We start from the raw sequence: 129338 nt of genomic DNA, 5'->3' as shown, positions 1-129338 counted from the left end.
AATATAATATATTATATATAATATTATAATTAAATACTATATATATAATTTTATAAATATATTATATTATTTATATTATTAATATACATATATACTATATATAATAAATATATTATATTATAATTTATATTATTAATATATTAACTAATAATGATTAAATATAGAGACATGTCTCTCCATGAGACATGTCTCCTACTCTTATATTTATAAGATATTGAGATTTGCATTTGGAATACACCAATAATAATGGAAATGCTATTTACGTTTGCTGGAAAATGATTCATGATAATTTAACATGTAGGTCATATGTTGATCCACTAGCTAACTTCCATTATCATCTTTGTCTCTGATCTGCTTGGAAATCCTTCAATTGACCACACTTCACCTCTTCACAACTCTTCTGAGCCTCTTGCTTGAGTTCATCAATCAATAGCATTAACAAGAGATTGTCAACCTTCTACTAACCCTATCAATTATCCCTTACGCCTCCTTAAATAGGTAGCTTGATCTTTTGCCACTTAAACAACACCATAGATTTTAGCGTTAGGTCAGATTCATCAAATCCTTCCATCTTTATCATCTCCTCCTTCGTCTTCTAGAAACTTATCCAAATTTATCTTTAAATCCATGCATAAAAATTCTGAAACACAATTTCCCTTGAATTAAATGCTCCAATTTATTCATGCTCATCTACAACATACTTTCCATACTCCAAGAATTCAACTCTATCAGCCAAGAATTGAGATTCCTTCACAAATTGAAATATGTTGTCACTTGATCATTACTGAATTACTTAGTGGATACTAATTTTTTTGTTCAGTACACTTTTTGATACTTGGTTGATATTGATGCTCAGTCAACATTGTATTATGTTTGTCTTGTACTGTTACTCATTCAACACTAACATCACTCAGCATATACCTCTAGTTCCTTAATCTTCTACTTCTAAGCTTGGTTAAGGTTATGTATTTATTATTTATTGATCATCTCTTCTAGTATTTAACATAAATATCTTCTCCACTTAGTGTTATGATTAAACAACATATTATCTTGCCAAAGTATAACTAATCAAGTGCCCATTGTACTTCCACATAACTCAAGCTTTCCTCTAGGTCCTTTTGTTATCTCTCCTTCTTAAATCCTCTTCATCAATCATCTTAATATGACACTCTATTCAAGTATAAATTGTCTCACCAAGAAGGTTTGACATCAATGCAATATAATAATTGTTCCAATTGTGGTTTCCAACAAGGAAAAGATAAGAAATCATGTTGCATTGCTAAAGAAGCTATTGATAGTGACACTAATGAGAATGATGAAGAAGTTGTCTATGTTGCTATGAAAGATGAATGTGATGATGAAATGCATGAGAAAACAGCTGTAATCTCACATATAAGCAATAATTGTAGATGGGTAATTGATTTTGGATGTTCATATCACATGACTGGTGATACAAATAAGTTTGATAAGTTGATACATTATAGCGGAAGTAGTGTCAAGTTTGGAAATGATCTAGCATGCTATGTGAAAGGTAAAGGATCAATTTTACTAAATGATAAGAGTAAGTGTGATAATGCATATTGCATTGAAGGTCTCAAATATAACTTATTGAGTGTGGTATGATTGATCAGTTCAAGATATGAAATTGAATTTCAGAATAGGAAAGTAAAGATCTATGATGTTGTTAGTGAACAAATTAGAAGTGGAGAGCAAACCAGAGGTAATTTTTTCTATCTAGACCTATCTGATGAAACTATTTTGTTTGCACAAGTTGAAGATATTTAGCTATGGCATAGGAGATTATGTCGTGTGCATTTTGATAATCTTTTTTAGATTAGTAAGAAGAAGAGAGTAAGAGATTTTCCAAAGGTGAGTAACTTGATAAGGTGATGTGCAAAAATTGTCAATTGGGAAAAATGGAAAAGTATTGTTTCAAGAGAAAATTTAACTCTTCTATTGATGTTGTGAAATTAGTTCATATTGATTTATGTGGTCCTATTGGAATGCAAAGCTACTATGGAGATAAGTACTTTATCTTGTTTGTTGATGACTACTCTAGGATGATGATTGTGATGTTTCTTAAAGAAAAATTTAATGTTTTTAAAATGTTTTAGTGGTATTTGGCTATAGTTTAGAAAGAAACATGTAAGAGTTTGAAATGCCTAAGATCTGACAGAGGAGGAGAATTTGTATCTAAAGAATTCAACACATTCTGCAATGATAGAGGTATCATAGGGTAGATGTTTTCACCTAGAACACCACAGAATGGCATAGCTAAAAGAAGGAACAGATCTATCATGGATTGTGCAAGAATACTAATGATGAAAAAAAATGTCTCACAAAAATTATGGAGAGAAGCTATAAGTACTATTGTTTATACCTTAAATAAAGCACAAGTCAAGAAAGGTACTTATAAAGCACCTTTTGAACTATGGTTTGGTCATGCACCTAATGTGAATTACTTCAAAGTTTTTGGAAGAAAATGTTATATTATGAAAGATACTACGAAAGGTAAACTTGATGCAAAAAGTGATGAAGGCATATTCCTAGGATATTCCACAAAGAGTAAGTCATATAAGTGTTTGAATTCTAACACTAACAAGATTGTGAAAAGTGTAAATGTTAGCGTTGATGAATTTGTAGAAAAGAATGGAGTTGAGTGCAATAAAGAACCTGAAGATTACATAAATTTTGTATATGCCTATGAAGGAGAACCTAATACCATGCCTAAACCCAAGCGACCAGATGAAGTGATATGTATTGAGGACGCTACTAAGCCTCAATAAAGAGTATTGTTGAGTAACAGCAACATGTCAAGCATTAGACTATTGAAGTCGAGTGACATGTAGTGACTATCAATCATCAAATGGATGAACCTATGATACAACCATAGATACAACAAGAGGGACATGAAGAGATTGAACATGTTGAAACAATTGAACTACCACAAGATTTAAGAAGATTTGAACCTTTGCTAGAAAAATATGTAAGAAGACATCATACACTAGATCAAATCGTTGGAGATAAAGATTTGGGAGTAATGGCAAGAAACAAACTGAAGAACAATACATGTTTTTTGTGTGAGTTTGAGCCTAGAACTATTAAGGATGCACTTGAAAATGAAGACTAGATAAGAGCTATGAATGAGAAAATTGATCAAATTGAAAAGAAAAAAACATGGACACTAATACCTAGACCAAAGAACAAGAATGTGATTGGAACAAAGTGGGTATTTAGAAACAATTTGAATGAGACAGGTGAAATCACAAGGAACAAAGAAAAACTAGTTTGTAAGGGATATGCACAAGAAGTAGGAATTGACCATGGAGAGACTTTTTCTCCAGTTATAAAGTTGGAAGGAGTAAGAACTCTACTTATATATCCTACTTACAAAAAAATTTTAAGTTTATCAAATGGATGTGAAGTCTACATTTCTAAATGGCATACTAGAAGAAGAAGTCTACATTGAACAACCTGAAGGTTTTGTCAAGCCTAGCAAGATAAATGTTAGTTTTTGGTGATTGATCAAGAAAATACTGTACATGTACTTCATAAAAAAAAAAAATTTGGGTCGTGGCTGACATTGTAACCGATGTTGTGGCCATATGGCCAACATGTTGTAACCCTAAAGTGGCATAAAAATACTTGTATAAAAGGGCTTAGGGTTAGGGATTGTTTCATAGTGGTGATGTGAAAATTGGTTCTTGCAGCAGTATTGAGCTGTAAGGGATTACAGATTGTAATGAAGTTGTAATCACTAGATTGTAATAATATCAGACTTGTTGTTTGGTGGATGTAGCCCAGGGATTGGGTGAACCATGTTAAATCTTGGTGCCTTGTGTTCTTTTCTGTGTGATCTATTATTTTCTATTATTGGTTATATTTGCATGTAATTGTTATTTCTATCTGTGGTTTAATCCTAACAAAAAACATAGTATGTAAGCTACACAAAGCTTTGTATGGTTTGAAGAAATCTGCTAGAGCCTAGTATGAAAGGTTGCATACTTATTTGGAAAAGATAGGTTTTGCAAGAACTAATGATAATGGTAATTTGTACTTGAAAAGTGAATCAAAGAACATTGTATTGTTAGCTGAAATTTTTGTTGATGATATCATATATTTGGAGGACAACATTCATTATGTAAATTTTTTGCAAATAAAATGAAGAAAGAGTTTGTGATGTCAATGTTTGGAGAGATTAAATTCTTTGTTGGTTTACAAGTCTATCAAAAGAAAGGAGTAATATACATTACACAATCTAAGTATATCAAGCAGATATTAAAAACCTTTAGTAGGAAAGATTCAAGACTAGTTCGAACACCTATGGCCACTAGACATAAACTCTCAAAGAATGATGATTTTGTAGAGGTAAATCAGACATTGTATAGATCAATGATTGGAAAATTTTAATATGTTGTTCACAACATACCTGACATTGCATTAGCAATTGGAATAGTTGCAAGATTTTCTACTAATCCTAAGGAGAATCATATGATGTCCATGAAAATAATAATGATAGAAGACTATGTCTTATGGTACATGAAGAATGACAAGTTTGAGTTGAAGGTATATACAGATCATGATTGGGCTGGAAATGTTGATGATAGAAAAGCACTAGTGGAGGCACTTTCTTTCTAGGAAAGAGGCTAATTTCATGGACAAGTAAGAAGTAGAACTATATTTTACAATCTACAACAGAAGTTAAGTATGTTGATGTAGTAGTGAATTGTTCAAATATTGTATGGATTAAATAATTATTAAAAGGTGTGCAAGAAGAGATTACTAAACTTTTAGTGGTCTATTATGATAATACAGGTGCAATAAACATTTTAAAGAATCTTGTTATGTATACAAAGACAAAGCATATTCAGGTCAAGTATCATTACTTGAGAGAGTTATTGCAAGATAAAGAAGTGAGGCTTGAATATATGAACACAAAGGAGTAGATAGCTAACATATTCACTAAGGCACTACCTAAAGAAGCACATAAGTACTTAAGAGGCAAGTTAGGGATCATTCTCCTATCTAAAACAAACTAAGAAGAGATGTAGCATTGCATCAAATATTGTTATCTGAATATCTTACATATTGATACAAGAGATCACACTTTAGGATCAGCCTAAAGGTGTGGAGTGATGTGAATTAGTGAGTAGAGCTAAAAGAGAAGTTGTCACTTGATGACAGAGGAAGAAATATTATAGACCATAAACATATGATATTTGCATGAAAAAAAATATGTCTAACAATGAACCTGATATGGTGACTAAAATGTCTTTGGTATTGTTGTCAAAGATAGGGAAAGTAGCTATGATGGACAAGATGGAGAGTGTGCTCTACTATTTGATATGTTGAGGTGTTGGCATCTAGAGATATGACAGAAACAAAGTGTGTGCTAAAATGATAGAAGGAGCATATTGAGATTTTATTGGATCAAAATCAGAATGAAAGTAAGAAAGAGAGGACCCAAACACAAAAGGAGTTGAGAAGTGAAACATGCTAACTTTTAATGTTTGGATTGCATGGTAACTTGGAAGATGTTAATTTTTAAGGTGCTTCCATCAATGCCAAAGAGGAAGATTATTGGAACTATAATAGTGGAATAATTGTTATGTTGTCACTGATATCAAACCTTACTAGTATGACACTTACTAATAGTGTAGAGTGTCATATCATTTGATTGATGAAGAGGATTTGAAAAGAAGAGACCATGAGATGACCTAGTGAAAGGTTGAGTTGAGATGTGAAAGTGTGATGGAATTACAATGGGAACTTGATCAGTTAGTACTTGACAAGATAATATGTTTTTTATTCATTACAATAAGAAAGGAAGAAAGGTCAGTTGTGAAGCAACCAAGTATCTATAACAAAAGATTAAGGAACTTAAGCATTGCTCAGAAGAACAATGTTAGCCTAGTCTTAGTATTGGTCGAGTAATAGTAATGACCAATTTGCACAGTGTTAACCAAGTAAGATAACTTAGTGATGATTGGGTACACAAAATGTAATTATGACGGAGTGTTAGTAAAGTAGAATTTTGAGAAGTAATCGCAATTTGTAGCCAACACAATTGAATTCACAAAATAATCAAAACATGTTGACAATAAGGATTGATGAGTTGGACTATCTAATCCATGAAAAAGATTTGCTGAGTGATCAAATGCTAAGATTTGAAGAGATGTTTTCTAGAAATTTCAAGGAGGAAGAAGAATAGAAGATGACTAGATTCATTGAATTTATTGAAACTAATTGTAACCCTAAGATCTACAATTATGTTTAAGCATAAAAGATCAAAGCTACCTATATAAGGAGGCATATGAGATGTTTTTTGAGGGTTGTTGGACTAGAATTTCTGAAGAAAAATTGAGAATATGCTTGTAAAGGAGAAGTGTAAAGTTTGTGATGTGGGAGATTTCTTGAAGAGTTGCCAAGTAGATTTGAGTTGTTGAGAGAGATGGAGTGAAGTCAATGAACCAATATTGAGGTAAATGGATATTTGAATTTGCAAAGTGAGTTGTATGTTATTAGATCAAACCTAGCTATTACCTAATCAATGTTTTAGTAGTATTATCCTTTGATTAAGGTTGACCTAAAATTCATTGTAAATCCTTTAACAATGTGACATTCTAAGGGAATGTTCTTATAAAGTCCTCTAATGAGGCCACTCCTAATAGGGCAATTAAATCATTTAACAAGCTCACACCTAACCGTGTGTTTTGTAACCTTTAATAGGGTTGGCTCCTAATAGAGCTCACTTTAGAAGAGTGAGAAGTGGTAGCATGCTACTCAGTGGCTTTTCCCAAATTGGGTTTTCATGTTAAATATTGGTGTCAAACATTTATGTGGATATTTGTTATGTATTTATGATACTTACTATTTTTAGTTTTGAATTTTATTGTCAACTGTGATATTATTCTGCTAGTCGACACTTACTAAACAAAGAGCAAAAAAAGGAGTGATTAAGTTGAATGGTGATGAACAATTTAATTTCATGAGTTTTATTGAGCTTGCTAGAGTTGTTAAAAGTTGATTTGATATCTTTGGATTTGAGGATAATTGAATCACCCCCCCTCTCAATTATTATAAATTCTAACAATTGGTTCCATTTTCATTGCACATCAACATTATAGTTAGACTTGAGGAAATGAAAATAATGAAGAAACAAAATAAGTGGGAAAAATATAGAGAGTAACTTGTAAGTTATGAAAATCTAATTTGTAATGGTAAAAATGGGGTAAAAATAAAGAGACTATATAGAAGAATTTAGGTCATGGATTAAACTAGTAAGAGAGCTATCAAATTTATCAAGTGAGTTCATTAAAAAGTAAGTCAATAAACATGACAATGAAAAAATTGATAAAAGGTCATAAATATCATTATTAAAGGGCTAAGGGACCATGAAGAAAAGGAAAACACAAAGAATTAATCAGGGGTTTCATTAAAGATCAATTAGAATGGTATGCAGTTATCCAAAAAGCACAAAATATTGGAAAACAGATAAAAGATAACAAAAGAAGACATTCAAGGGTTACTTTGAAGAATTTGTAAGATAGAAACATGATTCTAAATAACAAGATCTTCATAAAAGGCATGCTTATATGTTTTAATGAGGATTTTAGAAAATTTTGGTAAAAAGAAAGAAGGAAAGAATTAGAAAAGGTAAAGGCACCAAGAGATAATTGATGTTACTCAAGTGGTTACAAAATGGTAAAGCCCAAATTAATAACAGATTGAAACATAATGAATAGGAGCTCGGGCCCCCCAAGGGTGCATAGTCATTGTTAGTTGGGACTGTAGGAGTTTTAAAATGGAGAATAGGACCTAGTTTAGGGCTCATTGGTGAAGTTAAAGATATGATATTCTTATAAAAACATATGAGCAAGATAGTTGTAAACTTCCATATTTTGAGGGATACCAAAAAGCCTTCGTTTGGAGTGAAATTTTTGATAGTGGAAAAGGACATGGATGATTTACTATCTTAATAAAAGAAACTTGGGACATATTTGTAAGTATAGATAAAGAAGACTCAAACAAGCAATACATATGGCTGAAAAATAATTAAAAACCAAGTTTCAATGAGAGTGGAAACATACTACTTTTCCCCAAAAGGATCAAAAACATATAAGAAGATGCCACGCCATGATAGAATACCCAAAAAAAAAGACTAAAAATTACTAAGTTTAGAGGAAAATAAATTGAAATGTCTAGTTTGCATTGTTTTCATGGCATTGATTTCAAAAGTCCTAACAAGTTCACTAACATGATTTCCTACATTCATTTGCTTAAGTTTATTCAACATGTGATGTCTAATCTCGCCAAAAGAGATGAAGATAAAATTTACTTAATGCTTTCTTCTATTATACATCGAATTCATAGGAGAAAACCTTAACCTTTGGTTAACTTTCTTGCACTCTAATGCTTAACTCATATAGGGTTAGAAATCTAATCTAGGAAAAAATGCTTACACTTTTGAATCCATGTACTCCATTAAAATTCTCTTTTCAAAATTTACTAGAATATCACAAGAGAACATTTCTTTTATTACATACGATGCACATTCTTTTTTGTTGCATACATTATTTCAACCTAAGGTAAATAAATAACTTTTATTTGATTTATTTTCAACATAAGAGTAATAGAGAAACTTTTCTATCAAAACATCTAAAATAAGAGAAGAAGAAAATTTACAACATATATACAAGTTCATAATGCAATTTCCCCTTTTCTTTTCTTTAAAAGTCACCCTCCCAAATTATATTGCTTATGTTTACATATACATCAATATACCTTTTAGCTTTCAAATTTACATTTCTTTTACATCTAATTGAAATAATAGAAAGAAATCTTCTTCTTTATCCAAGCTTCAATTGAAATACAAACAATACCTTGAAATCATTTACCACCCAAATACATGAAACCAATAATGCTATATTCCCCCGAGCTAGGAGATAAGACTATGATCAATTCACATAGACTATAAGGAAATCTAAGGTTAGGATTCACCCTTTCCAAAACAACATATCATAAAAAGGGAAGAACAACCACAAAGTCAGTTAGAGACAATCATACATGAGTAACAGTTTAGTATACTTATAGGTAAGTATCATCACGTAGTCCTTTAGTGTTGGGATCAACCTCTTGAACTAATGGCATCTTGTCGTACTCGAGCCTTCTGCAGGATGTCATTAGGTCCCAATACTCCAACATGACATATGCAGACTCATAGATCTCTTATCTTGGTTAATGTGTTAACCAAAACCCGCATGACCTATTTGTTTTATTAATGTTTTCACTTTGTTAAAAACTCGCATACATAGATTCGTCCTACTTAGGGTCTTGGTCTATACTACATAGGATCCTCTAGGGACCACTTGTGGGTCCTAGCACCTATGGTGAGCCACTCAACCAAGATATCTAACCCTACTCAATGTCTAACATGGCAGGACTTGAGTTTAGGGAATGTTCTAGGTCCCAAATCCCTAGGATGACACTAAGCCCTAAACCAAGCATAAAAGACTTCAAACATATGATCAAACAGTACTTATAAGAAAGCATGAACACATTTGAGGTACAAGAAAGGCATTATAATATTGTTAACCAGCCTCTGGTGACTCCTAACATAAATCGTAAACCAAGAACTTGAATACCCAAACTTTTAAACATTGGAATGGACATCACATTGATTTTTAATCTACTCAAACATAACTAATATGCACCTCTCTTTTTATATTAACAAAGTGTCTCTCTTGGTTAATTAAAGAAACATATTGTTATTCTACTCAATATATATCATATAACTAAAATTTGAAATGAAAATATATCTACTTAAAATAATAATGTTTATTACAATGTTAAAATTTGACAAAAAAAATGTGTTTGCATACCTGAACCTATCTTTGTGATCATATGTTCTAGTCTTATCCCAGTTACTTATGCTTGCATAGAGAGCTACAAACCTAGGTGCATAATATAAGATCCATTGAAAGTTAGGTAGATGGTCACAAAGATAATTCCCCCATCAATATATAAGATAGAGAAATTAAGTAATAGTTACATCACAATTTGAGAGAGAGGAGTGTATATTTTTTTAAGGATAACTTATCAAATTATTTTCAAAGAATCCATTAGCAACTTCTCAAAAGGTTAAATTCCTACAAAAATAAGTTTTCTCTCTAATTACATAATAAAAGTATTAATTAAATACCATAAAGCACGTCATTTAAAACAAGTTTCCAAAATATATGTATGTTTCTCATTAGATGTACTCTAATGGAAAAATAATAACAAAATCCAAATGACATCATGAGACCTTTGAGGTCCTAGCCAACTCCGAGCACTAAAAGATTTTGCACCATTATGATCAATGTTCAATGTGAGCTTCAATTAAATAAAAAGTGATAAAAATAACATCAATAAATTTATAAAATAATTTTATAGATAAAACTAAGTTTGATTTCATTTAAAAATTATCATTTAGTTGTTATCAAGGAAAAGTTAATGAATATCCATAAAAATTAAAATTAAAAATTAAAAAAATTAAAAAATTAAAAAACTTTGCATTAATACAACCAAGGTATCAACATTAATGAATTAATGTCACTGATTCTCAATACATATTTAAATGATGGCCCATTTAATTTTAAAAGAAATATTATCTTAAATGATAATTAGAGCCCTTACACCAAGATAACTTCAATTCTAGATTACTTCTATCCACAAGAAGCATTTAATTCTTATTTATTTATTTTATCATTTATTTGACAATAGTATAACTATCTATAGTAAATGTAACTTCCTTAAGACCTAGGATTTCTTCATTAGTTTCTAATTAACTATATATAATTCTTATTTAAAATAAAAATAAAAAATTTACTTAACAAAATAAAACTCTAAATCAACCAATACAACTATCGTATCTGTAGTTCAACACCTCCTTATTATACAAAACCATTTCTATGTATCTAATAGAGAAGATTTATTTTTATCTAATGTTAATTAAACAAAAATGATGATGTCTCTAAATATGTATAGAAATTTTTTTTTTTTTTAACATGATAACGAATTATGTACAATTGCATTTAGATACTTATGTAAAATTTCAGCAAGATAGCACTAACTTAATATACACATAACTTTCATATAATTTAACTAATTTTAAAACTTGAATATGTTTTGAAAGGGGAGAGAATACAAAAGAGAATTCATATATTTATTTGTCTATATATCACAACCAAATGTGAGCAGCTTTCTCTACACAAAATTTTTCTTTTTTATTAAAAGACAATTCATTAAGGAGAACAAAAATATAGCTATAAGGTAAGGAGAACAAAAATATCATTACATTAGTCTACATGAAGAATTTAATGAATAGAGAGAAGATTTTAAATACATATAATCCGTATATTTTTCATCTAAAATGTTTCTTCCATTTTCATTTGATAAAGTTTGGTTACTACAATCTATATTATTGTTCTCCATTCTTCACTACAAAACTTATCAATAGCATTGGATACATCATTAAATGTTGAAGATTACTAGACATATTAAAAGCTATAGAAAATAAAAGTAGGGATCATCCTCTATATATAGAAATAAACACGAATATAATCACATGGTAAGTAAAGTTGTGTAGCCTTTCAAAACATCTCATTTTTCTGATCTTTTTTTTTGGTACATCATATTCAGAATTTTTTTTTTTGCAAAGTCATACCATCTTTATAACATATATAAGATTTTATTACTACATTACAGTGTGAAGAAGAACAATGCCTTTCTAAATTTCCACATTAATTTCATACTTTTTTTAATAGATACAACAATTTGATACTTGATCCCAACTAGAAACTCAATTAAATATTTGCTTGAAAGAACTAGCTATCAGACAATGTTCCCTATTTTAAACTATTATCATTTATCTTCTCCACTTGAATTTTTGAGGTTGCTCTCTTATTACAATATAAAAGATGCAACCAACAATTATTATAGCCATGAATAGAGTGTCAAATCAGAGATTTAGTTTTGAGTATAAAATAAAACTCTAAACATTATTAACATCAAATTACTGTGTCTCTGAAACTAAATGGGTGATTGTGAATTTCTTTGGCCTTGCACATATTTCATCAACATTTTATTTTCCTCCTCATTGTTCTTGAATAATTTTACTATGGAAAGAAAGCTATGAAAATATTTATTGTAATGCATAAGTTCAAGTAGTTTATGTATGCATCTAACAGTGTAGGTGGAGTAGGAGTGTGCACTTCGAAAGAAAATTGGAAAAAAAACATTTTTGGTACAAGTATGGGCATCAATGCAAAATTTAAGTGCCCTTCTATGCTACAACAATATACTACTATTGGCACATGTTCAACCATATTATCTTATACCCAATGCTAATTTGTTCAAAAAATAAAAGAAATCTAGATATCAAGGATTGAGATAATTTAATTTTAAAATAGGATTAAACTCCCCTAACAAAAAAAAAAGGAAAAAAAATTCATATATACTCTTAATACTAAAGAAAAATAAATTTCCTAGTAGCTATATTATTTACTTCTAAAATGAATATTTTCACTATCTTAATCTCACAAGTGTCTTTGCACTTCGACTATACCGTTTAAATATACATAATTATAATATTACTTGTTATAATGTTTGCAAGAACAACATAAAATGCATCATAGGTAATTTTAAAACAACTTTGCACTTACAAGACAAATTATTAGTTCCTTGTTTCCAAACATAGAATCTTTGTATGAAGTAACCCTCCTACTTCACAACTTTCTCAACACATAATTTCAAAGACTAAAATGATTGCAAGTTGTCTGTCATGTGCATAGTGTTTTAGTCCTTGTTGATAAGGCCTTTTTGAACCGTAAGAAAGTTATTGGGTCCTATATCTATGCAATCTAGACAACCCTATTACTTCTTCAAACCTATAGATAGACGCTTCAATGCAAGGAAGAGAAGGCTATCACAATCTTTACTACGCAACATTGCATGACATTAATTTCTTTTTTTATTTTGGTTTCATTTTTTTGAACTATAAGAGCATAGAGGAGATGTGACGCTTAAATATTTTGATTTATAGTAATTCAATCAACTATTACCTACCTAGAAGGCCACCTTTTAATCAACTTTTAGGTTTTACGTATCTATCAAGGCCACGAGTAGGTAGAATAATGACAAGGCCAAGCTATGTGTTCGTTGCATCCAATAAATACATGGATTACTTTAATCATTAATCTAGTCATGTGGTATGGCATTGGGTTTTGAGGGTATACTAGTACATTGAAACAAGGACGATCTTCCATCGGTGACATAAAGCTAGTTAGCCAAGTAATTAACTAGCACTTGCACCTTCCACCTAAAGGAGGTGCAAGGGATACGTCAATGGGTATTTAATTGGAAAGTTTAAGTGAAGCTTAACATTACATAAGGAAGCAATAACATAAGGAAGTGCAATAAATTGAGGATATTAAAATATGTGATATTGAATAAGGCAAATCTATAAACAATTAGCATCATTTTGGATAATTTAAAGTTATGCTAGTGTTTCTCAAATCGCCATAAAAAATTCTAGCATTCAAATATATTAGAAAATGTATAATTGCTAACTATTTTTTTCCTCCAAAGTTAAGCCCACTTTTTTTGCAACCATATTTTCTAAACCTTCATCAAGTGTTGTTTCTTATTACCCATTCATTACAAAGTATCTTAAGTTAATGAATTGATAAGTTGGACATATTTTGCATACCAAGTCAAATTTGTGATATTAGTATCAAGATTCAACTACGTAATTTTTGAGTCAAACTTGTTGACCCATGTTTCATGAGTAGTGACTCACAAGAACCCATCTATCGTTGGAATGAATGTAATACTTAGCACTCATTTCATCTAAGTGATGCTCACAAAGGTGAACTTCCATAATTTCCCATGTGATCATCCATCCAATTCTACTTCAGGTCAAGCATGCTTACACATATAACCATGAGCATGATGATAAATATACTATATTTCATTTCTTGATTATTTGTAATATGCATTGCTTGCAAATAGAACATGAGATTGAGAGCAATATTAAAGCATGAGAATTTTGGGGAAAAAAAACATATATTTCCACTTTAATTATGTTGGTGTAAACAAGTATTTACTATTTACACTTGCTTTAAGTTTACTTAGGTTAATGCATATTTTAATATTTATTTATTAGTCACCTAAGAGTTTGTGCACTCTTGTGGGTTGTCATGATGACATCACAGGGGTCCGCACCTCTTTTAAGCACATGTTGTCTATGACACAGGAGATAGCACACAAATTAAGCACATGGTGTCTACAACCTTCTAATTCTTATCCACTCATCTAGAATGTTGGATAAGGCTTGTGCTTAGTTGTCAATGCTTATCTCCTGGTTGTTTCTAAAGTCATTCTAGGTGCTTCCTGAAAGGCCCTTATATACAAGCACTCCTAGTGTATATCTACATGCATTAGATGCTTGAGATGATATATTCTCATATTGACCATACTCTTTGGTCTACTGAGTGCTTGTGGTTGTGCTCCTTGATCTTGGGTGAATCTTGCCTTAAAGCAAATTCTTACACGGTATCAGAGTTCAGGGAGATTATCGTCACTAGCCATTCGAGACCATCATCTTGTTTCAGCACCACAGCCCGAATCTGGAGTATCGCTATCATCGGAAGCATCTCATTTGTACCTTTGGTCTTGTTTCTTCCTAAAGGGAGGAACACCATTCTGCAATCGTGGATCAACTTCTTCATCGGAGCAGTGACTGTTTGGCACTCTTCTTTTGGGGGGGGAGCCTATCCTGTCTCTCTTCCTCCTCTCATCATTCTCTATTGTATATATTGGATGAATGTCATAATGGGGGGGTCTTGATTACTCCATCCATCCATTCATCCTCTTTCATCTCTCCTTTTGGGGGAGGGTTTTTTCCCACGTGGTTTTTCCTCTTTCCTCGCTTTATGAGAGATTTGCATTTGCATTCATTATGTACATGGGTACCTAACATGGCCACGTAGTCGGGACCCATCTTGCATTCATCCTAGTATTCGTAAGCTTAAGGGCATTCCCCTAAGTTTCACTTAAAGGAGGGTGTTGGTGTAAATAAGTATTTATTATTTACACTTACTTAAATTTACTTAGGTTAATACATATTTTAATATTTATTTATTAGTCACCTAGGATTTTGTGCACTCTTGTGAGTTGTCATGATGACATCACAGGGGTCCACACCTCTTTTAAGCACATGATGATAGCACACAAATTAAGCATATGGTGTCTACAGCCTTCTAATTCTTATCCACTCCTCTAAAATGTTGGATAAGGCTTTTGCTTAGTTGTCAATGCTTATCTTATCTCCTAGTTGTTTATAGAGTCATTCTAGGTGCTTCCTAAAAGGCCTTTATTTACAAGCACTCCTAGTGTGTATGTACATGCATTAGATGCTTGAGATAATATATTCTCATATTGATCATACTCTTCAATCTACTAAGTGTTTCTGGTTGTGCTCCTTGATCTTGGGTGAATCTTGCCTTAAGACAAATTCTTACAAATTGAACTTTTGTTTATATTGGGTTCTTTAAGAACGGGAGTGGGTTGTTTTCTTTTATCCTCCTAACAATAAACAAAAGAGGAAGTTTTTAACAAAGGAAATGTCCTCTAAAAATCTGAATTTGATAGATCACATTCCTAATGAGTAGACCCAGAGATTTTGTTCATGATTTTAGAGCCATATGTTCTTGTTTTGGGATTCTTGGGTTTGTCCGGATAGATCTTAATTTGTTTATATGAAGCTATAAAATGAACCTTGATAAAATTTCAAATGTTGTAGTTCATTGCAAATGAGTACCTTGTGAATTACTTGAAAAAGTGTTGACAATGAACAAATACATTCATGATTCTTGAAAGCGTCTTGTGTGTTTAGAATCCTTATTGAAGGGTGTAATGAGGTTAAGGGAGGTTAGAGATGGATATTGTATGCTCTATTTTCTCTCTAACAGCCAGTACTGATAAAATGGACTCAATTATGTTCTCATTTTTTTCTTTCGAATAAATTTGGTTAATTCAAATACTTGGCCAAGCTATTTCATTTTACGCATATGTATCAATATGTCATACTTTTATTTCGCATATGAGTAGATATGTTTCAGTTACTTTTTTTCACTGCATATGAGTAGATGTGTAATTTTCTTTTCTTTTCCTTGCTACATTCTATGATGAGGCTACTAGGCACATGTGTGGATGTAGTATGTTTCACAACTACATTGGATCCATCTTGTTCTAGGAAGCTAGGCATCTTGTGCTAGGGTCAAGGCATTCTTCATGCCAAGAACCCCGAAGGAGTAAACACTTCGTGGTTGGCGTGGTACAAGCACCTTGGCTACACTCCCCTCTTAAATAGCAGATGGACAACATCCGATGGTTTTAGAGACCGTGACACACAGGACACATATTGAGGTTTTATGGAATCTATTTGATGGATTGTACAATCATCTTTTTAATGATCAATACAATGTAATCATGCAAATAGATAATGTATCTCAGTGATCTCATTGTAATTGTTTAATCTGCATTTTTTATGGATGTACGATGTGTAGATTGACAACTTAGATAATGCAATTATGTACTTAATTTGATTAAGGAGTTGTTAATCCTAATTATAGTTAACACTAATGTATAATTGACTTTTCCACTAGGGTTTCTTCTATATTTATGTATTTCACGCATTTGTATGATGTGGCATTTGTTGATTAAGACATGGTTCTTACATTTTGAGACAACCTATGTACAATAACAACATTGCTTTGGACCAAAAAACTCCAAAAATATGGGTGACCTATGAATTGCCAACAAAAACAAAACCCCTAAAAACAAAACCCCTCCTTCAAACTTTTGGAAATCTCACTGTTATAGCTTTGATTTCAAACCAACAAATTCAAATCTTCTGGACAAAACACTAGATGAACCTAATAAAACAAAAGTCTATACACCTAAGAAAGAACCCCTCAATCTTGAAAGGGCGTGAAAATTCTACCTACCAACATATATCCCTAATATCACGTATGATTCTATCCAAAAATAAAGCTAAATCTAGGCGAATAAATATGAAGTTACAAAAAACTGAATGTGGACAACAAATTATCTTCAATGCAAACAGCAACTATTAATCCAATTTCGAGAAAAAACAAAGAAAATGACATACAATAATAGATCTTGAGAGAAGTTTCAAAAAAAAAAACCAAAAGTGACCTTGTGCTCAAATCAACATGAAAAACAGTAAAATTGAGTATACCCTACTCAATAAAAAGTTCTCACTATTGCTACTTTGCCGAAGTAAATTTAATATAAAATGCAATCATATAGTGACGCAAGCAATTCTTTTGTGTAAGCATAAGCACTTTCGAATGAAATGTGAAAAAAATTCACACAATCATTCCAAAAGCCAATTCTTTTAAATGTTATGGACTGGAAGCATCAAATCTCAAAATTTGTTCATCTTATGCTTTGTCGCTAAGTGAAGCATTCTAGCCATGATCCCTCTCTGCTTACCAAACAAATAACAAAAGGAACAAAGTTCTGTGGTAGATAATGATCGACCAATCTCACTTTTCCTCGGGCAAAGATATTAAAGATTTGGAAATCTTTGTAAAAATCCACTAACAAAAGTATTTCATGCCTTGAAATATGCTGCCATTATTCAATATTGATAGTGCTGCTGCTTGAAGAAACAGTTGTTTATGGACCAACATAGTTTGAACTTTGAATAATATGTGTTGATAGCCAACCTCTGAACACCAAATAAACTATCTGCCAAACAGGGGGATGAATCCTTTTAGGAAAAGATTTGGAAGGCAGGTGAGTCAAAAACATCAACAGTGGAGCCAAAGTTACTAACAGCAAAGGCAATGTCCACTTCAGCTTTCAGAAGCCATAGATTCATAAGACAAACATAACAGACTCATAAGAATATTACTAGTGCCTTCTCTCAACATTTCAAAAAAGCATATTTACTACGTGAAAACTTTATTGCATATGGATGCAAACACCAACATGTAGAATCACCAGCTAGCCCAGAAAGAAAAGGCAAAATTGAGATTTAGTGTCCCATGATGAAGCTACATGCAAGTTACAGGTGACCATAAACTCGGGGCAACATAACCATAGAATTAACAAAAACATTAATAAAGCTTTGGAGACTAGTGTTACACTACGACCATTCCTTCCTTCCTTTTGTATGTAGCATATTTCATATTCCCTTGATCTTTGTAAATGCATAAAATGTAGGCAGCAAAGGGAAGCACCCAGGTACCAAACTACAAGTCTGCAATTCCTCAAAAACCTTTAACTCTGTATAATATTGCCCCGTTTTGAAATTCTTCTTGGTTTTACATTATAAAACCAAATCACTATATACAGCCAAAATGAATCACTTCTGCATTTGCATCACTACAAACACAGAATAAGAATTTCTGCAGTCTCTAGAGTTTCAATTCAGGATGAACCCTTTGGCTTGGGAAAGGTATTCAAAATCTTCCTTACAACAAAACAATCAGGAGGACTAATATTGATATAATAATTCTTAATTGTCTCTACTATTTCAAACCCAAATTTCTTGTAGAATGATATAGCTTCCTCATTGTTTGTCTGTACATGCAAGTAGATCTCCGAAATGTTTGGATCATGAGAGCAGAGATCTAAACAGTGATTCAGCAATTTTGATCCTACAAAAAGATGGAAATAATCACACGCTTAATAAACCATATGAAATCAAATCCATCTTGAGCATCAGACGGACAAAATAACAACAAAAAAATAAATTATAAATTATAAAAAATGATACATGGATACCTATGCCAAGCCCTCGATAAGGAGCCAATACACCCAATGTCATGATGTAAACACGAATACCTCCTCCCTCTTTCTTCTCAAGGCGACATGCAATTGACCCCACACAAATGTCACTATAATAGGCTGCAAAATGCCATACAAACAATGAGAGTATCAAAATCAGAAAATCACAACTCTCTGCCTAATAATAACTTCGAACAGCTGAATATACACAAAGCATAGTAATTGGTGATCTATATTTTATGATTTTGCAATTATGCAGTGCTGTCAGTTAAAAACCGTGTTATGGTAATTGAATACTTTATAAGATCATATTTGATGATCAACTAACTATTTTTACTACCCAATTATCTCGATTAAGACATGATTTGGGCTAAATAGCTTACTGAACTAATGGGTACCCATATTTTCAGAATTAGCATACAAAAAGAGATAATCTTACCGAGCTTGGTGAAGTCCCCTGCAAAGAGGGCATCGGAATAGTATTTGTCATTGTATCTGACTGGGAAAATCGCAGTGTTGAGCTTCTTCAGTTGCATGAGGTTCTTGTCCCGAAGATTGTCAAATGAAATGGGAACCTCATTTTCCTTTCCTTTCACACTTTCTTCACTCATCTCTGGCATTTCAAATACCTCCTCCTTTCTTCTCTAGGTCACGTGAAATCGACCCTCCACAAATTTCTCTATAATAGGCTGTCAAAAGACCACATAAACTTTGAGTGTTGCAAAATCAGAAAATGACCGTCTACCTAAGAATGACTTCCGACAAATGATTATAAACAAAGTCTAATAACTGGTGACCCATAATTTATATTTCTGCAGCGCTGCCAAATGAAATATTGTGTTGAGGTAATTGAATATTTTATGAGCTGAATTTGCTGATCAGCAAACTATTTATTTTTTTCCAAAATAAATGAGTTTATCCATGGTAAATAATAAACAAATATACAAACTAATTATATATACAAAAGGTACCTGACTTTATAATATTAACCAATATTTACAATGAGTAATGAAAATTTTTATGCCACTGAAATATAATCTGTATTTCTAGTTTACAAGTTCACAACAAAGCTACCAGTAGCAATGAGAGTAATATAAGTATTGTCTGCCGTCAAAACCGCAGCCTAGCTAGCAAAGGAGTGCCCAACAACTGTGACAGGAGTTCAACAAAAACGCCCAAATCTCAGTCATGCTAAGAATGACAACTTGAACCCAAACCATGAACATTGCTACGGTATCATCTCCAACAATGAACTGATAAAATTTTCAAACGTGGAGTATCATCCTAATCCAACCAAGCCCACTCTAATAGCATGCCTGAACAGACAAATGTACATAAAGTCAGCCTTCCAAATTTTTTTAATTGCTGTACTACTGGCACCTCCGCAGCAGATCAAAAAAATGATAATTTTTGAATTGCAATAAAACAAGGTTGAAATTTTTTTGTGAAGAAATCTATCAGGAGCGTCATGTCTTTCATGTTCAAACTTGATTCCCAACAGCTTGAATGGCTATACAAGCCTACACAACTGCAAGCCTACACAACTGCCTTGGAAAATTGTATCAAATAAGGAAGGAAATGTAGGACATGCTTCTTATCTCCTAAATAGTCAAAATACAATGAATGAACTACATCAACAGATGCATGCTTTCTCAAGTTTGGTCATGTCAAAGAGATGTGGTTATCCATTGCAACTTTACTCTACCTTCTTGCTGTTAAGATTTGAGCCCATCAAATAAAGATAACCATCAAATAAGGAAGAACTAAAACAGACACAAATCCACCAGAAATTATCCCGGGAAACCTCTTCAAGAATGAGGGGAAAAACCCAGCCACACAATGAAAGATCCTTTTGTTGATAATAAAATTCAAGTATACAATGCCATTCACAAGATGAGATACATATAACACAAAGGAGATTCTTCACTTAACAACAAAAGGTCCTTTTCAGCTGAAGCTGACTAAAACGGAATTAATGTCTAGAGATTAAGATTTCTATTGTAGCTACAAACTCCAACATTCCCTCTTAGTGAGAGAGAAATCTTTAGCTGAGCAGTCACACAAGGCTGCAACCAAAATGTCAATGATAAAATCTAATCACGTAGATCCTATAAAATTTCATGGAATCACTCGACATTAAAATCCTGCAAGAAACACAACTAGATTCTCTTATGACACTAAGAGAACAATTTATTCATGGAATCACTCAACATGATAGACCTGAAACAATTACTCAATCATGGAATCACTCAACATGATAGATTTGTAAGAATCCCAGCTAAGCCTTTAATCACATATTCTCTATACATGAACCATCGTGAAATTACTCAACATGACATCCAACTCCCATCACAGATTCTCTCCACGTGATGTCATCATGGATTCCCTCCACATGATGATCACTCCCAGAGAAAAAGAGTTATAATAGTTGATTCTTACAATATTATTTATTTATACATGTATAGAAATATAGGAATAACAAAAGAAAAACAAGACTTAGTTCCTTTTTAAGTCTCAAATTTTACAAATACTATGAGTTTTACAATCATATCTGAGAATGATGGGGATTCCATAAGCACTCGCTTTTAATTATGAAGCCTCCCTCTGAAGCTAAAACATCTCCCTCTTAATTAAAGCAACATCCTCATCCCATTCCCATTGCATCCTGTAACAAAGAGAGATCAACGTAGAGATTGATGCAAAAGACAACAACATTTCTAGTAGTATAACAAAAATAGAATATTTCTCTCTTTCACATAGACCATGCTTGATCAAGACATGAAATAAGCTTCAAAATTTGTGCAACTTCAGTTTAATTTCTGAAGCAGACTCCAACAGATATGCATTTATCACTCTCATCGAGGCTTTCATTTCATAAAGCTGAGAGTAAGTCTTCACTATCAAAACACTAGTTGTCTTTTCCACTAGGTGAGAGACAACGCCTTACAGTTACCGCATCAGGGTGCATAAAACTCTACTAACACAAGTTTTTCTGAACTCAATACCTTGGACTTAAAATATTAGGAAGATAACTGAAAAACATTTGACGAGGGCACATACAGACATTCTGCTAGCAGACACAGTCACCCAACTCCATCTCAACTCCAGTCTTCTTCACGATAATAATTCTTACTTATGTTATTTAGGATATGTGCTGACATCCCTCTCTTTCCTGTAACACTTGCTTCACCTCTTGCATTTACCTTCTGGTTGTGGATGGAATGAACAAGAAAGGTAAAATTAATCTCCAATTTGGACTCACCGTCAATGAACTGTATGAAGTGACAAGAGCATTCCACGGGAATAAGACATTTGCTAAAGAGTACTCATCTTTCCGCACAAGTACTGTACAGCACAAATGATACGATCAAGAAACTTCTGCCAAGAAGAGAATATAAAAGGGCACTCCATAATTATGATCACCAATAAGCATAAAAGGATAAGGCCCAGTCATCATGGGAAAGGAAACTAACAGATGCTGAAGAAAAGAATATACTGAGAGACATAATTAACATCGAGTTGGAGATGACAGGGCTAGAAGAGCCGAAATAAAGCCATTCAAGAACCAACAGAAAATAAAAGACTTAACAAATTTCAAAAAGCACAAAAATTTGAGAATAAGCGACATGCCCATAAACAAAGCCAATACCTCCACTGAAAGAAGTGCCTTCAATGAGACCATTTTCAACTGACATTGACAAAGGCAACACTTTTGCCCAGAATTGCAGAATGCTAAAATTTCATAGCAGCTGGTAATTGCCAATTTACAAAACAGAAAAAACAAAAAAACAACAGCTCAAAATTCACGCATGCAGATGGACTTGAGAGAAGCAAGGATTAAAACAGATTTGAATTAGAAATAAATCGTTCCACCCAAGACAAGCAGATACATCTTAAGCAGCAGTGAACGGTAAAATAATTGAAGAATAAATTGACACAGAGGGACTTAAATTCACATACAGAAAATGACTAGTGCCAAAAAGAATGTACGATGCCAAAGGGTACCAAAACAGGAGTGATGAAGAGAGTTTTCACCTCCCTCCAAACTTACAAGAAATACACCGAAACTAGCAGAAGCAATATAAGTAATATACTAATAATTGATGACGAAGCCCACAAGAAGACAACGGACTTGAATCGCAAGAAAGACAAGGAACACCAATCTGAAGAGACACAATGTCAGCATGACTAAAAAGAGGCACAATATAAAAAATTGAACCAATAACAATAAAATACACTCACCGCCAACTATGCCAAGTCACCAATTATATGGTATTCACGATAGACAGAGTAAGACTTGATGGCAACAATAGAAAGAACCAGAAATAATATGAATGAACATTAATGATCAGAAATGATGAAGCCTTTAAAACTTAAAGAAGAATGAAATCTGAAAAGATATATGGCAGAGATTAATAAGACATAGCAGAAACGCATCTTGCAGATAAAGATCTAATGCAGCTACTAACACTTAATACCTACAGATTGCCAACAAAATACTTAATGCAATCTGCAACAAATTGATGAATTCGTAAACGAAACTTCCTTAAATATTGTCATCCAACTTGGCTCTGATATCATGTTAGGATTTGAGCCCATAACATTAAGATAACCAGCAAATAAGGAAGAAGTAAAACAGATACAAATCCACTAGACCTGGGAAAACCCTTCAAGAATGAATGGAAAAACCCAGCCACACAACAAAAGATCCTTTTGTTGATAATAAAATTCAAGTATACAATGACATTCGCTAGATGCGATATATATAACATAAGAGAGACTCTTCAATTTACCACAGAATGTCTCTTGAAATTCCCAACAATATAACTCTTTATTACAAATACACTCTTTGAATTTCCATGCCTCAACGCATGATAAATGACACATCTTTATATTTAATATTACAATTATCATCAACGTCCTTTTCAGCTGAAGGTGATTATAATGGAATTAACGTCCAGAGATAAAGATTTCTATCGCACTGACAAACTCCAACATTTGCAGTCCTCAAAATCACCCTGACATGATCTGTTAAGATCTGTAGCTTAAACCTTACCTCATGAATCAACAGAATTTCAATATTTTACTGAACAATGAAAATTTATTATTTTAGGGAATAATTCTTGTGTATAGAACGATTATATATCCGTGGTTAAATCTAAGTCAAAATAGGGGAGGCAAACCTTCTTGCCATGTACATATAAAGAATGCTATTGAACTTTTTTAATTCAGAGGGCTCAGAATATTCTTTACAGCATCACCTCACCTTGTCATGTCCCCAAATTGTGATATTGCTATCAGGATTTAACTATGTAATTTTTGGGTCAAACTCATTGACTCATATTGGGTCAACATGAATCCATCTCTCATGAGAATAAATGAAACACTCGGCACTCATTGGATCTAGGTGATGCTCACAAAGGTGAAGCACCGGGACTTCCTGAGAGGTCACCCATCCCAGTACTAATCCAGCTTGAGCATGATTAACTACATAGTTTCCCCAATGGTTAAACCCACTCTGCTTGTAACCACATTTGCAAAACCTTCACCAAGTGTTGTGCCTTATGAACCATTCATTAGAAAGCCCCTTAAGCTTATCAATTGATAAGTACGAGATAATTTCCACAGCAAGTCAAATTGTGATATTGCTATCAGGATTTAACTGTGTAATTTTTGGGTCAAACTCATTGACCCATATTGCATGAGTAGTGATTCATAATGAATCCATCTCTTATGAGAATAAATTGAACACTAAGCACTCATTGGATCTAGGTGATGCTCACAAAGGTGAAGCACCGAGACTTCTCAGGAGGTCACCCATTCCAGTACTACTCTAGCTTGAGCGTGCTTAACTACGTACATATCAATTAAAATCTTAATAGCAATATCACAATTTGACTTGCTATGGAAATTATCTTGTACTTATCAATTAATGAGTTTAAGGGGCTTTCTAATGAATGGTTCATAAGGCACAGCATTTGGTGAAGGTTTTGCAAATGGGATTGCAAGCAGAGTGGGTTTAACCATGGAGGAAACTTCGTAGTTAAGCGCACTCAAGCTGGAGTAGTACTGTGATGGCTGACCTCCTGGAAAGTCCCGATGCTTCACCTCTATGAGCATTACCTAGATCCAATGAGTGTTGAGTGTTCCATTTATTCTCATGATAGATGGATTCATGTTGAATCACTACTCATGAAATATGGGTCAATGAATTTGACCCAAAAATTACATAGTTAAATCTTAATAGCAATATCACAGTTTGACTTGTGGAAATTTTCTCGTAATTATCAACGTCCCCAAATGTTAGCAAAATAGACTAATTATTTAGAAGTTGTCCAAATAAAATTGACTTCAATTTAATTAAAAGTGACTTCAATATTAAGTATTATTAAGTCGGTTAACTCAGTGACTTTACTACAATGTCAACTTCAAAATATATAATAAAGTTACATTTTGGAGGGAAATGAAATGAAAGAAATGAAAGAAAGTATTTCTCTCAAAATGGGGAAAAAGCTATTATAAAAGGAGGAAAACTGGAATTGTGAAGGCATTCTATAGATTGTTATTTTTATTGAGTCTTTTCTCTATGAGCTTCATGCTTTTCTTGAAGGCCCAGTAAAACGCTAAGACAGAAACCCTAGATGATTTGGTGATTTGGATGAGAACCCAAATCAGCTCCCTTGGTGGATTCTCTTCAGATTCATAGGTGCATTACATTGTTCAGTTTTGTGGATGGCTATCACACTACAAATGATCATGTCTCACCGGGATTTTGATGATATTGGAGTGAAATCATGCGGATATGTTGCATGTAAGTTTTATGCATGTTCTAGCATTGTAACAGCAATCTATTTGATGTGACAGCCATGCATGTTTTAGATCAGAATCGTTTTCAATTATATTTGTCTTTGAAATTGCTTATTTACTCGGAAATATGTATTGTTCCCTTTGCATGTTCAGTTTGCATATTTGCATGTTCTTATTTGCAATGAAATGAAGCAAAACAATTGAAACCCAAATCAGGTTTGAGACAATATCCTAGTTCAGTATATTTCAGTGGTATCAAAGCAAAATGACTCTACCAACCTATAACGGTTGCATTGCATGTGTATTGGATGTTATTGAATGGCAATTTGGTGCATACCCTAATGATTGAATGTCTGTTTGAGAGCAATTTATGAAGAGGGTTACCAATGAATGTTATCTCTGAACAGTCCTAGTTAGTGGATTTGTGTTGCATGTCAGTTTGGTGGATACACAAATGGTTGCATGTCACATTAGACCAGTTTGTGAAAAATGGGTTATTGTTTGTTAATGTTAAAGCTTCAGTTGGATTCTTAGTTGCCAATTTGTGAAACAAATCCGATTCGGGCACGTAAATCGGATCCGTGGATTCACGATTTTTTTTCCCAATTATGATTCGTAGAGGATTCATGTGTATATATATAGACACACACTAAAAAATGAGAGATATACATAAATCTAAAACTAAATCATTTCATATTATGAATCCATGATTCTAGTATGGATCTACAAATCTAGTATACCTGATAATTGATTTATTTTCACACTTATAAAGAAAATCAGCACATTCACATTGGTTTGCTGAATTATAAAATGAAATTATGATCCTCACACTATGGCTTGGATCCTTGAGGATCCGTGCAAAATCAAGGATCCTGCTCAGATCCTCAAGGATCCAAGCATGAATCCAGATCCGGATCGAATCCAATCCGAATCCGGATCTGGCCTGTCTAGCACGAATCCGGTAACTAAGGTCGGATTGAATTGATCTTGAAATAAACTGTGTTAATCAGTTATTATGGTTATTAGTTAATCATTGTTATCTATGTTTTAATAATCATCAAATGATTCATTTACACGCGCATGCACACACACATACACATTTGTGTGGGTGTTGTATTTATATCATCTAATTATATTATTATAATTAATAGATATATAATTATTGATCAATATTCAAATCCGATTATGTGGATGATATATATTAAACACAATGTTATTAATACACATTGTATTTGTCATTTACCACAAATACCAATTGCAGATCGCATATTGCAGTTTGAGTTATTAATCACAATGATTTGTATTGGAACGGTACTTATATTACCGTGAGCCGATGGCTTTTGTAATGTCCCCTTTTTGGGACATTAGAAATATTAAAGTCATATTATATATAATGTTAAAATTGAGTATGAGAGTGTAGACTCAAATTATTAAAAGGTCAATTTAATGTTATCAAGAGGGCAAAAGGTCAAGGAGGAATAGGACGAAATGCCAGAGGGAAGTTGACGAGTCACAAGGGAATAGGACGAAAGCCAAAGGGGAGTCAAAGAGTCTTAGTTTGTGTATTAAAAAGGGAAAGAGGCTCATTCCTAGGCATGCTTGATTTATGATTCAATTCAGTTTTCTCCCTTGTGAGAGTTTTTCAAAAAGCTTCATCTTTCAGCTAGTATGAGGACGTAGCCCCTCGTGCTGGCAGACAGTGGACGCAAACCCATTGTCCAGGGAGACTTCAGTTAAAGTGTTTCATATACGCTTATAGGTTCTTGTTCTAGTATTCCAATCTTATTGTTAATCTGTATTTAACTTTTAAGATTGGATTTGTTAGTGTTGGTTATTGTATTGCTATTGTATAATACAATAACATATTTTAAGGAGTTGTAAGAGTTTGCTGGTTTTATCTTACTGGTTTGTAACGCATTGTTATATGCTCGAATCTTGAATGTTATTTTGGAAATAATGGGTTATTATCTTATGGAGAATCTTCTGGTTTATTATTGCATTGTATTACATTTTCCTATATCTGAGTTTGAATGTTATATTTAAGAAGAAGCTAGTGAAATGTCTATGGGGATTTCAACTAGTTTCGATTGTGTCCATAATACATCTGCATGTGTTTAGTTCTGAATATATTCAAAAAAGGAAAAACGAGTAAATATCTAGTTAGGGATATTTCAGCTTTTGTCCATCGGACATCCCCCATGTAGGGTCATGTCTTTTACATTTCATATAAATACTGTAGAGATCGCTTCAGTTGGAGAACACATACAACATCAGCAGTGCCATTACAACTAGCAGCGACCTCTCTCATACATCTGAATTCATACTGACAGTGATTTAAATATATACTACAGGTTGGCACCATTGCTATAAACACAAAACTGCAAAATAAAAGGATTAATCATCAAGGAGATTCAAATTAGGTTACATCCATTATAACAAAGAGAGATAAATACATATAAAAGAGAGATATATATACAGAAAGAAGTATTATTTCAGATCCTATTTCCTTAACAATTGCATGTCAGATTTTTTTAGTTGCATGTCAAGGTTGACTTGTTGCATGTGCATGATAGGTATCAGAAGTAACAGTGCATCTGTTCCAATTAATTAAATGGGCTCTCAAGAGATTGATATGTACAAGTATTATAATAGAAGTCAAAACAACAACAAGAACAAGCACAATCAGAAGAAGCAGAAGAACAAGATCCTTTCAATACGGAAAAAAAGAAATAATGGCTGGAATGGTCAGCCAAGTATACAGGATGGTTTGGCACATTTGGCTCAACAGCAGCAGCAGATGATGCAGACTTTCGTCAAGTCACAATAGCAACTTCTGACTGCGATTGGTAATCTAAGGGCGCAACCACAACCAAGGAATCAAGATGATGAAAGAAGTGAAGTCCGGCAAGACAATCCTGCTGGAGCATCCTCTAATGTTGCTAGGAGTCAGGACAGCAAACACAAGGTCTGATAGGCCACTTCAACCTAGTCCTGTACTAAAAAGAGAAGAACAATCATCTACAAGTTCAAAACAACAGCATAAGAGAAAAAAATTGAATGGAGGTATACAAAAACACAAAAATCTACATGCAGATTTAGTTCACAAGGATAACAGAAAAGCATTGGGGATTGACTCACATAAAGGCTTCATCATCTCTGCGAGAAGATTCAGAAGAGAATTCTAGAAGAGAGATAAACATGACTTCTCTTGCTGTTAAGCATGAGATTGATGTGGATTCTTTGGGTGACCGCAATGCACCTTCTAAAGTATTAGTTGATTCCGATAATGACGCTATTCATACACATGAACAAAATCCCATGACATTCAAAGTGGATGACACTTCCGATAAAAAGGTGCTTATAAAATTTGAAGGTACGACACAAATGCATGACAGTTGTGCTAATTTTTATAACATCAGCAATATATCTCTTTATCCTCAAGATACTGCAACCCAAGATCATAGAGAAGATAATGTGATTGAATCATCTAATGTTGAAATTCAAGTTTTGAAAGATAAACATGAGTCATCGGTTGATGATTCATCCTCGAAAAGGACTGAATTTGTTCACCTTGGAACACCAGCACTAAATCAGCCCCAAGTAATGGTTGAGAGTTGGACTGAGAAGGCAAAGAAAGCTAATTTGATATCCCAACAAGCCAAGCTTCCCCCGCAACAAATAATATTATTGGCAGATATAATAATTCTAAGGAAGTTACTATTTGTGGAACAACCACTCATGAGTTGACTTTGGGTGTTGGTGATGGCATCTATATTCAAAATTCAATATTGGCACCTAGTTCTTGTGATGGTACAGCTGCATATTGGTAGGCATTTAAGCCAGATGACTTGGGTTGTTTTGGGACAAGTGACTGTCCTACAGGGCTGTTCACTACATTTTCAGAATTGTTCAGGTCTACATCAACCATGGGTATGCACTGGAAAGTGTGGGAACATGATTACTTGGTGGGAAATCCTCATTAGTCTACTTTTGCCTTGGTATGATATCATTGCCATCCTATTTGTTGCTGGTCAATATGTGGAGGCCTGGTTTGTTGATCTTTGAATATGTGAGAGCTTCTTATCACATTCTTTGGTTGGTCTACATGTATGGTTGGATGACTGATGATGTTTCCTTGGTATTAGACTACTACATTTCATATAGAAGTTTCTGTATTTAGGATCCAAGTATTGACTGGTTGGGTAATATTGCTTCACATGGATTCCATTATTTTACTTTGCAGTTTGTGGTGTAGTGGCACTGATATCAGAGTAACAAAACAGATTAGCAGAGCAGTGCCCTAAGGTTGACATGGGATCCAATTATTTGGTTTCAGCATGCACGTGTAAATTGCTTGAGGGCAAGCAATATCTGGGTAAGGATAACTGTTATGTCCCTAAATGTTGGTACAATATATTTAATTATTTCATAAGTAGGAAATATTTTCCGCAGCAAGTTAAATTTTGATATTGCTATCAAGATTCAACTGTGTAGTTTGGGACAAACTCATTGACCCGTGTTTCATGAGTATTCACACGAACCCATCTCTCATGAAAATAAATGGAACAATTAACACTCATTGCATCTAAATTACATTTCTATAAACATTGTCAGGATGTTTGAGATAAGTTTCAGCTTCATAGAAGCCATAATAAAGAATCTAAATTTTGGGGTTTTCAAAAAATTCTAGACTTAGCCAAATTTCAGGATTTAGCACAACTCCAACATTCTAATGCACAACTCCAACATTCTAACCTCCCGCAACCTATCCTGGCTTTGATCAAATTAAAGTTGGAACATGGATTTTCTAAAGGTTTAATCCCTGACAAACTTAGCTTAACTATTGCTCCCACCACAAACATACATGGCTTCCTAGCAAGCCAAACTTGCTTGAAATCACTTCCTTGACTTTGAGACTTGAAAATGTTGCCAACTAAAACCACCTAAGGCCACTACTACTGATAAAGCAAAAAGAGGGGGTCCCCATTTGTAATAGGACAATGGTGTGAACACCTCACAATATCTAGCACCCACCTATCCTGGCTTTGATCAAATTAAAGTTGGAACATGGATTTTCTAAAGGTTTCAACTCTTTCATCTCAAATCCCTTGGCTTCAACTCTAAATCCTTGACAAACTTAGCTTAACTATTGCTCCCACCACAAACATATATGGCTTCCTAGCAAGCCAAACTTGCTTGAAATCACTTCCTCGACTTTGAGACTTGAAAATGTTGCCAACTAAAACCACCTAAGGCCACTACTCCTACTGATAAAGCAAAAAGAGGGGGTCCCCATTTGTAATCGGACAATGGTGTGAACACCTCACAATATCTAGCACCCACCCCAAGGAATGCTCCTGAACATTTCAAGAATAAAACTCATTTGGAACCAAAACTCCTTGATTCATTCCATTTTCACCTATCAAACAACTAGGAAATGCACTCAAAATGGAAGAAACCACTGGCTGAGCTAAGAGCCTTCACCGTTGATTGCTCAAGTGTGTACAAGTGATTCATTCCCTACTCGACAAGAACCTAGAAAGCCTCTCAAATCCATTAAACTTAGCTATTTGATATCCTTACTCCTGTTGGTTCCCAAAACCACAGATTGGAAATCCAAGAGCTTGCCAATTCTCCAACAGGATTCCACAATCAATTCTAACCAACAAATGTGAATGACCTTGATTCCCCTGCACTTTAAGCTCTGCTACGCCCAGGTGAGTAGACCTTCACCTACAAGAATGCCAAGGTTTGTTGTCTAACAACCTTGCTTTTTTCACAAATATATATATGTGTGTGTGTGTGTGTGTGCGCGCGCACACACAATCTAAATTAGTCCAGACTGAGCTTTAACTCCTATGATAGGGAGACAAACTAGACATAGATACAGAAACAATTCAATCTCCGACTGTTTTATATTCCTCTTTTCTTAACATCTAAACTCCTGTTCCAATGATAGATAGAAATATTGTGGTCTTCAAAGATAGACGACTATGGGCAACCATTCCCGACAGTGATGCATTCACAAGAATTTGCACTTGGAACTTATCATATCCAAATATATATATTCCCTATCATATTCAATCTCCAGATCTCCGTCTTAATAGCCACGTGGTATTCAGTCTTACATTTACAGCTTGGCTCTGATACTAGCTTAAGGTAGGATCGTTGCAAATGTAATAGCACTGCTCGAAAAGTATGCGTTTTCCAAAGGCAGCAATCCCTCTGAATTTATATTGTGGATGGGACAAGGACAGGCATGTCCCTTCATTAACACATTATTTATGATTACTAATTATTACACAATTGTTAATTATGTCTGATTTTATATATATATATATATATATATATATAATCAAAGTGATTTAACTAGTAATCATAACAATGTATCTCATGGTGAAATCAATCTGACTAAAGCTACAAGCTACAACATTAACATGTATTTATTATTGTTAATAGTAAATACTCTAAATTACTAAATTTTGATTAGTTGTCATATAAAATATAAAATTTAAATAACATATATTTATAAATCTGTTTTAAAACGGTATAATTATAAATACTATAAAATTTGTGTCAATATTATTATTTTCATTTTCTAGAGACTAGAACTATAAATATATAACAGTATTAACAATTTTAAAGTGTTTTAACTTTTAAGTTCTTAACAAATTTAATATTAAATAGATTCATAATTAATATATTTTAATAGATTTTAATACATTTCAATATGCAAATGTATTTACTAATCTGGTATTTGAAATTTTAATACATTCATAAACTATTAAGTTTTATTTATTATATGCTTTCAGATTATAATTCATTTTTTTGGCTAGGTTTTCAAAGTGTACCAATTTCTTTACAAGATGGCTACAGGCAAAATGAGAGACGCTTATGGAAACATGGGATCCCTGGAGCAAAACAAGGAGATGTCCAATGTATCCATTGTCTTAAGCATATGACTTTCGGCATAAGCCGATTGAAATACCATCTTGCAAAATATTTCATACAATGATATTACACCGTGTGATAAATGTCCAGAAGAGGCTACAAGAGAGGCTTTGACAAGCCTTCAAAAGTATGCACAAAAGAAGGCAGCAAAAAAAGAGGACTTTTGAGGGCATGGCAGCCCCAATGGGGAGTTCTAGTTCTTCAGGATCACAAACAAGTGTAAAGGCTTCTTCTTCCATAGGACCACAGATGCAAGGATCGCGAAGTGTGGGCAAGTCTTTATTAAATTTTTGGGTTCCAAATAACACTCCTGGTGCTCAACCCGGCTTGCTAGGCACTACATGGAACAAAGCAATGCCTGAGAAGAAAAGGGTGGCAATTACAAGCTTTTGGTTCTACAATGATCTTCCAGTCAATGCTTTATGTAGTCCATATTGGGATCAAGTGGTCACTTCAATCTCTTTTTTTGGTAAGGGGTTCAAGCCCCGAACTCGTTATGAGGTGAGTGTAATGTTGTTGACGATGAGGTAAAAACCATTCATCAGCTTGTGGAAAAGCAAAGAAAAGTTGGGAACAGAGAGGTTGCACTATTGTATTTGATGAGTGGACAAATGGATAGAAATATGACGATCATCAACTTTGGAGTTGCTTCAAATGGACAACTAGTATTTGTAAAATCATGCCTCTGATCAAGTCCTAGCCCCCTATAATTTTATAGGCTAGCCCTATAATTTTATGGTAGGGTATGGGCCCCTAAACAGATTATTCTATAGGGCTGACCTGGCAACTGGGGGTAGGGCAACTCTGCTGGGGGCACCAGGTGATTGATGGCCCGATGAACCTACAGGGCGGGGGGGGAGGGTGCTTGCAGGGTAAGGGCCCTATAGGCGATTCCCTATCCCCACTCGAATGCAGGAAATTTGTGCAACATGTTGGATAAGGGGTAGTGGAAGTGGGAGTGTGTTACATCCCAATTTTTGACTTAATTTGAAATATAGTCGTTGAGGTTCAAAGGAAGTCAGTTGGGAGTTTAATTTGTTATAATCTAGCGAAATGGTAAGATAGATAGTCGTTATGATTTCAAGTGAAGATGACATGTTAGTTGATCATTAATCACAAATTCATGAAATTAAGAAGATGGTTAACCCTTGTGATTATTTAAATAATTTATTATGATAATATAATTTAACAATGGAGAATTTCCTTGTAGGGAGCTTGTCAGTGGGGTGGAAACATTGTCAGAAAAGAATTAGGCAGGAGCATCACCATCACTAGGCAGATGGGTAGAGGACCTAGCGACTTGGAACAAAATACATTGGCATGACCCGCATGAGTTATTTAATAATTAATTTAATTAAAATAATTGAGTTAAAATATAAAACATATCTCAAAGGATTTTAATTTATCTTTCATCGTATTATTTTGATAATAATTTATATTCATGCATTTAAATATAAAAATGTTATAATTTAATAATTTAAATAAATGATTATAATAATGTTCAAAATATAATTATGTTTGGAATTATAATATTCGCACTATAATTTCTTACTTTTAACTGATTAATTCTTGGCATGAAAATCGATTTAATATTTGACGATTTGAATTGTATAATCGTTCAACTTTATTTTTCCAACCTTTTATTTATCTTTCCTTTCTTATTCTTTTCCTCTTATTTTCCTTCTTTTTATAAATTCGATTTGAATGGCATTCAAATGGTTTCTTGTAACTAATGGTAGCCGAAGAGCCAAGCATCTCCTTTTAATAGTCTCTTTGATTGTATTTTGATATAACTTTTACCTCTTACAACCTATAACTTTTCTTTTCATCCGTTTATACGTATTTACTTATGCGTTTTAAGTGAGAATCGGATTTTGAGTTTTGGGTATCGGCCTCCAAGGTTCATCATCTGATTTCTTCATTTCCACGGCAACAAGCAACCATCGGACCTTAGCTAGGAAGGTCAGACCAAAGTCACAAGCAAACTGGTATAAGTCACCCGCGGGAGTTGGAGCAAACTGTTAAGATCACATAAGAAACCGCAGACCTTGTTTCTTTTCTTTAATTCCTTCATATTGCTTTGTCTGACGTGAGTCGGGTTTATCACAATAACCAAGCACACATACTCTTGCTTTTAACCATTTTGTTCCATTGTTATAGGATCCAGCTTTGATTCCACAGTTTGTTTTGTTTGGTAGCTATTGGCCCACATGACCCGACATGCTTGGTATTTTCAATCTCTTTGTTCGTTGAGTCAAACATGAATTTATGGATTGGGTATCTCTAAGATTCTGATACTCGTCCTTCCTGTGTTCTTTATTTCTAATGCTAAATATTAGAGGGTTTTTTTTTTTTATACAAACAAGACAAGTATAGAGTAATACTGTGGTAGCAATTGAGAAGAAATGTTTTTAGTCAAATCATGGGTTTCCCAGTTTGTCATTTGTTTGCAATATGTGAGGAATGTCACCTATGGATCACATTTCAAATTAAACAACTGATCCTTGATTTCATCAATCTTGAGATTTGTCCAAATCTTTAGTTGATTACCAAGATATATTGATTTTCCAATATTTGTTATTTGCATATTTTTGCTTTTACTAAATTCAGATTGGATCTTTATGCCTGATTGTATAATCGTCTATTCATTTTTTATTTCATTATTATTGTTCCTTATCGTTTTCAAGGTCTTGGCTTTCTGAAATATTGGAATTTCTGGAAGATTCATATTATAAAAATCTTCTAGACGGTATGTTTACTGAGCTTCTTTGATGGGCTCTGGATAACCGACAATGATGCCAAAATAGGTGAAGAGGTGTTAAACAATGTAGCGGATATAGTGGAGAGGAGGTGTAGAGAATCTGCACAAACAATTCACGTGATTCTTGCTAGGACCAAATCTGATGCTTGTTTAATCTTTCTCATTGTTATACCAAAAGTTAGTGCTCTTTTTTGTATGTTTACCTTTAATGATAGTTCATGACAGTACAATGCTAATTTTTATTGTCCCACATTTGTTACATATGAGTTCATCAGTTTTTTTGTTATTGTCATGTTATGTAGGGTTGTTTAAACGATTTCCAACACCAGGTAATGTATTGCAATTCTAGATTTGTTTTTCACTGTGTATAATATCTATTTTCAGTCAATACATAATGATAGTTCAGGGAATGAATCAAATATGTTCCAACTCTTTTCTTTCTGATTGGATATCCATCCTTAGTTGGCTAGGCATAATAGTTGAGAACTATATATATATATATATACTACTTGTTGGTTTCCTGATGAATTCAAATAGCAGTGTTTAGAAACTTGATTGTTTAAGTGAATCAACATCAATGCACATGCTATTACAGTTTTCCGAACAAATTTAGAATACTATTAACACCGAGGAATTCACCGACAGAGAAGCCGTGAAAAGGTGAAGAGGTGGAGTAGATCTGCAAGAATGCAGAAGAGAAATCAATTATGATTAAATTAATTAATGAAACCTTCAATTTTGAAATCTTTAAGCATAATTATGTAATCACAGTTTGTGAAATGTTGGATGAGTGTATAATTGACAGAACCGGTTGTTCTGAGAATTCCTAACACCTAGGATTCACCCAGCTGTGTAGCCAAGAAAAAGGGTGACGAGGTGGAAGAGAGGAATCTGTAATAATATGAAACAGTATCAAAAATGACATAACAACATTTATCATTTTTAATATGAACTAAGTAATAGCTCATGCATATTCCTGTTATTGTGATCTGTTGCTACCAAGTCGTATGGTGTGTTACATACCAGAATGCCCGGTGGATGGCAAGATGTTCCCTGCCAATTCCGGTTAGGAAGGGCCTTTCTCGTTAAAGATCGTGTGGGGATAAGTTGTGGCCTGAGGTTAGGTGGTTAAGCCCTTGGCAATGTTTTCGCCTCTCCTCAAGATGTCAGACATGTGTCAAACAAAGATAAGCTATGCATTCAATTGTTTATCGGAAATAGGTATTATCACTCTTATTTACGAGGTAAGATTAAATTCAGTTATTTCGTTGTTACCGATATTCTACACCTAGATGCAAGGGATAGATTCATGGATTGTTTTTCATTTTAATGAATATTGAATATAAGTATATTTCTAATCTCGAGTTACTGTCGCAGTTAAGCAATCGGATGGAAAGGAATCTGAAGCGCTAATTGATTGAGTAATAATGTGAGAACCCTATATGATACAGCGGTATCAGAAGCCCTATTTGAATCCGTGGTAGCGTAAGCCCTATTTGAATCAATGGTATCGGAAGCCCTATTTGAATCAGTGGTAGCAGAAGCCCTAATTGAATCAGTGGTAGCAAAAGCCCCAAGTGATATAGTGGTATCAGAAGCCCAAAATGAACCGATGGTAAACAATGCCCTAATTGATACAGTGGTATGTGATGACCTAATTTTAAATATAGTGGTATTTAATTGTAATCATCATTTGATTTTGAGATAGTGGTTTTTAGATGATAGTCATCATGTGAAATTGTTATAGAGTATTTGTGGACTAACTCGGGTGATCACAAAAGCATCCCTAGTTTGATTTCGAACTCAGTTTTCCGAAGTATGTGGTTTTCAATTTCTATAATAATTTCATTTGATGGTATTTCAAGTTTTCAGTTAAGAAATTTTGTCTAACTGATTTTAATGGTAAATCTTATTCACATGAACATGAATGATATAACTGTCTTCCTATGAAACGAAGTAATAATTGTATTCTTTGAGTATGTTAGATGTTAATTTAGACCTAGGAAAACCGGATGTTACAGAGTGATTAATGTCATCGAAATTGTAACTGATAATGCAATTGTGTATGTGGCAATCTGTAGACTTCTGATGAAGTGACATCCCACATTATTTTGGAGCCTCTGTGCTACCCATTTTCTTGACTTGCTCCTTGAGGATCTAGGAAAACTGAGTTGGGTGGAGAAGGTGGTTGAAGATAGATTAAATATTGCATGGTACATCTATAGCCATACATGGGTCTGAAGTCTTATGAAAGAGCACACTAGTGTTAAGGATCTTGTACGAGCAAGGCTTAAACACTTTGTTACTAATTTTATCAACTTGCAAAGCATATTGGAAACATTGAACAACCTGAGGCATATGTTTTTTAGTCTGAAATGGTTAGAGAGTCCTAATGCCAAGAAGCTTGAAGCAGAAAACACTGTGAAGGTTCTTTTGATGCTAGATTTGACAATCTAATGGAGGAGATCATCAATCTAAGTTCTAAACTCTTGATTGATGATTTAATATTTAATTTGGAGATATTGCAATTCACTAAATTTTGTATAATTTTTTTTGTCCAGGTGTCAACGTTGTTGGTGAAGGTTCTACAAATTGTGGATGGGGATAAAAAACCCATGGGGTTTCTATATGAGGCCATGGATAGTGCCAAAGTGGTTATTCAACACTTGTATAAGGTCAAATGAATTATGAGACCACATATAGAACCATAAGGAACATAATCAATCATAGGTGAAAAACAACTCCACCAACCTATTCATACAATTGTCTACTACTTGAACCCCAAATAACATTTCTTTGACAGTTTTAGAGCAGATGCAAAGGTTCAAATTCACTTGGACATATCAAAGATTGGTTGTTGATTTGGGCCTTCAAGACCTTCTACTTGATGAGCTGCAGAACTACAAGAGGTAAGAACGGTCATTGTCTTCTTCTCCTGATTGTAAACGTAAGAGATAAACCCTACAACTAAGTAAAAAAGAACATATATTTAGTTTTATTATACCATTTATTTCGCTCATTAAGTTTATTGGAAGCTTCACTACATTATAGATGGCTTTTTAATCCTTGCAGATTTGTGGTGAGAAGGTTATGGTGCCACAATGCCTAAACTTCAAAAGCTTGCCATCCAAATTTTATCGCAGCTCTATAGTGCTTTTGGTTGCGAGAGAAGCTGGAGTACTTTTAAGAACATCCACACAAAAAAGCGCAATAGGTTGACTAAGAAGCGCTTGAATGACTTGGTTTATGACTAGTACAACCTTCGTTTGAACAAAAAGATGGAAGGGCAAGCTTCATATGAAACACTTGACTTGGATGACATTGATCCATATTCAGCAGATTGGATTGCTCCTCTTGATGGTGAGGATACAAATGCACATGCAGGTGATCCTTTATTGACTGATGAGCAGGTAGTTGAGTTTGAGAGGGACGCAAATGACAAGGATGCGGAAGTGATAGCACGTAAGGAGGAACATGAGCTTTGTTATCCATCAAATGTTTCTATTGAGCCTGAGGCACCTGTTGCGGATGTTGCGAATGCAACTACTTCAGCACCACCCATACAACAACAACGATCTCTTTTGAGCTTTACTTGTAGATGCAATCTATGACTTCTACTTCTACTTTTCATTGATACTAAAACTTGAACTTAATATGTAATCAGAAGTTGAAGTTTCATGGAATTTGACTTCTATATGTATTGAATTATTTATATTCAGATCTTGTACGTGTTTGTTGGTATATGATGTTATGTTAATCTACTAAGTTTTGGTTGCTATGGACTACTATTTAACTCAAAACTTTGATTAAAATATGGTGGATATCTCAAACCATTATATGTTCTACAAATTTGTTGTGTGTGTGCTTTTAACAATATTTTAAAAAATTATATATTTTTAAATGTTCAATAAAAGTGCTGATTTATTGCCAAAACTTTCACCGAGTTTTTGTCCATTCCGAGATTTTCAAAAAAATTGGATCAGTCGAGATATTATCAAAACCAAGTTTTTCAACTATGCTTTGTAATATCATATGATCTACAGTACCTTGATGCTACAAGCTAAGACAATCCACGTGGATGCAATTGCTTAATCAAATCAAACCAAATTGGGAGATCATCAACTTGTCTATCCATTGCAAAACCTTTCCCAGTTTTTTCTTTCTTTGTCTTTTCTTTTTTTTTCACTTTTTGGGGATTTTTTCAATTTTTTTGGACTTTCCACTTCTAAAGAGATCTTACCTTAAATACAACTCGCAAGTTCATTCTTGTTGATATTACCACCAATGAACTTTGTTCATGCCCTCCTAGCACCATTTTTTGTTGACATGACGATGAAGGCTATGCATACCAACAACACTTGTGAATTTTTAAGTTGTTCCATGAATGAATTTTAATTCAGTCCTCCTTCTAGCAGCAATTTATGTTGATATGAGTTTTGTTCCATTGCGTGCTTATAATCAAACATCAACTACTCAATCTTCTCTTCTCTTGATATAAGATCATTTCTCATGCTAAGCTTGCAAAATAAGATCATGGAATGTCTTCAAGCCTCCTTCAATTGTGGACACTAGCTCAGTGACATAATGTGATTTGCTAGGATCACAAAGGGGCTTACGGTATTCATTCAATGAAAATCAACTGCTTGCACTTCGAAAGACTTGGCTTCACAATGTGCAATGAAAATGTGATTTTGATCTTCAAACATTCACTTCAACTTAAAGTTCTACTTCTACTTCTAACTAGGAGTTCAAGGAATCATGGATAACATGGATTCTACAAGATGCAACTTAAACAGCAACTCCACCTACCTAGTGCAAGCTTCTAAGGAACACTGAAATGGTTTTCAAATTGATATCTCCTCTCTAATCCCATCAAATAAATGCAAACTAAAGATTGAATATCACTGAAGTTAAATGTTTTCATCGTCAACTTACCACACAAACCACTCCTACTATAAACAAGAGTCTGGTGGCCAAGAATTGTCGAGTCAATCGAGTACAATTCACAATTACTTTCATCCAACTTGTCATGTCCCCTACTTTCCTCTAGTAGAATTTAGTAATAAGTAATAATAAAATGCTAATAATGAATGAATGAATGAATTATAATATAATTTATCATTCAATTTAAAACACTAATAAATATAATATAATATATACTCCAAGCCTTGAATATACTTGATTAAAAAAATCCACAGTGGTCATGGACTCCCGTTTCCCAAATGTCCAATGAAGATAATCCCTCAGCAATAAGAGATTATACTTCAGTATACATCTGCTGCCTCTATTCCGTGTGAACACATGGACATTAGAGTAAACACAAATACAACTTAAGGAGTTATCAAATAAAATTAAAATCTCACTGCTGATTTGGCAAGGATTAACGAAGCTACAATTCAAGATGACGGAATTATGGTCCACGTCACATAAAGACAACAAATCTGGAGCCTTCAAATGGCAGTGACTAAACCATTAAGGGTTACTGGTCAAGAAGTAATATCGGGCAGGTGGAAAATCAATTATTAGTCATTACCATCATTAATGACAACCAACAATAATGAAGTTTATTTAAAGGGTGCAATCATATGTATAAAGAGATGCAATTCAACCAAGGAAGGGTGGCAATAAAAAGACACACCTTTGAAATGAAGCCTTCAATTCCAAACACAATGTATAAGAAAGTGTTTGCAATCTGTCAAGCAAAGGGAAATGGAGAAGGTTATCAGTTTTTTACAGAATGGAGAAACAAATAGGATAGAGGAGGATATCTGCAAGGAAGTTGCCACCTACAGGATATTACACCTATGGTAGCTGCAACCAGCAAGAATCACACACCATGTTGAAGTATCTGTTTGCACCAGAAATATATTGGGAAATATGAGCCAACTACGGTCAGAGAATAAACACAGTAAATGCACAGTTAGCCAATATCGGACATCATATGCCCTCTCCACATATTTTAAGCAGGGAAATAGACAAAGCATATTAAGAAAGATTCACAGTCAGCACAACTAGTCATCAGAGAAGAGACCAGGCTAATAAGGGGAGAAGATGTCTGGAGATCAAGGGTAAATAGCAACAAGTCAATATCCATCCAAAGCCAGCAACTAAATCAGCGGACAGGAATTAAGGATACAGATAGTGCACATATATTATCATGACTGATTAAGCATATACAAGAGTGGTGCAGATTAGTTCGATATATATATTCAATATGGGAGGGACTTCATCGTTTTCAGTTGGACTTAAAGAAGCCATTAAGTATCAAGTTCATTTAACCTCAAACTTATCAGGTTTGATAAAGAAATCTTGGCATACTAAGCCTGAATAAAATATCAAATCATAGAGTGTATGTCATTTGGACTCATTCGAGAATTGCAATGATAATTGTATTGTAAGAGGCTATCTTACCTCGATGAGTCTAATATATATATAGTGTCCTTAAAAGATACAGTCTGCCCCGTATTATATAAAGCTTCTAAATAGAAATTCATAGTAAAAATGAAGATTTTGAGACAAGTGTTCTAGATTCCTAATCATTCTAGCAACGGACATTACAGTGGTATCAGAGCATGGTCCTGCCATTCTGGAGGGTTAAACTCATCATATAAAATTATTCATGATGCAAAGAGAGAAAATATATCCAAACATAAAGTGTTTGAACTTGGTACAATTACCTTTGAAGAACATAAATTGGATTTATATGCATGGTATACTGAGGCTCATATAGTCTTAATACAGATTGTGGAAATTAAAATAGTTGAGAAAGTAAAATTTATATGAACACAGATTTCAGAAATCATTCAAAGAACATATAGTTAAACAGGCAACAATCATGTTATACATTAGCAGCTACAATGTTACAATAGAAGACAACAAACAAGCAATAAGTGGATTGAGAGACAAATCATTAGTCCAAGTCAGAAAAGAACATATGTGCGCAGAAAATAAATTGATCAACTCAAGTTCAAGAATTTGTAAACAGATCACTTAAAAGGATTGGTATCAAATTACTGCAGTAGACATATAGTGAAGACATTTTATCTAAAAATCAGTAAGAGAAACATCCTCAGATACAACTAAAGTAACCAAGCTATATCAGCTGTTGTGATAAGAATCTATTGATCAAGCAAGATATAGGCAATAGCAGATATCAGATCAGATCAGGACTTGGTTATGAGTAACTAAGTAAAGGACTCCTTATTTTTATCAAACCGGAAATAAAGATTAAAGCAAGGACATTCTAAATTTAAATGTTATAATTCCTAGTATGGAATTAAGGCAGAGAGGTAACCTCTCTGAAGGACTTCGCAAGATATTATATAATTGAATATTCTTAAGAAAGTAAGGCAGGGAATCAAGTATTCTCTGAAGGAACTAGTATATACTGTTAAGGAAAGATATATGCATAGATAAGGATGGATACACCCAAAGTGGTATCCATAAGGCCTAGGATGAGGAAGAACTCCCTCCTAGGAAGTATGGATATATCAAGATTGGTTATCCATAAGGTCTTAATGAAAAGTAGTAATATGAGAAGAGGGTGCTTTGTGGAGACTTGTTCTATTAATTAGAGCCCTAGGAAGCACTCGCCCAGGAGCTAAGCATCTGATCACAGTCTCTCCTTAAGAAAAAAGTTTAAATTGGGAATTAGGATCTTATATTTTAAATGACTTACAAGATGGAGTAATACTCTTACTATGGGTTTGAAGTACTAACATAATGCAAGTCCATCTATCCAGGAGCTAGTCACCACCATCTCTGGTAGCACAAGAAGTGTAATTAGAGGAAGGAAACCAAATCTTTTAACATGTGTATGCTTTGTATCTACATCGTGTCTTCATGCATTAATGTGTATACTTGTGTTTGCATCGTGTCTTCATACACTAATGAATATACATTTTGTGCATGCTTGTGTTTTTTGTATAACCTAGTGATTGTTTCTTAGTGAGGACCAAGAATCAGGAACATTCTCAATGAATGTCAAAGACAGGGACATTCTTAAGGAGTATCGAGCATCATGAACATTCTTAGTGAATGTTGAGATTGAGGAAGTTTTATGGAAGTGCCAGGACTGGACCAAAGGCATTATTTCTTATTGAATGTTTTACTACCGAGAAAGAAGGTGAGGAAGAGATTCTCTATCTCAAGGGGCTTATTCATACAGGAATAAAGAAACATTTATCAGTGGACAAATACTACAATACATCAAGATAAGTTTTCATCTTTTGAATTATTTTTAGTATTTTAAATTTTATGCCCTCATTCTCATTACACTTGTATTTGTAAAAATATTACAATTCTAATCTCAAATTGGAAATTTCATTTCTAGATCAGAGCTAAACCAAGGATCTAATTGCTTGAGGACAAGCAATTTGAAGAAGGGCGGACTGTCATGTCCCCTACTTTCCTCTAGTAGAATTTAGTATTAAGTTATAATAAAATTATAATAATAATGAATGAATAAATTATATTATAATTTATCATTCAATTTAAAACACTAATAAATATAATATAATATATACTCCAGGCCTTGAATATATTTGATTAAAAAAATCTGCACTGGTCATGGACTCCCGTTTCCCACATGTCCAATGATGATAATCCTGCAGCAATAATAGATAATAATTCAGTATACATCTGGTGCCTTTGTTCCATATGAACACATGGAAATTGGAGTAAACGCAGATACAACTTAAGGAATTATCAAATAAAATTACAATCTCACTGCTGATTTGGCGAGGATTAAGGAAACTACAATTTAAGATGACAGGATTATGGTCCACGTCACATGGAGACAACAAATCTGGAGCCTTCAAATGGCAGTGACTAAACCATTAAGGGTTACTGGTCAAGAAAGAATATCAGACAGGTGGAGAATCAATTAGTAGTCATTACCATCATTAATGACAACCAACAATAATGAAGTTTATTTAGAGGGTGCAATCATATGTATAAAGAGATGTGATTCAACCAAGGAAGGGTGGCAATAAAAAGAAACACCTTTGAAATGAAGCCTTCGATTCCAAACGCAATGTATAAGATAGTGTTTGCAATCTGTCAAGCAAAGGGAAATGGAGAAGGTTATCAGTTTTTTACGGAAAGGAGAAACAAATAGGATAGAGGAGGATATCTGCAAGGAAGTTGCCACCTACAGGATATTACACCTATGGTAGCTGCAACCAGCAAGAATCACAAACCATATTGAAGCATCTGTTTGCACCAGAAATATATTGCGAAATATGAGCTAACTGCGGTCAGAGAATAAACACAGAAAATGCACAGGCAGCCAATATCGGACATTGTATGCCCTCTCCACATATTCTAAGCGGGAAAATAGACAAAGCATATATAGAAAGATTCACAGTCAGCATACAGTCATCAATCATAGTCATCAGAGAAGAGACCAGGCTAATAAGGGAAGAAGATGTCTGAGATTAAGGGTAAATAGCAACAAGTCAATATTTATCCAAAGCCAGCAACTAAATCAGCGGACAGGAATTAAGGATACAGATAGTGCACATATATTATCACGACTGATTAAGCATTTACAAGAGTGGTGCAGATTAGTTCGATATATATATTCCATACGTGAGGGACTTCCTTTCTTTTCAGTTGGACTTAAAGAAGCCATTAAGTATCAAGTTCATTGAACCTCAAACTTATCAGGTTTGATAAAGAAATCTTGGCATACTAAGCCTGAATAAATTGTCAAATCATAGAATGTATATCATTTGGACTCATTCGAGAATTGCAATGATAATTGTATTGTAAGAGGCTATTGTACCTCGAAGAGTCTAATATATACATAGTGTCCTTAAAAGATACAGTCTCTGCCCCGTATTATATAAAGCTTCTAAATAGAAATTCATAGTAAAAATGAAGATTTCGAGACAAGTGTTCTAGATTTCTAATCATTCTAGAAAGGGACATTGTAATGTCCCTTTTTTCTGGGACATTATAAGTCTGTGTGCTGGCTCGCTTCGCCTAGGTTTCAGGGACAGAAAGGTTCTTTTCAAAGTTCAATTCGAGGTTTGGCCTAGGCATTTCCAGTTTCAGACCCATCGGAGCAGTTTTGGCAAATTGTCCGGATACTTACTATTTTTAGTAAGTAAATAGAGCACAGTATTTTCAGTACCTCAATTATATGGTTTCCTAACTAAGTGACTATTAAAGTCATTTAATTTGTCACTTTATTTTAAAAGTTACTATGTTCACTTAAGTGACTAAAGGACGAAAAATGTGCTTTATCCCACATTGCTTAAAAGAGCGTGCATCACTTTGGGAAAAGTTATAAAGGGACAACAAGCTCCCCACGTGAGGATATATGAAGAATATAATATCCAAGCAAATATTAATCTAGGAGCTGGAAACAGTTGCTGATTACTTCTTCTAGGACGCAAACCCTTGAAGAAGGGTTTGAAGGTTGGACACAAACCTAGCCTTCTTACAGGTTTCATTTATATTTCAAATCTGACTGTCATTTTCTATTTATAAGTTGGATTACTTGAGTTGTTGCACGTTATTTTATTGCTGATGTATAATACAATAGCGCATTTTGAGTTATTTAACTCCTGGTTTTAATATGTACTTCTGATTATTGGAGGAAATAAATATATTTCTTTTTTGGAGTTTCTCCTATGTTTATTTGCTGGTTATGAATGATTAATGTTCTGGAATTTAGAGTAAGTATTGGTTTACTGTCTAGATTTGAATCTGCACTTTTTATCACGGTTTTTGGTAAAATATCCTGAAAGGGATATTACAGACATAACTAAACTACATTAATGTGAAATGAAATCTAATCCAATGAAAGATTGAGGAAACCATGCAACACTCCAAAGAAAAGTATTGGTTTACTGTCTGGATTTGAATCTGCACTTTTTATCACGGTTTTTGGTAAAATATCCTGAAAGGGATATTACAGACATAACTAAACTACATTAATGTGAAATGAAATCTAATCCAATGAAAGATTGAGGAAACCATGCAACACTCCAAAGAAGTATCAAGTAATTCACCGTGAAGAACTAACAATGAATTGTGAATTACTCTGAGAAGCATTATAGCAACAATTTAGTCAAGTCTCTCCCTTAGCTAGCCTAGTTTAATCTCCTAGCTTTCTATTGCCTCCAATCTCTACGCTAATGAATCACAAATAAGAAGGCCTTGGCCTTTTATAGTTGTTCAATTACATTAGAGCGCCAAGATCAAGTGCCTGAATTTAACCTTACAACCCCTAATTAGGATAGCCAAATTTACAACCAATTACATGACAACACCACATCATAGGCCAATAAGAAAATTACACATTTTTCAAACCAACGAGAAATTTGGACACTTAGCATGCCATGATTAAATGCGCTTGAATTTGGAACCTTTTTATTGGAGGAGACAACTCGATGCCACCTTATCACCCTTATCTTGTAAATTCATTAAGAACTTGTGCTTTGAATCCTGGCTCAAAAAGATGTCTATATAAACTATAACTATTATTTTGCTCGATTATTAGAGAGTATCTCTTGATGAAGAAAATCTTGATCCTCAATCCCTCTGTTTTTTATCAACTCTTCCGAAACTATTAGTTTTTTGTAGATTACTAAGATAGCTCTTGTTTCCAAACTGCATCCCTTGAATTCCCTCCATCCTCCAGTTTTTCTTATGGCATTGATTTGAATTTGCAAAGTTAAACCTTCAAATCTTTATTTCAAACTTGAATTTGCATTTTGAAATTTTAAACTTGATTGAACTTCTTGAAATCTTCATGTAGCTGAAATCCACCTTGATCCTGATCTAGACTCGCAAGTTGATCGTTTCCTTCTCACTTGGATTTCCTTGAAGTTATTAATCACTACCTTGCTATTATCCTCCTTTTAGTTCACCCTACAAAAATCAATGTGGAGAAGGCATTAAGTTTGTGAAGAGTTGGACAAATAAACAGAATGAAAGGAAACTCGGAAGCTTAAGAAGTAAAGCTTCTTGGAGATTTTACTTTCCAATGGCCCCTATGAAACCCTTCCAAATCAAGACCAGACCCCGCTTTCCTTCCAAAATTTCCCAAATCTTGATCTAACTACAATTCTGAAATTAATTTATCCCAATTCTGAACTTTCTATGGTTTGAACTGTATCACTGTGCCAAGATCTTACCTCATTAGTCCCTTCCGCCATCTCATATTTTAGGAATTCAGTGGCCCAGAATTAAGTTACAACTACAAGATTAAATTTGCTGGTCCAAAATGCAATTCACTGCCTATCATAGAACAAAATAAGCTGTTTATATAGGGGGATTGGCTGCCAGCCTGCACTCATTTCGTTGCTCCTAAAAGGAGAACTAAATTTGATTTGAAATGATGTTGAAATGGGGGTGGGCAACTTTGAGGGCCAAAAGGCACGTCCCCAAAAGAGCACCAACCTGGCCTTTAAACAATGAAAATTAAATAGTTTAAAACTTTAAATTCTCTATGGGTTGACCTTGTACCTTTTGCATTTTAAACTCGAAATTGGCCAACCTTGAGCAGATTTGGTGCTGAAGAATTGAAATCTTGGGCCAAAATCCTGGAATTTTGAGGAATTCAACCAGGATCAAATTGGCATCTCTCTTGTGACTTTTAAAGACCCAAACTCTTAGACTTTCTAGGCTAGACCTGCCTATACCCCATCTCAATTTTCTGAAGAAAAGCCTGGCTTGTTGAAGAGGTAGAGATTTCAAATTGTGAGGATTAATGTGACGGAAATCCTGGAGTTTGAGGATTTCCACCAAACCATGTTGAGTGATTGCAACTTGGAAAATCATTCCTTGACATCATTTATTTTTCTTTTCATTTGTGCTTCATAGCCTTTTTGTTGCCTTGTGTCGGATTTGGATTGAATGTAGAGGAGAAAGAAATTTGCATTTGAGAGGAGTAAAGGGGGAAGAATTTCAGAATCAGAGCATTTTGGTGGCAGAAATCCTCTGATCAGATGATTTCCACAACCTCCTTGGCTTTCCTCTTTAACATTTTTTTGCCAAGAACTTGCACCATCTACTCACCATTTCCCTTCATTTTTATCTTGCAGCCCTCCCCTTATTTGTCCCTATAAATCAACTATGGTGCCACATGGAGGGCAGAAACTCTCACATATGAGGATTCCATGGGCAGAATTCCTCAAGTTTGCAGAATTTGGCCACCTTCACCACACTAGCATTTACCTCATGTCTTAAAATTCCCCAAACTTGCTACATCTCAAAACATTCTCTCATTTTCACTTCATCACCCTTGTTCATCAGCATCAGTTCAATTTTGGTCCTAACTGATGAGATGGAAATTCTAACTTGGGGGAACTTGCTGGGCCAAATTCCTCAAGATTAAGGATTTCTGCCACCTTGTACTTCACTTGCTTCATTTCGCATGTCAAAAAACTGACATCCTTTCCTCACGCAAGTCATGCTGGGGTCCGAAATCTGTGTGGTAGTCCTAGACTCACATTGTTGTCCAAGACAGTGAGCTTGTGAAGCTCAACATTTGTTTCTTATACTTAGCTCTTTCGTTTCTCGTAATCAGAATATTTTTAGTCGTCTATTTACATTAGTTATAAGCATTTGATTTACATTTCGTTAATCAAGTCACATTAAAACATCTACACTTAACACTTCCATTTAACTGCCTTGAAGTAACTAAACAAACTCTCCACTACGTTCGATCTCCCTATTAATGCTAGCTAGCAATGTGAGGTGCTGCAAGGAGACAATCCACTCCTTGAGACTTTAACCGGTCTCTAAGTCGGTTTTCTTCCCTAAATATCATATATGTGGAATACATTAGCTTTCTCCAAACATCAATAAAGTATAGGTTTTCAAGAGCAGACTCCCAAGCAATAACTTCTTCAATAGGGCTTGAGTGTCCCAAGTAGGAAAAATACTCAAAGAAGATGATGACATTTTCTAGAATTTCCTGGGTCATAAGGCTTAGAAGAGGCCAATGAAGGGATATATTTAAGAGCAACTATGAGGAGTTTTATCCTTGCTCCTTCCTCAAGAGAGCTAGCAAGCATACAATTAAGACTCATGTTCAGCATGGACATTCTAACTATATTGACATCCATGTCCATGAGGAGGGAATCTACCCCTACTAGAGGGCAGAATCGAGAACACTTTCCTAACCTAATTTGAGCACTACTACAAAAATCCAAAAGCACCTACAAATCAGCCACTTCAAGTACAACTTTATTGGAACAAACCATTGCCTTCATATAAACTGATGAGTTTATACCAATAAAACCTAGATAAAATAGGAAAAAGAAAATATTTCTAAATGCTAATAAGAATTTACATCATAAAAATATGTCAAAGTTGGGTGAGCTTGAATTCTAGGCCAATCTCTTAAAGATTCACACCTCATAAAAAAGGCTTAAGGCCTAATAGGCTTAAAGAAACGATGAACTGTCTTGCACTAAAAAGTTATAAAGACCTTCAATACTATGGTATAATAACAACATCTAACAAAAGGTGCATATGTTTTGAAACTACCACTATATTGGTAATGTCAAATTTGAAACTAATCAAGCATCCAAAAGCCTACCAATAACATTCACCAGAAAAGTGCGGTGAATGACATTAATATCATCTTCTACAAACCTAAAAATTAAATCGCTGAAAAATAGCTCTCACCACTAGTTTGTACAGCTCTCCATTTTCTCCACATCATGAAAATGAACGTCTAGCTCTAGCCACCAAAAGAGAAAACTTGCAAACCAAAACCATGTAGCATATCCTATCAACACTAATGTGCTTAAGTTGTAACAAGATAGATCTCCTTCACAAATCCCAAATAAAAAAGCCTCCTCCAACATCCAACTATTCAACCCAAAGGTCAAACATATAATAAATCAATAAAACTGAAACTCAAGGATGATCAAACCAAACAACATCCATTCCTAGAACTAGCATATATGCCCAATAACATCTCTTCCACTCTTTAGAGTTGTCCTCACAATAAACTCATATGGATATGGAGACAAAGGAGAAGCAAAAAATGCAAATTAATTCTCAAATAAGCCTTCCAAAACTCACATCCACAGCTCAAGTCTCATTCTCATGAAAGGACCATTAATTAAATGAATCTAAAAAAAACATGGACAATACCTATCAAATGATTCACTATTGATAGGGGGAATGAAAACTATGGACTAACTACAAGTATGGAATGAAAATGTGTCCCTGTTGAATGACAATATACAAATTACCCTTTCCATCATTGAGCAATTATGTGACAGCATACAACTGTAGAAAAGTAAACAATTATACAATAAGAATATACAATTGTGAAGTAAAGAAAAGTATAATTACATACATTTGTAAATTGTCTAGCAGGATTGTTGTGAATGTGTATTCATTTAAGTATATGCATATAGTCATGTATATGTATATGTATGTGTGTGTATATATATATATTAGTTTACTACTAACAAATACAAAATCTTAGAAATAGAAATAAGCTATTGACTATTTTACATCTGTGATTGTGAAGTAAAATTTCGGTACAAGTCGTGTACAATTTGTGTGTGTATATTGTTAGTCCCTGCCTATCTATAGGCAGGGTACTAATGTTTTTGGTTGTGGTCACCAATTAAATTTTATGAGCAAAGTCTACATATTGCTAAAGTTTACAATGATTTATTTTTAAATGAATTTTTAAACATTAATTCCTTATTTGTGATTGGCTGATCTGTATTTTTGTAGGGGTAATATTCAATTTTCTCCAACAAAAATTCAAATATTTTTCTAACATCAATTAATGAAAAAAATAATCATTTTGTCTTCCACCTCACAAATAAATGTCTAATCAATATTAATTATCAACATTAATTCCAAATCAATTGTACTTGTCACCAATTTATATTTTTCAATTTATTTTTTTCTTTTTAATATTTTTAAAGTTTATAATAAATTAATCAATACAAAACTTAAGATATGCAATATAACATATTAATGGTTAATAACTTATTTTTATATATAAAATGATTATTATATCATATCACATGTAATATATAAATAAATTATTTTATTGTATATAATGTAAATATGATTTGTAATGATATTTTAAAAGTATTGAATATTTTAATAATATTTTTTAATACAATAAGACAACATAAAGAAGATCAAATATTTAAAATTGATTAGTTTGTAATTTTTAAATGTATTTTACAAATAAAACCTCTATCTATTTTTTTTCTATTTTTTTCTAGGTAATTTTTATATTTTATCAAGTAGAAGTAAAGATTTACAATTTTTAGGGAATTCATGCCTGCCAAAGATCTGAACATATTGACACTAAGCCACTACAACTATTCAGCTACACCCATTATACATTTGACAAAATGGTCATAAGCACCAAAGAACCTCCATCTATTTTATCTACTTTCTAACCATTACATAAGGCAAGGACTCGAGCTCAACCAAAGCTCTTGTTCACTTATGATTTCAGACATGGGGGAGGAAAAGACATATATCAACATTGACAATGCTAAACAATTATGCAGGCATTGGGGTTATTGGAAAATCTGTTTGAGGACACTCAAAGCAGGCATGGAGCCTTTGAAACAAAAGTGATCTTGTGATCTTATGACAACACCAATCCTTTATATAATCAATTATGGCGGTGAATTCCCAAACACACTCAACCTCTCTTCTCGAAAGACCAATCCTATGGTGGTAGATTTTTCCAATGGTTATCCTGCAAGTTGTCTTGGCGACATCATTTGCCATGGTGTGTTATTATGCAAAAGCCTTTGAATGTGTAATTCTTGTGTATTTGCCAATTTGGATATTTTAAAATTCAACTATATATTTTCTAATGAATACAACAAAACAACTAGCCAGAAATTATGTTTTATTCTTTAAATACCTAAATATTATTTATGCTAATATCATTAAATTGTATTAACTATTTATTAATATAAAACTAATCATTAATTTGCAATTTCATATTAGTTTATACTTTTGATTTTGAAAAATGTGAGAAATGTTAATGATAGGACTAATATCTTTTGACTAGAAATACATTAAAAATTCAAAATATAAATAACAATCAAAGTAAATAGATTCTAAGAATCTGTTGATGTATAGCATCAATTGAAGTAATATTAAATACTTGACATCATGATTTATATGAACTTTGTTTTTTTACTGGTGAAAATATATACATATATACATAGTTGAAAAACTCAGTTTCGACATATCTTGGCTAGCTCAATTTTTTTGAAAAACTCGAAATTGCCAAACGTTGTCGATAAAATCTATATTGTAGCCGACAGGTAGAATAGTATCCGAATGGGTGCGTGATGGTTGAGTCACCCCTTCGGAAAGGTATATGTACACCTCCGGGATGGATTTTGAAATCATCATTGGAATCATTGGAATCATTGAAAGGAAGTATATCGAATATTGTAGTATCTTTTGCATACATGCGAATAATAAAAGGAATACCTTTGTGTTACATGTTCTTGTCTACTATCTGAATGCATTAGTAAACCGTTTACCCTGTATGGTAAACATTTGGCGTCATTACCGGGGATACAGTGTCGTGCATGCAATCTTTGGGGCCACTTCGCTAGAGACTATACTACAAAGGAGATGTCGCAGCTACTATGCAGATGGTGTGGTCCAGGGGACCACAAAGATTCAAAATGTCCAAAAGAAGGGGTAAATCTATTAAGCATTGAAACATGTGATGAGAAGGTACTGGCAATCACACGGGAGCAAGCACAGAAAGCGAAATACCCTGATGCAGAAGAAGAGAAGGAGAGGCTACAAAAAGCACGAACAGAGCTAGAAAGGCAAATGAAAACAGGGAAATCACAAGTAAAAGACACTGTCGAAACTTCGAAAAGGAACTTGGCAGAACAAAACATGATGAGGCAGATAATGCAAACAGAAGTTCCTATTAAACTAAATGACCTTCTCATGATGCCACAATTGCGTACGGCTATTATGAATATAACACTGTCCCCGAGAGTGACGGAGGAAACAAGGGATAGTAATGAAAAAACGGCAGCAGACCCGATTCTACTGACACTTATGACAGGAAGACATCCAGCAGTAGTGGAGATGGGCATTTTGGGTACTGTGCTGATAGATACAATTATAGACGGAGGATTGGGTGTGAATGTGCTACCGGAAGACATTTGGAAAAAGCTAGGACAACCCACACTGTGGCCACCTACTTTCCAGTTACTCACGGCAAATCAGCATGGGATAAAACCGTTGGGAACTTTGATGGCACAGCCGGTAACGATTGGGATGCAACCATTTTTACTAAATTTTGTGGTCATCCCACTGAAGAGAAGAGGGTACGACGCTATCCTTGGACAGGGATGGTTAGTGCAAGAAAAGGTAAAACATGAATGGAAACGAAACACCCTATCTATGGAGTGCAGATGCAGAAGATTCATAATTGACTTGCATACACAAATGGTGGGAGAAGAAGCTGGATCGTCCAATTCAGAAGAAGAGGACGAAGGGAAGAAGCAGATGGAACCAGATGAGGAAGGAGTCCTACAATTGGAAGGTAGATCAAACGACGATGATCTAGATTCAGTGAATGGACTATTTCACTGGCAGATGGAAGATTATGAACTCTTTCTGAGTTGCAACATGTTGGGTGTTGAGGGAAAAAAAGGAAGAAACGAGTTCTCGAAGGAGTATAGTGAACTAAAGGAGGAAGAAACGAGTTCCCGAACGAGTATAGTGAACTAGAGGAGGAAGAAGCGCAAGTGGATGAAACACCGGCCCATACATTCAATGAAGAAAAGCCGATAAAATATGAAGAGGCCATTGTACAAACCATGAACTTGGGAGATGATATTGAACCAAAGAACATACTGGTGGGAGATAACTGGAATACAATATTAAAAATAGCTGCATTTAAAATAGTACGGCCTTTTAGGAGAGAAAAGCAAGTACATTGCACGGATAAGTGTCAAAAGGAATTCTGGTCGTACGAGCACGTGTAGAGGAGAGTATAAGGGAGTACGTTCACCATAAAAGAAGGTCATACGGCCTATCAGAAGTGTAAGCAAGAAAGGAAGGCAGTAAAGAAGAACAAAACACTGTACGACCTAGGAAGGACACCATACGATCAGGCAAAAGACAACAGGAAATCACAGGTGATCCACCGTACGGCCAGACAAGAGAAGATATTGTACATGGCACATCATACGGCCCATACGAAATTCATAAGGAGTAAGTACAATGTAATATGCTCCCCTAATTTGAACTTTGGTTTGAAGAAATTTAACTTAAGGAATATTGTCAAACACTTTGTATGCAAACTCAAAGCTGATTTCCTCAATAAATTGATTTCCAATGAGTAGATTTACGAACAACTATGAAGTGACATTCAAAATGCGTAATACACATCATAACATTTTGACAAACACTTGGCACACATTCAACGATATATGAAAAATTTAGAAACTCTTTTAATGTGCTAATAAAAGGGTGATTTTAAATGTAGATGTGCACTTACAGCTGCCTTAAAGGCTGCGACAACTATTCAGACTTGTATTCAACAATTATAATGAATAGACATGGAAGTATGAAAGAATAAACCTGGAATTGAATGTTGTAGTGATTTGCGAATGGAGTGACAGCCTTCCAAACTTCTAATCAGCCGGATAAACAAGTAAACTTGATACCAACATTGTTCACGCACTGTAGCAGCACTATTCACGCAATACTGTAGCAAAGACTATTCATGCGGTACTGTAGCAAAATATTAACTTCAGATCTGCACTTTCAAACCCTTGTAAATTCTTTATGCGAAAGCACCAAATGAAACCTAGCGTGTTCCCTGAAGTGAAAACACCATTGATCCTCCTGACTGTGTCTTCCAACAGCGAAGAGAATGCTAGCAAAGAGGGATTCCGTCCTCCAAGCCCGATAATCAAATATCCAGCAACATAACTTTAATCTTCATCCAAACATACTTAAAAGAAGCTCTTCCATTTCTTTTATAGTATTCTCACAAGAGCTCAATCCTTCGATTTCTCAATGTGGGATAAAACATTACTCCCTTTATGTAATTTATGTCTCCAATGTGTTATAAAATAAAGGGAACTCTTTTAATTTAAATATTTCCCACAAACTATACTCTATGCATTAATAAAGTTAAATATTTAATTTTAACTTTATAAAATAGCTTTATTAATGCATAACAAATCTTATCAATGATAAACAAGTCTTCTTGTCGATTTTAAACAATTACCATCGACATATCGCTGCCACTGGATGTCCGACCATGTCCAAGATGATTTACTATAAATAGTAAGTAGCCCAAACTTGCCTCAAACCCCTCAAAAAGACCTGCAACTGAAACTATCTAGACCAAATGGCCTTTAAGTCCCTTTAATGTCCTGGTTAGCCTACAGGACCGTGGGGAAATAGGCTAACGACAACATCATGCTATAAATGCTAAAAAGGGGACATTATAGTCCGCCCTTCCCAAAATTGCTTGTCCTCAAGCAATTTCAACTCTGGATGCTGTAATATCTGCTCATTTTCCCAAGTAGCATCCTCCACTGGTAGATTGCTCCACTTGACCAAGTACTCCTTGATGATCCGCCTACGAAGCACCCTCTCCCTGGAGTCAAGTATAGCCTCGGGAACCAAGATAAGCTTTCCCTCATCATCAAGAGGTGGCAATACTACTGAAGGCACCACATTGTGGCCCAATGCCTTCTTAAGGCGTGACACTAGAACACATTATGCACTTTACTGTCTGCAAGCAACTCCAACTCATAAGCTACTTCGCCCACTCTCCTGATTACTTTGAATGGTCCATAATAGCGTGGTTTCAATTTCTCTGCTCCACTCTTCTTGAGAGAGGACTGTCTATACAGCTGTAACATGAGGTACACCATGTCTCCTACTTTGAACGACCTCTCAACCCTGTGTTGATCAGCATATTGCTTCTGCTGATTTTGTGCCTTTTGCAAATTTTCCTTCAAGGATCGCATAATGTCCTGACACTCCTGCAAAATATCCTTGGCCTTAGGCACCCTATTGTCCCCAAATAACAAATCAAGAAAATTAGGAGCATCATACTCGTACAGTGCCATAAAAGGGGACATTTGAATAGACATATGGAAAGAGGTATTATAGCATTACTCCTCTAGATGTAGCCACTTCACCCAAGCCTTCTGTTCTCCTGCAATGTAGTTTCGAAGGTACCCCTCAACCCATTTATTCACTATCTTTGTCTACCCATCAGTTTGGGTGTGGTAACTGGTACTCGGAGTTAGCTCTGTTCCACACAACCTGAACAACTCCTACCAAAAGTGGCTCATAAACCTACTATCCCTGTCGTTGACTATGCTCCGTGGCATCCCATGTAATCTAAATACCTCTCGAAAGAATAGCTCTGCTGAATATGTGGACGAAATCGCAAAGAAATGTGCAAGTTTCATCAATCTATCTACCACAACAAAATTACAATCTCGACCCTGTGCCTTTGGAAGGCCTGTGATAAAATCCATGCAAATGCTATCCCACTTCTTCTCTGGTACAGGTAGGGGCCGTAGTAAACTGCCTAGAAAGGAATGTTCCTGTTTGTTTTGCTGACACACTGAGCACTCCCTAACGAACTGTAGCACTTCTTATTTAAGCCCCTTCCAAGTGAAGCGCTCTCTCACCTGCCGATATGTCTTAAAAAATCCTAGATGTCCTGCTAATGGTGAATCATGAAATGCTCTCAAGATCTTTTGCTTCATAGCAGACCCAGGTACAAAATAAATCCTTCCCTTGTAAATGATCAAATCATTTACAACAGTGTATCGACTATCCTGAATAGCTCCTTCAATAACACTAGATGCCCAACTATCCTTGGCATACTCTGCCAAGATCAACTCTCTCCAATCATCCATGACTATCCGAACAGCAAGCAAATGAGGCCTTCTGGATAAAGCATCTGCGACAATATTTTTCTTCCCTTTGACATAGACTATGTCAAAATCATAGGCCTATAACTTACTCACCCATTTCTGTTGCCTGTCATTAAGATCCTTCTGTCCAAGGAAATGTTTCAAACTGTTATGATCTGTTTTTACTGTGAATCGGCTCCCTGCTAAGTATTGCCTGAACTTAGCTAGCGCGTGCATGATTGCTAGCATTTCTTTGTCATAGATGCTATAAGTTCTCTCAACACCTCGTAAATTCCTACTCTCATATGCGATGGGATGTTTGTCCTGTATGAGGACAGCTCCTACGCTCTCTCCCGAGGCATCACAGTGCAGCTCAAAAGGCCTGGTGAAATCTGGAATGGCTAAAATAGGACATGTACTCATCAGCTTCTTGAACCTGTCAAAACAATCCTAAGCCCTCTCTGACCACTTGAAACTGTCTCTCCGTGTCAAATCTGTAAGTGGTGCTGCTATTTGTGAAAATCCCTTCACAAATCTGCGGTAGAACCTGCAAAGCCCAAGAAATCCCTTGAGTTGTTAAGTGTTCCTCGGCGGTGGCCAATCCAGAATGGCCCTGATCTTGTCTGAGTCAACCCGAACACTTCCTGCACTAATAATATGCCCTAGATAGAACAACTCTGTCATCCCGAACTCGCATTTACTCATCTTGGCATATAATGACTCCCTCAATATGATTCAAATGTTCCTCCCAAGAACTGCATCAATATGATTCAAATGTTCCTCCCAAGTACGGTTGTATATCAGTATATCATCAAAAAAAATCAACACAAGTTTCCTCAACTGATCCCTGAATACTCTATTCATACAGGACTGGAAAGTGGCGGGGGCATTAGTCAACCCAAAGAGCATGACTAAGAACTCAAAATGTCTGTAGTGGCATCTAAAAGTTGTCTTCTCCACATCCACCTCTCTAACCCATATCTGGTGGTAGCTGGATCTCAAATCAATCTTAGAGAAGTAGCATACACCGTGCAATTCATCAATAAGCTCATCGATGCGCGGGATAGGGTATCGGTTCTTGATTGTCTTCTTGTTTAGCTCCCTATAATCAATGCACATCCTCATTGTACCATCCTTCTTCTTCACCAATACTACTGAAGAAGCGAAAGGACTCTTGCTTGGCCGTATGTGCCCCATGTCAATCAACTCCTTGATTGCCTTTTCTATTTCATCCTTATATCTCTTTGGATGGCGGTAGGGTGTGATGATGACTGGCTTAGCCCCTTCCTCTAACTCAATAACATGCTTGATTCCCCTATCTGGGGGTCTCCCTGGAGGTATCTCACCAAACACCTTAGTATGTTTGGTTATTAGTTCCTGTACATTAGGGATACTTTTGTTCATGCTGCTCTGTCATCTCAGGCATTGCTCTGAACTCTGCTACCCACTGTACCTGATCATGTCTAAAGAAACTTTGCATCCGCTTGAGTGACACCACTCAAAGTCTCCCATCTGACAAACCTCTGAGCACTATCTTCTTACCATTTGCCTCATTTCCATTTTCTGGAGGTTAAATGTGAACTCTTCCAGAGACTTCATCCAGTTCATCCCAAGAAAGAAATCTCCTATCATGTCATAATCTCCCAAACGAAGCTGCAAGTTGGAGATCTTCTTGGTACAGTCGATTTTGAAGCCATCGGCAACCATCACCTTAAATCCCCTATGCTCCTCTATATGTAGCCCTCTGCGTGACACAAACTTCTCATCAATAAAGTTATGTGTTGCCCCTGTATCAATGAGTGCCACAAATCTCTGTCCATCCAAAGTTCCCCTAACTCTGAAAGTGACGGCCTCCTGTATACTGGACAACTGAGCTATCGTGCTATCACTGCATGCTTCCTCATGTGAAGAATTATCATCATCTCCATCTAATTCTGATGACTGCTCTGAATCTCCATCCACTGACTCTTCGACTGAAAAGTACTCCATCTGCTTAGCTTTTTCTTTCAATGGACACTTATGTGACAAATCCCAAGGCTCCCTGCAATGAAAACAAAGCTTCTTCTTCCTGAGATCATTAAGTGTCTCATTGTCCAACCTCCTAGTTTCCTCCTTAGGTGGTTGAGCCTCTCTATGAAAAGGTTTACTGTCCTTATCTTTCCTCGAAGGGAAACTCTTTGCCTGGAATTTATTTTTAGAAGCTGAAGAGGAATCCATGTCACGAGCTTTCTTAATGGCTTTCTACAAAGTGGGAGAGTTGAGAGCTTTAATCCACCCTCTCAACAGAGCTAACCCATCCATAAATAGAACCAGTATCCTCCGTTCAGATACATCTGTTACTAACACTGCAAGTTTCTAAAATTCTGAAATGTATGTTTCCAATGATCCCCATTGTTTAAGCTGAGCTAACTCCTTGAAATGGAGTTCTGGATCCTTCCTATCAAAACGTTCAATCAGTCTCTCCGTAAACTGCACATATGAGGTAATGTGTGCATGACCCATAGTGACCATACCATGATGCCACCACTCGTGTGCTAACCCATCCAGATGAATTGCTGCATACTTAATAGCTTCTTCCTCAAGCATAGGGTTCAATTGAAAGTATGTGTCAAGCTTTTGAACCCAAGCTCTTGCTGTAGACTTCCCCGACCCATCATAATATGGTAACTGAAGTTTCCCTACTTTCTTCCGTAGCTCATAGCTCTGGTTCCTGCCATGTCCACGTGGCATATGTTTCATCCGCACATCCATATACTCCCTAAAGGTAATTGCAGCAGTAAAATCTAGACCTCTAGCTTCCCAATCTCTCCTCAACTGGTCCTGTATATCAGTGATCTAGGGCTCTGCTACGGGCTGCTCTGGGGCTCTAGGAGGAAATGTGGGAATCATGGGCCTTGAACTCACTGTCCTAGCTTGCTGGGGTGCATGACCGAAATTGTTCCCAACTTGTTCACCTCCATTATGTGTCCCATCTTGATTATTCCCATTCTGATTGTTACCATTTTGATTATTACCATTCTAATTATTTCCTCCACCCATATTAGTAGCATTCAACCCCATTTGATGAGCCATCATTTGCATCATAATCTCCATTCTCTGATTTTGTTCCAGTGCCCTCTGTTCTGCTAATCGTTGTCCCTGTGCCAAGGTCTCTAATAACTGTAAGAATCTTTTCTCTCCAGGATCCCGAGCATTCCTGTCTCCCATATTGCCAATAACCTGTTCACCTGTATCAATATGATCCTCTAGATTTCCCTGTTCCTCTTGTCCTATGTTTAGACGAGCCCTGGTTCTTCTTAAATTATAGTGATGAGTTAAAGGTTGAACACTCCAATCTGTCATATCACCACCTGTTCATTGTGTTTGTACCCACTAGGATGGCAGGATAAACAAGCTCTGATACCACTGTAATATCCTCCCCTGATTTGAACTTTGGCTTGAAGAAATTTAACATAAGGAATATTGTCAAACACTTTGTATGCAAACTCATAAAGCTGATTTCCTCAATAAATTGATTTCCAATGAGTAGATTTACGAACAACTATGAAGTGACATTCAAAATGCGTAATACACATCATAACATTTTGACAAACACTTGGCACACATTCAACGATATATGAAAAATCTAGAAACTCTTTTAATGTGCTGATAAAAGGGTGATTTTAAATGTAGATGTGCACTTACAGCTGCCTTAAAGGCTGCGACAATTATTCAGACTTGTATTCAACAATTATAATGCATAGACATGGAAGTATGAAAGAAGAAACCTAGAATTGAATGTTGTAGTGATTTGCGAATGGAGTGATAGCCTTCCAAACTTCTAATCAGCCGGATAAACAAGTAAACTTGATACCAACATTGTTCACGCACTGTAGCAGCACTTTTCACGTGATACTGTAGCAAAGACTATTCATGCGGTACTGTAGCAAAATACTAATTTCAGATCTGCACTTTCAAACCCTTGTAAATTCTTTATGTGAAAGCACCAAATGAAACCCAGCGTGTTCCCTGAAGTGAAAACACCATTGATCGTCCTGACTGTGTCTTCCAACAACGAAGAGAATGCTAGCAAAGAGGGATTCTGTCCTCCAAGCCCGATAATCAGATATCCAGCAACATAACTTTAATCTTCATCCAAGCATACTTAAAAAAAGCTCTTCCATTTCTTTTATAGTGTTCTCACAAGAGCTCAATCCTTCGATTTCTCAATGTGGGATAAAACATAACTCCCTTTATGTAACTTATGTCTCCAATGTGTTATAAAATAAAAGGGACTCTTTTAATTTAAATATTTCCCACAAACTATAGTCTATGCATTAATAAAGTTAAATATTTAATTTTAACTTTATAAAATAGCTTTATTAATGCATAACAAATCTTATCAATGATAAACAAGTCTTCTTGTCGATTTTAAACAATTACCATTGACATACCGTTGCCACTGGATGTCCGACCATGTCCAAGATGACTTACTGTAAATAGTAAGTATGCCCAAACTTGCCTCAAACCCCTCAGAAAGACCTCCAACCGAAACTATCTAGGCCCAATGGCCTCTAAGTCCCTTTAATGTTCTAGTTTTTCTACGGGACCGTGGGGAAATAGGCTAACAACAACATCATGCTATGAATGCTAAAAAAGGCACATTACATACAAATGCAAAGTAGTATCTAAAACCGTACGGTATAAAGCAGAGAAGAAAGTAAGAGAATTATTTCACAGTACGGCAAGCAAAACAAGTTGTAATCACAGTACGGGACTGACTAACGTACGGTTAAGAAGAAAAGCTATCGTACAGCTAAGCAAGCACCGTACAGTGTTGAAGAACAATGAACGGCCTTTTACAGGAGAGCAATGCAAGTGCACCGTATGGCCATTTCCGTACGGCAACGAAAAGAGCAAAGAAATATCCTTCGTACGGTTTAGACAGAAGAATATAAGCATCATACGGTGGTTCATACAGCCTGGTATTTTAGGAAGCAAGCAAAGGCAGGAAGGCCATATAGCCAAGACGTACGGTAACAGGAGCAATGAAGTCGTACATCGTAGAAGGAAAAGTGGGAACATCTTCAATGCAAGAAAGGGAGCCATTCTGTATGGTAGGAACTGGAGAAGGAAAAGAAGTTTGCAGTACACCGGTAGATGCAGAAGAAGGGTGATATGAGATTCTTTAAAAAAAATGACGACAAATCAAAACAGTTTAGAATGAGTAACGTATGATACCAAAGAAAAGGGAAAGACAAAATGGTAGTAAAACACAAGCGGTTCGCAGAAAGAGTATGGGATCGAAAGAAAATCACAAAAATGGTGTGGTCAATGGGCTTTTGTGTGGGTTTGAGAGTGGTAATTTGGTCTTGGCGCTGCCCCTCGACCCCGTTGGGGTCATTACCCCCTAGACCCCCAGTGACTGCAATTATCAGTCGTGGGAATTGTGACTAGTTGATGAGACCTGAAGCCGTTGCCAGAGGGGGAGAGAGCACTAGAGCAAGCCTTTCGAGAAGGATGCTATGCTTTGAGGCACTCGGAGTAGGTGTTGGACGTGAGGCTATCTTAGTGGATGCATAGAGAGCTTAGGAGGCGTTGATCATCTAGTTGGAGGCAGTAGAGCGACACTTGGCTCAACGTACCAAGGAATGGAAGCAAAAAAGGCAGCACAAGTGGCTATCAAGGTTAGATTGGCTAAGGAGACAGTATTGTGTTAGCAGAGGCTACAGATGCAATGTGTTTTGGAGACTAGTTTGGTGCAGAGACGAGAGGAATGTGAATGTGATATGAAGGAAAAAGATCTATCCTATTATAGTTAGTCAGTTCATGTATTTCGTTTTGTTAATCTGTCTCAGTAATTTTGTAATTGTCATCCAAAGACAACTTTTCTTTTGGGGGGGATGATGTTGTCGATAAATCTATATTGTAGCCGACGGGTAGAATAGTATCTGAATGGGCACGTGACGGTTGAGTCACCCCTTCGGAAAGGTATATGCACAACTCCAGGATGGATTTTGTAATCATCATTAGAATCATTGGAATAATTGGAAGGAAGTATATTGAATGTTGTGGTATCTTCTGCATACACGCGAATAATAAAATGAATACCTCTGTGTTACATGTTCTTGTCTACTATCTGAATGCATTAGTAAACCGTTTACCCTGTACAGTAACCACCAAAAACTCGACGAAAAAATCGACAATAAATTGGCATTTTTATCGAATATTTGAAAATATATAATTTTTATAGATATATATTTATAAATAATTATGAAGACTAAATATATTTATTCTCTATAATGAATTTATAATTTATAAACACTAAAAACTTATAAATACTGTAAATTCGGTTAATTCTTTTTATACACAATTTTTAGATTTTTAAATCCAATCTCTATGTATAAAAAGGAGTAATCCACGTAATACTTCTCCATCTCAAATTTGATCTATATTCTTTATATAAAGTAGCTGAATCATTATGGCAAGAAAAAGTCTCATTCAAAGAGAGAAAAAGAAACAAAGATTGGAAAGGAAATATAATTTGCTTTGCCAATCTTTGAAAAAAGAGATGAGCGAAGTCTCATCACTGGATGAAAAATTGGAAATTTATAGAAAATTACAATCTCTACCGCGTAATAGTGCACCTACACGTCTTCGCCAACGTTGTTTGAAGACTGGAAGACCCAGAGCCAATTATAAAGACTTTGAATTATCCGGATATATAATCCGTGAAATGGCTCACGCATGTTTGTTGGCTGGGGTAACAAAATCGAGTTGGTAGGGTAAAGAAAAGAATTATGACAATGCATATGCATATTAGCATTAAGAATAAATTTACAGTATTATAATTTATGAGATATACAGTTATTAATTTATGCTAATTTATAACTCTCTATAGTGAATTTATTAATATACAATATTATACTACTTTAGTATTAATATATAGTCTTATAAAACTGTATTATACAATATTATAAATTTACAAAACCAGTTCAAATAAATTTAAAAATTTATATTATAAACTTATCTATAAACTCATGATCATCAATTCATAACTTATATAAATTTACAACTTATAGCTCTATAAAAATATATTTAGTGATGTTGATGTGTATACAGGACCATAATAGTGATGTGTATGAGGAGATTTGACTACTATGCGTTGACTTTCCAAGTCATTCATTAGGGATAAAATTTGGCATACTTGGACAAATTTACATTAAATTTCCAAAAATGTTTTTTGTGACATGTTGAAGAGCAAAACCATTGTGTGTATCTTACAATCAGAACTCCATGTGATGGCATCTTTCAGGCATATTGTCGAAATAGTTCCTGTGTCTAAATTTGTGCTTCTACAATTTCTCAGCGGTTTGAATGTTTGCCTTAATAGTCCTCAATTATCGAACCTTTCCTCAACAGCCATTGCAACACTTTTGTTAGCCGTTGCAGCCTGCGGGAAAATGAAAAAACACTAAAAAAATTTTAGAAAACTTTATTGTCTTTCAAGTTGACTAAATGAGCAGTTTTTTGACCCAAAAATCATAAAAGCCATGATTTTTTTCATCCCAAATGCGGTGCAATTTTTTCAAAATATCGTCGGCGATTTATTTGGCAATTATATAGGTTGGCATTTTTCCTAACAATATCTCGCGATATATCGCAATATTTTTAAACTATATACACACACACACACACACACATTTTGTTAACAAGATAACTTCATCATTATCAGGCTCATGTCTTGAAGAGACTATTACTATCGGGGCTTTATATTCATCTGTTTTGCCGCCGATAGTAAATGAAACAAGTTACATGGAAACTAGCAATTACATTTGTCAATGCTAACTGTTAGATTTGTTAATGTGAGAAACTAACAATTGCATTTGTTAATATAGGAAATTGATGATTAGTCATGCCCACATAGAGGCATGACCCTACCTTGCCTTTGGCCACGTAGAGTCATGTCTCGATGGGGACATGACTCTCCGTATGAATATATATATGTGTCTCAAGCAGTCGTTGGAAAACAATATCAATACAAGGCATAGAAGTCCCAACGACTGCTCTCTCTATCTCTCTACAAGTTAATATAATCAAGATCATCGATCCTCCACTGGTGTACAAGTTTGAAGATCACATTACACAAACAACTACTCATAGAAAAAATCTGCGTCATTCATTCAACAGTCTAAGATATCAAGTAAGGTAATTTGTATTTGTGCAAATCTGCTATAATAGTTTATCTCTACCAGAGATCATTACATTTAACATGGTATCAGTGTCATCCTGATAGGAAAATCTATTATGCAAAATTAAAACTAAAATCTCAAATTTACCAATATATAAAATTTCATCCTTGTAAGAATTTGCCTAAGGGCAAAATTCACCCAAGAACTAAGAACTCAAACACAAGCACAACTGAGACCAAGAGAGAGAGTATGATTAGAATGACGATATATTCAATATGCCATGATAAGAGTAGACTAGGAGTGCCTGTATATAAAGGCCTTTGAGATACATCTAGAATGCTTCGCAATCAGCACCATGATGTGTCATACAACCAGGCACATGGCCACCAAATATGGGTTATCCTCCATTAAGCACGAAAGTATGTGCAATGATGTGAGGATAAGCCTACAATGGTGTGACACGCAAATCAATGTTGTAGACACCATGTGCTAAAATAGAGTTCCGTACTCTTGTGTTGTCTACATGACAACTCAAAAAGGTGCACAAACTCCTAAGTGTCTCACAAATAAAACTAATAAAATAATGCATTAACTTAAGTAAACTTAATTAAGTGTAAATAGTAAAGTACGTATTGACACCAACAATCCTCAAATTCAAAATAGTTAATCATGTAAGATTAGAGGATAGAGTTAAAGGAGCATCAAACTTTCCATCATGGAAAATTTAAGTCATGATAGTACTAAGAGAAATGGAATTAGAAGAGTACATAGAATCAAACAAATTTAATCCTATAAATGAACCAAATAAAGCAACACAGAAAAGGCACAACAACAAGGCCATGAAAATTATTATAGACTCAGTTGAAGGATCATATTCTTCCTTCTATATCGAGTCTTAAAACTGCTTTTGAGATGTTCTCAATTATAAACAATACTTTTGAAATTAATTACACAAGCAGATTGCTAACATTGAAGCAAGATCTACTATACCTCAAGATGAATAATGGAGAAACTGTTACGTCCTATTTCCTAAGAATCTCAAAATTAAAAGATCAACTTGCGACCATTGGAAATGAAGTAGATGACAAAGAACTTAGCATTTTAGCCCTAAAAGGACTACCACTGTCTTGGGAGACATTTATTTGTGGACTAAGCTCTCAACCAGATCTTCCTAAGTTTGAACTACTCAAAAACGAATGCACTCAAGAAGAGTCAAGATTAATTATGAGAGGAATCATTTCAAATCAAGAGGGAGAATTTCAAGCTCTTCAAGCCAGTACCAATAATAAGGGAAAAAGAAAAGGGATTCATCAAGACAACAATAAATTCAACAAATCATACAAGAAAAGAGATTGGTCCAAAGTACAATGCTTCAAATGTGACAAATTCAGTCACACTCATAACTTTTGTCCAGAACGGGAGAAAATTCAAGCAGCCCTAGCAGAAGTTAAGTATGAAAAGGATAAAAATCTTGCATTTTAAGTTATTGAACAAAGAGATAAACTGGAACGAGAATCCCATAGCGAGGAATCAGAGGTAGAGTGATACATTTCCAAAGCATAAGTGACATATGCAATGTTGTACTCAGATAAATCAGTTATCTATAAATTCAGTTTTTGAATCAGAGATATGGTATATCAAGATTAAGGAGCAAACAACAAATAGTCTTACTGAACCTATTAAATTGGAATATTTCAGAGGTAAATTTGATATGATCAAACTGTAATTTTTGAATATTGAACTTAAGTTTCAATTTATATGTGTGTTTATGCTTCTAAGTTGAATAGTTGCATCAGATATGTAATGAAAGATGACGATCTTTCAGAGACATTCAGAAGGTAATCTTTGTAAGGTAACGATCTTGCAAATGATAGCCTGTTATTATGACTTTTGTTCTGGATATGCCGGAAGTCATTGATAACGAATGCATTATGATTACTCTAGATATTGTTTCGGACAGTTAGAATAATATATGTTATGATAGTGTTCATAACATGGTGATTAAAATTATTTGACATGTCACTATTTCAGAGTGTTAAAGTCAAATAATGTGTTGTGTACACATATTCTATACTCTGGTACTCCTTAAAGAGTCTATTACTTCTCTCTTGCTAAGAGGGAGTGTTGATGTATAACATCAGTTAAAGTAATATTAAATACTTGAAATCATGATTTATATGAACTCTCTTTTTTATTGGTGAAAATATATACATATATATATACCTATATTTATATCTATATATATATAGACATTTTGTTCACAAGATAACTTCATCATTATCGAGCTCATGTCTTGAAGAGACTATTACTATCGGGGCTTTATATTCATTTGCTCTGCCGCCAATAGTAAATGAAACAGGTTACATGGAAACTAACGATTACATTTGTTAATGCTAACTGTTGCATTTGTTAATGTGAGAAACTAATAGTTGCATTTGTTAATATGGGAAATTAATGATTAGTCATGCCCACGTAGAAGCATGACCCTATGTGGCCTTTAGTCATGCCCTGGCCTTTGGCCACATAGAGTCATGTCTCTACGGGGACATGACTCTCTATCTGAATATATGTGTGCCAACCAGTTGTTGGAAAACAATATCAATACAAGGCATACAAGTCCCAGCAACTGCTCTCTCTCTCTCTCTCTCTCTCTCTCTCTCTCTCTCTCTCTCTCTGCGGGTTAATATAATTAAGATCACCGATCCTCCATTGGTGTACAAGTTTGAAGATCACACTACACAGACAACTATTCAAAGAAGAAGATCTGCATCATTCATTCAACAGTCTGAGATATCAAGTAAGGTAATTTCTATTTGTGCAAATCTGCTATAATAGTTTATCTCTATTAAAGATCCTCACATTTAGCAAAATCAAAGTGATTAAATTTTACAATTAAATTCAAACGAGATAATATTTGAACAAGGATCAAGCATCAGAGGTCAAGAAGTATATATAAATCCATGGGGAGGGTCTGAAGCACTGAATCGATATTTCTAAAAATATCAGAGGAGGGTAGAATCAGAACTTAAACAAAAGGACAGGAGCAGCAAAACTTACAAATCCATTTTGTATATACCCTGCAACCATAGCATTATACGAGACATCATTTGTTAGTGGCATTTTCTCAAACAGTTCACATGTGTTGTCTATGCCTCCATCTTACATGGCTTTCTCATACACCAAATGTGCATCCACCCAAAACCTAAATAGCAGATGCCCCAAAACAAAGATCAATTTTCTCTAGGCAATTCCATTGCAATTGTGGGGGTTTGAACAAATGAAATCTCATATTTGTCACTTCAAGAAATGGATGCAAGTGATAATATCCTGCTGAACCCCAAAGACTGGAATACTACTTGAAACTAAGCAACCAGGTCACCTCGGGCACAGTAAGCTTTGCATATGTCTATTAAGACCATGAGGGATTTGAAACCTCACTTCCCCCACCCCAAGATGGAGTAGACGAGGCAACCTGCTGATCTACTGATTCAAACATTTTGCTGCCACTCCACTTGGAATATTCATGAAATTTTGCCTGTTAGTGCTTCTAAAGTGTTGAATATAAAATGCTCTTGGGGAACAGGGAATATATACTAGCTGGAAATAGGCAACATAAGAGGTGTTTTGGCAAAGTAGGTTCTGGTTATTGCTTATAAAGCTTGTTTAGCTTCAGACAAGTAAGAGCTCCCATTCTTCCACCATAGCCTTCCCTTCCAAACTTTATTACAAAGCTCCGCTACGAAAACACTTTCAGCTACTACTACACCTTGCATCTCCAAATTGGGAACCCTGCTGCAACAGGGAGCCCTTTCATGCAAAATGGATCACAATTCCAGAAAGAAGTTGAAGCCAAAGTCGGTCTGAATATTCTGTGTCCATAAGGCCTCCTGCCACTGCAATCTAGCACTTGCCCAAATGACTTATTACATTATTAGAATAGGCTTGCAAAGGTTATTTGTTTAAACTCTCAATGAAAAAATTAGCTGAACTAAAAATTTCATCTAGAAATGTGAATCTGTTTGTTCATTTTATCAGGAAAACTCAAAATACACTCACGATCTTCATTTGCACTCTCAGACATTCGAGTGCATACCTTGAAGCCAAAAAAAAAAAAGCCTGGACGCCTGCAAGAAAACGTCTCTTTGCCTTCGTGTTGCCTTCAATGAACCTAATGCGGGGTATGCGTTAATTCCAGTCTATAGATAGAAGTCTTCAGAACGCGGAGCTTTCAGGGCGGTTACGCAAGCAGATGTGAAGATTGAATCAGAATTGTTGCAGTAGACTTTTGAGATCTATCAAGACGTTTATAAACTTGCCGAATGTGGTTTTCCTGTGATGTCCATTTTGGTCGGGAAAATACCACAGGCCGGTAAGAAAAACCTTGCTGCCAGCTGGTGGGCTGTGCCATCCTATGAAAAAACCTATTGGCTAATAACATTTAAATTCTAACAAAACCCTAAGCAATGTTCCCCATACTGTTGTATCGAAGGAGTTTCAAAATTTTAACATGTTCTTCTGAGACCATCGTATGAGAATCATTAAAACCCGCATAAAAATTGAATTGTTATTTTCTTTATTTTTTAAATGCTCATTTCGGATCGAACCTGCTCCGACACGTCCTCTCTCTGATTTTTCTATAAATCCTAACAAAAACGCAATCGGGATTTTCTAATTTGCTTAGTTTATCAGCCCAATCAGGGTTGGATTAGCTTTCCTCAAACAATGCGACCTTTGACAAATCCATTATCTTGTTCACACGATCGTCGATGCTTTTCTTGGCAATAAATTTGTAATTTCTGACCGTTTAAACAATGAATAAACTAAATGCTAAATGAATAGTAGAAAAGCAAACTAAATTTCCATGAATAGAAATATACTAGGGTTACAAAAATACTTGAAAATGGCGCAGCGAAATGGATGAGGGTCGACACCGTACTGATCCAGTGGAGTGCATGAACACAGAATGCAATTTGTGAAAAATAGAGTCCCGAAAGCATTACTTATACAGTTGGAAATTATGCCAAATCGTTGTAGTATTTGCCTCTTAACTCTCTCTCTCTTCATTATGGACATAGATCTCAGTCCATAAATTGAATCAATTTACAATTCTTTCATTTGTATTTCTGCTTTATTTTAAAACTTAGAATTACTTTAGTTAATTTGTCTCCTAAAGGCCGGGATTATAGTTTTCATGTGACTATTTGCAATTAATCTTATTATGAAAATCGTGAAAACTGAAAAACATTCTCCCAAACTATACTCCATTCATTATTTCTCATTAAACACAATTTTTGACTTCTAAATTCTGATTTTTTAATTGGTGGAGGGTCTTTTTTCCCAATGGTCTTTTTATTTAATGCACAGAGAATTCTGTTGAAAAATGAGCTCTGAATTAGGTGGTCATGTCTTCTTACAAAATTTCCAATTGGCATACAACAAGGAGGGCATATGTCAAGTGCCTCTCCCACATGTTCTATGCATAAAGTAGGGTTAAAAGCCTATGAACAATTGTCAAATCTCATTAAACATATCCAGTTGCAGAGAACATTCAATGGATTTTAGAGGGGATTAGAGTTATTTTGTTTGTTAGTTGATTGTTTGGAATTTCTCATGGAACTGAGAGATTTGGTCATTCATAGATGGTATTCGCCCTGTCTTGCATCATGTTTGGAAAATTTATGTGTTTCTCTCAAGAAAATATGTTGTATTTGGATATATTTTGTGGGAGTTTCTTAGGAGGAAGGTGATATTTATAAGGCACTTTGAATTATTGTGTCTTGAGGTTTTCTAGTTAGGGGTTGATGTATTATCTGCAGATAAAAGCGTTTAGTAACAGAGCTAAGAAAAACATAGCTATCTTGTCAAGACAAATGGTAAATATATTTGTCAATTTCAATATCTGTGTGAATTTAGCACATTTTTTTTAGTTTTGTTGATTAAAATGTTAAATTTAAAGAATTATTTGACCTCTTGCCTAAATGTTGATTTATTGTCATGTTAATAGTACTGTAACAAACAATTAATGATTATGGAAGCTTATTTCTGGAAATGAAAGGAAATTTTGTTTCTTGTTTATACGATGTGAATTTTAATGCTAATTGCTCTTTGACATCAAAGATAAATGTATTTCATGCTTATGATAGTTTATTTTTATCTTTTTTGGCATTTTAAATTAAATAATGCAACTGAATGCGAGAGACGTCAAAAGAATACACTCGTCAAGCAATATTTCGCCATGTGACATGAAATTATTTTTCCTTAATGTCATTTTTTTTATTGATCCAATATTTCACTTGTCACAGATTTTTGAATTTTATACTAAGTACGAGATATAGAATGGTAAACAAAGTTTCAAATCATGTTATAATTTACATACAAAATTCTTGGTTACTTTTTCTAGTATAAAGTGTTGTGATGATTCGGTATTGGTAGCTCATTCACAAATCACTTCTTAAATTTTATTTGAACAAAACCCTTTTTAATAGAAAACTAATCTGATTTAGATTTGTATCTATTGTTTTAGATAATTCAAATTTAGGGCAGTGCTAAGCTAGACGAACTGAAAGTTTTGGGGAATAAGGGCATAAATTTATTGTTGTGGAATATAAGAGAAAGGGTGTCTTGGTTATTGCAAAGAAGGGCAGTCATGATGTCATTCACACTACTGTGATTATGCTAAGCTGACAAGACACAACATTTACAACACACCTTCTCAAGTGAAGGAGGTTGTTGAAAGTGTTGTCAACTTTCGTAGAAGAGAAGCTCACAAGGTTGAGGAGGTTACTGAGAACACTGCCAACATTCGTGGAAGAGGCACTCACAAGGTTGAAGAGGCTAGTGAGTAGGTTGCCACAGTTATCAGAAGTGACATTGACACAAGGCTTCTCCCATGTTGCTACCTTTAATATGGTTTTGTGAGTAATAAAGCATGATTGTGTTGATGTTTCATGAATGTTTAAACCAATTAAGATAAAAAAATTATTATATTAATTGAATCTTGATCTCATTATGTTTAAACCTATTAATTCCTCCATGTCTATATTAACATGTCCCATGCTCTTTTTTGTTGGAATTGACACAAACTTTTAAACATGATTACCAAAATTAAAATTTTAACAATTTTTAGGGAGGGAGGTAGTTAGTTCCACTAGAGTTCTATTTCTTTTCTTTTCTTTTAAAATAATGAAAGTTGCAAATATGAAAATTGCTAACGTGAATATATAGTTTTTAGGTTAGTAATGCTTATTATAGTTCTCATAAGAATTTGATTATTTATTTTTTAGTAGATAATATCATTTTAAATATTTTTTCCCACATTGTGTCTTATTATGCCTTATTTTTATATTGAAAAAGTTTGCAAATCTTGTGTTGTTTCAAGCAACAACATGAGAATTACAAATTTATTCAAACTTTATTCGAGCAACCACAATAGAATCACAACTTTTACAATGAGATAAATACAACCAATAGAAGACCAAGAGTCACAACTTAGAATTCCACAAAGATGTCCCTCTTGAGATTTGAATTGGTATGTCCACAATGAGAACTCATCACTTCAACCAACTAAGCTAAAGGAAGAAAATGAAGGATAAGGAGATTGATTCTAAATAAGACACTGATTCTGAAGAGAAGCAGGAAGAGGTTATTGAGAAGAGAGGAACATCGGGAAAGGTTTTAGGAAACAAGGAGAAGAATGTTGAAAGGGATTTTGTCCCCTCTAATGATCAACTCCTAATTAAGAGGATGGAGAGAAAAAGGAAAAAAGTGCTTGCTCAGGAATTGGATCCAAATATAGAGCTTAAGGAGGTTGAGATGGATAAGAACAAACGAAGGGGCATGAGGATTACCTTATGCATAACAGGGATGAGGAAGACTGAGGTTTTCTGAAGGGAATCTTTGGTAACCCAGGGATTATGATGAAGGATATAGGTAACCTTAAGCAGCAAATGCAGGACATCTCAAGGGATTTTGATCAGATCAGTAAGATGGTTGGGGGAGAGAACATTGGGTCAGCACATTGACAGACTCTCCGAGGTTATAGGCAATGCTAAAGAGGTAAAGGATTTATGAAATGTGTTCCACCACTTGAAGCCAAGAACAAAAATTTAGATCAGCTAGGCAATGAACTTCAAAAAGGGGTGGATGGTCTGGATACCAAAGTGGGTAACTTGCAGAAAACGATTAAGAAATTGGCTGATCAAAATTGCACTATCTTGAAGACTGTGGTTGGCAAATTTAACAACCTGTTGAACAAGTTGGAACATGGTAAAGGCCAAGATGCTAAGGATATGAAAGAGGACTAGGGTCTGAGCAAGCGAACAAGGGCTAATTCCAAGAAGAATGAGGGTGTGGAAGCAAAAAAAGTTGGATGATATGAAAGCCTCTGCAAAAAATATGAACATCCTGGCAAACCTAGTAGCAGATCTTCTGAAGACACTGTAGCTATCTTGGGGCTGTCTTTTTGCTTTCCTTCTGCTATTTTTTCATGCATAGTTGTATTTTGGCCTCTTGTTTTTAGCTTGTCTAGTATGTTCTTTTTTAGGCTATGAGGCCTTCTATTTTTTGAGCTTCTCTTCTCTTGTTTCAATGATACTTTGTACAAGGTTTCAAGTCCTTTAAAACCTATTTTTATGTAATCAAAACTAAGCTAAACCCCTTGGACTATTACACCTTATTTACAAAATAAAAATTGGAATATATTTAGTGTTTAAAATAAAATTCAAGCATTAGTCCTTATTGAAAATTATTCACCAAACTTAAAGAGTCTAAGGAAATAATAACTTTGGGTCGCAAATCAAAATTATAATTGAACTTCATTAAAAAAATTAACTAATTATACAAGTAATTAAATTACTTGTTTTAAGGAAATCACAAAATATGATGTTTCTATCTACATTTGTAATGGATTTTTGAAGTGTTTAGGAATAGTCATTGACAGAAATCTTCAAATTAAATGATAAAGAGCATAAACATTGGCATGCGAATGGCTAGACAAGAGATAATAATCTTGAGTCATAAATAAAAAATATAATTGAACTTTAATAAAATATTTAACAATTAATTATACAAGTAATTAAATTGCTTATTTAATGAAAGAGAAAAATATGATGTTTCTATATACATTTGGAATAGACTTTTCAAGTGTTTAGGAACATTCATTGACAAAGATCTTCAAATTAAATTATAAAGAGCATAGACATTGGCATGTCATGGAGCATAGACATACACATGTCAATAGCTAGACAAGACTCCTCAAAGAAAATGGGAAGATGGCAACATGGGCTATGCGCAAAAGGGAAAACTTGAGGCAATGTTTCCAAACTCCACGATCGTTGCTTTCTTTTTCCCATGTGTACAAACAAAAGTGGAGTAGTAAATGAAGTATGGATACGCATCGAGACATAATAGAGGAGAACTCCAATATAATATTAAAATATTAAATGTCCTTCAATTCCCACCCCATAAAGTTGGCTTAATGAGATATCATAATTGTTGGATACAACTGAATAAGTTTATTGAAAAATTTTCACAAGCAAAGAAATAGAAAATGTAAAATTGCAAGATTACAATGCTAAATTCCACAAGATATTGACGGAATGCACTGATTACATATGAATGGAACTACATAAACCTTTAAGAGAGTCTTTGATTTTAATTGATTTTCTATTGAAATGTTAGAAGGAACTTGCTTTTAATATGACTACACAAGTGCATGCACATATATGTTTTCCTCCTACCCCACCTTAGGCAAGGATTCAAGTTACATGCAACCCTAGTTTTTATTATGAATTACGTAGTTGAAGTTTCCAAAAAATATTGTTATTCAAGTTAAAATCAATATTAAAATTAAAATATTCTTAAAGTGTGAAAAGGTGTTTAAAAAAACTGAACATGTATTGTTCTATTCATGGAGTATTCCTTGTTTTGTGTTTAGCAAATTTTACAATGTATTATTTTGTTGGTTGACAGTTTGTTCTCCTATTAGATTTTATAATCTTGACTCTTTGATACCCAATGTTTTGGAGATACAGAAGGATGTTACCAAAAAAATGGGCTAGTGTATGTGTTCTATCACTGCCCTTTGAATTACAAGGTACAACTCCCTTAAGATTTTTGATGATGTGCAATGAATATGTCTTTATTAGATCATAAGTTTGAGAAAATAAACTCTTAACTCGAGAGTAGTAAAGGATAACAAAGTTATTTGTAGACATAAACAAATCAGGCAAGATATAGATTTGGATAACTTAACACATCTAATAGAATGACTGTAGTAGATTATCTTGAAATTTCTGACTCATACTTCTATTCTAAATGTAGATTAACTTATCTAAAATGCATAGAAGAATGGAAGAGGAAATATACATGAGATCAAATAGAATTTCTTTGACTACTAGACTTGAATGAAATGGAACTCAACAAGTTACTAATAGATTCATACACATCTATCCTTCAATTCCCAATGAAACTATCTAACATGTTATAGAACCAGCAAGAGATGAAGCAGAATCATACATGAAGAAAGTAAATAAATCACCTATACTATAAATATCAAAGTGAAATAGAATCCACCTGATTATCATAGGATCACATATCATTGTCCTTCAACTCTCAATGCAAAACTAATCTAACAATGGGCAACAAAACATGACAAGCAAATAGGGTAAATGGAATTATAGAGCCAACTCACCATCAAGTTTGTCGACCTTTGTATTATCAAAAGAAATTACATTTATAGTTTTATGTAATTTTTCAGTTCAACAGAGCAATAGTCACAAAATAGAAAATGAAATAAAATATGAAATTATTCAATGATATGAATACATGGCATCTTTTTTATCGATGATTATGGATCCATGGTACTTTTGAAAACATGCAATAGTTATTCATCTTCCTGCAACTTTAGAAAATCCTCTAGAAATCTTCAGTTCTTCATATTTTGTTATTTGGCGCCAATTCAATATAATTCATATTCCAATGAGAACTGTATTTTTGAATTAGCCTCATCAATCTGAGATCAATGGTCCAGATTAAATCTTGATAAGCCTTCTTTATTTTATTCATTACCATCTCTTATGTGGGTCTCCCTTTGTAGACACACATTAATGTCACATTTTCTCACATTGGTTAAACTCCAGTGATCTATGAAAAGTAGGAATATGACCATCGTCAATTTCCTAAAATCAAATGGCTGAGATTTACTTTCTTTTCCGTGTATATCTATTCCATGTTCACAACTACCATTCATCGGATGCAACAATGCAACTAAATGTTTTTTACGACTTCGCAACTTAGCATGCCTTTATTTCATTAACCACAGTGACTCGATGACAACTGTTCATTAAACATGATCAGGATCTTGCAATATTAAAATTAAGTACTTTATCTAACCTATGACCATACAATGACTAATTTGATGTTAACTATTACTATAGTTGCCAGTTTGCAACATAACATTTCTTGAATGTCTTCTAGTTTGTGATCATACAATGACTAACTCTCACAGTTTCTCATCCTTAACTATGCATGACTCTAAACTTATCGTGGGACGATGCAATTCTTTTGTTTCACTCAATCATTTCCTTAACCATGAGTTATCTCAAACCATCGACAATCATGTGATTTCTTTGCTTTCACTATTTCGCACCCTTGATCTTTAACCCTGCATCTAACCCTGCAACCATGCAATGACTATGTTTTCACTCTATTGCAACCTTAACCTAGGGTTTGTGTTAATCATCAATGATGATTTCCATTCATCTGCAACTTTGCAACTTAAAATCTCTTGACTATATGATTACCAACGACAATGCGATGACCATTTGATGCTAATTGTTTATTGCTCTTCGCAAAATTGCAACATTATATTTAATTGTATTAATATGCACATGACCCAGCAATAACCATAGATTTATAGGATCTAATAGCAGAATGCATCCAACTTTTCATGTCCCTTCTATTATTCATTTGATACCTTTTTTCAACACGATGTTGCAATGACTTCTTTGTTCTTGACTTTGACCTTTCTACAAGATCACAACATTAAATGTAATTGGCATTTTAAACTTGTGATAAGGCAATTAACATGCTTTTTTGCTGCGATGGTTAACTCTTTATTGAAGGAACAAAAATGTCAATTCATTCGATGCGATGGTGTGATGATCATCTGTCATTGTTTCACCGCTTTATCCTATGGGTATCCTTAACCTTATGCAACTATGCAATTCCTTAGTTTTTGCTTCTTTGCAACATTGACCATAGTTTACCTTTTACTCCTTGTGGCAATGCAATTCTCATTTCTCTCGCTACTTCACAACTTAAAGATTCTTGATTGCATGATTACCGATGATAATGCAAAGATTGTCTAAGTTAACTATCACCATTTCTTGCAACACGAACTGCTTTCTTTGTATTCTAATCTTGATCATTTGCAACATCCTCCATGAAAACTACAACTTAGAATGAGTCCTTGTCTTCAATATGATTAGGAACAAAGAAAATGGATTATCAGAAAATAAGAATCTTCTTCTCATTAGGAAACACATAGCAAACCCTCCCAAAGTCTAATCACCTAGCCATGGACTGGTGCATTGCTCATATGATTTTCCGCATCAGGTTAGCTCAGAGGAATGATGAGAAGAAGGTCATCCTATGGGCAATCTAGACTTAGACTCAAGACATTAACACTTGACTTGACTCAAATCCTAAAGCAAAAATATATGAACTAAAATTTGGACAACAACTACCTTTGTCTGGGGATTTAAGCATGACAATGCTTGATAGAACTCTAGTAATATCTAGTTTCGCACAAAAGGTGACAACTTCAAAATGAAATAGCATGCTAGTATAGAAAAAAAACAACTACCTAGGAAAGCAAGCAACTAAGCTAAAGCAAAAATGCATGAAAGGAAAACCTACCTATATAACTCTAGTCAGGAGTTACCTTCTTTCAATTTGCATTTGATACAACTTCAAATCCTACCCATTATAAGAACATGGCAAGGTTTCTATAGTGGGATGTGACAACTTGAAAGAGTTATTTTGATTTCCCTGTATGATCTAAAATGGTCCTTTCCAAAAAGACTAAAACTTTGAATGCATACCTCTTGGTTCGTGTCTCTTATCCCATAGCAATACCAAATCACGTTCCATGAATTTTCTTGGCATTGCCCTTCCATCAAACAACTTCTTTATTCTTCCTTGATGTTGAGTGGTTTTATCAACCATTTCTTTCCTTTCTTCTTGCAGCTTGGTGAGATACATGATTCTCTTCTCTAATCCATCTCTGAAAACATCATACTCAATGACAGTCTTTAATTTACATGCAACAAGTTCTAAAGGCAATGGTAAATTAGCTTCCACTCCATATACCAATTCAAAAAGTGAAATACCTATAGCTCTTTTAGGTGTAGTTCTATCAGCCCATAAAGTATCATATATTTCTTGTGCCAACTTTTTTGATTATCTAAGACCAATTTCTTCAAAATATTAATCATACTCTTATTACTGGATTTAGCCAACCCATTTCCATGGGGAAAATAATTAGAAGAATGCCCAACTTGTATACCATTATCATAGTAAAATTCAACAATCTCTGAAGAAGAAAAATGAGATGCATTATCTATTATCAACTTGACAGGAACTCCAAACTTGATTAGTAAATGCTCTTTAAGGAATTCGCATACTACCTCTGATGAAGTCTTCTTCATAGTCTATACCAGTTAATATATATGAATATTCTTGACTAGAAGGAGGATTGATTGGGCCTATAAAATCTAAACCCCATTGATGGAAGGGAGCTTCAATTACCACTAGCCTAAGAGGTAAGGCAACAAGTTGAGGTTTAACAATAAACATCATGCATTTCTCACAATTAGCAACCCACTTATATGCATCTTTGAACATGCCAGGCCAATAGTAACATTACCTCAAAATTTTAAATGTCGTGATAGTAGAAGAGAAGTGTCCTCCACTTGCCTCGTTATGAAAAGATGTCAACAACTTTACCTACCACTCCTTATCCACACATCTCAAAATGTTCCATCAATTGCTCTATTGTACAAGACATCATCATGAATCACATATTTCAAGGATTTAGTTTTTAGATCTCTTCTTTTCTTAGCAGTTAATCCATTAGGAGATTCACCATATGTGAGAAAATAAGCAATGTTTGAGAACCAAGGATCCTGAAGACTTAGCATTAGAACTTTTGGAGTATCTTCTTCTTTGAATTGTTGATCCTTTGCTAAAGCTTTATAGAGTACATTACCTCTTAGAAGTTTGGTTGGCTTAATTTCTATATCATATTCTTGACTCTTTGTTATCCAAACTCCTCTATTATTACAAGCAAACTCTTATTGTGTTAAAATACTTTTTACTACAAGATCTGGCATATATACCACTGAATGAGAATGTAACACATAGAACCTAAAATTCTTAAGGGCTCTCACCACTATATATGCATGTTTTTTTTCCATCTGTGAGTATTTCAATTCTTGATTCTTCATAAGTATGCTCATGATAGAAATTGGAGCTTGTATCCCTTCTTTGTTTTCTTGCATCAATATAGATGACATAGTGTGTTCTGAGCCATAACAATATATGATAAATTCTTTAGTGTAATCAGGATGAACCAAAACAGGGTCTTTAGCAATGGAAATTTTAATATCTTCAAGAGCCTTCTTTCCAATATCACTCCATTTAAAAGTATTTTTACCTTTCATCATATCAACTATACATTTGACTATTTCAAAGAAATCAGGCACAAATCTCCTTAAGAAATTTACCTAACCAAAGAAATATTTCACTCCATTTTTGTTCAATGGCAGACTTAATTTTTGAATGGATTTAACCCTATCTGGATCAATATTTACTCCTTGGGATACAATATGACCAATCAGTTTACCTTCTGTCCCACAAAATTTTGATTTCTTTAGATTCAGTGAGACACCATGATCTCTACATCTTTGCGGCACACTTTCTAGATCTTTGATACGATCTCTCCTTTTCTTGGAAAAAACTATCAAATCATCAAGATATGTGACAATGATTCTATCTTTCAAATCACCAAAAGCCAAATTCATACCACATCGAAAAGTTGCACCTACATTGATTAAGCCAAAAGGCATTCTATTGTATGCAAAAGTACCCCATGGTGTGGTAAATGTAGTTTTCAATTGATCTGCTTTATCTACTTGAATTTGGTTGTATCCTAAAAACCCATCTAACATGGACATCATTTTTTATCCTGCAATAGTTTGTAATAGATGATCCATATTAGGAAGAGAAAAATTATCTTTGAGTAAGGCTTGATTTAGATTTTTGAAATCTACACAAATCCTTATCTCTCCATTATTCTTCCTCACTGGCACAATATTAGCAACCCAAGTAGAGTGATGAATAGGTTATATAATCCTAGCCTACAAAAATCTGTCAATCTCCTTGAAGATTGTTGCTTTAGCTATAGAGTTATAGTTTCTTTGCTTTTGTTTGAATGGTGTTGCTTCAGGTTTAAGAGGGATTTCATATTTGAACTTCCCACGCATGAAATTTTTAAGATCTTCATAGCTCCAAGAAAATACATCCTAAAATATAATGAGTAATTTCTAAAATTCTACCCTCTCTTCTTGTATGTAACACTTTCCTATATTTATCATTTTAGGACTAATTTATGTCCCTATATTGATTCCATCTTATTCTCCATAGGTTTTTCCTTTATTATTTTTTTCTATCTTAACATATGCATCATGCCTATCAAAAAGCTTTTCTAGAGGAATTAAATGAGGTGGAATCCTATTACCTTTCAATTGAATCACATCAGGCTCTATTTTCTTTTTATCATCTGTCACTAGATCACCACTTGAATTAGTGTTTCTTTTAAAATACAGGTCTACAAAAGGTTCTTCCCCTTCAATAAATCATTGTTAGGAACATTATTAGGAACATTTGGTCTGAAAAGAACTTCTACTTTGTAGATTTGATCCTTAAAATCAAGGTGTGGTAAGAGCAATGATGCAGAGACTGCTAAAGAATCAGCTCTTGAATTGAATTCCCTTAGTACTGATACAATTGAGAATGCATCCAAACTCTCAATTTCATCCCACACTTTGTTACGGTAATTCCTCAATCTTGAGTTCTTTACTACATATTGATTTCTGACTTGTCTTACCAACAATTCTACATCTCCTTGAGCTCTGAGTAACTTTACCCCTTTTTTTTTTTTGTCATTATACCAAGGAGAAGGGCTTCATACTTTGTAGTATTATTTGGTAGTTTGTGGTGCCTGACTAGGGAAGTACTGCACATACTTCATAAATTCTTTGGGGCTTTTTTGGTACTGTTTGCCAATTTTCTAGTAAAGTATGGGCTAATATTTTCCAATTTATGGCTGACATGTTGCAACCCTAAAGCAGTTTAATACTTGTATAAAAGGGCTTTAGGGTTAGGGTTGTTTCATATGGTGATGAAAAAATTGGCTTGCGGTGGTATTGAGTTGTAAGGGATTACATATTGTAATCAGGTTGTAATCACTGGATTGAAATAATATTGGACTTGATGTTTGGTGGACGTAGCCCAAGGATTGGGTGAACCATGTTAAATCGTGGTGTCTTGTGTTCTTTTCTATGATCTATTATTTTCTAATATTGTTTATATTTGCATGTAATTGTTATTTTTGTCTGAGATTTAATCCTAACAAGTGGTATCAGAGCCTAGTTGTTTTTTCCATTTATCCTCTACAGGAAAGTCTCATGATTGAGTGGGAATCTCATGGTTGAGTGGGAGTGATGGAAGACGAGGGTAAGCTAAGGGTTGACAGGTTTAATGGGTAGAACTTTCAGTTATGGAAGAAGGATTTATGGAAGCTGCTGAAAGGAAAAACCAAGAATCAAGGATCTATGTCAAATGATGACTGAGATCTTTTGAACAGGAAGGCACTCAGAAGCATTCGATTATGCCTGGCACCATCGATGGCATTTAATATTAAAAAAGAAAAGACAACAGAAGAGTTGATGCAAACCCTAGTGAAATTGTATGAAAAGCCCTCTGCTTCAAACAAGGTATTTCTCATGTAGCATTTATTTAATATGAAAATGGCAGAAGTTAGATTTTTTGCAGGTCATTTAAATGAGTTTAATACTATTACTAGTTAGTTATCTTCTGTGGGTATCAATTTTGATGAAGAAATTAGGGCTCTCTTGATTTTGTGTTCTTTGCCTGAAAGCTAGAATGGCTTGATAATGGCTATGAGTAATTTTGTTCCTAGATCTAGTACCCTAAAATATGACGATGTGATCGATGTTATTTTGAGTGAGAAAACTCGTTGAAAATCCTCTGGTGGATCTACATCAGGAAGTGCTTTGAATGCACAAAGCAGAGGCAAAATGACTGAGAGAGGAAGTAATTCTAGAAATCATGGAAAATTAAGAGGAAAGTCAAAAGGGAGGAGGTCTTGATTGAGATGACCAAATGACTACTGGTACTATGGGAAACTAGAACATAAAAATAAATATTGTTGGAGTTGAAAGAAAAATGAAGAAGATAAACTAGATGAAAAGAAATATTGTTGGAGTCGAAAGAAAAACGAAGAAGATAAACAAGATGGAGACAAGGAGGTGAATATGGTAAGTAACAAATCTAAGGAGGGTGCTTTGCTTCTTTCTCTAGAAAGTGTTGATAATTCATGGGTTTTAGATTGTGGTGCTTCATTTCACGCTACACCTCATCGAGGTTATTTCATTGATTATGTCCAAGGGGATTTTGGGCTTGTTTATTTGGGGGATAATGAACCCTGTCAAATTGTTGGAAAGGGAAAAGTTAAGATTAAATTGCAGAATGGGAATCATTAGCTATTACATGAGGTAAGACATGTTCCAAGGTTGAGTAGGAATTTAATTTCAGTAGGGAAACTCGATGATGAAGGTTGTGTAGTTACTTTTAATGATAGAAATCAGAAGGTTTCAAAAGGTTCCCTTGCAGTAGCAAAAGGTGTGAAAGTAGGTACCTTATATCTTTGTACAAGTCATATTGTTTCTTCTACTTTAATTGTTTAAAAAAAAAGAATGTTTAGGAACAATTGCTACAGTTGAGTAGAGAGAAAAAAATAGTTGTTGTAAATTATGATACAGCGTTGTGGCACAATAAACTTGGGCATATAAGTGAGAAAGGTATGAAAGTACTTCATTCAAAGAATGTTCTACCAGGTCTGAAATGTGTTAATATGGATTTCTATGAAAGTTGTGTGTATGGAAAACAAAAGAGAGTGAGTTTTGTGAAGACTGGGAAGGAAAATAAAAAGGAGAAATTAGAGCTTGTGCATATTGATGTATTGGGACCGGCTCCGGTATCTTCCCTTGGAGGCTCTCATTATTATGTTACATTTATTGATGATGCAACTAGGAAATTTTGGGTTTATTTCCTTAGACAGAAATCTGATGTATTTCAAACTTTTAAGACATGGAAAAGCTTGGTTGAAAATGAGACTGGTATGGAATTAAAATGTCTCAAATATGATAATAGTGGTGAATATTGCAGTCATGAATTTAAAGATTATTGCTCCACTAATGGTATTCATAGATAGAAAACTATTCCAAGGACTCCACAAGAAAATGGAGTGGTTGAATGCATGAACAGGACTATAATGGAGCGTGCAAGGAGCATGAGGTTGCATACTGGTTTGCCCTTACACATGTGGGAAAAGGCTATCAATACTATTGTATATTTGATTAATAGAGGTCCCTCTACTCCTTTGAGTTGTGGTATTCTAGAGGAAGCATGGATTGGTAAGAAGGTGAGTTATTCTTTTCTCAAGACCTTTGATTGTGAAGCATTTGCTCACATAGATTCTAAAAATAGAACCAAGATGGAAGCTAAGTCAAAGAAATCTATATTTGTTGGATATGGCATTAATGAATTTGGTTATAGGATCTGGGATTTTGAAAATCATAAAATTCTAAGAAGCAGGGATGTCATATTCAATGAGAAAGTGTTGTACAAAGATCTATTGCAACAACATTAGAAGAAAGAAAATGATTATGTAGTGTTGGATGATACGTCAAAAGATGATGTTCCAACCATTCCTCATGATGTGCAACAACTGCAACAACAAATACCACACACATCAATGAATGTTAGATGGTCGACAAGGCAAACTAGACCTCCACAAAGATTTTCTCCCTCTTTGTATTCTATTTTACTAACAGATGCTAGTGAATTTAAATGTTATGATGAAGTTGTGCAGGTGGATACTAAGATTCAGTGGGAGTCTACAATGAAAGATGAAATGGACTCTTTGTTGAAAAATAAGACTTGGGATTTATGCAAGTTGCCTGCAGGTAAAATGGCTTTACAAAATAAGTGGGTTTATAGGTTAAAAGACGAGGACGGAGGTAAGAAAAGATTTAAAGCTAGGTTAGTTGTACAAGGATTTGCACAACAAAAGGGCATTGATCTTGATGAGATATTTTCTCATGTTGTTAAAATGACTTCTATCGGTACTGTTTTAAGTATTGTGGCTACTAATGATTTGCATTTAGAGTAGCTTGATGTTAAAAAAGCCTTCCTTCATGGTGATTTGGATGAAGAGATATATATGACTCAGCCATAGGGATTTGAGGTCAAAGGTAAAGAGAACTTAGTGTTCAAATTGAAGAAAAGATTATAAGGCTTGATGCAAGCACCTCGACAATGGTATCTAAAATTTGAGAATTTTTTGCATAAGCATGGATATAGTAGGTGTCATTCAGATCATTGTGTTTACTTTAAGAGGTTGGACGATGACAACTACATCATTTTATGTTTATATGTTGATGATATGCTTGTAGTTGGGTCTAACATGGATCACATTAAGGGGCTGGAATACCAGTTAGCACATGCATTTGCTATGAGGGATTTGGGGGTAGCGAAACAAATCCTTGGTATGAAGATTTGTAGAGATAGGAAGAATAGGAAATTGATGCCATCTCAGGCTGATTATGTTGAGGTGTTGCAATGTTCTCTATGGATAATGCTAAAGTTGTCAACACACTTTTGCTTGGTCATTTGAAGTTGACTAAGGAGATGTGTCCTAAGACACAAGAATAGGAAAATAAGATGTCCAAGGTACCCTATGCTTCAGTTGTAGGAAGCTTGATGTATGTTATCATATGTACAAGGCTAGATATTGCACATGCAATGAGAGTAGTTAGCAGGTATATGAGTCATCCAGGAATTGAGCATTGGAATGCAGTCAAATGATTCTTAGATATTTGAGAGGAACATCAAATATGTTATTACACTTTAGGGGCTCAAAAATTGATTTACAGAGCTATGTTGACTCAGATTTGGCAGGGGAAATTGATACTAGGTGGAGTACTACAGGTTATGTCTTTATGTTGGTGGGGCAGACAGGAGCTGGGTTTCTAGGTTACAGAAGGTTAATGCTTTATCCACTATAGAGGCATAGTATGTTGTTGCTATAGAGGAAGTGAAGGAGATGATATGGCTTTAGTTCTTCGAAGAATTGGGACACCCTCAGAGGGATAATTATTTGTTTACAAATAGTGAGAGTTTCATTCATCTTGCAAAGAATCCAACTCTACATCCAAAGACTAAACACATTCAGTTGTGGTACCATTTCATTCGGTCAGTTTTTGATGATGAACAGTATAAGCTGGATAAGATACATACAGATGACAATCTAGTAGATATGTTTACAAAGGTAGTGACAAGGGAGAAGTTGAATTGTTTTTTAGCTTCAGTTGGTCTTCTAGACTAAACAGGAACAAAAGAACAATAGAGTCCAAGGTGGTTTGCTCCAGTGGTAGCCTCATGGACTAGCAGCATAGCTACAGAATCAGTCTCCAAGTGGGAGATTGTTGTCTAATGTGGAGTCTGATCAGTCCCCAAGTGAGAGATTATTAGTTTGTGGTGACTGATTAGAGAAGTACTTTACGTACTTCATAATTTCTTTAGGGCTTTTTTGGTACTATTCACCAATTCACCACTAAAGTATGGGCTAATGTTTGCCAATTTATTACTGACATGTTGTAACCCTAAAGCATTTAATACTTGTATAAAAGGGCAAGGGTTAGGGTTTTATGATATGGTGATGTGAAAATTGGCTTGCAGCGGTCTTGCAACAGTATTGAGTTGTAAGGGGTTACAGATTGTAATCAGGTTGTAATCACTGGATTGTAATAATATTGGAATTGTTGTTTGGTGGACGTAGCCTAGGGATTGGATGAATCACATTAAATCTTGGTGTCTTGTGTTCTTTTCTATGATCTATTATTTTCTGATATTATTTATATTTGCATGTAATTGTTATTTCTATATGAGGTTTAATCCTAACATTATTGGTATTCATGAAATCTAATTTATATGCCAAACAAATCATTTCTCCACTAGGTGATATCAACACTACTCTCGCATCTGAACCAACATTAGCACAATTGTCATCAAATTCCAAAGTCCACAATTGATCATCTATAGTTTTCTTTGATTCTTCTTGAATATCAAGAGTGTCAGAGAATAGCATGTAACTACCAAACTGCATTTCATGATATAAGATTTGAGATCTAGGATCATCTGATTTCAAGACAGTAAACTTTGCCTTTTCTTTTGGTTCTAGCTACACCTTTTTATCTCTAACTTGGATAGTAGCACATGACCAATCTATTTTTATCTCTCTCCCCCATGTCTTTACAAAAACTTATACTTAGGAGCATTCTATAACTTGGAAGGATGTTTGTCACTAGGATTGTGAATTTGTCTCTTTGAAGGATAGGCAACTAGGGAAACTTGAGCATCTTATATCTTTCGAAGCAAGGTTACTTGTTTTGCATCCATTGAACAAAATCTATCATTTATGAAATCCTTAAGAATGTAACATTTGCTTCCAAATACCTTAAAGTATTTTACATTGGGTGAGTATCCATACCATAGTTCAAAAGGTGTTGAATAAGTATTTTTCTTGAATTGTACATAGTTCAAGCTATAGACAGTTGTACTTACAACTTCTCTCCAGAATTTCAAAGCACCATTTTTTTCTATCATGAGTGTTCTAGCACAGTCCATTATATATTTGTTCCTCCTTTCAACAATACCATTTTGTGGAGGGGTTCTAGGGGTAGATATCTCTCTTTTGATTCCTCTTTCATTACAAAACATCTCAAACTCATTTGATGTGAATTCTCCTCCTCTGTCAAATCTCAAACACTTCAAACTTTTACATGTTTCCTTCTCAACTCTTGCTAAGTACCACTTAAACATTTGAAAAGCATCAAATTTTTGCTTTAGAAACATAACTATCATCATTCTAGAATAATCATCTATAAATAGCACATCAATTGGTCCACACAAGTCAGTATGGACAATCTCTAGTATTTCTTTAGAGGTGTAAGTTTTACTCTAAAAACTCGACTTTGTCATTTTTCTTAACTGACATTGTTTGTAAATTAGATAATCAGGCTTCTTCAACTTAGGCAAACTTCCAACTTTCTTCATGTTACTGATACTAACCAAATTATCATAATTAACATGACATTACCTCTTGTGCCATAGCCATACATCATCAAACTTTACAACAAGAAAAGTAGCATCCTCTCTGTCAAAATAGAATAGATTACTTCTAGTTTGATCACCCTTTCCAATCAATTTCCCATTTGTGTCATATATCTTAGAAATCTTATTTTCAATCTCAACCTTACATCACAAATTATTCAGTTGTGACACACTCAACAAATTAGGAAGCATTGTCACATAAAATCTTATCTGTGAGCTCGATAGAATCTTTTCCTTTTATCAAACATGGTGCATCATTACCAAATCTTACACTATTTCCAACATAACAATTCAGGGTAATGAACTTACTTTTTCTCCAGTCATGTGATGTTAACATCCACAATCAATGATCCATCTATCATTCTTGTTCACGCAAGTCACAAGTGCAGTTGCCTCATCTTCATCAGATTCGTCCTTTATTGCAACATACACCACTTCATCATCATGTTCATATAATCATCCTTTGTTTCCTCTTCGGCAATGTAGCATGACTTCTTTTCTTTGTCTTTGTAGTCCTTGTTGTCTTCATCTCTTTTGCTTTTGTATCTTTCATCACCTCTGTAATTTTTCTTCTTTGGACATCTAGCAGCAATATGACCAACTTTATTGCAATTGAAACAAATGATAGGTAACTTAACTTTGAACTTTCCTTTACCTTTATGGAATCTTCTTGTCAGTAGTGTTTCAAGTTGTTCAACATCCTCCTCATCTGTATCATTGTCACTAGACACATACTTCTTCTTTTTCTTCTATTTCTTTTCATTAGGTTCCTTCAATGACACTTTAGCTTTGAAAGTGGATTCAATACTCTCAAGTTTGTAATTATCTAAGTTCGATAGCTCAAAAGCAGTAAGTCTGCCTACCAAACCTTCAAGTGATAGATCATTCCCTTGTATACATCTCAATTCTTGAATTGTAGAAAATCTAATAGCATATACAGGTAGTAGTGTCCTTAAAACTTTGCTTACTACAATATCATCATCTATTTTACTAGTGGCTCCTCTTATTGCATTAACAACTTCTTTTATCCTAATAACATATTGAGCAATTTTCTCACCTTGTTCCATTCTCATATCATTAAACTTACCTCTAAGACTTTTAGCTTTGGCTCTTAGAACATTTACATCTCCTCCATAGATAGTGGTTAGGGCATTCCACATTTTTTTTGCACTGTCAAGACTTTTGATATCATCAAACTCAGCATAGCTTAGGGAAGAGGCAATCTCAAGCATTTCCTAAATGTGTTCTTTCTTCTTCTTCATATCCTCAGCAGTTAGGACTCCAGCAGGATCAACATGCTCAGTGGTAATGCAAGATTGTGCATGTTCTCCAAGTCCCCCAAGGTGTAGCTTCATCAAACTTTTCCATGGAGGAAAGTTATCTCTATTGAGCTTGGGCATATCTCTTTTCAACATCTTGATCTTTGTGCTTTGAGTACCTTCAAACTAGTTCTCTTAAGCAGATGGCTCTAATACCAATTATTGGAATACTTTACAATAACGAGCCGGGGGGGGGGTGGTGAATAAGTTATCCAAGGTCCAGATGTATAACTAAAACTTTTCATAGCTTAGTGAACCCATAAAATATTATTCATCATGCATGCATCCATAAGATTATGCAATCACTTAAAAACTTGTAGGTTACTGTCTAATCAACTTGTAGAAATGTAAAACACGAAACATAATAGATTCATCAACACAGTTGACACAATGATTTATGTGGAAACCCAGTTTGGGAAAAACCACCAGTAACATGCTACTCTTTTCACTCTTTTGAAGTAATGCCCTGTGAAAGGCTATCCTTGTTAAAGGTTACAATACACACTGTTAAATGTGACCCTATTAAAAGATTTCAATCACCCTATTAGGAGTGGGCCTTGTTAGAGGAATTTAGACCATTCAATTGGGATGTCACCCAGTTAAAGGATTTACAAATGACTATTAGGTCAACTTTAATCCAAAGAATTTACCCTACATTGATACAATTGTTAGAAAGTAATAGTAAGGCTTGACCTGATACAACTTACTTCATTTGTAGGTTACTAATCTCTATTCAGACCTCAATTTTTCTTGGCCTTCATACTTTGTAGCTCTGATAGCTTGTTCACCCTTCAAGCATACATATCCTTAAGCCTTCTTGCTTAACATGCCAATGTAGTCTTCTCTTAGGTCACTTGATGAAGAAAAACCCTTGACTCCTTGTATTCCTTAGGTTCTCACACATGACAACTTTTCTTCATGACCAACCATTCATATAAATAGGAAATTAAGATTTTTTGCCACTCATTCTCCATCATCCAATTTAGGGTTAGGATGGATTAGGTAGGGTACAATGTATCTATCCCACATTTCATATCTCTTCTAGAAACTTCTAGAATCCACTTTGAATTCAACTAAAATAGTGTACCTTGAAGTCAGTGCCACCATCTCATCATCCTTATCTACCACCTGGTTCACATAATCCAAGAAAACAAATTTGTCAGCTCAGATTCATCGAATTCACGATCTTTTAAATAATGTAGCAACTCGGCATTATCTTTCTTTTGATGCTCGATACATACTATGTTCCTCGACATCCACTATGAAATTACTCAACATGAACTAAAGTTTACCAGTGCTCGACATCAACTGAACTTTACTCAGCATCCACTATTCTGCTCGGCATACACTAGAATGAACTTTTACTTGGCTCCAACTAATTTTTTGCTCAGCTTGCACTAACTTTGCTCGGCACCTATTATCCACTCGGTCAAGCTTGGTAGACAAACTTTGTGTGAATTTTGTTCTTCTAAACTTTCTTAGTGTAACCAACCTTTGTAACCTTAAGCAGATTATCAATACATCATATCATCACTATCTTAACTGATTCTTGTACTTCACTACATAATCATAACTCAACCTTTCCTCGAGGTGCTATTGTTACATCTTTTGATCAAATCCTCTTCATCAATCATTTAAGTGATAATACTTAAATCATACAACCAGTTGTCTTACCAACAAATAGTAGGTTTGATATCAATGACAAAACAATGATTGAAGCATATTGGTCATACTTGTATGTTCTCAACAATCTCCCTCTTTGATTAGCTTCTTCAACCCATTCTCAACACTGAACTCTGGTCATTACTGTCAACTGAGGTCCTTCTAGAGTTGTAAAGTAGTCACCTCCTATCTCTGAATCTAATTTGTACTCCAAGAAAAAGTTTTCAGAGTTGCCACAAGGAACATGATCATCCTCACTTTTAGGATATTCAATTGTTTGTTCTTTATTATCCACCATCTACTTATATCTTATCATAGTAACACATGTATCTCAATCATGATCCACCCTTAGATGAAAGGTACACATATTTTGTCTTTTGGGAGGACCCTTAATTGCTAATCTCTATTGAATAGGTGGTATTTGCAATGCTTTGCCTCTATTTGGATACCTAGAACTTTCTTGACGAGGTTGATGATAAGAATGAGCAGGCCTATTGATTTGTTTCTTCAATGAAATGACTTCATTAGATTATTTTTGAAGCATGGCTTCTGTATTATTTGAAATACTAGCTGTATTACTCATGGTTCCATATTGAAGTTCTCTTTTCCACTCACCAGAGGCTATCATGTCATTCTAGATCTCTATAGCTAATGTTTGGGCAGCTTATAATTTTGCTAAATTTTCTCTTCTAATTTGATATCCCAGATTAGAAGGCATAGAGGTAATGTAGAAGGTTTACTTATTATCATCTATTGGTGCACTAGTAGTAGGTATTCTCTTGATAAGTTTTTTGAATTTTGCATTAAAATCTCTCATAGAAACTGATGATTCTTTATTTATTTGTGCCAATTGTAATAACAAAACTTGTGCATCCTCTGTACTTTTGTTACATTCTTCAAACCTTTGTTTCATACTATTCCAATCTATGATGCATCCTAAAAGTAACTGTTGGAACCAATTAGCAACATTATCTACAAGGGTATCCACAAACATTCTAATAGTCACATCATCATGTTGAGGGTTCACTACACTATAAGCTTTATGGAAAGCACTTAGGTGTTGTTCTGCAGAGATAGTACCATCACCATTAAATTTTCAAAATTTTTTCCTTGATGCTCTTAGAAAATTATTATTTTTTGTTAGGGAGAGAGGACCAATAGCATTTCCCCAAGGGAGTGCCATAGCTACTATTATAATATTCTAATTTTCTTGAAATGTAACAAAAATAGGAAGTGTAGTACCAATTAACAACAAAGCATCAAATATAGGAGGAATAGAATTCTTGGCAATAGGAAGAGCAAAAGAATGACTTATCTTTATTCTATTAGAAACAACTGTAGGCAAGTGGGTATCTTGGAGTTATTTAGCTATTGATTCTCTTCCATTTGTTCTTCCTTGTCTGCAAATATCTTCTAAAATAGGGAAGTTGGCCTTTTTGAGTTCCTCAAATATTGGGTCAATTCTCCCTCTTTCTTTAGCACTCCTTGTATACTTAGAATCCAAGATGTATCAAATGTTTCAAAAAATGGTGTTTTGAGTTTACCTTAACCCTAATGATCAATGAAAATTTACCAGTCTTCAACTCTAAATAAACTTTCTTCTTTCTAGCAAGTTGAGGTTGTAAAATTGATATCAAGTTCTTATGGCAAACACTTGACTTCCACAAGTCCTAATTTGCAACCCAAAATATATGTGAAATTAGAGTGCAAACTAACACGAAGGAAAATTCTTCAAAACTTCTATTTGAATCCTCCCCAGTAGAGTCGCCAAAAATTGTTGGTTGATATTTTGGTTTCTTATTAGATTTTATAATCTTGAATCTTTGATACCCAATGTTTTGGAGATACAAAAGGATGTTACCAACAAATGTGTCAGTGTATGTGTTCTTTCACTGCCCTTTAAATTACAAGGTACAACTGCCTTAAGACATACAATGATGTGCAATGCATATTTCTTGATTAGATCAGGAGTTTGATAGAATAAGCTTTTAACCTAAGAGCAGTAAAGGATAACCAAGTTATTTGTAGACACAAACAACTCAGGCAAGATGTAGATTTGGATAACCTAACACATCAAATGGAATGACTGTAGTAGATTATCTTGAAATTTCTGACTCGTACTTCTATTCTAAATGCAGATTAAGTTATCTAAAATGCAAAGAGGAATGAAAGAGGAATTATACATGAGGGAAACTATAATTTCTTTGACTATTAGACTTGAATGAAATGGAATTCAACAAGTTACTAATAGATTCATACACATCTATCCTTCAATTCCCAATGAAACTATCTAACATGTTATAAAACTAACAAGAGATGAAGTAGAATCATACATGAAGAAAGTAAATAGAATCACCTATACTATAAACATCAAAGTGAAATGGAATCCACCCGATTATCACAGGATCAGATATCATTATCCTTCAACTCTCAACACAAAACTAATATAACAATGGGCAACAAAACATGACAAGAAAATAGGGTAAATGGAATTACATAGCCAATTCACCATCAAGTTTACTGACCTTTGTCTTATCAAAAGAAATTACATTTATAGTTTTCAGTCATTTTTCAGTTCAGTAAAGTAACATTCACAAAATAGAAAAGGAAATAAAATATGAAATTATTCAATGATATGAATACGCGGCATCTTTTCCATCAATGATTCTGGATCCATGGTACTTCTAAAAACATATGATAACTATTCATCTTCCTACAACTTAAATTTTTTTTGTAGAAATCTTCAATTGTTCATATTTTATTTTTTGGTGGCAATTCAATATAATTTATATTCCAATGGTTACTGTATTTTTGAATTACCATCATTGATATGAGATCAACAGTCTAGATTAAATCCTAATAAACTTTCCTTATTTTATTCCTTACCATCTCTTATGTAGATCCCTTTGTAGACATATGTCAGTATCATATTTTCTTGCATTGGTTAAACTTCAATCATCTATGGAAAGCGAGAATACAACCATCATCAATTTCTTGAAATCAGATGGCCGCGATTCACTTTCTTTTCCATGTATATATATTCCATGTCATATTTTTGCAACTACCATTCATTTGATGCTCTCCTTCGATGTGACAATGTGATTGAATATTTTTCATGACTTCCCAACTTAGCATGCCTTTATTTTATTAATCATGATGACTGGACCATAACTATTCATTAACCATGATCACAATTTCACAAGATTAAACTTAACTGTTTTTCTAACTTGCGACCATGTGATGACTAATTTGATTTTAACTATTACTATAGTCACTAGTTCACAACTTAACATTTCTTGAATGTCTTATAGCTTGCAATCACGCAATGATTGACTCTCACGATTTCTCATCCTTAACTGTAGGTTACTTTAAACTTCTTGTGACAATGCGATTCTTTAGTTTCACTTAGTCATTTCCTTAACCATGAGTTATCCCAAACCAGCAACGATCATTAACCTTGCATCTAACCTTGATGTTTAACCTTGCATCTAACCCTGCGACCATGCGATGACTATGTTTTCACTCTGTCGCAATGTTAACCTAGGGTTTGCGTTAATTATTAGTGACCATGTGATTTCCATTCATTTGCAACTTCGCAACTTAAAAGCTCTTGATCGCATGATTACCAGCGATGATGTAATGACCATTTGATGTTGATTGTTTATTATTCTTCACAACTTTGCAACATTATATTTAACTGTATTAATCTACATGCAACCCAATGATAACCATAGATTTCTAGATCTGGCGGTTAAATGCATTCAACTTTTCATTTCCCTTGTATCATTCATTTGATACTTTTGTTTGACACGATGCTATGACGATTGATTCATTCTTGACTTTGACCTTTTCGCAAGATCACAACATTAAATATACCTAGTAGTCCAAACCTGCGATGATGCAATTAACATGCTTTTTCTCTGTGATGGTTAAATCTTTATCGAAGGTGTTGGTGTAAATAAGTATTTACTATTTACACTTTACTTAAGTTTATTTAGGTTAATGCATTAGCATACTAGTTGTCATGTAGACACCTATAAGTTTGCATATTCACATGAGTTATCATGTAGACAACATAGTTGTTTGCACTCCAATTGAGCACATGTTGTCTACTACATCTCTTTATGAGATACACCTTTGTATTCTTATCCTCTCATTGTTGCACGTCCATTCATGCACAATGGAGAATAATCCACTCTTGGTGGACATGTGCTTAGTCATGATGATTATCTCTTTGGTAACTCCTAGTCATTCTAGTTGCCTTTATATATAGGCACTTCTAGTATTTATTCATCTAATATCCATTATCATTTTGATCATTATTGATATTCTCATTTGATCACTATTTGTCTCTCTTGTGCTATCTACCGAGCTTCTTGATCTTGGCATTGAATGATTTCCTTAGGCAAATTCTTACATGGTATCAGAGCTTCGAGAGCTTCATTGCATAGCCATTGGAGAGATTCATTTTGCTTCATTTTGGAGGGCCATGATTCAGATCTGGATATCCATAGTTATTGGGAGCATTTTGAGAAAGATTTGACCTCACCATTGCATTCAGGTGGCTGTTTCCATAAATTTTGACTATAAATTTGCCTATGTTGGGCAAAAGTCAAATCTGAGGCAAAAAATTTTACAAATCGGACTTGGAAGCCTGATTTGCCCATTTGGAGGATTACATTTGATCTTCTTTGTAGCAAGCTTGTGAGTTGTGGTACGGATTTGGGGTTTTTTTTTAATTAAAAAAAAAAACTATTTTCAATTATTTATCTCAAATCTGCATATATTCCATTATTTGAAGATTTGGAAATTAGGCATTATTTGGTGCATATTTTTGAATCTTTGTTATTTCAGAGCCTTTTGAGGCATTTTATCTTGCAAAAATTATGGCAAACACTTTGGCAAAAGTTCTTTTTTGTCCTTATTAGAATTTGTAGCCAAAGGTCAACATCATTTGCAATGACCGGGCAACAATCATACTTTCAAGCAATTAATATTGCACCTTTTGAGATAGTTGATTGGTATGAACTCCATGATCTGAGCATTGCACTATGATCTAAGAACAGATCTGACCTCTACTATGATACACGAATATTTGTAGAAGATCAGGCATTCACTTGATCACATTCAGTGGCGACAATTATGGTTTGATCCCACTTTGAGATCCATATTTGTTGCATCACTCAATCCAACATTTTAGAGGTCGAGAAAGCCTTTCAAATCCACATGATCATATCCACTGTAGATCATTGGCACATTGGAGAGCATGTTGGTGCATTGGTAAGCCAACTGAGAGCCCATTTTTCCTTGTGTTGAATCATATCTCATTGTTGCATTGTGACATCGACACATCTTCCATTCAAGGAATGATACAATGATCTTATTGGAAGAGAGAATCTATTCTCTGCGAGCTCCATTTGCACTTTGAGTAAGTCTAATCACAATTCAAGAGTATTCCTTGCCAAAATTAATTATTTTATAAGCTCCACCCAACAATCTCTCCATGCATTGATCTGGATCTCCCCTCACAGGCCCAGTACTCAGCTCTGGATCTCCCCTTGCAGGCCCAGAACTCAGCATCTGATCCAAGATCAAATACCTTTTCAACACATCATTAGCAAGTTAGGACCATTGGTCTCTTCCACTTGCATCAAGAAATACCAAGCTTCCTCCTCCCATGGTGATCGCAGTTACGAGTCATCTAGCTCAACCGAGCCAGCAAATAAGTTGATGTTTATAGAGCCCCCTAACTTTCCATCACAATGATCTACACCATTTTTGAGGAAAACTATGAATTAGAACCCAACCAAGCATTGCAGGGACCTCCAACAGTGAGTTCCATCGAACACCATTTGCTTCCTTCCAAGACAAAATGGTAATTTTTATATAATCAAATTTGCTTGATCCACATTTTTGGTGATTTAGCTCCCATCTCATAGTCAAAAGAGAGCTTTTTTATTTTTCCTTGATGGGACCCAAAATGTCAATTTAAGCATTATAATATTCTAACGTCATCAGCTACGTGTAAATTGGACCCCTCACCATATTGATATTCAGTTTGGTGGTCTAACTTTGTGGGGCCATAAGTCAATCATTGGGACTCCAAATCAATCATAACTTTTTTAAATTTTGGGTAGAATCTCCTAAATATTTTACTGGTGCAATTTTTTTTGGTTTTGGTGAGAAGATTTTGTAGAATTGAGAGATTTTGGTCATTGTTCCATAGCAATCCTCCTTTTTACAACTTCATAAGCTTCATTCGGGCTCATACAAAGACATTTTCAGGTGCCTTTTTTTGAAAGTGCATGTTTTTTTTGTCTACTTTCTAGATTTGGTATCAAATTGGAGCAACTATAAGTAGATATTATACTTTCAGCATTTGGTCATTTTGACCTATTTTAGCACTCATACTTGTTTAGATCCATGAGAGATCTAGTGTCTTATGTACTTGAGTCTGCTATAGTTTCATCTTTTCTGTTGTAACCATCAAAATCAGAAGTCCACTTTGGTCTATTTTGACAAGTGGCAAATTGTAAACACACTACATATAAAGTGCCACAAGCATCATTTTTTGGGGGATTCTTTGATTGAGTAATTTGGGGTGGTGTCTTGTGTTCTAGTTCTCTTTCTCTCTTGTGCTTTTTAAAATTTTGCATCATGGGTTCACCTAAAAATCCATTTTTAACTTCACACAATTATGCTACATGGAAAGATATTGTATGGAGTAGACTAATGGAAAAAGATTTAAATCTATATGTTGATGGTACAATTGTAAAACCCATTGATGTTGATGCACAAGTTGATTGGAAATTTAAAGACAACTAGGCTTTAGAATTATTAGGACTTGTGTTCATAGAGATCTCTTCTTCCACATTTCCAGCTTTAAGGATGCCAAGGGTGCTTGGGAAAAACTTGGAGGATTGTATATTTTGACACAATTCAAGACTATGTCAATAAAGCCAATGAGTTGAGAGAACTACTTAAGGATTGTGTAATCCCACGAAGGATGATAGATTGATTCATCACATCTTGAAGAGGCTTCCTTCAGAGTATGCATCTTTTGTTTTGAGTTACAACACTCACAAGTTGCCCATGGGCAGTGCCTTCACTAAGCCTACATTTGATGCATTTACAGAAATTTTGATGTTGGAACAATCCAAGTTGATAGATATGGGAAATCTCAAGTCATCAAAGTCTAAGGCATTGGTGGCTAGTAATGAGAACCAAACAAATCAAGGTGGAAAATGTTTTACCAACAACAAGAAAAAGCAATAGAAGCCAAAATCACAACTAGTGACACAACAATCTTCCTCCTCACAACAAGGCAATTCTTCTTCCAACAAGAAGGGAAACAACAACAACAAGGATAACTATTTTTTGCATATTTCAATAAACCAAATCATGATGAACATCATTGCAAGACTAAGAGAATAGATGAGTTGGAAAACTTACTTAGGAAGAAAAAAAATTAATGTGCCAAAATGCTTCCAAGGATTCAAATCCATCCACTTCAAAGGGAAAAGGGCAAGCACTTATGGCAAGTTCAAGTTCTTCAAGGGAATGGATTCTTGGCTCAAGTGCCTTACATCATATGGGTTCTTCAAAAGCACATTTTTTATTATTGGAGCAATCTAAGGTACCTCACATCTTTGTAGGGAATGATACACAAGTGGAAGTTGAAGGGAAAGGGCAAATTGAGATGGAAAATGGAGAGTTCAAAGATGTTTTCTACGTCGCTCACCTTAGCACTAATCTCCTTTCAATTTAACAAATCACTTAGTATGGAGGTGGAAATAAAGTCAAGTTCCTTCCTAGTTTAGTAATGGTGCAAAATCTTAAGGATGATTCATTGGTTGCAGTGGGTAAAGTTAATCATGACACAAGGCTTTATTTTTTCTCCCACTTTGTGCCGAAGTCTCCTTCACATGCCTTGTTGACACATTCACAGTCACAAAGTAAATTATGGCATACGTAGTATGGACATATTGCCTTTCACTATCATCATCAGCTTAGCTCAAAAAATATGGTCAAAGGCCTACCTACAATCAACTTTTCTATGGGTGAATGTTCAACTTGTTCAATGGATATGCATCTAGAAGGGAAGTTTGACAAAGGAAGTCTTGGAGAGCATCAATTATTCTTGAGTTGGTTCACACGGTTCTAGTAGGCCCTTTCTAGTGACATCAATTAGCAAGGATCACTATGTCCTCACTTTCATTGATGACTTTTCACGCTACACATGGGTCTACTTTCTTGATCACAAGAATGAAGTGTTTCATAAGTTTCTAGCCTTCAAGAGTCATGTTGAGAAGCAATCAAGTAAAGCCATCAAGATTCTTCATATGGACAATGAAAGTAGATATGTGAACTCAAGACTTAGAGAATTTTGTGAACTTGAGGGTATTGATCTTCAAAATCCTATAGCATTTAGTCCACAAAAGACAAGTGTAGCAACAATGAATATTATAACTCTTAAGTCAATGGCAATTTGCATGATTCAAGCTAAGTCTCTTGATCTATCACTTGAGGTAGAAGCTATAAGTAGTGCCAATCACATCCTTAATAGATCTCCTCATAATGTGTTAGATGGAATGACTCCTTTTGAGGCATGGTGTAGAAGAAAACCAGTTGTGAAACACTTCAGAGTTTTTAGTTGTCTAGCATGAGCACACATATCGTCAAGGGAATGCAAGGTACCACCACCAAGGCCTTGTACTTTCATTAGATATGAAGAAAGTGTTAAGGCATGTAGACTTATGGATCCTGAGACTCATGAGATATTTATAGAGAGGAATGTTCACTTTGAGGAAAGTTCACCTAGCTTATCATCTAATCCTCTCCATACCTCATACATTGTGGAAATTGATAGTGACAATAGTGATAGTGATTCAAAAAGCTCACTTGTGGGGAATCCTTTTGATAAATGAAGAATGAGGTTGCAACATCAACACATTCCACATGCATACATTGCTACAGTGATAGGTCCATGTAATTCAGTACAGTTGGGTACACATTGTCTTCCAGTTCCAGCATCAGGGGATGACTACTTGACAAATATTTCAGGTTTGTTTCTGGAGTCCTACATAGTATATTTGGGAGACATTATTGATGATATACATCTTCTCTTTGATGGAGAAGATCCTTCTTTAGTTGTTGTAAGGGAACACTCTGACCCTCTTGTCCATTCTCTACATGATCAATCTTACAAGGTTGATATGATTATGGATCCTTGTGTACAATAGTTGCAAGAGGTCTCTTTATCATTTGAAGAGATAGTTGGTTCATTGGGACATGTTCTACATCCATCCTTTCTAGATCCAAATTTGTTCTTTTTAGTAGTGTTCAAAGGGGCAACCACCCATATCGACAAATGGACATTTGAGCAATTTTCAAAGAGACCATTTCATCTTCAAGATTCTTTCTACACATTGGGGAAGCATCTCATATGTACCTATGGCATTATTTCTTCCTAAAGGGAGGTACATTATTCAGCAGTCATGGATCAACTCCTACATTCATCTTGGAGCAGCTATCATTGATGGGCAATTCTTCTCTCTTATGGGGGGGACCCTTTCGTCTTATGGGGTTTTGTCCTTCTCATACTTCTCTATTGTATATATATGATTTATGTTGTAATGGGGGGCAGGGGGGGTCTTAATTACTCCATCCATCCATGCATCTTATTTTTTCATCTCTCTTTTTGGGGGAGAGTTTTTTCCATGAGGTTTTATCTCTTTCTCCACTTTATAAGAGCTTGCATTCTTTTTTGCATTTTGTACATGGGTACCTAGCATGGCCTAGTAGCCGGGACCCATATTGCATTATCATCTAGCTTTTGTGAGCTTAAGTGCATTCCCCTAAGTTGCACTTAAGGGGGGATGTTGGTGTAAATAATTATTTACTATTTACACTTTACTTAAGTTTACTTAGGTTAATGCATTAGCATATTAGTTGTCATGTAGACACCTAGGAGTTTACATATTCACGTGAGTTATCATGTAGACAACACAATTGTTTGCACTCCAATTGAGCACAAGTTGTCTACTACATCTCTTTATAAGATACATCTTTGTATTCTTATCCTCTCATTGTTGCACGTACATTCATGCACAATGGAGGATAATCCACTCTTGGTCGACATGTGCTTAGTTGTGATGATTATCTCTTTGATAACTCCTAGTCATCCTAGTTGCCTTTATATACAGGCACTTCTAGTGTGTGCTCATATGATATCCATTATCATTTTGATCATTTCTAAGATTCTCATTTGATCATTATTTGTCTCTCTTGTGTTATCTATTGAGCTTCTTGATCTTGGCATTAAATTATTACCTTAGGCAAAATTCTTACAGAAGGAACCAAAATTTCAATTCACACGATGGAATGGTGTGATAATCATATGTTTTTGTTTCACTACTTTAACCCATGGGTATCCTTAACCTTAAGTGACTATGTGATTCCTTGTTTTTTGCTTCTTTGCAATGTTAACCATAGTTTACCTTTTACTCCCTGCGAAAATGTGATTCTCATTTCTCTTGTCGCTTCACAACTTCAAGATTCTTGACTATATGATTACTAGTGACGATGCGAAGACTATGTAGGTTAACTGTCGCATTTTCTTGCAACACGGACTGCTTTCTCTACATTATGATCTTTGATCATCTGCAACATCTTCCATGAAAACTACAACATAACATGAATACTTGTCTTCAACATGATTAGGAACAAAGAAAGATGGATTATTAGAAAACCCAAACCTTCTTCTCATCAAGAAATGTATAATAAACCCTCCCAAAATCTAGTCACGTAGCCATGAACTGGTGCATTGCTCATATGATTTCCCACATCAGGTTAGCTCATAGGAATAAGGAGAAGAAAGGCCATCCTATGGAAAATATAGACTTAGACTAAAGACATTAACACTTGACTTGACTCAAATCTTAAACCAGAAAGATATGAACTGAAACTTGGGCAACATATTTATTCATAGAGCATTATTCTCGGTCTCGCATGTTCTAGCAAGAAGTTGTGATCATTCATCTTTTGATCTTGCTCGTGTAAGTGTGTCCTTTATTGCTCTTGCAAGTTAACAAATCTATAATATATTTGGCATAAATATCTTAATTCCCATCAAAGTTGAGAACATTTGTTAGTATACTTGGTGACTTATTATTTCCATTCAAAGTAATACATTTTCAATTTAATGTTCAGTATCAATTGTTCCTCAAGAACATGCATATGGTTTATTTGGTCTCATATACCTTAACTGATAGGTTGATGCCCCTATACCTATGTTATAGTTTGAGCTTACTACATTTAACTCTTTTATGCAAAGCAACCTAACAAGCAAACAAAGTACTCAAATATTTCTCCTTGATTGATGTACCAAATTAATGGATTTAAAGGTGCTTGGAGCTTGAACATAAAAAATGTAAGAGTTGGTATAGAATGCTCTACCCAAAATCTAAGCACTCCATGAAGGTGTGAGAGAAATTAGTTATGAAAGAATAATATTATGATATCAAGGATGCAAATGATAGATTGATAAAACATGAATTACACAATGTTAGATTACAAAAGGAGACCCTTGGTTATATAGGCCAAGGAAAAACAAGATTATATATATTATGATATATGTGTTAACCTTATTATATTCAACAACTAACATTATAAATATTAAATGACCTAATAAGTTAGAAGTAAATGTGATAAAAAATACCACGTGACAACTAAGACTTTTGGAAACATTCCTACAATCTATGTGTGTGTCCTAAGTAAACTTAAGTAACTTGCGTGATTAGAACCAGGGTGATGAACCAATAACAAGAAATGATGCCCTTTTCAAACTAATAAAAAGTGCCACAAGTTTATTATATATATATATATATATATATATATATATATATATATATATATATATATATATATATACATACATACATACATACATACATACATACATACATACATACATACATACATACATACATACATACATACATACATACATACATACATACATACATACATACATACATACATACATACATACATACATACATACATATTAGATTTTTTCATCTGTAAGCTACTTAATTATTATGTTAGAAACGTTAAAAATTGGAAATACATCAAAAGAGCTTTAAAAAGCCAGTTCTTAGAGACCCCCTAACTATGCAATACAAAACAACTTACAACATATAATGTTGAAGTTGATGAAAGATCAACCCCACAACACCCAAGAATCACTTGCATGCAAACATTTGTCACATAAAGAGAGAAGCAAAAAGCTATGGAGGCTAGAATTGCCAGATCCATAGACAAGACATTCTTGATGAGCAAAAAAAGAAATTGCAATTATCTATTGAAAAGAGATTGATACAAGTATGATAAATGTATTTCAATCATTGTTTTGTCACTGATGTCAAACCTACTAGTTGATGGTAACACAATTTCTCATATGATTTAAGTACTATCATTTATTTGATTGATGAAGAGGATTTGATCAAATGAGGTAACAACAACACTTAAAAGAAAGGTTGAGTTATGATATGAAAAGGAGTACAAGATTCATTTAAGAAAGTGATATTATAGTGCATTTATTACTTAAGGTTGCAAAGGATGGTTATAGTGATTAAGTTCAGAAGAACAAGTTAAAATAAGTTTGTCTACCAAGCTTAAAATTTTGCATAGTAGGTGCCAAGAAAAGTTAGTGTAAGCCTAGTAGAAAATCAATTAGAGCTGAGAAAAGTTAATTTCAGTGTAAGCCAAGTAAAGTTTAGTTGATGGCGAGCACTAGTAAACTTTAGTTCGTGTCAAGTGTTTTGATAGTGGATATCGAGTAATGTAGTATGTATCGAGTATCATAAGCCAGTTAATGCCGAGTGTTAGCATTATGAGAAAGATCAGGAATTTGATGAATATGATCCGACTAGTTTGATTTCTTAGATTGCGTGAACCGTGTGAAAGATAAGGTTGATGAGCTAGTAGCATAGAATCTATGGTAAATCATTTTTGAGGTGAATTCAAAGAAGATTGAAAGGAGAAGTTTCTAGAAGGGAATGAAATGAAATGAGGGGTAGATTCATTGAATCCTACCTAATCCAACCTAACCCTAAAATGGATGATAGAGGTTGAATGACAAAATATCATAATTCTCTATTTATAGAGATGGTTGGTTAGAAGTAAGGGTTGTCATGTGCAAGAAACTAAGGAAGATAAGGAGTCTAGTGTATTTCTTTATTCAGTGACCTAAGAAAAGAGACTGCATTGGCAAGCAGAGAAAGAAGGCTTAAGGGTATGGATGCTTGAAGGGTGAAAAAGTTATCAGAGTTGAAGTGTGTGAAAGCCAAGCAAAATGGGTGATTAAAACATAGATATGTAATCTGCAAATGGAGTTGTAAGTTGTTATTAGATCAAGCCTTATTGTTACTCTAATCATTGTATCAATCTAGGGTAAATCCTTTGGATTAAGGTTGACCTAGCAGTAATTTGTAAATCCTTTAAACTAGTGACATTCCAAGTGAATGATCTAAAGTCCTCTAACAAGGCTCACTCCTAATAGGGTGATTGAAATCCTTTGGTCACATTTAACAGTGTGCATTGTAACTTTTAACAGGGTTGGCTTTTTATAGGGAATCACTTCAAAAGAGTAAGAATGAGTAGCATGTTACTAGTGGTTTTTCTCAAATTGGGTTTCCACATTAAATCATGGTGTTAAATGTGTTATTAAATCTATTATGTTTCATGTTTACATTTCTGCAAATTGATTTGATAGTAATCCACAAGTTTAGGTGATTGCATAATCTAATGGATGCATGATGAAAAAGTTTTATGGATATGGGTTCACCAAGTTGTGAAAAGTTTTATTTGTATATCTAGACCTTGGATAACTGATTCACCCCCAGTTATTCTAAAGAATTCAGAAATTATCAAAAAGTGAATGAATTTATAATTGCACAGAGACATCATCCTTGTAAAGGAGATCAAAACCCTAAAAAGCTATAACCCAAGTTGCATCATAATATTTAATAAAAGAATTAATTATTGGATGCCTAAAGTTTAACTTAAGCAAACTAGAGTTAATTAGGAAATATCTACTCTATCACCACACCCCCCCCCCGCCCCCCCAAAGATAAACTTAGGAAGTAGCTAAAAACCTAAAAAATACTGCAGAAAGTAGACTTGGGTCCCAACTAACAAGACCTAATGGGGTACCCAAGCACAACCAAATCTCTGAAAAAATGATAAATAGAAAAAACCACATGGGAAAAATCCTACTCCAAAAAGAGAGAAAAAATATGCTGAAAGAAACTAGTGAAGGACTAAAGAAGCCTCTAAACTAGGGAATGTTCTAGAAGATAGTAAAAAAAGATGATCATGAAGAACACTACTAAAGTATGTAGAAGTCGCAAAGCTTTTTCAAAACTAACTGTTGATATAAAGAACCTCCACTGAAATAGAACCTGATTAGGTAGAGACGACTATAATCTATATCGAATCAGGAGGCACACAACGAAAAACAACTAAACTGAGACACTAAACCATGGAGAGTTGATTAATCAATCATGGAAGGCTTCATCCAAAGTAGGAACAAAATGAAGAGTGTCTATATGGTAAATCATCCATCTCATCGAAATGCATAGGTACCTAGCTACTACATCTGCCTCGTACATAGGAACAAATACTTAAAACATAGCTCACTCCATTAAATCAAGGAAGCATGAGAAACAATAGAAGAATTCCCCCTGATGCAAACAAGGTTGAGGTGACAGGCAACTAGTAAAGTAGGCCAAAAGAACTACATGTCAAGGAATCATGATCAAGATGCACAAAATAGTACATATGTGTGTATTGAGATGATCAATCTCAGATATTCCATGAGGCTAATGTCATAGAAGGGAAGCTCACTGGACAAAGGAAGATGGAAAACTAAGGCAAAACATCAACCCCCATGGCACTTTAATCAGAGTGGTGCATGTACAATAAGGTACAAGATAAAGTGAGACCCAAGAATATAATAATCTGTATGAGTGTCCTCAGATGACACTGCTCAAATCAAAAGGCAAAACATGTAGATGGAATATGACACTTTATCTTAGTGTGTTTATAAGAATGCATAGTAATGATGTCTAAATAGACTAGAAGAGACATGATACTAATACAATAGATATTACAAGTCATGAAAAATCATCTGAAGCAACGAAATTGATCCTTTGACTTGAAATAATCAAGATATCCACTAGAATGCAAAAATGCAAAAGACTGAATAGAATATGCCTGGAGCAAAATCTAGAAAAACAACCACCATCATTGGAAAGAGATCATAAATACCTTGCCAAAAATATAAATAATTCTCAAATTGGAGATCGAATTCTCAAGATATGTCTCTTAGAGTGCAAAACTATACCGCTGACTTTGACAGTAGAAAAATGTTGGAAGCATGAATATTGATGATATTCCTATGGGGGAGTATTGTAGAAATGTGATTAGATCATTATCATGATAATACATTACATTCATGACTATGTTTATCATTGATGTCAACATAGCATTTTTTTGTGGTATTTGATAGAAGAACAACGAAAAGATCAAGTTGGTATACATAAAGAGTTGAGTACGTTCACTAAGTGAGGTTAAAGGGAGATACTACTAAGTGTCTAGTATATGAAGCTAACCTCAGAAGCATAAGACATTAAGTTTGGAAGAAGTTATGTAAGTTTCATTGAATATTGTTATGAGATAGAGTTTACAGAGGCATGTTTTGGTAAACTTGTTATATCTCATAGCAGATTTGTTATTCTGAGAAGTTGAAGTTAAAGATATACAGAAGACATGTTGATGATAACATGGCTAAGCTCAATCGTCATAATATTACATGTACACAAAGTTATTTAAGTTATAAGGTGAAAGATTAATGTCATCACTAAGTATAATGTGTTCTTAATCTGGTCCTATAATAATTAATTGAGGAGGTGTAATAGTTGACTTAGGAAAGTGTTGTATGGATTTGGTATAAAGGAAGGACATTTTCCTTTATCATGTATGGAAGAAAGTGAATGATTGTAAGCAACACAAAGAGTGAAATGCAAAGATAAGAAGAGTAGAGTAAAGGTGAAAGAAACTTCATTGCCGAGGTTTTATTGTGTGATCTGTAGTTTGATACTTAGATCTGAGGTTTGTGACCTGGTCTACAACATCTGACAGTGATTGGTTTGGTTGACAAGACAGAGGAAAGAAGTTAAAGTTTAATACATACAATAATTCTACAAGGAATAGTTGAGAGATTAGTTGGATAGTGAGTTCACTAGTCTTGCCCCATAAGCTATTTGGACAGTGGGTGCTTTTGTCTTCTACAACTCCTAATAGGGTTGGCACAACTCCTAACAGGGTTGGAATCTTCTAACAAGGATTGAAAGTCTTCTAATAGGGACTCGTATGTACTAAATATTGTAATAGACTCCTAACAAGGTCCATCCTGTAATAAGGAATATTTATATAAGTACATCATCTTGTGGGTATCATTACTAGGGTTTTCCCTCTGATCAAGGGTTTCCTTAGTTAACATATCTAGTATAATTATCTATGTGCATCTTGTTTTGGTTACTATTTACTTTGGTTGAATGGTCAAGATTATTTAAGGTGGATAAATGTTTTAATGATTGGATAATTGATTCACACCCCCCCAGTTATCTTGGTGGACTATTATTTCTAACAATTGGTGTCAGAGCATCAGGTCCTTGAAGATAAAGTTTAACAATTTTGGGAAATCCATGGAAAACATATTCAGGAAGGATAGTCTGAAGTTTGATGGAATAAATTATGATAACTAGAAGGAAAAGATGAAGACACATTTGTTGCATATGGGTGCAAGATATTGGATCTTGAAAAAATCAACAACAACAATCATTACTAAAAAAGATTTTGAAACTTGTACTAAGGAAGAAAGGGAAATTTTCACATGCAACATGAGAACTAGAGAAACATTATTGTTTGCACTTCCTAAAATTGAGTACAACCAGGTAAAATCATTTGATACTTCTCATTTGATTTAGAAAACTTTGGAAAATAGTTTTGAAGGTGATGAACATTCTAAGAAATTGAGGCCACAAAGTTGGATTTGTACATTTCAAGATGCTAAAATGATAGAAGATGAATCTATAAGAACATATGTAGGTAGGATATCAAAAATTACTATAGGTATTAGATCTCAAGGAAGAACCAAAGAAGATGATGAGGTGATATGGAAGATATTGAAGATCTTAACACCACCATTTAAGAAAGTAGTTCAAATGATACAGTTGTTGATATCTTGTACCAAAGATTTCACAAAGGAAACATTACTTGGGATACTTGAAGCAGTAGAGAATGAGCTAAGAAAGTTTGGAGAATTGACCAGAATAAAAATAACTTTCAATGCCTTGAATATTTGAACTAGATTTTCAAGGAGCACAAGTGCTAGAGGAGACTTTGCTAGCAATAGCAGATTTGATGAGGATAGAAGAGAAAAGGATGGTAAGAAAATTTGGTCATTATGCATCTAAGTATCCTAAAAGAGAGAAAAAAATATAGAGGAAATTTCAAACCTAGAAGAGATAGAGAGTGTTTGAATGCAAATGAAGAAGATGATTCTAATGAATAAGCAGTAAGTGCTAGTGATGATGAAATAGAATTTGTAGCTCTTAAAGAAGAAAGCCCAGAGGAAATAGCTTTGGTGTTATAGGTTGAAAAGAAATCTGATTAGATAATTGAAAGTGGTTGTTCACATCATATGACTAGTGATATGAACAATTTTGTTGACTTCAAAAGTCATGATGAAGGCATTATTAGAGTTGGAGACAATGCAACATGTTATGTTAAAGGTATTGGATCAATAACTCTTGATAGTATGACTAACACTTAGGATGTATATTTTGTTGATGGCTTAAAACACAATCTTCTAAGTGTTGGACAACTAGTGGATAAAGGTTATTAGATGTAGTTAACAGAGAAGACATGCATGATCAGAGACAAAAATAGAAAGGTAATTGGAATAGGAACCAAATCTACAGGTAATGTATTTCAATTGAATCCTACTAAAATGACATGTTTGGTTGCAAAGGTAGATGGCAGTTGGTTATCACATAAGAGATTTTGTCATATAAAATTTGGTAGCATTATGAAGAACAGTAGTATGTTTGTAGTTAGAGATTTACCTAAGATTGTAAAGCCTACCAACACAATTTGCAAGGAGTGTGTATTGGCAAAGCATAACAAGAATTTTTTTCCTAGCAAGAAGACTACAACAAAATTGGAGATTGTACATACAAATCTTAGTGGTCCTACAAAGACTAAAGGACTCTATGGTGAAAGGTATTTTATGATTTTAGTGTTGGATACAACTATCTAATTTGTGTTGTCTTTGATGTTACACAAATGTCATATTAGTTATCTGTCAGTATCTACCAAGCTTAGTTGGTCTTTCAAGGTGATTTTTACTGTCTACCAAGCATTCCTGAACATTACTCTGTGTAGATAGTATCTACTGAGCTCACTCAAGCATCGAAGGAAAATGTGGTAGAAAGTAGTGTTAACTGAGCTTTCATTGTTAACGAAGGAAAGTTAGTGTTTACCGAGTTCACTTGGTCTCCAAAGGATTTTGCAGCGTTCACAGTTTTAACCAAGCTTATGTTGGTTAACACAGGAAATCTTTTCAGGATCAGTGTTGACCAAGTAGGGTCGGCCAATGAAGGATTTTGTTAATTTGAGGAATAAATTTTAATTATTTCAAATATTAATTCCATCCAACTGTTGTAATGATTATTAGTGTTTATAACTTGTAAATGAGCCAACTTGATAATCTGAATAGTATATATGAAAGGTCAAGTTGAGAATTCTAAGAGTATGAGTGAGAATGCAAGTGGATTGATTGTTTGAGAAAGAAAGTGTAAGCAAACTTTGCAGGATGGTTAGGTATCCTTGAGGAGTAGCAAAGTTATATTTGATCAGGAAGGATCTAGTGAAACAGAATAGAGATTTGTAATCAGTAAATTTAGTTGCATCTCATTCAAGTCATTTCATTGTTACATTCTTATCATTGTAGCAGTGATTCCTAAATCTCTTAACAGAGTTAGTTTAAGAGTCATTTGTAAATACTCTAACAAGGTGACAGTTCTTTTGAATTTCTCTAAAGACCTCTAACAAGGCCACTCCTAATGGGGTGATTAAATCCTCTAACAAGGTCACACCTAACAGTTTTTTTCGTAACCTTTAACAAGGTTGGCTCCTAATAGGGCTCACTTCAAAAGAGTGAAAATCAGTAGCTAGTTACATTGGTGGTTTTTCCCATATTGAGTTTCCACGTTAAATCTGGTGTCTCATGTATTCATTTCTTTTATGCTTGCTATGAATGCTTGAGATCTGTTAAAGTTAACATACACTACATTTACTAAGTTATAGCATTTTAAGTATGTTTACCAGGTGACAGCAATAAATAGTTTTATCAGACATCTAAAGGATCTGTGGATTTGTTTTTGTGGTAACTGATTCACCCCTCTCCCCCCCTCAGTTACTTCATCCATATTTCCAACAATTGGTATCAGATCTTTTGGTTCTTCTAGGAAGGGTTTCAAGGACCTAAGCTAAAGATCAGGATGTCTTACAAGAGAGAAATTCCAAGGCTTAATAGAGATAACTTTTCAACATGGCAGGGACTTATGAGACTTCATATGGCTTCCATTGGTGATTCAAGATGCAAATATCTTGATGAAGAATATATAGCTCCTACTGGCACATTATTTGTTGGAGACATTGTAGAGAAAAAGAACCATAGCACCATGATGATAGACATTGCATCAACTCTCAGCTATGAAGAATTTGATGAGATCAAAGATTGCAAAAACACTCATGAAATGTGGATCAAGCTAAAGGAAATCTATGGAGGTGATGACAATGTGAGGAGAGCCAAAGTAGAAAGCCTAAGAGGACAATTTGATCAGATGAAAATGAGTGAGGATGAAAACATTGCCAAATTTGTTGAAAGGATCAAAGCAAGTGTTAGTGCAATTAGAGCTTCTAGAGGAGAAATCAAAGAAGAAACTATTATAATTAAAGTTCTCAAAAATTTAGTTCCTATTTATGTAATTAGAGTATCTGTTATTCAAGAAAGAAGATGTGAGGAAAATCACAAGATAACTTTGAATGCCATAGTGGGAAGATTGACACCTTTGAGCTAGACAATTATGATAATTATGTTCCAGCTTCCTAGAATATTGAATCTGTAATTGAGGCCAAACTTTCACTAAAGGAGAAAGGTAAGAAAATAAAGGACATTCAGTCAGAAAGTGAAAAAGAATCAGAAGAAAATTTTGATAGTGATCTTGAAGTTGTTGAAGCACTACTTGCAAGGAAGTATTCTAGAGGTAGAGGAAAATACAAAGGTAAATTTCTCGTAATCTTTTTTTCATGTGAAGAAATAGGTCATATTGTAGCTAGGTACCCAAACAAGCAAAACAAGGATCAGAAGAAAGGTCACAAGTGCAATGGCAAGAAGGATTTCAAAAATCACAAATCATTCAAGGATAAAGGTAAGAAAACCTATTTTATGGCTAAAGATTTTGATAATAGTGAAGATGAAATTGTTTACACTGCTGTAAAAGATGAATCTGATGATGATGAAGAAGATAAGATGGCACTTATCTCTCATGTGAGCAAAAATGATACATGGATCATAGATAGTGGATGTTCACATCATATGATTGGTAACAAAACAAAGTTTGAACACTTTGAAGACTATGATGGTGGTAGTGTAACGTTTGGAAACAATGAACCTTGTTGTATAAAAGGAAGAGGCTGAATCTCATTAACCAAAGAACTTGTATGTAATAATGCATATTGGGTTGAAGGACTAAAGCATAATCTATTGAGTGTGGCACAACTAATCAACATTGGATTCAAGGTGGAATTCATGCATGGCAAAGCAAGACTGTTGGATGACAAAGGAAAACTAATTAGATTAGGCAAAGAAACAAAAGGTAACTTGTTTTATCTTGATCTTGGTGAGTGCTCATGTTTTATTGCTCAAATTGAAGAAAGTTGGTTATGGCATAGAAGGTTATGTCATGTAAATTTTGATAATATGGTGAAAATAAGCAAAATCAAGAAAGTAAGAGGTATTCCTAGTTTGAAGAAACCTGATGTTGGTCTTTGCAAGAATTGTCAGATTGGTCAAATGGGAAAGACTAGCTTTAAAAGTAAAAACTATGAGTCTGAAGATATTTTGGAAATTGTGCATACTGATTTGTGTGGACCTATTGGAGTAGAAAGCTATATTGAAGAAAAAATATTTATTCTTTTTGTTGATGACTACTCTAGAATGATGGCTATTATGTATCGAAGAAAGAAGTCATAAGCATTTGAAACGTTCAAATGGTATTTAACAAGAGTAAAAAAGGAAATAGGGAATCAAAAGACAGGTATTAGCTCCTGGAACTCCCTAGAAAAATGGAAGAGCTGAAAGGAGGAATAGATCTATCATGGATTGTGCAAGGACTCTAATGATTGAAAAAAACATTGCTATCAAATACTGGAAGGAAGTTATTAGCACTGTAGTTCATACCTTAAACTGAGTACAGTTGAAGAAGGACTCATTCAAAACCCCCTATGAGTTATGGTATGGCTATAAACCCAATGTAAGTTACCTAAAAGTATTTGGAAGTAAATGTTACATCTTGAAAGAATCTAGGAAAGGCAAATTTGATGCGAAAGGTGATGAAGGTATATTTTTTGGATATTCTTGCAATAGTAAGGCATATAGATGTTTGAATTTGTCTACTCACAAAATCATAGAAAGTGCGCATGTGAAAGTTGATGAGTTTGCAGAAAAGACTGAAGAAGAAAGCAAAAAGGAACCAGAAGATTACAAGAGATTTGTTTTCATTGATACATTGCCAAACACATATATCAATAAGAAGACTGCATCTACCGAGCCCAGTATAGTTACTGAGTTGCAAGAAGTTCACACCGAGTCACAAGGACCTGAGTCTCAGCCTGAAGCTACCGAGCCAATACATACCGAGTCTGAGCAATTAGAACCTGAAGTTCAAGTTCAAGATGATGACAATGCAATTCATTCAAGAGGCAAGGAACCTATATTGGCCAAGTATGTTAGGAGGCATCATGCACCAGATTAGATTATTGGAGACAAATTAGAAGGTACTATGACAAGAAGTAAACTAAAAGGTACATGTTTACTTGCTGATTTTGAACATAGAAATGTCAAAGATGCATTGGAAAATGAAATTTGGGTTGAGGCTATGAATGAAGAAATAGAGAAAATAGAAAAGAACAAAACTTGGACTCTTGTACCTAGGCCTAAAGATAAAAATGTGATTGGAACAAAATAGATATTCAAGAATAAGTTGAATGAAGATGGTAAGGTATCAAGAAACAAAGCTAGAATGGTATGTAAAGGATATTCTCAAGAAGAAGGCATAGATTATGGTGAGACTTTTGCTCCTGTTGCAAGATTGGAAGGTGTCAGGACCTTACTTGCATATGCAACACATAAAAGATTTAAGGTATATTAGATGGATGTCAAATCTCCATTTCTCAATGGCATTCTTATGAAGAACTCTACATTGAGAAACCTGAAGGTTGATCTAGACAAAAGGGATATGGTCTGCAAGTTACACAAAGCATTGTATGGTCTAAAATGAGCCCTTAGAGCATGGTACGAGAGATTGCATAACTACCTTATTTAGATTATTTTTCAAAGAACTAATGATAACAATAGTTTGTACATAAATCAAGGACCAGATAACAAAATTGTTTTGGCAAAAAATTTTGTGGATAATGCTTTGTTTATAGGGAATGATAATCAATGCAAAGAATTTTCAGAGCAAATGAACAAAGAATTTGAAATGTCTATGTTTGCTGAGATTAAGTTCTTTGTTGGTCTTTAGATTCAACAGAGCAAAAATGGTATCTACATCACTCAGTCTAAGTATGTCAAGAAGATACTCAAGAAGTTTGATATGGAAGATTCAAAACCAATTGGAACACCCATGTGTATAGGACTAAAGCTTACAAAAGATGATGATTCAAAAGAGGTAGATCAGACCTTATATAGATCAATGATTGGAAAATTGCAGTATGTAGTTCATACAAGGCCTAATATTGCCATAGCAGTTGGTATAGTAGCAAGATTCTCAACAAAACCTAGAGAAAATCATATGATGGCAGTTAAAACAATCTTGAGATACTTGAAAAGAACTAAAAATTATGGCTTACAGTATAAAATTGGAGGAAATCTAGACTTAAAAGTGTTTACTGATGCTGATTGGGTAGGAAACGTTGATGACAGAAAGAGTACAAGTAGTGGAGCATTCTTTCTTGGCAAAAGGTTGGTATCTTGGACAAGTAAAAAGTAGAATTGCACATCCCAAACTACAACAAAAGCATAGTATGTTGCTACAACAGTAAATTGTTCTAATATTGTTTGGTTTAAACAGTTGTTGGAAGGCATGAAAGTTGAGATCAAAGAACCAATTGTCATGTTTTGTGATAATACAAGTGCAATTAACATTTCAAAAAATCTAGTGATGCATTCCAAAACCAAGCACATTGCTATAAAATATCACTTTGTCAGGGAATTGGCGCAGGATAAGGAAATTAGATTGGAATATGTCTATGCAAAAGAACAGATTGGTGACATATTCACCAAGCCATTACCTAAGGATGCATTCTTGTATCTAAGAGGGAAGTTATGGATCATTCTCCTATCTGACACTCACTAAAGTAAATTTTTAGTGATACATCAACATGAACAAAGTTGAAGATCTATTAGTTGATGTAGCAGAGTCAAGGGAACATTGCATATGAATCAGTACTCAAGGTACATTGATACACATTTGGTATGTGTTGTCTTTGGCATGTGTTGTCAAAGAGGGAGAATTTACTATGATATTTTTTTGAAATTTGTTTGAAAATAAGAGGGAGAGTTTATTGAAATTAGTTTGAGGGAGAATTTTTTGTTTGAAGAAGAAGCTATGTAATTCCTTTACAGAGGGAGATTACTGCACTTAAGAGAAGCTTGAGGTGTAAAATCCAAGAGGGAGAAATCTTTTGTCAGAAAAATACTTGTTTTCAAATTTCATTGTGCTATGACATGTTGTGTTGTCATCAATGCCAAAGAGGGAAATTGATGGATACAATTGTCTAATTGTGTGTTGTCTTTGTGTTAGGATAAACCATAGACAGAAATAAAAACTACATGCAAATATAACCAATAACAAAAAATAATAGAACACACAGAAATGAACACAAGGCACCAAGATTTAACGTGGTTCACCCAATCCCTAGGCTACGTCCACCAAACAGCAAGCCGATCTTATTACAATCCAGTGATTACAACCTGATTACAATCCATAATCCCTTACAGCTCAATACCGCCGCAAGAACCAATTTCGTATCACAACATTATGAAAAATACCCAACCCTAAGCCCTTTTTATACAAGTATTAAACCGCTTTAGGGTTATAACATGTCGATTATATGTCGGCCATAATATGTCGACTACCATGTCGACTACTGCCCAAAAAAATAATTTCGGGGCGATGCCTCGAACCCCACTATTTATGAAGTATGTACAGTACTTTCCTGATCAGTCACCACAATCTAACAATCTCCCACTTGGGGACTGATCAGGCTCCACACTAAACAACAATCTCCCACTTGGAGACTGATCTTGTAGCAATACCACTACCACATGGGGCTCCCACTGGATCAAACCATCTTGGACTCTACTGTTCTTTTATTCATGTTCAGTCTAAAAGACCAACCGAAGCTGAAGAGGAGTTCAGCTTCTCCCTTGTTACAACCTTTGTCAACATATCTGCTGGATTGTCATTGGTATGTATCTTCTCCAGCTTTAACTGTCCATCCTCCAAAACTGACCGAATGAAATGGTACTGCAACTGTATGTGTTTGGTCTTAGAATGCAGAGCTGAATTCTTAGCAAGATGAATGGCACTCTGACTATATGTAAACAAATAATTATCCTTCTGAGGGTGTCCCAATTCTTCCAAGAAGAATTGAAGCCATATCATCTCCTTGGCTACCTCTGTAGCAGCAACATACTCTGCCTCTGTAGTGGATAAAGCATTAATCTTCTGTAACCTAGAAACCCAACTCACGACTGCCCCACTAACAGTAAAGACATAACCTGTAGTACTCCGCCTGGTATCAATATCCCCTGCCAAATCTGAGTCAACATAGCCCTGTAAATTAGTAGTAGAACTCCCAAAGTGTAAACACTTATTGGATGTCCCTCTCAAATATCTGAGAATCCACTTGACAACATTCCAATGCTCAAATCTGGGATGACTCATATACCTGCTAACGACTCCCACTGCATGTGCAATATCTGGTCTAGTGCATACCATAGCATACATCAAGCTTCCTACAGCTGAAGCATAGGGTACCTTGGACATCCTATCCTCCTCTTCTTGTGTCTTGGGACACATTTCTTTAGTCAATTTCAAATGACTGGGTAAAGGTGTGCTGACAGCTTTAACATTCTCCATAGAGAAACATTGCAACACCTTCTCAACATAATCAGCCTGAGATAGCGTCAAGGTTCTGTTCTTCCTATCTCTGCAAATCTTCATACCAAGGATTTGTTTTGCTGCCCCCAAATCCTTCATAGCAAATGCATGTGTTAACTGGCATTTTAGCCCCTTAATATGATGCATGTTAGACCCAGCTATAAGCATATCATCAACATATAGACATAAAATAATGTAGCTATCATCATCCAACCTCTTAAAATAAACACAATAATCTGAATGACACTTGTTATATCCATGCTCATGCATAAAACTGTCAAATTTCACATACCATTGCCGAGGTGCTTGCTTCAAGCCATATAAACTTTTCTTCAATTTGCACACTAAGTTCTCCTTACCTTTGACCTCAAAACCCTGTGGCTGAGCCATATATATTTCTTCATCCAAATCACCATGAAGGAAGGTTGTTTTAACATCCATCTGCTCTAAATACAAATCTTCAGTAGCCACAAGACTTAAAATAGTACGAATAGAAGTCATTTTAACAACAGGAGAAAAGATCTCATCAAAATCAATTCCCTTTTTCTGTGCAAATCCTTTTACAACTAACCTGGCCTTAAATCTTTTCTTACCTCCTTCCTCTTCTTTCAACCTGTAAACCCATTTATTCTGTAAAGCCTTTTTACCTACAGGCAACTTGCACAAATCCCATGTCTTATTTTTCAGCAAAGAGTCCATTTCATCTTTCATTGCAGACTCCCACTGAATCTTAGTATCCACCTGCACAGCTTCATCATAACTTTTAGGTTCACCAGCATTAGTAAGTAAAATAGAATACAAAGAGGGAGAAAACCTTTATGGACGTCTAATTTGCCTTGTTGACCGTCTAACATTCACTGGTGTGTGGTATTTGTTGTTGCAGTTGTTGCACATCATGAGGAATGGCTGGAACATCAGCTTTTGGAGTATCATTCAACACTACATAATCATCTTCTTTCTTCTCATGTTGCTGCAACAGATCTTTGTACAACACTTTCTCATTGAATATGACATCCCGACTTCTAATAATTTTAAGATTTTCAAAATCCCAAAGCCTATAACCAAATTCATTAATGCCATATCCAACAAAGACACATTTCTTTGATTTAGCTTCTAGCTTGGTTCTATTTTCAGAGTCTATATGAGCAAAAGCTTCACAACCGAAGGTCTTGAGAAAAGAATAACTCACCTTCTTACCAGTCCATGCTTCCTTTGGAATACCACAGCCCAAAGGAGTAGAGGGACCTCTATTAATCAAATATACTGCAGTATTGACAGCCTCCGCCCACATGTGTAAGGGCAACCCAGCATGCAACCTCATGCTTCTTGCGCGCTCCATTATAGTCCTGTTCATGCGTTCAGCCACTCCATTTTCCTGTGGAGTCCTTGGAATAGTTTTCTGTCTACGAATACCATTAATGGAGCAATAATCTTCAAATTCATGACTGCAATACTCACCACCATTATCAGATCTGAGACATTTTAATTTCTTACCAGTCTCATTTTCAACCAAGCATTTCCATTTCTTAAAAGTTTGAAATACATCAAATTTCTGTCTAAGGAAATAAACCCGTACTTTTCTAGTTGCATCATCAATAAATGTAACATAATAATGAGAGCCACCAAGGGAAGATACCTGAGCTGGTCCCCATACATCTGTATGCACAAGCTCTAATTTCTCCTTTTTGTTTTCCTTCCCTATCTTTACAAAACTCACTCTCTTTTGTTTTCCATACACACAACTTTCACAAAAATCCATATTCACACATTTTAGACCTGGTAAAACTTTCCTTGAATGAAGTACTTTCATACCTTTCTCACTCATGTGCCCAAGTCTATTGTGCCACAGCGCTGTGTCAGAATCTACAGTAGCTATTTGTTCTCCCTGCTCAACTGCAGTAATTGTTCCTGAATATTCATTTTTCTCTGAAACAATCAAAATAGAAGGAACAATATGACCTGTACAAAGATATAAGGTGCCTACTTTCACACCTTTTGCTACTACAAGGGAACCTTTTGAAACCTTCCAATTTTTATCATTATAAGTAACTACACAACCCTTATCACCCAGTTGCCCTATTAAAATTAAATTCCTACTTAGTTGTGGAACATGTCTTACCTCATGTAGTAGCCAATGATTCCCATTCTGCAACTTAATCTTAATTTTTCCCTTTCGAACAATCTGACAGGGTTCATTATCCCCAAAATAAACAAGCCCAAAATCCCCTTGGACATAATCAATGAAATAACCTCTATGAGGTGTAGGATGAAATGAAGCACCAGAATCCAAAACCCATGAATCATCAACACTCTCTAAAGACAGAAGCAAAGCATCCTCTTCGGATTTGTTACTTACCACATTTGCCTCCTTGTCTCCATCTGATTTATCTCCTTCATTTTTCTTTCGATTCCAGCAATCTTTCTTTTTGTGCCCTGGTTTCCCATAGTACTAGCAATCATTTGGTCCTCTCGATTGAGACCTCCTCCCCTTTGACTTTCCTCTTGATTTCCCACGATTTCCAGAGTTACTTCCTCTCTCATTTGTTCTACCCCTGCTTTGTGCATTTAAAGCACTTCCTGATGTAGATCCACCTAAGGATTTTCTACGAGTTTTCTCACTTAAAATAACATCGATCACATCATCATATTTTAGGGTACTAGATCCAGGAACAGAATTACTCACCGCCATTACCAAGCCATTCCAGCTTTCAGGCAAAGAACACAAAATCAAGAGAGCCCTAATTTCTTCATCAAAATTGATACCCACAGAAGATAATTGACTAGTAATAGTATTAAACTCATTTAAATGATCTGCAACAGATCCACCTTCTGCCATTTTCATATTAAATAAACGCTTCATGAGAAATACCTTATTTGAAGCGGAGGGCTTTTCATACAGTGTCGCTAGGGTTTTCATCAAATCTTCTATCGTCTTTGCTTTTGTAATATTAAATGCCATTGATGGTGCCAAGCATAACCGAATGCTTTCGAGTGCCTTTCTATCCAAAAGATCCCATTCAGCCTCTGACATAGTTCCCTGATTCTTGGCTTTGCCTTCCAACGGCTTCCATAAATCCTTCTGATATAGATAGTCTTCCATTTGCATCTTCCATAACTGGAAGTTCTGTCCATTAAACCTGTCAACCCTCAACTTACCCTCATTTTCCATCGCTCCCACTCAACTGTGAGACTCCCACAAAATCGTGAGACTTTCCTGCAGAGGATAACTGAAAGACAACCTTGCTCTGATACCACTTGTTAGGATAAACCACAGACAGAAATAAAAACTACATGCAAATATAACCAATAACAAAAAATAATAGAACACACAGAAATGAACACAAGGCACCAAGATTTAACGTGGTTCACCTAATCCCTGGGCCACATCCACCAAACAGCAAGTCCGATCTTATTACAATCCAGTGATTACAACGTGATTACAATCCGTAATCCCTTACAGCTCAATACCGTCGCAAAAACCAATTTCGTATCACAACATTATGAAAAATACCCAACCCTAAGCCCTTTTTATACAAGTATTAAACCGCTTTAGGGTTATAACATGTCGGTTATATGTCGGCCATAATATGTCAGCTACCATGTCGACTACTGCCCAAAAAAAAAAAATCGGGGCGATGCCTCGAACCCCACTATTTATGAAGTATGTACAGTACTTTCCTGATTAGTCACCACAATCTAACACTTTGATGTTACACAAATATCATATTAGTTATCTATCAGTATCTATCAAGCTTAATTGGTCTTTCAAGGTGATTTTTAGTGTCTACCGAGCATTCCTGAACATTACTTTGCATAGATAGTGTCTACCGAGCTAACTCGGGCGTCAAAGGAAAATGTGGTAGAAAGTAGTGTTAACCGAGCTTGTTTACTGAGTTCACTCGATCTCCAAAGAATTTTGTAGGGTTCACAGTGTTAACCGAGCTTCTATTGGTTAACATAGGAAATCTTTTTAGGATCAATGTTTATCAAGCAGGGTGGCTAATGAAGGATTTTGTTAATTTGAGGAATAAAGTTTAATTGTTTCAAATATTAATTCTAGCTGACTATGGTAATGATTATTAGTGTTTTTAACTTGTAAATGAGTTGACTTGATAATCTGAATGGTATATATGAAAGGTCAAGTTGAGAATTCTAAGAGTACGAGCGAGAATGCAAGTGGATTAATTATTTGAGAAAGAAAGTGTGAGCAAACTTTGAAGGATGGTTAGGTATCCTTAAGGAGCAACAAAGCTATATTCGATCTTGAAGGATCTAGTGAATTAGAATAGAGATATGTAATTAGCAAATTTAGTTGCATCTCATTCAGTTCATTTCATTGTTACTTTCTTATCATTGTAGCAGTGATTCCAAAATCTCTTAACATAGTTAGTTTAACAGCCATTTGTAAATCCTCTAACAAGGTGACAGTTTTGTTGAATTTCTCTAAAGACCTCTAACAAGGCCACTCCTAACAGGGTGATTAAATCCTCTAACAAGGTCACACCTAACAGTGTATTTTGTAACCTTTAATAGGGTTGGCTCCTAACAGGGCTCACTTCAGAAGAGTGAAAATCAGTAGCTAGTAATATTGGTGGTTTTTTCCATATTGGGTTTCCACATTAAATCTAGTGTCTCATGTGTTCATTTCTTTTATGCTTGCTATGAATTTTTGAGATATGTTAAAGTTAACATACACTGCATTTACCGAGTTACAACATTTTAAGTATGTTTATTGAGTGATAGCAATAAATAGTTTTATCGGACATCTAAGGTATCTGTGGATTTGTTTTGTGGTAACTAATTCACACCCCCCCTTCCCTCAGTTACTTCATCTATATTTCCAACATTTAGTTGATGACTTTTCTAGAATGACGTGGGCTGCATTTCTTAAAGAAAAATCTAAGGCATTTGATAAGTTCAAGATATTCAAGAATATAGTTGAGAATGAATCAGATATGAAGATTAAATGTTTAAGATTAGATAGAGGAGGAGAATTAACTTCAAATGAGTTTAACATCTTTTGTGAAGCTAACAGAATCAAAAGAAAATTATCAAATTTGAGAACCCCTAAACAAAATGGCATTGTAGAGAGAAGAAATGGGTCAGCAACAGAAGCAACAAGAGCTATGTTAGTTGAGAATGATGTATCCAAGATATTTTGGAGAGAAACTATGAATACAATAGTCTCCACTATGAACAAAGTGCAAGTCAGAAAAGACACAAACAAGACCCCTTATGAACTATGGTTTGGTCACTCACCTACAGTTAAGTATTTCATAATTTTTGGTAGTGAATGTTATATGAAAAGAGATGATGTTATTGGTAAGTTTGATGCTAGAAGTGATGAAGGTATGTTTCTTGGTTATTCATTGAAAAGAAAGGCTTATAGATGTTATAATCTAAGAACTAAGACTATTTTGGAAAGTTTAAATGTAAAAGTTGATGAGAAATTCAAGATACAAGGAAGAATAGTTGACTATAATTCAGATGATGTGAGTGTTGTTACTAAACCAAGAAATGATGAAGCATTCTTTGAGACTAATAATGATTTGCAGAATGAAGGAGAGTTGAGGCAAGAACAAAACTTGTAACCTTCAACAAAGCTAAGAGTTGAGATAACAACTCCTAATTTGGGTGAGAATATGACAAAGAATCATCCACCCGAGAAAATCATCAAAAACAGAGATAAAGGTGTAATGACTAGAAGCATAATCAATGAAGAACTACGTTTGATATCTCGAGTTGAACCAAAGAATGTAGATGAAGCATGTAAATACGACTATTAGAAGTAAGCTATGAAAGAACGATTGGATCAAATAGTGAGGAATGAGACATGGGAATTAGTCCCTAGACCAGTAGACAAGAATGTGATGGGAACTAAATGGGTATTTAGGAACAAGATGAATGAATAGGGTGAATTTGTAAGGAACAAGGAAAGATTGGTATGTAAAGGTTACTTTTAGCAAGATGGAATAGACTATGATAAAACCTATGCTCTTGTGGCAAGAATAGAAGCAGTAAGGTTATTTTTAGCATATGCAACATATAAGAAATTTAAAGTGTATTAGATGAATGTCAAGTCAGCATTTTTGAATGGAGAACTTGAAGAAGAGGTATAGATAGAAAATCCTCAAGGTTTTCCTTTAACAGATGACAAGGACATAGCATTGTATGGCTTGAATCAAGCACCCAAAACTTGGTATGTAAGGTTGGACAAACATTTGACAAAGCTTGAATATAGCAAAGGTATGGCAGATGGTAATTTATATTGGAAAGAAATTGATGATGGATTGATGATTTTGGTAATATTTGTTGATGATATCATATTTGGAGGAAATGATGATGAAAGTGGCAAGTTTGCAAAAGAAATGAAGAAGGAATTCGAAATAAGCATGATTGGAGAAACGAAATGTTTTCTAGGATTACAAATTGTGCAGGAAAAAGATTGAATCTTTATTTCTCAGACTAAGTATTTGAAATATCTACTAAAAATGTTTGGTTTGGAAACATGTAAACTCGTTGGAACACCTATGGTAAGTGGACACAAGTTATCTACAAAGGATGAGACACCTATTGTTGAGTAGAAGAAATCCATATCTATGATCAAAAGATTGCAGTATCTGACTCACACAAGGTCGGATATAGCAAATGTAGTTGGAATTGTTGCAAGATTTCAAGTTGGTTCGAGAGAAGCACATTATGCAATAGTCAAAAAAATAATTAGATACCTGAAAGGAACCTGAGTTCAGATTGTAGTATGAAAGATCTAATGAGTTTACTCTATATGCTTATATTGATGTTGATTGGGCAGGCGGTATGGATGATAGAAAGAGCACCAGTGGCAGAGCCTTCTTTCTTGGAGGAAGATTGGTTTCTTGGCTAAGCAAGAAGCATGATTGTACCTCACAAAGTACAACAAAAGCAAAATATGTTGCAGCAACAAACAATTGTAATTGAGTTGTTTGGATGAAGCAAATGTTGAAGGATATATAGGCATTTTGTGAGTAGAGATTTTAGAGGTCAACAATTAATACATTTAATTGCAAGCGAATTAAATAGATCTATAAATATTGATTGATATGACACTATTGTGGCAATGGATTAAGGAACTAGTCATTTAGTTGAATAATCAAGAAAAAATAGTCTTTGCTTGCATGAATTACATTTACAAAATCAAAATTATAGAATATTGTTGTCAAATGGGATATAAAGTTGGTCATCACTTATTGCAATAATTTGTCAAGTTTGTTACTAGCTATTATAATTTTGTCATTAAAATTGCAATTAAAAGAATTTTTAAGGCCAAATCTTTCATAATGGGTTTGTGATACGAAGTAGTGTATAAGAAGTGTCAAATCCTTAGGTTTATCCACCTTGGTTTAGTAGAGTCTAAAGAGTAGAAAGAATCATTGCTTTGTTGAGTTAGTCCAAACTCTAATAAGATGTAGCAAGCATGGGAAGTAGCTAACCCTAGGTGTCATCTTATTTGCTTCTTTGTGGTATTATTAAATTTATTAAATCATAAACCAATAAGCCTTTGGATAGGAATTTTGACTACTCCCTTCCTCATGAAAATGCCTCCTATAATGTGTGCTCTCCTCCTTCCTTGGATGATTCCCCTCTTTGGATGAATCCCTAGCTAAGAACATCTATTATTCCCTTTCCTGTAAGACGCATTTAGATGATGACATGGGTATTTCTTATAATCAACCTCTCTCTATGAATTTTGTTAACATTCCTTCTATACATGAGGCCTTTATGAGTTTTTTTTATCCTCCTCCTAAGAGTGCCTTAGAAATAGATCACTCATTTTTCACTTCTTCTTATCCCTCTTATAAAATATCTTTCTTCAATTTAGGTCTTGATGAAAAAGATGATTCTTATGACCTTATTTTCACCAATTCAAACTTAGATCCTAACGATCCTAGTCACATTGATTCTGTAATTGGTTTCTCAACTCTTTGATATTGGAAAACCCTATATTTTAAACCAACATTCTCCATTCTTGACTTTATGCATCCAACACCTATATTTGATGATTATATGCATATTGAATTCTTCTCTTTACATTTCCATCTAATTAAACCTAAGAGACCTTCTTTATCTATGTTTCATCCTTCTTTATCTATGCTTCATCATTCTTTTTAATTCATTTCTTATGCCATGTTTCATATGATTTTCAACGTTGAATGGTATCAGTTTCATGATTATTTTACTTGATACATCTGCATCCCTTTTATGTTGCTCCTAGTTGTGAGACATTATTAGCTCATCTTTTGGGGGTTCTTTGTCCTACTTTGCAAATAACATAATAACCATTTCCCTTGTCTCCTCACTTGGGGGGAAAGGGACCGATTTTCATACGATCCATTTTTCTCCCTTTAATGACTCATTTTCCTTTTATACAATGTCATATTTTCTTGCATTGAATTATTATGATGACTTACGAAGTAACACCCTACGAGAAATATTTTTGTTTTCTTGAAATCATATGTCTAGTATAAATTGAAACCAATTAGTGAGGTGTAATGTGTTCATCTTCTTTTCTTTTTCCAATTCATCCAATATCCTTGATGAACCTGCATTCTCTTATAATTTTATGTTTTCCCTTGCTTGCATTTTTTGTGTTACATAGGGATAAGCATCCCAAGTGAAATCTTATGCTCGTAAGTGCATCATTATTATAATAGAATCTCTCATTCATGGCATATATTGGATTTTCCTTTTATTTTCTCTCAAGGATTTGTTATCATTTTATTTTTTCTTTTGTGATAACTAAGTGGGCATAATGTGGTATCCTTTTATCTTCCTCCTTCATTTCTCTATAAATTGAGTTATTTTTATGGTACATTCTTATCTTTGGCTATGAAAATCTTTGTTATGTGTAGGATTGTGTGTTTATTGCCTAGCAACTGTCTTTTTATACCTTGGATCCTAATGTTTCTTATTTAATAATCATCTATAGTTTACGTATATGTGATATATTTTCTCATCCTTTATGTTTGGAATTTCATATCCTATGATGTTTCTTACATTAATTCTCTATGGTATTGAATTATTATGTAATACTTTCTGTTGGATATGGCATGTTTGTGTTTTGTGCATGTCTGTTAGTTGTTGCTTACAGTTCATCTTTATATCTTATGATATTTTTTCATATGATCCTACCATATATTTTATTTATTGTCTCACACTTGGGGATCAAGGTTCCTTTGTACATTATTTATCTCTCTCTTTATCTAAGAATTGACTTTCCTTAATATAGTTGCATTTGATTACTATGGTACATTCTTTTCCTATAAGGAATGGTGCCTTGATCATGACTCTATCTTATATATAAGAGGTGCATGTTCTTGATCATCACCCTTTCTTTATTCATAAACCTATGTTCATAATTAGCATTTACCCTTACTACGTGCTTTGAATTTTGTCAAATTTTTTTTCAAGAATCCCTATGTCACCTACACATAGGGAATTGAGTAGGTGTATCATTGTTCTTCTTCCTCTCTTTGTCTTCAAGTTGTATCTTTATTCATGACACTCCTCTTTTTGGTAGATGTCTTGTATACAAGATCTCTTCCTTTCAAGGGTCTCTTCTCATTAGTGGCATATCCTTTCATAATATATCTATTTACTTAGCTTATAAGAGTTAATTCTTTTTTCTTTGTAGTATACATTGTTGATAGAGGATATCTACTTGTTGATATAAGTAGTTATCCTTGATTCTCTTCCTTATGATGTTTATGGCTGCATAGTCATCATAAGGAGGGGGGAATATATACATCCACCTTAGTTTCTATTGACAACCATGAGATAGAAAATATGGATTCTAAATATAGATTTATTGACAACCATGGGGTAGCAAATATGGATTCTAAGTATGGCTTAGAATACTTTATCCTTGTTTGCTTGGTATTATTTCTAGGTCATCCTCAAATCTATTCAACATTGCTTCATCTCTTTTCAACACACAAGCACATATGCTAAAAATCATATACAGGTAACACATACAAGTTTTCTAAATCCTCGACTGGTATTAGTGACATCTCTCCATCCTAAGGAAACACACATTTTTACCTTTTTTTTAACTAAATCCCCCCTAGCTAGGGTAAGATGCACACATGTACACTTTGTGGTGATACCAAGAAATTGATCCATAGGTGGGCACACATACACATTAATGCATAAGACATCAAATAGGTGTACATGATTAACTATCAGGTACACAAACCCACTATAGATTATTTGATCCTGATTTTTTTGTCTTTTTTTATAGGATTAACTATTAGGAGCACAAACCTGTTATACCATTCAATCCATCCTTTTTGTGATTCAGAGTAAGACACACAAACCTTATTGGGCAAGATAATCACTCTCTCTCTCTTTATGCTTCCATGTTGGTTGGATATAATCATGAAGGATGTAGTTATTTGTGATGTTATTTCCTTTCATATGTGATCACTTATACTTTGTAATAGCCTTCCAAATATGATATTGGTGGGTGAGACATTTCTTCAGCTGGGGTCTCTTTCACTAGTTGATTTGGGTTTTATTTTGTGCCTATTGACTTTGTTTTTAGCTTGGGTTTTGTGCTCTTATGCATGGTAATGGATGTAATAACCTAGGTTTGGGGGCTTATGTCCTTAATCATAGTATTTTCTACCTCATTATGATATTTTCCTTTATCTTCTTCCTTCACTAAGAGTACAAATTTCTTCATACTCCCACTAAAGTGGGGGCTAAATGTATTATCTTAAAATGGATGCACTTTATTTTGAGACATTTTTGCCCTCCTTAGTGTGGTTTATATCTCTTCTTCTCCTCCCTCCTTCCATGTCATGCTTCTTTGTCATCTCTCACCTTCTAAGATGGTCCTTTAGGTGCTACTTTGCCACCTTTTTTGTCATATCTCCTGGTAGGTATGTTATCTTCTGGTTTTAATTGCACCTTCTCCTGAGCCTTTTTGAGGCTTATTTTCTCCCTTGTCTTGGTCTAGATCAACCTAGGTTGACCTTGAATAGTCTAGGTCAGCATAAATTATTTTCCCACCCAAAAAATAGTATAAAATGAGAATTGGGGGCTTCATTTTCATATCTCATGTTCACAAGACATACCATTTTTACAAGGCATACACAAGCAAGAAATCATGACATTCTTCTTCAAGAAAGCATCTTCAAGCATTCAAGTCTAAGAATCTTCTTGCATCAAGATTCGTCCTGAAAGGTGGTAGTGGATTTTGGCTTTAAGAAGAAGAACTATCATTTCAATCCATTCAAATTATTCTATTTTCATCTATGGCATGTCACATACATTTCCATATATAAGGTTTTGGCTCCTTTGATTTATTCATGAATTCTTTGATTCAAGGCTATTACACTTATATACTTGATCACATATCAAATGCAATTACATCTATGGAGGTAATTGTATCTTTTATTTGATTTTATTCATTCCTACTACATGAAAGAATTTCCTTTATCAATTATATTTCAATTCAATATTGATTCTTCAATCTAGCGCTTGACCAAGGCAAGCCCTCATCCACCAAACAACAAAAACCGTTCTTTTTTTGTGTGTAGGAACAGGATAGTGGGATTGCAAATGCAGATCTAGAAATAACTCCCCAAGATATTTCTAGATAATATGGTTCAAATTTTTTACAGTGACCATGGTACACGATGACCTTGTAGGAATCTAACTAACCAAGTCGACCTAGACCCTACTGCTTTTTTGGGAAAACCAATTCTGGGTTTTATCTGCCTTATCATTTTATTCAGGAATCCACAGTCAGATATTGGAAAACAAGTCTAGATATGTGCATTTTGGAGATAAAATACATATTATACTATGTATTTCGAGGTGATTATTTCATACATATCTTGACTTATATCTTTATCTTAGATCTATATCTTAATTTGGCTAATTGTGTACACTTAGCATCTAGTTCTACATTATTCAACCAATTAGTTTAATTTTGCATATACATCATCACAGAGAGACTAAAGATTTTATTTCCTTATATTTAATTCTCCTTTATATATCAAATTTAGAATTGATACTCTTTCTTTTTTGGGTCTTGCTAATCTAATTTGGGTTACAAAGAGGAATTATATTTGGGGATTATCTTGTTCCCTTCACATACATATTTAGATGACTTAGCTAGTAAAGTAGAGGCTTACATTCCATTAAAGTGCTTCCATTTTACCCATAAATAGAATGAACAAGAAATTATTGTTAGATTAACACACAACATCAAGAGCACATAGTTGACTAGGGGAGTGCAACATAGAGGAGAATATTTTGGCCATAATCTCATTCGATTTTTAGACTAAGCTCAGATCGACTAGTTGAAGTGAGAAAGGGGACTAAGTCAAGTAAGAAGTGGTTAATAAAGGTTTTTTCATTAATTCCAAAGAGGGAGAGTTTTGGACCTATCAATCACATTGGCATGAAGATTAGAGAATGGTGATGACTCATACCTAGAATTACAAGATCTTGAGAGTTGTCATTAATGGGGAACCAGTTGAGGAAGATGAAGAGGTTGCAAGTTTGTATAAAAACTAGTAGGATCCTGTACTAGCCAATATGTGAATGATGGCTTAGTCAATTTTGTGACAATTAAAACAAGCAAAGTGAACAACAGTCAAAGACCAAGCATAAAGGGTCACCAATGATGTAACATGATGAAAGGATAGTTAGGAAGAATGATGTAATAGGCATCTAATTCAAAGAAGCTAATAGATGCAAGAACAAAATCTAAAGATAGACTCACAAGTATTCTG

General features: G+C 34.6%; 1 protein-coding gene across 1 annotated transcript; it reads right to left on the bottom strand.

Annotated features, from left to right (window-relative positions):
- Positions 1-18079: 18079 nt before the first annotated feature.
- LOC149546956 (Acyl-CoA N-acyltransferases (NAT) superfamily protein) lies at positions 18080-70515 on the bottom strand. The gene is made up of 4 exons (XM_089791449.1): positions 70348-70515; positions 19304-19553; positions 18862-18984; positions 18080-18734 (listed from the first exon to the last, which is right to left on the bottom strand). Exons 2-4 carry the CDS (start codon positions 19482-19484, stop codon positions 18505-18507), a joined length of 534 nt encoding a protein of 177 aa, XP_089647575.1. The 5' UTR covers positions 19485-19553; positions 70348-70515; the 3' UTR covers positions 18080-18504.
- Positions 70516-129338: the final 58823 nt, after the last annotated feature.

This window comes from Cupressus sempervirens, chromosome 7 (assembly GCF_028749045.1).
Source record: "Cupressus sempervirens isolate cs-2001-9-10 chromosome 7, ASM2874904v1, whole genome shotgun sequence".
In the NCBI taxonomy this organism is placed as follows: Eukaryota; Viridiplantae; Streptophyta; class Pinopsida; order Cupressales; family Cupressaceae; genus Cupressus; species Cupressus sempervirens.
This window is presented reverse-complemented; position numbering and strand designations above follow the sequence as displayed.

Coding starts and splice junctions, on each gene's coding strand:
- LOC149546956 (XM_089791449.1), bottom strand. CDS start 19,484: ATGCCAGAGATGAGTGAAGAAAGTGTGAAAGGAAAGGAAAATGAGGTT. Junction 18,985..19,303: donor AGGGGACTTCACCAAGCTCG/GTAAGATTATCT, acceptor GGCATTTTGCAG/CCTATTATAGTGACATTTGT. Junction 18,735..18,861: donor TTATCGAGGGCTTGGCATAG/GTATCCATGTAT, acceptor ATCTTTTTGTAG/GATCAAAATTGCTGAATCAC.